Source organism: Musca autumnalis, unplaced genomic scaffold (genome assembly GCF_047663935.1).
Source record: "Musca autumnalis isolate F117 unplaced genomic scaffold, ASM4766393v1 scaffold_2, whole genome shotgun sequence".
NCBI classification, from domain to species: Eukaryota; Metazoa; Arthropoda; class Insecta; order Diptera; family Muscidae; genus Musca; species Musca autumnalis.
Window position 1 is genome coordinate 93,937,162 of NW_027411755.1, and position 144,179 is coordinate 94,081,340.

Genomic DNA, 144,179 nt, shown 5'->3' on the forward strand with positions numbered 1-144,179 from the left:
CAATATTTATAAACGATTAAAATGTAATTAATTTATATAATATTGAATTTATTTATTATACTTGCATATAGCTTCATATTTCCTCATAAATAAAAAACACATGCGTGGTACATTACCGGTACGTTATTTTTTTAGTGAACCGACCAGTGGTACACTACGATATTTTAGTGTACCGACTGCGGTACGCTACGATTTTTTAGTGTACCGACTGCGGTTCACTACGATTTTCGTTGTGCTCCGGTACGGTACGCTAAAATATTTTTTAGTGGTTGTGTACCGGTACGGTACACTAAAATATTTTTTAGTGATACCGTACCTGGAGCGGTACGTTATTTTAGTGTACTGTTTCTTTTCGAACACTGATTTGCAAATAAATTTCCAACCACAAGTTAAAAATTTTAGTATAGAATCCCAACAAAGCGTTTATTTTGCATGTTTTGTACAAAGTTTGTGGGAAATACTAAGATTTTTTGTAAACTCCCTTCAGTTTTGCAAGGGAGATTTTTTGGAGGAAAACACATGTTTGAGAGCGTCCATGATACCTACTTTTTCTCCATCAAATTTTTTTCTGTGCGGATTTTTTGTTTGTGATAGCAAAGAAGGGAAAAGAGAGAAATTCCGCACGGAATTTTCATTCATGATTGGGCTGAAAGTTTAATTTATGCTTGGTTTAGATTTACGAAATCCACTTGTTTTCAACTGTCAATTCCATTGCTTAAACTTCAAATGAAATCCAATGGAGTTTTCATTTGACGTATACGCAATTGACAGTTGAAATCGAGTGGATTTCGTAAATGTAAACCAAGCATTACCTCCTCCTTCATGTATGGATTTTATTCCTCAGCGTAATTATTAAAGAGAATCACAAAGCTATGTCCGAAATGCACAGTATTACATGGCCAACAAGGCGAACAAAATTATTTTCAGAAACTTTGGATGAACTATATTCTTCCTCTAAAGGATTGGATGACAAAATGGACGACTTCATGAAGATTCTATCCGCTTGAACCCTCGGCAGTTTCAACTGCTAGCGAGTTAATTCCAGTATTTGAGTTAAAATGTAGCTTACGAATAGTAACGAGAAACTAATGCACTGATGGATAAAGTCTTGCCTATAACAACCTCATAACAAGGTGGCATTTTGAAATACGTTACAAAAGGTAATTTACAAGTTTGTTTTTAAATGGAAACGAAAAATGGAAAAACAATCTTGCAGGGCAAGCGCCACTACACGGGGTTTACTCCTAGACCGTTGTTCTGGGCCCAGCTTGCAAGTTGTACCAGAGCTCTTTGCATAAGCTCAGACAGGGTTGGCAAGAATTTGCCACTTATCAGCACAACCACATCATCAGCATAGGCAACACCCATGGTCTTCAGCCGGTCGAAGCACACAAGTATTTCATTTATTACCAGAAGCCATAGCAGAGATGAGAGAACTCCTCCCTGCGGAGTGCCTCTGTTAACAGATTTCCTCATGGAACTCTCTCCTATGCATGAGCTGATGATTCTACTTTTCAGCATCTCATCCATCCGTTCCACAAGGATAGAGAAAATACCTGTGTTGCTGAGAGCATTGTGGATTGATTCCAGCTTCACATTATGTGTGTTCGTTTACACAAAATTTTACTCTACAGTGCAATGCAAAAGACCTTAGTCTATTACAAGAAATTACTGGACTTGTACAAATTTGTACAAATTATTGAGTAAACGAACACACCTATTATTGAAGGCCCATTCTATATCGAGAAAGGCCGCCAGAGTGAAGCCTGAGTTTTCCATATGCTTTTCAACGTGCACCACCACCTCATGCAGGACAGTCTCCACTGATCTGCCTTTAGTGTAGGCATGTTGTGATATGCTGATGTTATTGCGATTTAGTTGTGTTCTAATTTCAAGATCCAGTAATCTTTCTAGCGTTTTTAAAGGAAAGGAAGAAAGACTAATTGGTCTGTCCATATATGGTATATGTGAATACTAAAATGAAATGTGGATGTAAGGGATTGCATTTAGTTTGCATTGAATTTATTTGATAGTCATTAATTATAATGTTGATAGCTTCAATATATATAAATATAGTTATTTTCTCACTTCTGTATTTTGTAGTAATTAATATAAGTTACTGGCCATATTGGCTTTCTTATATTAAGGCAAACCCTAAATTATTACGTGTTGCGTGAGCCTTCTTTAAAACAACAACAAAATACATGTATTTCAATGTGTTACAAAGACTGGCTATGGTAGGGAAAGGTTGTATTTAACGATGCCATTGCAGCTAATTTTTTGCCGTTTGCATTCGGCTTTGGAACCATGTTCTATGAACCTGTTCAAAGTGCAAATTGTAGAGAGGGTCATGAAAAACAAATAAGAAATGTCCGGCCAGAACCAAGGCATTATCAAACGGGTGATGACACTGGAGAACCTTTCAATCAGTGAAATATCCTCAGATATTTAAAAACAAATTTTATTTATTGGACAGTGACTTGGAGGGAAATTTCCCGAAAATTCAAGCACCCAAATTCAGCAAGGACCAATCTAGATCTACTCCGAATAATACTCAAGAGTCATTCATCCAGCCATTTCCATAACATTAGGTCTTATGCCAGGCTAACAAGAACTAAAATGAATAGAGCTCGCGAACAAGAGAATATTAGGAGCTTTGGAGGAGGGTGAGGTTTACGAAGCCCCAAATAGAACTGCATTAATTAATTTGGAAAGTAATAAACTATCAATTTTTGAGTGAAATGACAGCCATGATGAATAAATTCCTAGCCAGTCCATCTGGTGCAAATAATAATCATATAGAATTCATTGATAAAATAAGACAAGAAATTAATAGTGGACGTATTAACATGGATATTGAGATGATGAAAAAATTTATACAAAAACATAATATAATTAAGAATATAATTAATAAACACTTTAATTATGAAAGTAATGCAGTTATAATATTCAAAGTTTAAGTAACGATAATAACAAGTGTCTACTTGAGATGTTTTTAGAACGAAATTTAATAGATAAGCCCTCATTACTGAAGCATGGTTAAAAGATAATTCTTCGTCGAATCTATGTAATTATAATTTTGCTTTGAAATTGCCTTCTTCTAGGTATTGAAATGGATGTTGTTGCCATTAAAACGTTAAAACTTCGGAAAAATTTTATTTTTGTGGCTGCCTACATTCCACCAAATACTCCCAGAAGAATTTACGAAGCAGCAATAAATAGGCTTTTGGATTTCTTTGACAATACTACTTTACCAATAATAATAGATGGTGACTTTAACGCCAGATTAAAAGCTTGGGGAGACTACTTCCAATGCTCAAGGAAGAAGGCTTGAAGATGTGGTATCGAGGTGTGGGTTCTTCTGTCTAAACTATGGTCAACCAATTTTTAGACTGCAAAATAGATATTCCTCAGTGTTAGATTTAACGTTTGCCAAAAATCTTGACATGATTCCCCAATGGCATTTTAATACAATAAAACTTACTAATAGTAATCATCTACCAATCATTATTGATTTGCAAACTATTTTAAACCCACCTAGTAAAACTGAATGGATTAAGAGAAAGCATGTTCTGGAGAAGATTTCGAACTTAGAAGGAGAGGGGTCAATAGAAAATTTAATGATAAGGTTCGTGAGATTGTTGACAGAATTAGGATTAGGATAGACCCAGAGATAGATGAAGGTTAACCCACTGGGTTTAATAGATCCAGTGGGTTAATCTTTGCTGGTTACACTTAGCTTTCCGAGGATATAAACTGTCAGCTGATGTTTGTTTACGTATACATACAAAATAACTAATAAAGTCGTGTTTTACACTTTTGCAATTTCTCGTATGAGATATCGTCCCCTCTTTGCTCATATTGGTATATCTTACACACAGGGATACATTTTTGTATCATGGTATCAAGCGTACTTTTTGTTAAAAATGTGTCTAATGTAAAAAATAAATAATTTTATGATTTTCAAATAACTTTAGATTTATTAACTCCATAAAATCTCATGCAACCAATCGTAAACGTGTAAAACACGACAAACTCTGTTGCAAAAACAGTTGCAACTTTTGGTACTTTTTGAGTAGAGTTTTATTTTTTTGCACAAATACCGAATACAACACTGTATTTTTGGTGGATTTGTGCCGGATTTAAAATAAACCCAGTCGTAAGAGGATTTAATTTTTGTATGGCAAATCTGGTCAGATTTGACCAGATTAAGCAATAAATCCTCATAAAGTGGGTTAACCCGGCAAAAAACTGTAGTGTAACCGCACTATTAGATGGTCAATTGCGCAACAAAAAATTGTTAAATTACTTTTTTCCATTGCGTTCCCGTACTTTTTTAATAGTATTGTTAGAAAAAAGAGCGAATTGTCAAAAATTGCTTCCCCATACAAATTTCGTAAAAATACGGGAACAGAAAAATTACGGAAATTGCAAAAACTCCAGCAGAAATGTCAAAATCAACTATCGTATTTAGATGCCAACGAACATGCTGCTAGTGTCTACTAGGTGAAAATTGTATGGCAGAAAACAGGAGAAGAGGGTGTTATTCGGCGCTATTTTTGTTTAAAGAGAAGTGCAAGTCTTGCTAGATTTCGGAGTACGGGAACGCATTTTTAGCACTAAACGGGAAAACTGCTGCAAGTAGTAATATTTTGCCCGTTCTGAACACAACTTTTATCTATCAAAATTTATTGTTATGATGTCTCAACGATAAAATCATTTTTTATTTTTTCATTTCTTAGTACTATACACAATTAATACGATATATAGATAAGGTTGCGATGATTTTCGAAATAAGGTTGTATAGATCTATATTGTCGTATATTATTGATGACTAATTCAATTTAAAACAACTTGTTTTGAAAATTCATGTTCTATCAGCTGCGCATATGCATCTACCTTAATTATTGTAATATGTTTGAAATCAACAAAAAAATAAGTGTAAACACCGGGGTGTATTTCAGGATTTCGTGAAATCCAGCAGATTTTGGAGCACAAGTGTAAACTTGGGATAACATAGGTTAGGTTTGGGGATGTGCAGTCACTAATTTGTAACTGAGTCACTCGTAGACCTTCCGGACCATTGTGATCATCCAAGGAAAATAAAAAGAGATTACTGTAAAGACAAAAGATGGAAGAAAAAAGAAAAGAGAAGCAAAATAAAAAAGGAAGTAAAGAAAAACCATATAGTGTAATTGAGTAAAATTGAAAAAGAAAAGTAGTTTTAAGGAAGAAAAACTTTGGGTGGTGATGGTTGGAAGAAATTTGGAAATACGGTTCACGTGTACAGGTTGCGCTCTCCCAGCTAATTCAGATTTCTTATGATGTTGTAGATTAGAGCAGGTTCCACAGTTGAATAGAAGGTTAGAAATGGTGGAAAGTGAACAGCCACTAATCTATGCCGCCTGCAAGCCAGAGCTGGACATCGACACATGAGGTGCTCGAACGTCTCCGCCTCCTCCTCATCCTCACAGATTCTGCAGTAGTCAGTAACGCCATCGTCCCATTTGATGGTAAAGGCCCTGTTATAGCAGTGTCCTGTAATAACTCCCGTCATTACTCTAACTTCAGCTTCAACAGAGAGTTCGTTCTTTTGGCTGACAGAGTTGGCCATATGGATCTTGACACAATGCACCTACATAGGTTCATTATGCCATAATTCACTGGCTCTTTTGTCAGAGAACGTCTCAATATTTTGGAAAAAGTGACAAATGGGTGGTTTGATGGAGTCAGCAATTACTAGATCTGTAGACTCCGATCCTCGCCTAGCTAATTCGTCTGCTTTTTCATTACCCATAAAATCGCAGTGTCCTGGTACCCAGCATAGTCGATAGTTGTTAGCCAAGGCTGTTTTACACATGAGGACGACCTCAGACTTGATGCTACAGGATTTGATGCTTTAACAGCCGCTTGACTATTCACAAAGATAGTCACCGGTTCACAGATTTCTGCATCCACACTTTTTTTATCAATTCCGCTGCCTTCCAAATCGCGAAGATTTCAGCCTGGAGAACACTACAGTTGCTATCTAACCTGTAAGTGTACTCAACACCTAGCCTTTCACAGTAGACGCCACCCCAGTACCTTCTTCCATATTGGAACCGAAAAAACGTTTAAAAGTTTTTTTACTAGCCCTATAAATAAACATTTTGGCGTTTTTATATGACTTTTGGATTTAAATAGCTCTTGTCCAAAGTTATTTCAGGGGTCTGACAATCTAGTTTGAAGTGAATATTGATTTCTATAAACGAAATAATAATAGTTTATTCATTTATTTATTTTAGGTATATTACACGTATGTGTATGATGTACATATACGAGTATTATATGGTAGACAACTCTTTCATATTAAATTTATAAATTAAATTTTTTATAACTTTTACAATCTCATCTTAAATGACACTAAAGAAATGTGGGTTTCTTAAAAACACCGGTCATATTCCATATGAAACGCTCACATATAGGAGAGAGAATGTACCATTGATTCAGCTCTGAAGACTTATAGCTCATTTAGACTAGCCAGATATACATTATATACATTAGATATACATTTTGGAGGATTTAAATGGTAGTCAGCTGATTTTTGTTCATAGAACAATTACCAAGGTAGATGCTTCAGCCCATCTGATCGAATTTGAAACGTCAAAAGAAATTGTTGTAAATTGAATTCGTCTCAAAAAGCATACGTCAAATTGCAAATTTATTGTTTAATACTGAAAATGTTAGCACATTATGCTACTAATGCTAACTAAAGAGCAAATAAAGAATTATTTTATCGCAGTTTGCCCATCTAAAATAAATAAACGAATTATTTTATCGTTTAGACATCGTAAATATTAGTCTTGGTTGATTAAAATCAACTTTGTACATCAAAACAGATTTAATTTTACCGCCCTGTTTACAAATTTTTACATTTTAAATTATTTTTAGTGTAGCAATTCACCGATGCATCTACCTTGTTTCTAATGCCAGCTTGCAACTTTTTGTACTTTCTAGCAACATGTTGCAAAAAACAGATTTGTATACGATGATTTAAGCCAGATTTAAAACAAATCCACTCAATACGGGGATTTATTTTTGTATGGGAAATCTGGTCGATTTTGGTTGGATTTAGCACATAAAACCTGATAATGTGCTAAATCCGGCTAATGAAGTCATATCTAAATGGCATATTACATATAACTATAAATACATATCGCACCTGTTCAACAAAAGGGTAGTAACTCAAAATTTTGAAATGTTCACTTTTCATCAAAAAACGATACATAATAATCAACTCCACCTACTGCAAAAAACTCCCATTGTTTTGTCTACTCTTTCGTCAAAAAATACCGATAAGTCAATTTTCATCTCTTCAGAATAACTACTCTGAATCAACAAAAGAGACTTATTTCAAGTTGTGCCCACATGTTTCAGGCATTTACATCTCGATTTTTTCAGCAAAAGAGTAGTATTTCGAATTGTTCCCTCTTTATGTTATCAATCGCCGCCCATTTTTTCAGTTAAAGGGGCACAAGTCGAAATAATTTCTCTACTAAAACAAACATTTGTTTCAACAAATTAGTAGTAACTCGAAAAATGGTTAGAAATTTGACCGAATACTTCCTTTACTTACCTGAGGTTACCATTTTAACCATTTGTTACCATTTTAACCTGCAAAGCGTTCCTTAACCCCGAAAAGTGGCAAAACTGGAAGCAATTTTTAAGAGAGTGAGAGGGGAGAGAGAGCGAAAATGGCTTTCTCTTCTACCACAGGCTACCAGCAAAAGCTTTGTTCCTTTACTTTTTTAATGGTAAGGGTGGTAAAAGAGAAAAGTGTCAAAATTGCTCAAAATTGCTCTCTCATGAACATTTTTACCAGAAAAGTAAAGGAACGGAAAAATTGTAGATCTGGCAGCAATGTCAAAAAGAAACATAAACAAATCAATTTCCGTCTTTTATTTCACAGTTTTTAATTTAGTTTTGTCAGCGTTCGACTTTTTCTTCTGTTTGTCGCCCAGTTTCGTCGTTAATCGTCAAACAAAAGTCGAAAAATCAGTTCTGCCATTTTTTACCTGCAGAAATTTTGCTGGTAGCCTGTGGTAGAAGAGAAAGCCATTTTCGTTCTCTCTCCACGCTCACTCTCTTAAAAATTGCTTCCAGTTTTGACACTTTTCGGGGTTAAGGAACGCTTTGCAGGTTAAAAATGGTAACAAATGGTAGAAATGGTAACCTCAGGTAAGTAAAGGAACACAGCTAAAATTTCTGCAGGTAGAAAATGGCAGAACTGATTTTTCGACTTTTGTTTGACGATTATTTCACAAAAACCGAAGAAAAAGTCGAACACTGACAACACTAAATTAAAAACTGTGAAATAAAAGACGAAAATTGATTTTTTTATTGTGTATTAGTTAAGCTTTGTCGACCTAAGTTTGTGTAAATAAAAATTCGTTTTTATTTCATTGGTCCCGACGTTTCGTCAATTTTTGTTGACATCTTCAGGGGATACGTCTATTTAATTAAAAAACATCAAGTTACAATCTAATCTTCATGTCAATATAAATAAACTTACAATAATTTTGAATATATTTACATGAAGGTTTTCGTCAAATAGCACAATGAATGGCAACACATATTTAATTAAAGACAACTTAAATTATATCACAGATTTCTATATTGCAACTCGGTAACTAATACTAATGTTGTTGGTGTCTTCTTTCACATTCATCGTCTTGTTTATTTTTTGCTGTATCCGCAAACTTTCGATTGTGTATCTTTTGTTTTCTTTATTTTCTTTGTCCAATATTTTGACGTTTTCGAAATTAGCTTTGTGCCCAGTTTTCGCAATATGTTGAGCTAATGCTGTCTTTTGTGTTCCTTTATCTATATCTGCTTTATGTTCACCCATCCTTGTTTGCAGTGATCGTTTTGTTGTTCCAATGTAAACGAGATCACAGCTATGTTGGTCATCTCCTTTACACTCCACCTGATAAACGATGTTGCTTTGTTGTTGTTTGCTGATTGGAGTTTTAACATTTGTAAATATGTTGTTTATTGTATGATTGGCTTGGTATGCGTAACATATGTTGTTTGTTTTGTGTATTGTCTTTCTCATGTTTCTATTATCCGTCAAACCAGGGATGTATTTTAGGCTGCAATATCGTTTAGTATTGTCCTCTATGATAGGGTTGCCATGTTCTTGACTTATTTTACGTTTGGTGTCCGTAATAAGTTGTGATATCAATTTTATTGGGAAACTATTGTTGATTAATATTTGTGTTATACCTTTGATGTTGTTGTTGTGAAATTGTTCATCGCTTATTCGTAATACTCTTGTTATGAAACTCTTTGCTGTGTTAATAATTTGGGATTTAGGTTGCGTAGTATGAAAGTTCATAATTCTGCCTGACGCCATAGATTTCTGGTACCAGTCGAATGAAATTGAGTTGCCACATCGTTTTAGTGTTGTGTCTAAATATGATATGGTGTTGTTGTTTTCTATTTCGTAGGTAAATTGAATTTTAGGGTGATAATTGTTGAAAATATTCAGAATTTCTTTGATATCTTTCTTTTTGATTATAGAGAGAGTATCGTCTACGTATTTGGCAATATATTTGATTGTTATTCCCTTTTTACTCAATTCGTCGACAGCATTATCAAGAAGATCGTCTAGGACGATATCTGCTATAGTGGGGGATAGGGGGTTTCCCATTGGCATTCCAAAGATCTGATTATATATTTCGCCTTTATAATCGAAATAATTATTGTCTTTAAGACAGAAATTTAATATTTGTAAGAATTTGTTTTTTGGTATGTTTGTGTGGTGTTTGATAGTGTCCCATCTGTTCATTATTATTTTGATGGCCAGGTAAATTGGTATATTTGTAAAAAGAGAAACGACATCGAATGATATTAAGACTTCGTCTGGATCAATTGTTGTGTTTTTTAATTGTTGTTTAAGTTCTACGGAATTTTTAATGTTGTACGTTTTTGAAACAATATTTTGAAGAGTTTTCCCAATGAATTTTGATAAACTGTAACATGGTACATGTATGGATGAAACTATTGGCCTGAAGGGTGTGTTAGGCTTATGTATTTTCGGTAAACCGTATATCCTTGGTGCCGTGGCTGCCGAAGAAGTTAATTTTCTTTTTTCCCAAAGATCTATTATGTTCGATTTGTAAAGGTCTGCGATTATATTATTGTTCGATTTCTGTAATTTCACTGTTGGATCTTCCCTAAGTTTTCTGTAAGTGTGTTTGTCATCAAGTAGTCCACGCATTTTCTCTTCATATTCCTTTAGATACATTGCAACAGTTTTATTTCCCTTATCAGCATGAATTATTACTATGTCTTTGTGGTTTTTCAAGAATATTGAGGTTTTTTTGTAAATAGTTAGAATAAACTTTTCTTTTGGGGAGTTTTTTATATTTCTTTTATAGTTGGTAACCATGTTTCCTATTTTTGTTCTGCATGTTTCTTTTTCGCTTTCATCTGACATTTGTATGCATTGCTCAATATGCAATGGTGAAAAGTTTTTCTTATCTACTGGAATCGCAAATTTTCTTCCTAGTGATAGAAGCCACTTGCATTCAATTGGGAATTGGATATTTGTTTTATTTTCGAACCATTCATTGTTATAAATAATTCCATATTTGTCGAACTGTTTCTTCTTTAGTTTATTAATTTTCCCTTCGTGTGTTTCGTTTATTTTCTTTGATATTACGTTTGATCTTGCTTTTTGTTTCTTTATGAATGACGTGTAGTCGGAATGTTTTTATGTTTTTTTCTGACATTGCTGCCGGATCTACCATTTTTCCGTTCCTTTAAGCCCTCGGCACATACGGTGCGTTGAGCGTTGCGCTACAACAACCACATGAAAAAAGTGTAAGTGAAGCCAAGTTTTTTGAAAAACAACAATATGGCTGACGCATTAAAGTTAAACATAATTTAACTGTTTTGGGACAACGCGTGTCCCAACGTGTCACTTAACGGACCGTATGTGCCGAGGGCTTTACTTTTCTGGTAAAAATGTTCATGAGAGAGCAATTTAGAACAATTTTGACACTTTTCTCTTTTACCACTCTTACCATTAAAAAAGTAAAGGAACAAAGCTACAATTGTATATAAAATTATTATTTTTCAAATTACATGTAGAAAAATTCAAACTAAAAATTAAAAATCGTAGTAAAAACTATAAGTTTACGTTTACATATAACTATATTTATTTTATTTTTTTATTTATTCCAGTGGATTTTTATTGTCAAATCCATTGGGTATACGTACATATAAATTCTCATAACCCGACAAGTTCTAATGTAAACGTGGTGTAATATTTGACAAATTGGTTGATTTGTTTTTTTTTGTTTTCAGAATTTTTATGATGTTGAGGGGTATTTTTAGTAAGATCGAATATAGAGTGAAAAAGAAGATGTATAATTCTAACATTTAATATGTGTATTTTGAACAGGATTTTTTAAATTTTTTTATTGATCTGTTATTTCAGAATTACGTATTATCAGGGTATATGACGAACATGGCGATATTCTTTCTTTTATTGTTGATGCTAATCGAAGCCACCAATAAATTTTTATATGGGTAGAAACTGTTACGGAATATATCCTTAAACATATTATGTTCGTACTGAAAATAGTTATTATTTTCTCAGAAATTTTTCGCGCAATTCTGGCGGTTACCAAATGACCCACAATTTCATCCATTATTTTATAAAATGTATCCATTTCCAATTCGTAAAGTGTCATAAGCTTCCTATTAATTAGACTGAATCGATCCACCATATGTCGCAGAATTTTCTTTTATGTCGGTAGACTTAACGACTCCTTTTTTTCGTCGGTAACTGACCGATGATTTTCCATAAGTCGATGGTCAGACTAGCACGATTTCAACATGGCGACGTCAAGTTTATAGGCGAGGGGTATGAAGTAGTGAAACCCATGTACATGGTTTTTTGTGTTTGTTGTGTTGCCTCTTCTTGTTCTTCGTTGCAAGATTTTTTCTTCAATTTTCTTTCATTTTTATTTTCTCAAGCAAACGTTAACAACAAAACAAACATAAATATATTTAATAAAAACATATAATTAATGAAAAAGTGAAAAATTAACTATTAATATTAATTTAATTATTAATGTTAATTATTTTGTGTTGTTTTTGGTTTATTTATGTCTTTTTTTGTTTTTATTGGTATGAGAAACACAACAAGCGCGAATGGTAAAATAAAGAGGACACGCAAAGATCTTAAATTTCACGTTAACGTGTGTGGACATTAACGAAATTTGAAAAGAAACTTTAACGAAATTGGTTTCATGAAACCTTGCTAGTCTGACCATCGACTAATTACCGACATAAAAATCGGTAGAATTTGTTTACAGAATAGCACTTACCGACAAATATCGCTAACTATCGACATTTGTCGTTAATTCCATCGGTAGAGAGTTACAGAATCCCACTACAGGTGCGATATATAAATCTAGTGGATTTTCTTTGTCAAGTCCATTGCGTATACCTATATATATTCTCATAAAGGATGTTTACCCGACAAGCTTTAATGTAAACATGGTGCAATATTCGAAAAATTGGTGGAATTGTTTTTTTTCCCAAAATTTTTATGATGTTGAGGGATATTTTAAGTTCCATCGAATAAAGAGTGAAATGGAAGAGGTAGAATCCTAACATTTCATAATTTTTAATTTGTGTATATTGATCAATTATTTCAGAATTACGCATTATCAGGGAATATGACGACCATGTTGATATTAGCTGTGTTCCTTTACTTACCTGAGGTTACCATTTGTTACCATTTTTAACCTGCAAAGCGTTCCTTAACCCCGAAAAGTGGCAAAACTGGAAGCATTTTTTAAGAGAGTGAGAGTGGAGAGAGCGGAACTGGCTTTCTCTTCTACCACAGGCTACCAGCAAAATTTCTATAGGTAAAAAATGGCAAAACTGATTTTTCGACTTTTGTTTGACGATTAACAGAAGAAAAAGTCGAACGCTGACAAAACTAAACTAAAAACTGTGAAATAAAAGACGAAAATTGATTTTTTTTTATGTTTCTTTTTGCCATTGCTGCCATTTCTACCATTTTCCGTTCCTTTACTTTTCTGGTAAACATGTTCATGAGAGAGCAATTTTGACACTTTTTTCTTTTACCACCCTTACCATTAAAAAGTAAAGGAACAAAGCTATTCTTCCTTCTTTTATTGTTGATGCTAATAGATACCATCAATACATTTGTATATGGGTAGCAACTGTTATGAAATATATTCTCAAAAATATTTCGTTCGTACTGAAAATAGTTATTATTATTTTCTCAGAGATTTTTCCCGCAATTCTGAAGGTTTCAAAATGACCCCCAATTTCATCCATTATTTCATAAAATGTATCCATCTCCGATTTGTAATGTGTCATAAGCCTCCTTACACTTAAGGCCTGCGTACATAAGTTGCTTTGCCTGGTTGCCTTGCTTTTCTGCTTCATTTCTGACATAATAAAAATAAAAGAATAAAGAAGGCCGAGCAAATTTCGAACTGGGTTGCCCTTTTCTTTTTTATTCTTTTATCAGAAGCAAGCAAGGCAACCAGGCAAAGCAGCTTATATCGAAAGGATCCTCCATAAGTCGCAGAATTTTCTTTTTTTATGTGTAAAGAAATGCCTACCTTTTTATTTGCAATGAAATATGCTCCAACGCTATTTCTTAAAAATGATTGATTTTTTGTTTAAAAAGTGAAAATTCTTTTATGTCGGTAGACTTAATGCCTCCTTTTTTTCGTCGGTAATTCACCGATGATTTTCGATACTTACTGACATAAACTACCGACAAAAATCGGTAACATTTGTATACAGAATAGCACTTACCGACAAATATCGCTAGGTATCGACATTTGTCGTTAATTCCATCGGTAGAGAGTTCCATAGCTCAAACGTCAAATGAAATCTCATCTGGATTTCATTTGACGTTTAACCTTTGGATTTGACAGTTGAAATCGAGTGAATTTCGTAAATGTAAACCAAGCATTATCAGGGAATATGACGATCATGGTGATATTCTTCTTTCTTTTAATGTTGATGCTAATCGAAACCACCAATACATTTTTATATGGGTAGCAACTGTTACGGAATATATCCTTATATCGGTAGACTTAACGACTCCTTTTTTTACGTCGGTAACTGACCGATGATTTTCGATAATTACCGACATAAAAATCGGTACAATTTGTGTACAGAATAGCACTTACCGACAAATATCGTTAATTATCGACGTTTGTCGTTAATTCCATCGGTAGAGAGTTACAGAATCGCACTACAGATGTTTGCTAAGACCTACCTTGTAATGATTGTACTATGGTTATGCATAACGCATACCGTGTAGAAACCCCATTACGTGCAAGGATCTTCAAGTTTTACTATTTTTTACTCAAAAAACGTTCCTTTACTTTAGACACCATAACTAACACTAGCGTTTTTTTTTTTTTTGCCGGGTTAACCCACTTCGAGAGGATTTAATTGACGTTTGCGCTATGGAATTGACATTTGAAATCCAAACCCACTGGGTTAATATGTTTAAGTGTAACCGGGGTATAAACTGTTTACAACTTTTACCACTTTAGCCGGTTTTACCATTTTCAAAAGTAAAGGAACAGACTCGATTTCAACTGTCAAATCCATAGGTTAAACGTCAAATGAAATCCAGATGAGATTTCATTTGACGTTTGAGCTATGGAATTGACAGTTGAAATCGAGTGGATTTCGTAAATGTAAACCAAGCATAAATCAGGCATAAATCAAGTATAATAGTACGTTTATATCATGGCACAATTACCCAGGTAGTGGCATCGTAAAATTTTGAATATGTTATGTCAAAACTTTCTTTATGTTGTTGGGAAAATTACAACAAAAATAATTTTTTTATAAAGGGATTTGACTTTTCATATTCGATCAGCTGGTGTGATACCACTACCTGGTAGTTCTACCATGGTTTATATATAACCAGATTTAACAAACCCACTGGGTTTCAAATGTCAATTCCTTTGCGTATACGTCAAATAAATCCTAATTAAGTAGGTTAACCCTGCAAAAGGCTATAATATAAACATGGCCTAAGTATAATTGTCATTAATAAATAAATATGTAAACGAGTTATTGTAAGCTGTTTGGTGTAAATGTGCCATTAGTACGGCGTACTGCCGGCGAGGTAGATATTTGGTGTACGCAACGCGTTCATTTAGGGAGATTATTATAAGTCATGTCGTAAAATTCGACTTATGTATTCCTACACTGTGACGTGAATAAAGTGAATAAAGAATTTTGTGAACTTAGAAAAAAAAAATTTTCCAATTGAAATTTTGAGAATTGTCGCTGAATAAAGAAAAAAAAAACGTGTGCAACCTTTTTATTTTCTACAAAAGTTAAAACTTTTCCTGTAGATATATTTACGAAAAGAACGAATAAAATAACTGCATCCTTGTGAATTGCAAGTGACGACAGACGACATAAGGAAAAAATTAAAAAATTCATCAGCATCAAATTTTCTTTTTTGCGTTATTGCAAGACTAAGAAGAAATTAAATACTAACTAGGAAAATGTTAATACAATAAAAATTTGGTAAGTTTAGTTTTGTGTGCAAATTTCTGATGAAAAATGTGGTGAAGTGTTACACATTGTAGTTTTTTTCATCTCCATAGTTTTTTTGTTTTAATTATTGATGGATACTGTTCGTTCGTTTTCTTTATTGGCTGAGAAATCGATGTTTAAAAAATGTACACCTGAATTACACAACAAGTAGCTGGGCTGTCACCATAAGAAAAATCGCTGTAATTTTTTGTTAATAAACAATTGCAATTCAAAGAATTTAGAAAAACCAAAAAGAATTGTGTGAGACATGAAATAACTTTCCCGTCCTCCTTGTATTATTGTTATACTTTGTCGTACGACGATGAAAACACCATCAATTTGCATTTTCTACACTTTCTTATGGTTGGAATGATGCTTGTGTTCGTGTTATGTTTGGTGTGTCTGTCCCCCCTTTTAAGTTGTTAGGTTGCTATCATGTTTTTTTTATTTCATTCGTTTTTGTAGGTTGCGCATCGCATTGTAGAAAGTTTCATTGTTTAACAAGAAACATTATTTACCACAAACGATAATCAATAGACGCGAATCAACAGTTAAAAGGAAGGGCATATGGATGATTATGTCGCCAATTCTCTTGGCAATTAGGCACGATTCATAAAGGACAGATTTTCGGAGCTTATATTGCGCAATTTGTTTGTGATACTGATGTACTTTGTTTTCGCTATATGCTAAATATATGTATGTACGTATATAAATTTGCATATACAGTGACGAGCATTGATGGAAGAATATTCGCGTCATTTAATTGGAATGACTGTGAAATCTGTAAAATTTGGATAAGTTTTCATTTCATATTTATTTGAAATTTGGTTGTTATTTGGAGGTAGTTTACACTAGCTATCAATGTCATATGACACGAAATAATAACATTCCGTATCTACGCACGCAGGCAATGCGGCGATGTAATTTCACTCCGTTTTTGATGGTGTGGACGTAAAAAGTAAATGGCGTAAGGAAAATTCCCAATATTGCTGATATTAGCGACTGTATAACGATGGAAAATTCCAGCACATATGATATTGATAGATAGTGTAAACAACCTCTTAGTTAACAATAATAATGCAAGTGATGGGAATAAGACAACAATGGAAAGTCCATCTAATAAAGAATGTATCATGATGCAATAGCAACGTGAACCTGTAAGCCCAGCTTTTGCTATCAAAATACATTTTTGTTTTAAAGAATAGTAAAAATATTTATGTCCACCAAAATTATACTTCTACAACTCGCTACAAAAACCTTTGGCAGTCCGAAAAGAAAAGGAACAAGAATCTGAAATGAAAGAAGTAACGACTTTTGGAAAGAAAATGTTATAACTTAAAAATAAACTAATAACGCATAAATGATATTTTCCTGAAAAAGTCCCTCGTTTCATTTCGTTACATTTGATTCTCTAGAGATCCCTAAAAGCCAAGTTGATTTGTAGATCAGTACGTAGCGATATCAGTTCTTCCCGAAATGAAAGAGTATAAACTTCCAATTTTTTATACAATTGAGAGTAATTCATGAACAAGAAATTCATAAAGGAGTGCAGTTGGGGTCCATGTCGAAATCTGAACTGGTGTTGGGAAGATAATAGAAAAAGAATTTTGTAAGATGAAACAAAATAAAAGTGCGGAGAGCGGAGGAAGTAAACTCTGTTGCGGTACAGCGACGGTAATAAATTGCAATTTTTATAATATATTTTGCTTATAAATTGGTTAATAAAGAGTTTTTTTGTTTGTCATGAAAATCATATTTAAATGCAGCATTTTTCATTTTCCAAACAAGACATGAAAATTTCATGCCAAAGCATTGGTGAAAATGACATGTCAAAACATTGGTGAAAATGACATGTCAACGCATTGGTTAAAATGACATGCTTGGGATCCAAAAAAGAACGTCATCTTTTGGGGGTCACGCTCATATAAAATTCATGAGTGAAAATGACAAAAAGATGACATGCCAGATCACTTGCAACCATGATTTAACTCATGATTTGTCATCGAACATTTTGCTGGGCCCAGCAAATTTTGAAGAAAGGGGTTCCATGCTATGACGTGATTTCATGGCATCTTTTGCATTGGTTCAAACGAAGTCGTGAAAGATCCGATCTTTTCATTAGCATTTGAACCAATGCAAAGGAAGGCGTGAAGGATCCGATCTTTTCATCAGCATTTGAACCCATGCAAAGGAAGTCGTGAAAGATCCAATCTTTTCATCAGCATTTGAACCCATTCCATCGATCCAATAGATATGAATTTTGTGTTTTTATTTATACACATTTTTCTAAATATATAAGAAAAAAGCAACATTCTTTGGATACTTTCCGGTCAATGATATTGGATTCGTCTTTATTGATGAGGGTTATATCAATAACTTCCTCCCTATTTTTATTTTGAAAATGGCTCTCATTTCCCCTATTAAATATTCTCATATTAATTTTAATATAAAAGCGAATACAGACTTACCTCTAGCATTCGTGTCACTGCTTCCCCAGTGGAAATGATGGGCTTGCATCGCACCCAGTATTGCCGACAGTTTTTGATCGGAAATCGTCAAAAAAATCGTCAAATCGTCAACAACATTTGGAAAATCGTCAACATAATCGCTTCCGTTAAATTCGATTTTTTCGCTGATAGTTTTGTCAATGAGACTGACAACATAAGACATACAACCCACAGTAGTAAATCCACCCAATATCACTTAAATACTGTTATAAAAACATCTTTCACGATGATGGTTTTCCCTATGGTTATCGAGTTTATAGTAATGCAGCAAGGTAAAGCTGGATATACATTGCCAGATCTGAATGACAGCTTAGCTTAAATATCGCTACCTTGACAGTGTGACCATCCATGTCTGTCGGTACACGTACATTTTTGTTGTTAGGCAGTCGGAAATCGATAAAAACTCTCATTCATAACTGACTGTCCGCTTAAAGGGGGCATAAGTAGGAAGTTAAGAAAGCTGGACTCATATTTTTTCACAACGAGATAGACATAATTCCTACTTTATCTCAAAAAATGTTCATCTATTAACAATCCTAAATGAAAATGATCAGCTGATGTAATTCGAATGTTAGCAAAAACTTTGAAAATACCTGTATTCCAGATATGTATCTAAATGTAGCCAATCCGTCTGGAAATTTCTATAAAACATTAAAAAAGCTCATAAAATCGAGCTTATTCGTGAAATGTATAGTTATTGTCTTTTATTTCATGTAATTTTGGTTTACGTGAAAAATCGTGATTTTGGACCGTAAAATAGTCAAATCGTCATTTTTCATTTTTGGTCCTAAAAATCGTCAAAATGACGATGAATCGTCAAATTCGGCAACACTGATCGCACCCCATGATAATTAGGCATGTGCTTCCCATCATTTCTATGAGACTTTCAAGTGTTGGCCAGGTGGGTCAGGGCTCTCGTATGGCATGTAAATTGATGCGAAGATGGTGGATTTTTGTGACCTATCTTGCATTATAACAGCCGTGATATCTCCTCCGCTGTAATTAGAGAGATACATTAGATTTAGATTCTTTTTGGCAACTATACAGGTTCTTACCTTGTCTCCGCTGGATGTGGAGCAGGTAGTATAGTTGCCATCGCTAAGGCCGGCAACCTTTTTTTTATAGAGATAAGGTTCCTGTACCAAAGCGATGTCAACTTCGGATTTTTTGAGGGAAAGTAGAAGTTCAGCAGCAGCCGCTTTGCAGTGACGCAGGTTGATCTGCATGATGCGAAGCGGCTACTGCTGTCGCTCCTTTACTGTATTTGACCTAGACGGAACCTTATCCATCCTATGCCAAAGTGCAGTTTTCCCTCGCGAGTCCGTAAGTACTCCTGCCCTTGAATGTCGACTGACACTCTTATGGTAAGGCCTTCACCCTCCGGGCTGTGTCTTACAAGTTTCCAAGAGCTTGTCTGGAGGTTGGGTTGTACCCATGCTGACAATACCCTTCTCTTAGGGATCTCATTTACACCCATAGTCGACAGTTGACAACCCTCCCAGAGTTCACCAAGGCCATCTATTGTGTCGACAAGGAAGTGCAGAGATTCCCTGTTTTCACAGCAGATGACCTTGATGCCCCTGTAGGGGGCGGCACTGCCGAATTGGGTGTGATTTGGAGGCTCCCCTTCTCCTGCGAACACTATATCACGCAGCTGATTCTCAATCAGCCGCCAGTGTCCATCACTGATCCTGCCTTCTGGATCTGCTTTGTCGATGATTGCTATTCGCAGTTCATCCGGCACCATCGGTCTGTCCGATTTGTTTCTCTTCCTCGTCTCGTTACTTTTAGGAGGAGATCGAGAAGTCACCTTGTGACTCAAGTTGGCCTTAGTATTGGTGGTCTTCTCGCTCTCGTTCCTTTGGTAACGGGCAGAGGAGGTAGAGGGCCTTGAGTCCTGTCTCGGAATGGGTCTCTTAGCACGGTTCCATCGTAGATCTAACCTTCTTCACCGCACATGCCCAGTTACAGAGTCCGATGCTGGGAGGACAGGCTTCCCGGTTCTCACCTCCCCTGGATTTTGAGGCTTCTCAATCGAAGGTGGCATCATCTTAGGTGGCTGAGTCAAGTCAGCATCGCTCGTGTTTTGAGCCTTGCAGGCTGTGGGAGCTTCGGTTGGCGTTGACTCTATCAGGATCTTATCGACCATCTTGATGAGAGACTGCCTATCAATATCAACTTTCCTCTCCAATTTGCTCGCCACATTGAGGTTGGTTTTTATTAATTTGCAGTCTCTCATCGAGATGGACGAAGGTTCCATGCCGAGCACTTCATAAGATAATGCAATGACCTTCGGTATCCTCTCCTCTCTTTCGTCAGTCGACTAGCGGCATTGTTTGAGGTGGTGGGAACTTTGTCTTCCAAGACTTTGGTCGCTGTTCCAGCCTCCGTGGCCTGTTGTCTCTGTAATAAGCACATCTAACTACTGTTCTATTTTTATTGTTGAAGTAGCAGAAAATTTAGAAGATATCACAATAGCTAAACAAACCGAAGGTAAATCGACGATTCCGACAGTTTATCTGCTATCAAATCTATATTGAATTTAATAAAAAACAAATGGGCTGGTATTCCCAAATAAGGGACCTACTTACTTCTAAAACAAACTGTTGTACTCTTACGTTTGAGTAAAAGATTTAGTTGTGCTTTTATGTTGTAAATAAAAGACTTATTGATAAATTAACAAACTTAAGCAAGATTCATACTGTTTAACTCTGGAAACTGAAATACGTTACAATAGTTGATGTGCGTGTTAATGCTTGTGGTGTAATACAATGACTGTGTTGTCTGAATGACTGAAAGAGACTGACTGAGTGAGAAAGAGTATAGCATGAGGGTAGCAAGTGTGTGTGTGTGTGTGTATGTATAATAACAATGATGCCTAGTTTCTGATTGTTTACAGTAGAACCCTAACATCTCCCTTTTTGAGACTTCTCGGGGGTCCTGGATACTGGCTGTACAGGGTTTCTTCGAGAAGTGATGCGTTGTGGGTGCATAACCGGTGATGATGGTGGAGTTGTGAAATCTTCTTCCATTGGTGGACTAATGTTGAAGTCTTCTAGTAGGATTTGAAGAGGAAGATTATCACTTTGCTCTGCAGGTACATTTTCAGTTTCTCTTGGTCTGAGTTGATCTGCGTGAGATCTCACAAGAATTTGTCTCTTATCCACTTGAATGAGAGTGTTGTAGGTAACATTTCCCACTTTGTTGATAATTTCACCTGGAACCCAGTAGCTTTTATTACCTTTGAAGTGTTTAGCGTAGACAAGATCTCCAGTGATGAAATTTCGTTGTTTTGTACCATGTTTCCGGTTGTAATGTTTCTCCATTTGAATGTTTCTCTCTCTGCTCGCTGGTGGAGGCTTTGTTATTAAATCGAAAACTGTTCTCATTTTTCGACCTAGGAATGATTCCGCTGGAGAGAGTTCATTAGGTGAGTTTTTGTTCGGTGTTGAACGATACACTTCTAAGAATGTTTGTAGTGCATTAGATGCCGTCTCCTTTCCCTCTGATTTTTTTAAAGATCGTTTAAGAGTATCGACGAATCTTTCTGCTTGACCATTGGAACTTGGGTGATATCGAACTGTTCGTGTGTGTTTGATTCCTCGTTTAGAACACCAATTTTCAAAATCCGCTGAGGAAAATTGTGTTCCATTGTCGGATACGATTTGTTCAGGATTTCCAAACTGTGAACAATAAGTTGTTAGTAACCTTAATGTTGCTGCGGTCGTGGTTGATGAAGTTTCATATATGACGGGATATTTGGAATATGAATCCACTATTACGAGGTAGTAAATGCTTTTTACAGGACCTGCGTAATCTATGTGAACACGTTCGAGAACGCGTGTTGTTGTGGGCCAAGGACAAAGGTTGGTTTTGATGGGACTTTTTGCTGCGAGTTGGCAATTGTTGCATTTCTTGACGTAAGTCTCTATGTCCTTGTCTATGTTTGGCCAATATACGTAGCTGCGTGCGATAGATTTGCTTCTTTCTGTTCCTATGTGTCCGCGATGCAGTTGTTTGAGAATTTGTTTTCTGTAGCATTCGGGTACTATTATGCGCGTATTGAACATAAGACAATCATCTGTTATTGATATTGAATCTTGCCTGTTGAAATATGGAAGAATTGAAGAATCTATGCTGTTTTTGTTTTCTGGCCAGCCGTTGTATACGTAGTTTGAAACTGTTTGTAAGGTTGAATCCTTTTTGGTTGCATCCTGTATCATTTTGAAGCTAACTGGTAGTGTTGATACGGCGTCTGTGATGTCATACCTTATGTCGTTTTCTAGGTTGATTGAAGCTATGATGTACTCGTCTGATGGTTTTTCATGTGCGCTTATCAATCTTGACAGAACGTCTGCATGTCCAAAATCCTTTGTATTGGTATACTTTATATCGAAATCGTAGGTGAGAAGGATGAGAGCCCAACGTTGTAACCTGTTCGCGGTGTAGACCGGAATACCTTTTTTGGAACCAAATATGGTGAGCAATGGCTTATGGTCGGTATGTAGGGTGAATTTTCTTCCGAAAATCATTTTGTGGAAACGTTGTACGGCGAAAACTAGTGCTAGTCCTTCTTTTTCGATTTGACTGTAATTTCGCTCCGTTGGAGTAAGTGATCTTGAGACGTGATGAATGGCTTTGACACTGTTGTCTGGGTAAGTATGGTATATTACCGCTCCGATGCCATGTGATGATGCGTCCGCTGCAATGTGAATTGGCAATGCTGGATTGTAATGAGTTAGTAGTAAATCCGATGTTAGAATGCGTTTGAATTCGTTGAGAGATTGTTGACATTCTTTGGTCCAAATGAATTTGTGATCTTTTTTTAAGAGATCATCTAGTGGTTTTCGGATGTTTCTCATGTTGTGGACATACTTTCCATAGTGGTTTATGGAGCCAAGTAAAGACCGTACTTCTGAAATGTTTTCAGGGACCTTCAGGTTCTGTATTGCAAGAATTTTATCTGGATCAGGTCGTATGCCATTTTTATCTATGATTTGACCTAGATACTTTATTGATGGTTTGAAAAATTGACATTTTTCGAATTTGAGTTTGAACCCGTAATCTTGAATTTTCTGTAATAACAAATTAAGATTAGTTTTGTGATCGTGAAGAGATCTACTTGCCAAGACTATGTCGTCTATGTACGCTCGTGCTCCTTGGATGCCTGTGCATAGCTCATCCATGTTGTACTCTTACGTTTGAGTAAAAGATTTAGTTGTGCTTTTATGTTGTAAATAAAAGACTTATTGATAAATTAACAAACTTAAGCAAGATTTATTCTGTTTAATTCTGGAAAACTGAAATACGTTACAATAGTTGATGTGCGTGTTACTACTTGTGGTGTAATACAATGACTGTGTTGTCTGAATGACTGAAAGAGACTGACTGAGTGAGAAAGAGTATAGCATGAGGGTAGCAAGTGTGTGTGTGTGTATGTATAATAACAATGATGCCTAGTTTCTGATTGTTTACAGTAGAACCCTAACATCTCCCTTTTTGAGACTTCTCGGGGGTCCGGGATACTGGCTGTACAGGGTTTCTTCGAGAAGTGATGCGTTGTGGGTGCATAACCGGTGATGATGGTGGAGTTGTGAAATCTTCTTCCATTGGTGGACTAATGTTGAAGTCTTCTAGTAGGATTTGAAGAGGAAGATTATCATTTTGCTCTGCAGGTACATTTTGATCGGTTTCTCTTGGTCTGAGTTGATCTGCGTGAGATCTCACAAGAATTTGTCTCTTATCCACTTGAATGAGAGTGTTGTAGGTAACATTTCCCACTTTGTTGATAATTTCACCTGGAACCCAGTAGCTTTTATTACCTTTGAAGTGTTTAGCGTAGACAAGATCTCCAGTGATGAAATTTCGTTGTTTTGTACCATGTTTCCGGTTGTATTGTTTCTCCATTTGAATGTTTCTCTCTCTGCTCGCTGGTGGAGGCTTTGTTATTAAATCGAAAACTGTTCTCATTTTTCGACCTAGGAATGATTCCGCTGGAGAGAGTTCATTAGGTGAGTTTTTGTTCGGTGTTGAACGATACACTTCTAAGAATGTTTGTAGTGCATTAGATGCCGTCTCCTTTCCCTCTGATTTTTTTAAAGATCGTTTGAGAGTATCGACGAATCTTTCTGCTTGACCATTGGAACTTGGGTGATATCGAACTGTTCGTGTGTGTTTGATTCCTCGTTTAGAACACCAATTTTCAAAATCCGCTGAGGAAAATTGTGTTCCATTGTCGGATACGATTTGTTCAGGATTTCCAAACTGTGAACAATAAGTTGTTAGTAACCTTAATGTTGCTGCGGTCGTGGTTGATGAAGTTTCATATATGACGGGATATTTGGAATATGAATCCACTATTACGAGGTAGTAAATGCTTTTTACAGGACCTGCGTAATCTATGTGAACACGTTCGAGAACGCGTGTTGTTGTGGGCCAAGGACAAAGGTTGGTTTTGATGGGACTTTTTGCTGCGAGTTGGCAATTGTTGCATTTCTTGACATAAGTCTCTATGTCCTTGTCTATGTTTGGCCAATATACGTAGCTGCGTGCGATAGATTTGCTTCTTTCTGTTCCTATGTGTCCGCGATGCAGTTGTTTGAGAATTTGTTTTCTGTAGCATTCGGGTACTATTATGCGCGTATTGAACATAAGACAATCATCTGTTATTGATATTGAATCTTGCCTGTTGAAATATGGAAGAATTGAAGAATCTATGCTGTTTTTGTTTTCTGGCCAGCCGTTGTATACGTAGTTTGAAACTGTTTGTAAGGTTGAATCCTTTTTGGTTGCATCCTGTATCATTTTGAAGCTAACTGGCAGTGTTGATACGGCGTCTGTGATGTCATATCTTATGTCGTTTTCTAGGTTGATTGAAGCTATGATGTACTCGTCTGATGGTTTTTCATGTGCGCTTATCAATCTTGACAGAACGTCTGCATGTCCAAAATCCTTTGTATTGGTATACTTTATATCGAAATCGTAGGTGAGAAGGATGAGAGCCCAACGTTGTAACCTGTTCGCGGTGTAGACCGGAATACCTTTTTTGGAACCAAATATGGTGAGCAATGGCTTATGGTCGGTATGTAGGGTGAATTTTCTTCCGAAAATCATTTTGTGGAAACGTTGTACGGCGAAAACTAGTGCTAGTCCTTCTTTTTCGATTTGACTGTAATTTCGCTCCGTTGGAGTAAGTGATCTTGAGACGTGATGAATGGCTTTGACACTGTTGTCTGGGTAAGTATGGTATATTACCGCTCCGATGCCATGTGATGATGCGTCCGCTGCAATGTGAATTGGCAATGCTGGATTGTAATGAGTTAGTAGTAAATCCGATGTTAGAATGCGTTTGAATTCGTTGAGAGATTGTTGACATTCTTTGGTCCAAATGAATTTGTGATCTTTTTTTAAGAGATCATCTAGTGGTTTTCGGATGTTTCTCATGTTGTAGACATACTTTCCATAGTGGTTTATGGAGCCTAGTAAAGATCGTACTTCTGAAATGTTTTCAGGGACCTTCAGGTTCTGTATTGCAAGAATTTTATCTGGATCAGGTCGTATGCCATTTTTATCTATGATTTGACCTAGATACTTGATTGATGGTTTGAAAAATTGACATTTTTCGAATTTGAGTTTGAACCCGTAATCTTGAATTTTCTGTAATAACAAATTAAGATTAGTTTTGTGATCGTGAAGAGATCTACTTGCCAAGACTATGTCGTCTATGTACGCTCGTGCTCCTTGGATGCCTGTGCATAGCTCATCCATGATTCGCTGGAAGGATCCTGGTGCTGATTTTATACCTGGAGTGAGGCGATTAAATCTGTATAACCCTTTGTGAGTATTAATAGTTAGCACGTCTTTGCTTTGGTCGTCGACTTCTACTTGAAGATATGCGTCAGAGAGATCCAAATGACTGAATATCATACAATCGTGACAATCTGAGAGAATTTCTTCAGGAGTGGGCAGAGGATACTGATTTGGTTCAATTGAATTGTTGAGACCCGTGGAATAGTCTGCACAAATTCTAATTTTTCCGTTCCTTCTACTCACGACTATTGGCGCTGCAAATTTTGAAGAATTGACTGGTGTGATGATATTTGCTTTTTCAAGTCTATCTAGCTCTGTTTCTATTTCTGTTCTCACGGCATATGGTACTGGGCGTTTTGCAATGAATGTTTCTTTTGCGTCTGGAAGAAGTTTAATATGCACTTTGGTTTTTGTACAAAGGCCAAGACTGCTGTTGTCGAAAACAGGTTTGAACTTGCTTCTCAGGTTTGATATGTATTCATCGTTTGATATTTGGCGACACCAAGCTGAAATTGGTTTGTCCCAAAGGTTAAAACTTTGTATCCAGTCGATACCCATTATGTTTAAGTTATCGATTTCCGTGACGTAACATTGTAGAGTTAGCGTTTTGTCTGATACCGTTGTGTTGCATTGACACTTTCCGATTAGGCTGATGCTGTTGGAATTCACGTCTGTTGCAGTATCATTTGTTTTGTGTACGTGAGGCTTACCTATGTATTCCCATGTTGATCGTGATATGATTGAAATATCGGATGCTGTGTCGATTTGTAATTTGACTTGTTTCTTGTTTATTTCCACGGTGGTATATTTTCGCAATTGTTGAAATTGGAGTTTCTTTGAAGAGAATACAGCGTTGGCGTTGTATTTTGTTTTGTCCGACTTGACTGCAGTTTTGTCTGTAGTGGACTTGCCTCGTTTTGCGCTTTTGCAAAAGTTATCCTTGTGACCTGTCTGCTGACACTTTGAACATTTATGATTTTTAAATGGACAGTATTTTGAGTAATGCATGTCTCCGCATAACCAGCAGGGCGTTTTAGGAATTTTATGGGAATGCTTGTTGTTGTTCTTGGCGAATTTCTTGACTGCGCATATTGATTGCGATTGATGCTCGATCAATGTATTGTCTGTTTTCAAATCCATGAGTCGTTGAGTTTCATCTACAAGCGTGTCTAGAGTTGTGGAGTCCTTTGCTTCGTATAGCAATTTGAGTAAACGTAAGCGAATGTCGTTGTCTTTGCTTGATTGTAAACCCAAGACATAGATTAGACACTTGAATTGATCCACTTGCATTTCATTTAGCTTGAAGAGTTCGCACTGTAAGTTAACTCTTCCGGCGTATTCCTTATAGTCTTCTCCTTCAAGTTTTTTCATTTGCAAACACTTGTAGCGTTGAGACACTTGAGTTTCTACCTTACCAAATAGTTTGTTAAGTTTCGCCAGGGTGTCTTTGAGACTCATTTCTGTTGGATTCTTTGGAAGAACGTAGTTCCTGAATCTTTCGTGAACACTGTTTGACATCTTTCTCCAGAGTAACGCAACTTTGTCATGATCGTCCAGAGATTGGGCTTCTTTTTCGAAGACATGTTGGTAGCGATTGTACCACGCTTGAAAAATTAATCCGCTTTCCGGTTCATAAACGAAGTCTGTCATGGAATGTGAAAGAGATTCCATTAATGCTGCTTTTGAAGTGCTGGGACTCGTAGCATCTTTGGTGTTTCCAGTACTCTGTGCTTGAAGTAGATTTGTTAATTGTTGCAGTAACTGCGTTTGAAGATTCATAGCCGCTTGCTGTTCAGCTAGTAATTTCACAATGTTCTCGCTTGACATTTTATGTGCAGTTGATTTTTGCGTAGATGAATTGAAATTAAAGAATTTATTTCCTTATTCACCGTCCTCGTCGCCAGTTGTTGTACTCTTACGTTTGAGTAAAAGATTTAGTTGTGCTTTTATGTTGTAAATAAAAGACTTATTGATAAATTAACAAACTTAAGCAAGATTTATTCTGTTTAATTCTGGAAAACTGAAATACGTTACAATAGTTGATGTGCGTGTTACTACTTGTGGTGTAATACAATGACTGTGTTGTCTGAATGACTGAAAGAGACTGACTGAGTGAGAAAGAGTATAGCATGAGGGTAGCAAGTGTGTGTGTGTGTATGTATAATAACAATGATGCCTAGTTTCTGATTGTTTACAGTAGAACCCTAACAATCCATGATTCGCTGGAAGGATCCTGGTGCTGATTTTATACCCGGAGTGAGGCGATTAAATCTGTATAACCCTTTGTGAGTATTAATAGTTAGCAAGTCTTTGCTTTGATCGTCGACTTCTACTTGTAGATATGCGTCAGAGAGATCCAAATGACTAAATATCATACAATCGTGACAATCTGAGAGGATACTGATTTGGTTCAATTGAATTGTTGAGACCCGTGGAATAGTCTGCACAAATTCTAATTTTTCCGTTCCTTCTACTTACGACTATTGGCGCTGCAAATTTTGAAGAATTGACTGGTGTGATGATATTTGCTTTTTCAAGTCTATCTAGCTCTGTTTCTATTTCTGTTCTCACTGGGCGTTTTGCAATGAATGTTTCTTTTGCGTCTGGAAGAAGTTTAATATGCACTTTGGTTTTTGTACAAAGGCCAAGACTACTGTTGTCGAAAACAGGTTTGAACTTGCTTCTCAGGTTTGATATGTATTCATCGTTTGATATTTGGCGACACCAAGCTGAAATTGGTTTGTCCCAAAGGTTAAAACTTTGTATCCAGTCGATACCCATTATGTTTAAGTTATCGATTTCCGTGACGTAACATTGTAGAGTTAGCGTTTTGTCTGATACCGTTATGTTGCATTGACACTTTCCGATTAGGCTGATGCTGTTGGAATTCACGTCTGTTGCAGTATCATTTGTTTTGTGTACGTGAGGCTTACCTATGTATTCCCATGTTGATCGTGATATGATTGAAATATCAGATGCTGTGTCGATTTGTAATTTGACTTGTTTCTTGTTTATTTCCACGGTGGTATATTTTCGCAATTGTTGAAATTGGAGTTGCTTTGAAGAGAATACAGCGTTGGCGTTGTATTTTGTTTTGTCCGACTTGACTGCAGTTTTGTCTGTGGTGGACTTGCCTCGTTTTGCGCTTTTGCAAAAGTTATCCTTGTGACCTGTCTGCTGACACTTTGAACATTTATGATTTTTAAATGGACAGTATTTTGAGTAATGCATGTCTCCGCATAACCAGCAGGGCGTTTTAGGAATTTTATGGGAATGCTTGTTGTTGTTCTTGGCGAATTTCTTGACTGCGCATATTGATTGCGATTGATGCTCGATCAATGTATTGTCTGTTTTCAAATCCATGAGTCGTTGAGTTTCATCTACAAGCGTGTCTAGAGTTGTGGAGTCCTTTGCTTCGTCTAGCAATTTGAGTAAACGTAAGCGAATGTCGTTGTCTTTGCTTGATTGTAAACCTAAGACATAGATTAGACACTTGAATTGATCCACTTGCATTTCATTTAGCTTGAAGAGTTCGCACTGTAAGTTAACTCTACCGGCGTATTCCTTATAGTCTTCTCCTTCAAGTTTTTTCATTTGCAAACACTTGTAGCGTTGAGACACTTGAGTTTCTACCTTACCAAATAGTTTGTTAAGTTTCTCCAGGGTGTCTTTGAGACTCATTTCTGTTGGATTCTTTGGAAGAACGTAGTTCCTGAATCTTTCGTGAACACTGTTTGACATCTTTCTCCAGAGTAACGCAACTTTGTCATGATCGTCCAGAGATTGGGCTTCTTTTTCGAAGACATGTTGGTAGCGATTGTACCACGCTTGAAAAATTAATCCGCTTTCCGGTTCATAAACGAAGTCTGTCATGGAATGTGAAAGAGATTCCATTAATGCTGCTTTTGAAGTGCTGGGACTCGTAGCATCTTTGGTGTTTCCAGTACTCTGTGCTTGAAGTAGATTTGTTAATTGTTGCAGTAACTGCGTTTGAAGATTCATAGCCGCTTGCTGTTCAGCTAGTAATTTCACAATGTTCTCGCTTGACATTTTATGTGCAGTTGATTTTTGCGTAGATGAATTGAAATTAAAGAATTTATTTCCTTATTCACCGTCCTCGTCGCCAGTTGTTGTACTCTTACGTTTGAGTAAAAGATTTAGTTGTGCTTTTATGTTGTAAATAAAAGACTTATTGATAAATTAACAAACTTAAGCAAGATTTATTCTGTTTAATTCTGGAAAACTGAAATACGTTACAATAGTTGATGTGCGTGTTACTACTTGTGGTGTAATACAATGACTGTGTTGTCTGAATGACTGAAAGAGACTGACTGAGTGAGAAAGAGTATAGCATGAGGGTAGCAAGTGTGTGTGTGTGTATGTATAATAACAATGATGCCTAGTTTCTGATTGTTTACAGTAGAACCCTAACAATCCATGATTCGCTGGAAGGATCCTGGTGCTGATTTTATACCCGGAGTGAGGCGATTAAATCTGTATAACCCTTTGTGAGTATTAATAGTTAGCAAGTCTTTGCTTTGATCGTCGACTTCTACTTGTAGATATGCGTCAGAGAGATCCAAATGACTAAATATCATACAATCGTGACAATCTGAGAGGATACTGATTTGGTTCAATTGAATTGTTGAGACCCGTGGAATAGTCTGCACAAATTCTAATTTTTCCGTTCCTTCTACTTACGACTATTGGCGCTGCAAATTTTGAAGAATTGACTGGTGTGATGATATTTGCTTTTTCAAGTCTATCTAGCTCTGTTTCTATTTCTGTTCTCACTGGGCGTTTTGCAATGAATGTTTCTTTTGCGTCTGGAAGAAGTTTAATATGCACTTTGGTTTTTGTACAAAGGCCAAGACTACTGTTGTCGAAAACAGGTTTGAACTTGCTTCTCAGGTTTGATATGTATTCATCGTTTGATATTTGGCGACACCAAGCTGAAATTGGTTTGTCCCAAAGGTTAAAACTTTGTATCCAGTCGATACCCATTATGTTTAAGTTATCGATTTCCGTGACGTAACATTGTAGAGTTAGCGTTTTGTCTGATACCGTTATGTTGCATTGACACTTTCCGATTAGGCTGATGCTGTTGGAATTCACGTCTGTTGCAGTATCATTTGTTTTGTGTACGTGAGGCTTACCTATGTATTCCCATGTTGATCGTGATATGATTGAAATATCAGATGCTGTGTCGATTTGTAATTTGACTTGTTTCTTGTTTATTTCCACGGTGGTATATTTTCGCAATTGTTGAAATTGGAGTTGCTTTGAAGAGAATACAGCGTTGGCGTTGTATTTTGTTTTGTCCGACTTGACTGCAGTTTTGTCTGTGGTGGACTTGCCTCGTTTTGCGCTTTTGCAAAAGTTATCCTTGTGACCTGTCTGCTGACACTTTGAACATTTATGATTTTTAAATGGACAGTATTTTGAGTAATGCATGTCTCCGCATAACCAGCAGGGCGTTTTAGGAATTTTATGGGAATGCTTGTTGTTGTTCTTGGCGAATTTCTTGACTGCGCATATTGATTGCGATTGATGCTCGATCAATGTATTGTCTGTTTTCAAATCCATGAGTCGTTGAGTTTCATCTACAAGCGTGTCTAGAGTTGTGGAGTCCTTTGCTTCGTCTAGCAATTTGAGTAAACGTAAGCGAATGTCGTTGTCTTTGCTTGATTGTAAACCTAAGACATAGATTAGACACTTGAATTGATCCACTTGCATTTCATTTAGCTTGAAGAGTTCGCACTGTAAGTTAACTCTACCGGCGTATTCCTTATAGTCTTCTCCTTCAAGTTTTTTCATTTGCAAACACTTGTAGCGTTGAGACACTTGAGTTTCTACCTTACCAAATAGTTTGTTAAGTTTCTCCAGGGTGTCTTTGAGACTCATTTCTGTTGGATTCTTTGGAAGAACGTAGTTCCTGAATCTTTCGTGAACACTGTTTGACATCTTTCTCCAGAGTAACGCAACTTTGTCATGATCGTCCAGAGATTGGGCTTCTTTTTCGAAGACATGTTGGTAGCGATTGTACCACGCTTGAAAAATTAATCCGCTTTCCGGTTCATAAACGAAGTCTGTCATGGAATGTGAAAGAGATTCCATTAATGCTGCTTTTGAAGTGCTGGGACTCGTAGCATCTTTGGTGTTTCCAGTACTCTGTGCTTGAAGTAGATTTGTTAATTGTTGCAGTAACTGCGTTTGAAGATTCATAGCCGCTTGCTGTTCAGCTAGTAATTTCACAATGTTCTTGCTTGACATTTTATGTGCAGTTGATTTTTGCGTAGATGAATTGAAATTAAAGAATTTATTTCCTTATTCACCGTCCTCGTCGCCAGTTGTTGTACTCTTACGTTTGAGTAAAAGATTTAGTTGTGCTTTTATGTTGTAAATAAAAGACTTATTGATAAATTAACAAACTTAAGCAAGATTTATACTGTTTAACTCTGGAAACTGAAATACGTTACAATAGTTGATGTGCGTGTTAATGCTTGTGGTGTAATACAATGACTGTGTTGTCTGAATGACTGAAAGAGACTGACTGAGTGAGAAAGAGTATAGCATGAGGGTAGCAAGTGTGTGTGTGTGTGTATGTATAATAACAATGATGCCTAGTTTCTGATTGTTTACAGTAGAACCCTAACACAAACATCATAGTCCATAGCCAAAATGAAGAGTTTTAAGCATCACCCACCACTATAGTGATGTTAAACCACAGAAGCAAGTAACATCGTATCCTACGAACTTAGAGAAGAAGAAAATTAAGATATTTTCCAGCATCAATCAATACCTAATAAATAAGAATATGGATAACAAATGTCCCTATTGCGACGCTGTTGTCTTGTCGACATCAAGCGCATTTTTCAATTCTGCAGCAAACTATCTCAACAACACTATTAAAAATTAAGGTGTTGACTTACTTAAAGCTATTAATCTTCAACAGCAACATCCTTAGTATTTAAGAAAATAATAAATTATCAAATTTTGATGATGGCCTTTGTAGTATTCCTTTGTAATTAACTTATATTAATTAAAAGTATAATTGTAAATTAATATTTAACATACATAATCCTGATTTTTACACAATTTAATCTAATGCCTTCTTTTCAGGTAAAACAAAAAACCAAGTTGGATTTTTTCTAAACGTGTTGTGATACGGATTAAGCAAAGCACTAAGGTAAGTTTATACACAATAAGTTTTCGACAATGTGTGGTTTATACACACCTGCTCAAAATAATAGATACACCATGTACATTTTTCTTGAAAGAGTTAGAGTTAGAGGTTATATTTATTTAAAGAAATTGAGAAAACGTTTTTTCTTATACCTCAAGGCCATAAAAGTATAGCAATCAAACAACGTAAGTTTTATAAAAAATGAATTAAGTTTAGGTAATGTTTCCACTAAGGGCAGTAGATTTGCTGCTCATTATTAGATACACTTCAGCTAAAATCGGAAATAATAAACTTTTATTAATTTTGCATATGGAATTTTGTTGAAAATACCTTACTTCTTGAGTTATCCCAGGTGACATTTCGTAGCATACTTTCATCGTTTTTATCCGTAAATATTTACCACAATGTTCGCATTAGGAGGGAAATAATAGCTTCGTTCCAGAACTAAAAAGTTTTTACACATTTTTACCCGAAATGCTTTCCCGTAAACCAAAAAAGTTGCAAAATGTTCACTTCTCTTTGAACAAAAATGGCGCTGAATAGCTTTCTCTTTAGAAACTTTTTACGCGACAAATTTGAGCGAGCAAAAATGTTCAACATGTTTGTCGCCTTCTGATTGGCTGACACGACGACGTTGACAATTGTTCCAGATTTTTTTACGTTTCTGCCATTTTTTCGTTCCCGTACATTTTGGAGAAATGTGTGCGTTGAACTCATTTTTGACAGTTTTCTCTTGCATATTTTACCATTAAAAAAGTACTGGAACGAAGCTAATGTTAAATGCCATAAAATGAACAAAAATCGGAATCCAAATGCGTAATGATGAAATATTTGAAAAATATTTCTGTTTATTGCAAGTACAATTAAATCCGCAATACTTGAGAAGTGGCAGAATATACCTCCAAACAATATAGTGTACCATGGGCAAAATCAGCCCATGAGCCAAACGCTGCCTAACATGGACAGGCAAGGATAGGTCAGTACTATAAAGGCATCTTAAAGAAAAATTTATATTAGAGACGACTGTATTGATGTGTTGGTTAAAGCTTAATTTGTCATCAAATACAACACCAAGCAGCACAACTCACTAAAGCTAGGGTCACATTAGGCAAATATTTGCTCTAGCGGCCGGCAGTGTGCGCTTTCTGAGAGCAAATGAACGTAAATAATGCATTGCAATTTATGCTCACTTGCTCTCAGTAAACACACACTCCCTGTCGCTGGAGCAAATATTTGCCTAGTGTGACCCTAGCTTAACAAATTCAAAACAGGCTGCCAATGAAAGCAATGAAGACAACTTTAACCTGTTTTGGTCATATGGACCAATTAAGGGCAAATACCGCCTTGGACCCCAAACACACAATTTCAAAAGTAAAGCACAGAGGAGACTCTTTTGTGGTATGGCGTTGTATGAGTGCTTCCGGTGTAGGAAATCGTGTCTTTATCGAAGGAAATAAGGATAAGATGTATTATTTAAACATTCTGAAAGGATAATTTGAAATTTAGGCGCTGAAAAAATGGGATTTGGGATAACAGTCCAATTTTATCAACATATGAGCCCGAGCACAAATCACATATTTTTCCAAAATGGATGCTATGTAACTGTCCAAAAGTGATTCAAACACCACCTCCCCGATCCCCGGATTTAAATCCTATAGATAATTTATGGAGTATTTTGGAGACAAATATAAAAAATCGTAACATCTAATGTATAGGAACCCTGAAAAATGCCTTGCAGGAAGGATGGGAAAAAATGCAGATATCGTGCACCGAAAATTTAGTTAAATTTTTGCCAAAAAGGCTAAAAGCTGTAAAGGATACCAAAGGATGTCATACCAAGGGCTGAAACCCTAAAAAATCCTTTTTGTTTCATGAAACTTTTAGATATACTTTTCACTGTGAGGTAGAAATCGATGTTGTTTAACCATTTTTATTTTTTTTTTTTATCTAAACTTATCTGAATTTTGTTAATTTTATTTTATAATATTTAAGTTAAGACACTAATGAAACAATATAAAAAAGAATGAAATCGCTATCATTAATTAACTCTTAGAAATCGCAGTTTTAATGAAAGAAAGTGAAGTGGATACTTTTAACTGTGATTCACTGTAAATAAGCCTCACAGGCCAATATTTGATATTATTTAGCCACAATTCCCTAATTAACAAATTATACAATAAAAAAGAACCAAATTTTAAAATTAATGGTAGCAATAATCTATACTAAGAATTCATTGAAATCAAGTAAAAATACCTCGAACCACTGTCACTAACTAAACAAAACAGTCTAGTAAGGCAGTGCAAAAGGCTGGCGGGACACAAAATACCAAATGTATTAACTGTTTATTGCTCTCAACAAAAGAGTAATAATAGTTACTGAATACAGTAGAAATCCTACAAATTAAAAAGATATATATAACAGGAACGTTTCAAAAACCTAGGAATTATACAGACAATATAGACAAGGCTCCCCAGCCTTTAAACAATATAAAAAATAAAGTATCCCATAATTAAGAAGAGCGCAGATATTCCAAGACTTTAAGCCTATAAGAATAATTAGCACACGTAAAATTACGTAAGGCCAAAGGCAGCTGATTCCACAGTTTCACTGCCCTAACAACAAACGATTTTTCACCAATGGAAGTCAAAAATCTAGGCAGCAGAAATTGTGGATTTCAAAATACAAAACTATCCCTAATGAGTCGGAGTTGCTCATAACCCGGCGTTTACAAATGCCAGTAGTGGCAAGACAATAGCAAAAATACAAACCTTTTTCAAAAATACATTTATAAATTTTTAAATATGTATAGAGAAAAGTATGAATGTATTGGCGAAAATGGTTTGTAACTTTGCTATAGTCTTGCCAATACTGTCTGTGTGTAAAAGCCTAGTAACCCTATAATGACACTGCAAAATACGAAGATCAAAATAATTGGTAAAATACACCCCAAGAAAATCACCAACAAACAATGATACATGATCACTACGTCGCAAGTTATACACATAACGAACAATTAAATTAACAACCTTTCCAAAACGTTGCATATGACCAGAAGAGGTGCCACTAATGACTTCCAAACAATAATTAACATGCGACATCAACAAAGATACGGTCACTCTCTGCCTCACAAATAGAGGGAAATAAGCATCAAGGCAATACAATCTCCGAAGTTGAAACCTCACACGAGACAATAAAACATCAATGTACTTTTTAAAGTCCAACTTACGATCAATTATAACACCAAGACATTTCATTTCATCCACAAATTCCACACACAAAGAGTTCACACAGATATTAACCAGAGCCTGAGCTCCAGGATGATTGAACAGCAAAGCTTTTGTTTTACTCCAATTTATCGCAAGACCATTGGCCGATATCCATAACGAAATTGACAGCAGAACAGAATTCACCAATGTTTCCATTTCAGTCACACAACTATCCCTAAAGGGTTGTTTACACCATCTATCAATGTCGTATGAGATGCCAAATTTTCTACCTGCGAATGTTGTACACATAGTGTAAACACTATGAAAATTTTCATCGATCAAAATGATTTGGCAACTCATATGTAAATTTTTCATTTAGGGAGCGCTCTATTTGATACGGCATTCTCGTATGTAAACATAAATTTATCAGCTGTTTTCTGACATTCTCAAACAAAAAATGAAAAACAAAATCTTTTAAAAAAGAAAATGGAAAGGTATGTGTATTTAAATATTCAGTAAAGTAAATAAATGGCGCTTATAATGTTATTTTCACATCGATTGGTCGAAAGAAGCAGTCTTTGAAATGATTGTTTGGTGGCAAAAACATGAATGCCTCTATAACTCCAAACACCAATTCTACCAATTCAGTTTCCTTCAACCAAAATTAAAATTTGCGCAAAATTGCAACTCAACAATAAACGTAAATAATGACAAAAGCAGCTGTTTTTATATTTTTAGGTTATGTCATACGAAAATAACACTTTCAGGTATGAACGCACAAATTGAAAGTTGTATGGATGACATCAATTTTGACAAACATAGAGAATGTCGAATGGGTGAAAGAAATGGCAGCTCATATGACATTGATAGATGGTGTAAACAGCCCTTAAGGAACAAATGTACATCATCCGCATACAAAAATAAACTACATCTTTCATCAACAACCGATTCCACAATGTCATTAATGAACTTTATAAATAACAGAGGACCCAAGACAGAACCTTGAGGAACCCCACATTGAACACCACAAATATTTTGTTGATATATTCAGTACACATCTATCACTTTGTGATCCCATTATTTTTATACCCTACACCACTATGTGAGGAGGGTATTTATTATAAGTTGGCTGTGGCCAAAAAGTTTGTAACGCATCGAAATAATGGTCGTAGACCCATACTTACATATATATACCAGAATGAGTCGGTCCATCTAATACTTATAATCACGCTACAGGTCGCAATTTTGGTCGGATCGTTACCAAATTTTGGGTGTTGATGGGGGTCCCGGAGAAGAAGAGGAAGAAGCCTATTGATTTTGATTTAGTTCGCCATTTGGTATAAAACCCAGACAGGTGAAAAATTGAGTAACTCCCTAAAATAAATTTTTACGAATGAAAAGCTTATGCAAAGGTGTAGTGGTGTAGGGTATCACATAGTCGGCTCGTCCCGACTTGCTCACTTGTTTGCTACTATTTTTGAGTTACAGTTCTTCGAAGTTGCCATCCATCGCTTACTTTTAACAAAAACACTGTGCGACAAAAAAAAAAAAAAAAAACATGACAAGGAAAATCGAGGGGGGTTTGGGAAATATTTTTGTTAAACATTTTAATCCTCATGCGGTTCATCAAAGGGGTCTTTTTTGTCCTTTTTTCGAAAATCTTTCAAGAATATTCTATAAAATTGTTCGCCATAAAATTTTACTATAGGTCCCAGAATACACCAAATCTGTAACTCTTGTCTAATCGCCAGGAATCTCTAAAAATGAAAAACACGTTTTAGGGTTAAAGTCGGACTTCATCTGAGTTTATTCAAAATTGTCCCACAAAACATAATTTTAGAGAGGTGATGTCAGAGACAAAAATATTCTTCGTCAAATTTCACTATGGGTCACCACAAAGAAATGAAATGTCTATTTACATTTTATAGCATGAAAATTTTGCTGAAAAAACATGAAAATATTTCCCAATTTTTTTGATGAAAAATTTTTCTTCTTTTTTCGAGTTTGTACATGGAAGTAATATGAAATTTGGTTATAGATGAAAAGTGCCAAAGGATGAAAAATTCTACACAAAATTTCACTATGAGTTTCAAAATAAACCATAAATCCATGTGCACTATTTCCTTAAAAAAATTAGGTTACAAATTTATATATATTAGGATGAAATTATATGTTTTAATTTTGGACTTTTCATTTCATATAATTCCATACTGGATCAAAATCTAGCAAAATTCTTTACTTTTTGAGAATATTGTTAAAGAAAGAAATGCTTCAAATTAAATTTCATTATGAGTCTCTGAATAAAAGAAATCTGTAACCATAACTAATAACATTCTTAGCAGCACTTGTTTTTGATATATAGGTTTTAGGGCCATATTTTCCAATTTTCATACAGATTGTCATAGTGATTGAAAAATATAAATATCTTATTGATGGTTTTTCGTTATAAGTTCATAAAGAAGACATTGTGCGTGTTCAATTTAAAAAGCTTTAAAAACATTTGTGTTGAATATATATTTGAAAAATATGAAAAAAAAACCCAGATCGGACCTGCCAAAATTGCGTATTTTTAATACTTTCAACTTAAATTCCGTAGTTAGGATAAGCCATTGGTTACTTATATTGCATGCGAAAATACATTAGAGGTCTACGGCTATGGTCCAGTGAAAATATAGGTGTATTATGGGCTCTCACATGCACAATTTGGTGTGGTCCAAAAAACTACAATGATGGCACTCATTCCCACTTTGGTGGCATTAACGGAATAAACCTTAGAAATTTACATAAATGACTATATCCTAACTGGACAAAAAAGACCCATTTGATGAACCGCATGAGGTTAAAATTTTTAACAAAAATATTTCCCAAACCCTGATACCTGAAATGCAAGGATTCCAAGATATCTAAACTCGAATATTTCGAAAAATTTAAAAAAGGGCGGAATTTGCCCCGCCTATTTTGGTTACTTTCCGACTTTAAAAACGCCGATACACGTGTCTCATATTTTTAGCTCTACTTTCATAATCTACTCGGGTTTTCCCATCATTTTGAAAAAAATTGAATTTTGTTGCACAGTGTAATATGCGTTATGACCGATTGACTATTGGGTTATTTCATAACAAAAACAAGCTCGATGAGGAGTCTGCTATCAAAACACCTTAAGTAGATGCGGAAAATTTGACTTTGGACTACATGTCAAATGTTTAGTGTCGTATAACACCCGAGCAACAAAATTGTTGCCCTCATTACAATGTATCCACAACATGACAGAAAGATAACAGTTGCTTTAACGATTCAATGTTTTTCATGATCTAAGTAGAAGACCCCGACAGATCAGTAAGCTTAGCAAACAAGATTGAAATATATATTGTCATTCGTTTTATAATTCCTCACCCGCAGAAGAAGGTAAACGTTTGTTTAAAAGTTGAGGGTCATCTACAGAAACAACATTTGTGTCAATAATATGCCTGTTCCAGAACCTGCAAGAATCTACACATTTTTAATACGATAACAACTTTTTCTTTATGTTATCGAAAAAATAGAAAAATGTGTAGATTCTTGCAGTTCTGGAACAGACCATATGTGAAATAATTTTTATAGCAGAATTGAAGTTTTTTTGTTTGACATTCTTTCTTCATACCTTTAGAATCATAATTGAAGCTTATGTAGGAATTAATAGTAAATTCTATATGACACTGTGATGATGTTGGAATTGTTTCATTATTTATTTACAGATGGGGGACGTTGATCCAGAAACCCTCTTGGAATGGCTATCAATGGGACAGGGCGATGAGCGCGATATGCAACTGATTGCTTTGGAACAGTTGTGTATGCTTTTGTTGATGTCTGATAATGTGGACAGATGTTTCGAAAGGTATAATATGTCAACAAATTGTTTTATTCGATTATGTAAGCGTTCTAATATGTGTCGTTTTGTTTTCCTTTATAGTTGTCCACCAAGAACTTTTTTGCCAGCACTTTGCAAAATTTTCCTTGATGAACTGGCACCGGAAAATGTTTTAGAAGTCACCGCTCGTGCCATTACCTATTATTTAGACGTTTCTGCCGAGTGCACTCGTCGCATAGTAGCTATTGATGGAGCTATAAAAGCTATTTGCAATCGTTTAGTAGTTGCTGATTTGTCATCTCGAACATCTCGTGATTTGGCAGAACAATGTATCAAGGTTTTAGAACTGATTTGTACGAGAGAAGCAGGCGCTGTATTCGATGGTGGCGGCCTAAACTGTGTGCTGTCGTTTATTCGAGATTGCGGCTCTCAAGTTCACAAGGATACTCTTCATTCTTCTATGGCTGTTGTTTCGCGTTTGTGTACCAAAGTAGAGCCGAATACTCCTTGCATTCAGAATTGTGTGGAAAGTCTTAGTACTTTGCTTCAACACGAGGATCCAATGGTTTCAGATGGTGCATTGAAATGTTTCGCTTCCGTCGCTGATCGTTTTACTCGAAAGTGGGTTGATCCTGCGCCTTTGGCTGAGTATGGCTTAGTCAATGAGTTACTTAAGCGTCTAAGTAATGCCGCGGGTCCAGTTGGAAATGCTAGTTTGAATGTACCAAATGCAACTACACCGACCGCTGCTGGGCCGTCGGCTTCAGGCGGTCACGGAGAAGCAGTTACAGCTCCTGTGACTACATCTATTCAAAAAACGCAATCTGGTGATACAAGTCGATCTTCTCAATCGATATCCACAACGATTTCGCTCTTATCGACCTTGTGTCGTGGTTCATCTTCAATCACTCATGACTTATTACGCTCTCAACTACCAGATGCTATTGAAAGGGCACTTAAGGGTGACGAAAGATGCGTTCTAGATTGTATGAGATTGGCTGATTTGCTACTTTTGCTGCTTTTCGAAGGTCGTCAAGCTCTCAATAGAGTTAGCGCTGCAGGGGGACAAGGCGGTCAGCTGGCTTCTCGTACACGTCGTAGTGATTCTACTGTAGAACGAACTCATCGTCAATTAATTGATTGCATACGCTCTAAAGACACAGAAGCTCTACAGGAAGCAATTGAATCTGGTGGAATTGATGTGAACTGTATGGACGATGTTGGACAAACGTTGTTGAATTGGGCATCGGCCTTTGGTACGTTGGAAATGGTGGAATATTTGTGTGAAAAAGGAGCGGACGTTAACAAAGGCCAACGTAGCTCTTCTCTGCACTATGCTGCTTGCTTCGGCCGACCCGGTATAGCAAAAGTACTTTTAAAATATGGTGCTTATCCAGATCTGCGTGATGAAGATGGAAAAACGCCTTTGGATAAGGCCAGAGAACGCAATGATGACGGACATCGTGAAGTGGCTGCCATACTACAATCACCTGGGGAATGGATGGCTGCAGGACATAGTCTGGTTAATAAGGAAGGTTCAGAAGACAACTCTGCAATTGAGCCACGTGGAGATCCAGAAATGGCCCCAGTTTATCTTAAATTGTTTTTACCAATGTTTTGCCGTACTTTCCAAGGTACTATGCTGAGCAGTGTTCGTCGAGCCAGTTTGGGCTTAATTAAGAAGATGGTTCAATATGCAAATCCACAAGTTCTGAAAGGCCTCTGTAATTCTCAACCCGATACATTATCAGTAGATGCAGCAGTAGTTGCAATAAGTTCCAACTGTAATTTGGGAACGCTTCTTGTAGAGGTTGTGGCCAGTGTCCTTGACAATGAGGTATGTAGAATGTTTCATATTTAATATATAATCATGTCGCCAGAACATCGATTTCAAAAGAAAAAAAGGAAAATCAAAAATCAAACATATTCATTGATCTTATAATTTTGTTTGGCATTAAATAATTACCTACAAAAAGTTTTATTTTGAAACTTACTATAAATCTAGATTAGCTACAGTTGGCCAACGCTTTGGTATCCTTCATGCAATGGCATGCTAAGACCAGTCAGATACGCTGCCGGACAGGCATCTGATCCGCGGTACATTATACCATCGTCAGAAACAAAGGCTGAATATAGGGTAATGAATTGTTTCGGGTTATTTTATGTCAGTGTTTGCATCATTTATTGTATGCCACATTGAATTCGGCGTAGATACTGTAAGAAAATAACCGAATGCATAATCCCACCTATCTACATGTTCTTTATAGTTATAGGATTGCAATCAATACATGTTAGTTATTAATGTTATTAATGCTTGAAAGCCTGATCCAGTTTTTTATACGTCTCTGTCTAACACAATTATCAGTAATATCCTCTAAAATTAACAATACGAATGAAAATCATCCCATGCTACAAAATACATATTAAATAGCACAAGTTGTTAATAGTAAAAGTCCGGAACGGTTTGTTTTCTTTTTCAATCTTTTATTTATGAAAAACTGGGGGATTCGATACAATTTATCGCATATCTCATTTTATAAAAGAGCTTAGTGATAAGTTAGTGAGTGACTGACAGATGATCGCCCAGACGAAACGGCTGAAGCTAGTAGCTTGGAATTTTTAGTATGGATAGCTGTTCGTGTGTAGGGTGGGTTTTTGGAAATTCGATCTGGACTGGTACGAAAAGTACTAAAAGGTACTAAATATGGTACCCTTTGTATTAGGCAAACGGGAAGAGCTACAATTTTGAAATTTGGACTAAGAGACACTGATGGAGAGTTAGAATGATGTACCAAAGTTTTTGGAAATTCGACCTATAAGTACACGAAAAGCACTAAAATGTACGAAATTTAGTAACAATTCTATATTTTAAAAGGATATAGCTAGAATTTGAAATTTGGTATGGGAATAAAGATTGGGAAGTGATCTTTATATAAGGAAATGGTTTAGGACATTCGCACTTATGCCTACGAAAAGTACTAACTGGATTTGGGTGAACGGATAGACCAGGAAACCTGAAATTTGGAATTAAGATTACTGTTGAAGTGTAGAACTGGGGAAGGTTTGAAAATTCGTTCTTGTTGGTACGAAAAATACTAAATGGTACTAAATTTGGATTTGGGTGAACGGATAGAGCTGCAATCCTGAAATTTGGAATTAAGATTACCTTTGGAGTGTAGGAATGAGGTAATTTTGGAAATTCGTACTTATGGATACGGAAAGTACTAAATGATACTAAATTTGGTACGAATATAACTGAAATTTGGAATTAAGGTTACTGTTGGATTGTAGAATTGAGGTTAGTTTTGGAAATTCGAACTTATGTGTACAATTTGGATTTGGGTGAACAGATAGTGCTGGAATCCTGAAATTTTAATGGCTGGCTGATTTATTGAGAAATACGAAATGTACTAAATGGAATTAAATTTTGCGTTGGGTGTAGCATTGAAGCTGGAATTACAATTATTACACAATTGCAATAAATTTGGTATTGGGCTAAGGAATAGAAGTGGAATTCCGATTTATTATTTATTTGTCAGGTTCTATGTTAGAGGTGGTCGTACAATAAGTGTACTAGAAGTATTAAATAATACTAAATATTGAAGCACTGGTTTTGGGTGAATCTATAAATGAAATTTGTTATGAGGACCACTGTTGAGATTGGATCAGAATGCTTATTAAAATCCGTCTTCAAATGTAGGAAAGGTTTTTACATGTAATATAATTGGCATTGGTTGAACATGTAGAGCTAAAACTGTAAAATTGAGCTAAGGTCCTGGTTTTTAAAAATTGTACTGAATAGTGCAATATTGTTTTTAGGTTAACACTAATTCGGTTTCTATTCTGAACGTTATAATAAATTCATTTGAAAAGGCAGATCTATACGTCTAACGTTTTACAGTGTTTTTACGCCCTGAGAATAAAATAAAATGTCTCAAAAATTAACTGTTATATAGGGGAACATCTTTTGAGTAAAGGTTTTCTACAGTTTGATATTATAAATTCCAAAATTCGGTTGGAAAATGTGGATACAATTTTCAAAATACCCATACCGTTGCAATAAAACATGGACTGTTATTTAAAATGTAGGCCGATGTTGAAGTGTAGAGTTTTTTTTTTTTTTTGAAGTTCGAACAAAACTTGTACGTACAGTAATTAAATGAAATTAAATATCAATTCAAATAGGTATTGGTACATCAAAATTTTCAGTGTTCACCATATTAAATATTGTTTATTTGCATATTATTCCTTTTCCGCATACGAAGTAGCGGGTATTTTGCTAGTTCCAATAAATTAAACAAAAAAATACTGTAATAGTGGGGACGCGCCCGCCATTTAATACACTACACAACTTATTCGTACATGAATCTTCCCTTGCGCAAAATCCTTTATACACCAGAATATACAATGCCATAAAAGAACAATGGTGGACAATTCGATTGTCGACAATTATCACAAGAATTGTCTACGCCATTCTCAGCTGTAATTTGGTTTTTTCATCATAAATTTAAAACTTGTCACTTAGCATTTGATAACCTAATATCGATTTATTTTCAATTTATTTATTCGAAATATTTGTGCTATAATTTGAACTGCAAATTTGTTCATTCGTTGTTTTTTATTATTAATGGGCCGATTCCGTACAGCGAGGCGAGTCATGTCGCGTCGTCTATCGTCTCTGTGACAAAATTTAAAAAATGCACTATGTACAGCGATAGAAAATAATCGTCGATAACAAGTTATTTTTATTTTTTTATTTTATTTTTATTCGTTAGTAAAAATGTACGGCGACAGCTAATTTGTTGTCGCCGGAAAATGAACATTTCGGCGACAAAATTTGACGACGTCAGGCGATATTGCCATACGGAATCGAAAAATTGCATTTGTCAACGCGACACGACTCGCCTCGCTGTACGGAATCGGCCCGTAAATCTACATATGTATTTTTATTTCGAATTATAATTTGCAATTCGATTTATTCCATTTGTAATTCGAATAAAATCAATCATGATGTCTTCTTTTGCTGTCAAATTTTAATTATAAATCAATAACGAAGATTTATTTTTTTACAATAATATAAGTAAAGAACGTTAGAATTTAATGCCTTGTTGATATTGATGGCAATTCGCTCTCCATTCGTTGTTCGTTTCAAATTACTTAATTTCCCATACAAAATTTTGTGAGCGCACATTGTTCAGCTTAAATTACTCTCCGAACGATGATAAAATACATATGTCCAATCAATATGAAAATAAAGTATTTATCAAAATAAATTAATTATGACAGGCAAAATGAAAAATTTAAAAACTGCAAGACATGAAGGAAAGATAAACGGTTGAACGATCAGTATACATTCAAAGCATAATAAATTGAGTTTTCCCTTTCATTACAGTACATTTCTTGTCCATTGTGTCAAATTCGGGTGCAAATTTAGAAACTAAAATCAAATGCCTGTCTGAGGTGTGAATACCAAAACGTTAATTTAACTGGTCTCTCTCTCTCGCTAATTTTGAAAATAGGAAATTTGAAAAATGTTTTGAAAACACCAAAACATTAAAAAAGGAAGAAACATGAGTGAAAATAATATAATTTAATATTAAATAGTTATCACGGTGCGCTTTAAATGAAAGATGCTTACACCTGGGGATTCTGAAATTACAATGTTCATAGATGAGAAAAATAAAAAAAAAAAAACAAAATCGCCGGAGAGATTTTCAAATAAATCGCGGTCAAAGTTCACACTTTTAGGGTTTTTTTTAGGTTTTTACGATATTGCTTGGAAACAGCAGGTCCTATCTTTATGGGATTAAAGAAAATATTGTAGCAATAACTGACCTTTATGACTTTGTCCTAGATTTTACCATTTTTGAGATATAGATGTTCGAATTGAGACAAATCACTGACTGTATCGCCTCTTTATAAAACAATATAATGTACGCGATTAATTTAAAAATACCTCCAGCGATTTTATTGTTCTTTGATTTTCCCATCTATGAACATTGCAGTTTCAAAATCCCCAAAAACTTCCCAGGTGTAAGCACCTTTCATTTAAAGCTAATTAAGGCGCATCGTGTTAATGGAAGGAAGATAATTATTTTTCCAGTTCATATCAACTAATTTTATATGTCTTCCTTTAAAATCAATTAAAAATTGAAATAAATTGAAATTGAAAATCAACAAACAAAAAGTAAGAAAATAAGAACTCTGTTTGTATGAAGTATGTAGCATTACACCATACCAGTTGCTGATATTTTTCGAATATTTGCCACAAGTTTTGAAAACGACTATCACTGTTGAAGGTTGGGCAAATGTGTTTTCTTCACATGAAAAATTGTTTCGAGAAACATTTTTTTCTTAGGATTTTTTATACCCTCAGCATTTATGCTAACGAGTTTATATACACATTCATACGGGCAAAATGTACCCCATCGAAATAATGGTTTTAGACCCCAAGTATGTTTGGACGAAATGTGTTTCAGACAATTTGGAGTTGATTTAGCCATGTCCGTCCGTCGTTCTGTCTGTCTGGCTGGAGCGCAAGATAACTTTCGAACGGATCTGCCGATTCGGTCCAAAATGTACTTACTTAGCTGGCCCGTTACAGAACATTTGCTCTATAGGCCGAACTAAGAAGAGATCTCCATTCCTCTCTATTTGTTGCTTCGCACTCTGGAATACCGCGCCTTTTCATCTCATCATCCACTTGTTTGCGCCATCTATTCTTTGGCCTGCCAATTCTGCGTGCACCGCCAAGCGGTCCGTATTTATACGGCTTTTTAGCGGGTTCATCATCGCTCATTCTTATGATATGGCCTAGCCAACGCAATCGCTGCATCTCGATACGTTTAACAATATTCATGTCGTTGTATAGCAGATACAGCTCGTGGTTCATGTGACGTCAATATTCACCGTCAACGCAGATTGGTCCGTAGATCTTTCGAAGAATTTTTTTCTCAAACACACCAAGCACTGCCATGTCTGCTTGCGCAAGTACCCAGGCTTCGGAGCCATACATCAGCACGGGTAGTATCAGTGTTTTGTAGAGCGTTATTTTTGTTTGACGAGATGTGGCTTTGTTTTTAAACTGCTTACTTAAACCAAAGTAGCATCTGTTGGCCAATACAATTCTTCTTTTTATTTCACAACTGATGTCGTTTGTCAGGTACCTCCCCACAAAAGTTCAAAAATGTTCCGAAAAATTGTGCGCACGATAACTCTTGATGGGTGTGACCGATTTGGTCCATACTTTACACATCCTAATATGGACTATATTTGTCCACTCCTTCGGGTACCTCCCACACAAAATGTTGGATAAATTCACTTTAAGACCTGCTCTCGGATCACTTTAGTTTTTGTTGAAGCATTCGCTGGCTCAATTACGACAGTAAAAACTTTTTCAGTGGCAAGTCCATACTTCTTGAGAAAACAGCCCGAAAGTTGTAAAAAAAACCCCTATGGCACCATATGTAGTGGCTGGAGAGCTCAAACCGAATACTGCGTTCGTCCACACTTTTTATATTCTTCGAATATTAGATGAAATTCGAAGGTGTTGCTTATAGGTCCACTCCCTCCGGTACCTCCCCCACAAAAGTTCGAAAAAAAATATTCGCTAAAATTGTACGCGATTTTTCATAGACGTAGCAACCGATTTGATCAAAACTTTGGATCTCTAAATATTGTCGAAACTTAGTTTATCTTCTTCTGTCCAGTCCTTGTGGTACCAACCAGACAAATGTTCAAGATTAAGTGTCTGTTCAAGGATCCTTTGGACATTTTTACGAAGGTTTTCCTAGTGGCCCTGTTTACAGCGATATTATGTTTTTCGTAGGCTAGTGTGATAAAAAAGCTCTATCTATCGATATCCCCGCAAATTTTTGAGCTTTAATCCTATCCATACTTTTGTCGGTTCATACGCCCAAAATTTTGAAAACCTCCCTAAATACATAAGTTTTTTGGGAAGAATGTATTTAAATCCACACAGGCTGAGGGTATATCTCTGTCGGCAAAGCCGACTGATACTTTTTTACTTGTTTTTTAATTGTATATATTTTGTATAAAATTATCTCCCAGTTGCATTTTTCAAATATGTAATTTCGATATAAATGCTACGTATAATATAAACTAAATGCCTATTTCACAACCTGCAAGAATCTACGATAACAATTTTTTCCAATTTATAATTAGTAGAATCTTGCAGTTCCGGAACAGACCAAATAAATGTTGATATACACAACATATGGCTAGGTTACAAAATACAAGACAACAAAGTTTATCAACAGTTACACATCGAATCGCAAACATAAAAAGAAATAAAGAAATGTACAAAAAATATGTACCAATACTTTGTTGGGATCACGCTTCTTTTATTTATTTATTCCATCAAGTAATACTAAAGTCTCCAAGGCCAATGAAAAGTATTTAGTAAATTATTATACTGCTAAATACATGAGGTTGGTAACAATAAAAATAATGAAATCGATTCTATATTAAATAATTGACTCCCCAGTCAAAAATAACAATATTAATGCAAGTGATAGGAATAAGACAACTATAGAAAGTACATCTAATAAAGTATGTATCATGATGCAATAGCAACGTGAAGCTATAAGCCCAGCTGATGTCTTCTTTTGTTGTCAAAATACATTTTTGTTTTAAAAAATTATAAAAAATAGTTCAGTTCAACCAAAATTATACTTCTACAATTCTATTCAGCTTTATTCTTGTTTGTGCATTCCTCGCTACAAAAACGTTTGACATCAAAAGAAGACTAAGGCCTAAATTTGCTTTATGGATAACCCTACTAAATGAACCTTGGAATGCATAAAGTAATGCAGAAGTAAAAAAATATATAATAATATAATAATAATAATTCTTTATTTACAAAATCATGTTTTACAAAAATATGTTTACAAAGAATTCATGGTAATGGTTTTGCAAAAAAGAAGATTGTGTAATAATTGGCAATGGTTTATGATAAAAACGTTTGCCATAATTAGTGAGTATATACTTTAATTGTATTCGTTAATTATGAAAGATCTATAATTTAAACATGTTTTCAAGTATTGTACGAGTAGCTTCCAATTGTTAGCTTCACGGCCATCTAGTATACTTATCATTTCTTCATCTGATAGGGCCGATTTTTGGAATATGCAGGTTCTGAACTCCCTGAAGACTGGACATTCTCCTAAGAAGTGCAGTATTGTCTCTTCCTTATGTAGATTGCACAAAGTACACATTTTCTCATCGTTTTCTCTATTATAAGATGTAGCATTTAAATTTAACAAACCACATCTCGCTCTAAATATCCAGGAAATTTGGTCACTTGTAAAGGTATCAGTAAAGTACATTTCTCCCCTGGTATGATCTAAATGTTTGTATATTCTGGATTGGCTTTGAACTTTTAGTTCTAAGTTTTTATGAAGTATGTGAACTTTTTCACGTTCAATGATAATTGTATTAAATAGTTTCCAATCGTATTCGTTTGCAATGTTCGGCCATTGAACATTCAAAAGGTGAGCTTTGGTTTTAACGTCCGCTACCCAGTATACATCTTCTTCCAGTAATATATTTGTTAATTTCTTTGGTAATCGATTTTCGCGAAATTTGTACAAAATTTCATAGATATATTGTAAGTGCAAGTTAAAGGTATATAAATGGCTGTTTTCAGCGGATGTCTCAAGCATTAAGGCATAGTTAGGAGTAAAACTCGGTATTTTCAGAATTTTTTTCAAGAAGTAACGCTGCAGCTTGTCTATTTCATCAAAGTATGAGAAACCCCATGCCTGAGCAGCGTACGTTTGTATAGCTCTGCATACTGCTTGGTATACTTTCCACTTCATTTGAATTTTTATCTCTTTTTTCCCCAGAAAATTTGCCCAAGTAGAATTTATCGCCATTTTGGATTGATTTGTTCTCTCCTCTACATGTCTCGAAAAGGAAAGTTTCGGCGTGAACGTAACACCCAAGTACTTGTATTCGTTGACAATTTTTATAATATCTCCCATGTATGTCCATTTTTCATCTCTGCTTGGTCGACCTCCTTTTCTAAATATTAGTATTTGAGATTTGCTCATGTTAACTTTGAGATTCCATGTGTTGCAGTAGGCTTCTAGATTCGATATCATTGATTGTAATGTGGATATGTCATCTGCCAAGATTACTATATCGTCCGCATATAATAATAATCAAACGTTTATGTTGCGAATATTGATTCCTCCTTGTAGATGATCAAATAGATCATTGATGTACAGCGAGAAGAGAATAGGCGACAGCAAGCAACCTTGTTTAACACCTGAGTTAGTCTCGAAGTAATCTGATAATTCCTCTCCTGTCCAGACCGCATATTCTGTATTATTATATATGTTTTCGATTAACTTAACAAACTTGCTTGATATGCCAATTTGATACAGCTTGTAGATTAAAGATTTTCGGAAGACATTGTCGAATGCCGCCTTAAAATCAACAAAAAAGGCATAAACTTTCTTGTTTTCTTTAAGTTTGAGACTCACGATTGATGCAAGATTATAGATATTATCGGTGATTGAATAACCCTTTCTGAACCCGGCTTGGTACTCGGTCAAGACTTGGTAGTGTTCTACCCAGCTACACAACCTTTCATTTAAAATACCCATCATTATTTTAGCCATACAATTCATAAATGCTATTCCTCTGTAATTTGACGGGTCAGCTGTGTCTCCTTTTTTGTGAATTGGGAATATAATCGTCTTGAAAAAACAGTTGTCAATTATTCCTGTATTGAGAATAATGTTATATCTCTTTATTAATGCTTTGTGAAAGTTCTCTGGAGCGTAAACAATATGTTCGTAGGGGATTCGGTCTTCTCCAGGGGCCTTGTTCATCTTCACTTTTTTCAACATATTCTTTAGTTCTTCAAATCTGATGTCATTATCCAGGATAGGATCTGCATACAAATTTGGTGCATAGCTTATTTGAACTTCATTCTGCTGCGGGTTTAATAGCCCTTCAAAATACTCTTTAAAATTGTTTGCTGATATTGCAGAGTTTATTTGGAACTGTTGATTTCTTATTTTCTTCACTGTTTTCCACCACTGCTTTGCGTCGTTAACATTATTAATTTTATCGAGTATAAGTTGGTTGTGGTTCTCTTTGCTTATTGCACAAATACTCTTATATGCCTTGTGGGACTCTAACCCCCAGTTTATGTATTTCGAAACGAAAATGTGTGCGCATGAAACACACCCAAACTTTAGTTTTTGAAAAATATTTCCTTTGCTTTTGCTTCAAAACAAAAAATTAAATTTGAAAAGCACACTCAAATTTGGTAGTTTTTCTTACGTATTCATTTTCTTATCGACATACATAAACAGGCCCTAAGTACCTTCGTCTCGATTCTATTGTATTATATAACTTGTGTTTCTTTAACAGAGCATACATCTTTTGTCTCGCGTTATAGCATTTTAAATTATACCATGGCTGCTTCGGCGTAAATAAAGTTCTTCCATTCCGTTCTGTTATTATTGACGATTTCATAATATTTGCAAGATCCTCCAGTGTTGGTTCGTTGATTCTGTTGAGGGAAGTATCTAAGTTTTCTTGGAGCCTTGCACGGTATAGTTCTTTATTGTTACTCTTCCATACTAGTTTTGGCAGCAAGTTGAGGTTCTTATTTGTTGAGTTTTCACATTGAAGTGCAATAATTAGTTTTATTGGCAGATGGTCTGACCATGTTTTATTTTCAACAGAGAATTCAGAAACAAGAGATAAGATTTCCTGCGATACTGCGCATATATCGTTTACTGATTGACCAATTGAATTAATAAAAGTCAGATCACCGTTCAAATCTCCCCGCGTTCGACCATTTAGAATAAGCAAATTATTGTTAGTACATAGTTCTATAAGTTGGTTTCCTTTTCTGTTTACTTGCTTATCCATCGACATACGTGTTTCCAATCCTGCCGTAAATAATTCCCTATAGATTTCATTTATTTCCTGAGTAATTTCTCCGATTCGTGAATTTAGATCCCCAATTAATATTGGATTGGTAATTTCTCTTTCTTCAAATAGTCTACAGATCTTGCTGTAATCTTCCGACCATTGGGCTGGTCTCCAGTATTGAGGAATTAGCGTGAATATGTGATTTTTTTGAGAGTAGAATTGGCATAAGAGGATATTTTCATGTCTTATTATTTTATATTTTAGACTCATGCTTGATACGGATTTATGTACTGCGAATATGATGCCCCCAATTGCTCGTCCATGAGTTTGTTGTTTTGTTGCTGGTATGTTGTATAGATCAAAACCTGGGAAATATTTTCTTATATTTTCAAACTTTTTTTCGAGAAGATGGGTTTCAATGAGAACAAATATGTCCTGACTGTTTAAATAATTGAAAAATGATGGATATAACATTTTATTTTCTATACCATTGATATTATAAGATATAATTGACAGATTTCGAGAGTGTACGTTCGGTGTTTTATTTAGTTTTTTGTTAATGCCTCACTAAGAAGATATTCATAGTCAGTATTAATAGGTAAAATGATGTCTCCATATAGCTTTTGAAGTTCTTCCTTGGCATCCTTCTTCCCAGCAATGAGTTTTCTGTCTTTATTCCAGGTAAACCATGTATCTTTTATTTTAAGTTTGTCTTCACGTACGGTGATTCTGTGCTCTTTACTAATTTCCATTATTTTCGATTTAAGGCATAGAGAAACTTTTTTGAGGCGCTGCTTAGATGGAATAAGATCTCGTTCTATGTAAATTTTTGAGCCTGCTAACTTTCCTGTGCTTCGTAACACGTCTTCTGCTTCTTGATTTGATGCCATTTCGACCACAACACTCATTTTTCCATTTCCTCCATACATCTTTCTCACCGATTTTACGGTTGCTTTGCTTTCTAGCTTATGGGCCAACATGTCCTTTACTTCCTTGGTTGGTTCTTCAGAGTTGTTTAAACCTCTGATAAAAAAAAATATATAGAAATAAAACATTACAGTAAAAGCAAATATGCATAAACTAGTAAGAAATATTAAGATAAAAACTCCAGTAATGGCTTAAAAGTTTCAAACGGAAGGTAAAATTGTATATCCTAGGAATAAATACTAGCATTTCTCGAAGACATTGTGAGCCTTTCTGCATTTTTATTATTTTTTAAAAACTAAGAAAAGTCTTTTAACTTATGGCAATTAACGGCGCCTAATTTTGTGGTAAAGGATGCTTCATAAGAGTACAAAACAAGTTTTATAGATTATCGGAAACCGGGCGGTACCATGGGGGGGCTATACGAAAACGTGGACTTATATAGTCCATCTTCGAACTTTACCTGCCAACAAACAAAAAATGCATTTTTTCCTTTTTGGTAAAAATTAATCATTATGCTGTTTGGTTTCTTCTAAGCTGCCTAGATAACAATGAAATGAATTTTCATGTTTTTTTTTCCTTTTTTTCCGAACGCTTTTTTCACTCTTTAACCACTACAACTTAGCCATTTATAACCGATAAAAATAATGACTTGTTCGAAAGATATTATTCGCCCCTAAAAAGTAAAAGATTGACAGAAATACGTTGTGAAAAAGAATAAGTTATGCCCGTTTAAAGTTGAAAATCTTAGAAATCCCGTTGTTCACTATATTTACTGTTATGAAAAAACGAATGACCCAAAGGAACCAAAGGTATTTTCGATGTCCATGGACCCCAACACGATAGAAATTTTGCATCAGAACGCTTGAAGATTTTTTTGGTCAGTGATCTTAAGATTGGTGTTCAGTTCATTATTATACTCCATTTGAAATCCAACGAATTTACCTTGGAGACATGGATAACTTGTTTTTGAACATAGCTGCTAACGTTTACACTCAAAACGAAATAATTGATATTAATTATGCCAATAAATTTGAATTCACAGTTCAAAAACATGCTAGCAGGGGTTGGGTGGATAAGTACTGCAGTATGTTATGAGCAACAAAAAATGTATGCTAGTGTACAGGCGAGGCGTCATTCCCGAATATCTTCTTAGTCAGTATAAATTCCAGATGCTCGTTTTGCTATGTGCGTCTCTTTCGAGAAGAACACGCAAAATTAAAAAAAAAATACAAATGAGATTTCCAAGGCGAACTACCACATGAAACATTCCAAAACCAGTATTTATCCTGTAATATTATTTTAAAGAAGATTCGAATCCCTTTGACATTTTAGATAAATATGCCTTGCAAAAAAATTAAATTAAATTGAAAACACATTTCCATACAACAGGTTGTATTGGAACCTATGCGGAATTTAGCGGCGATTCAGCATAATTATTAGATTTACACCATACGGACGCAAGTAGAAATGCATTCGTTAAACCAAATTAAAGTGTAGTGAAACACTTTATGCTTAGACTTATTACATTCTTAAAAGTTCCCGTCTTAGTGGCCAAAACTCATATGAAACTAACATTAACAATGTGAACAATATGAGAGTCGCCTAGCTGCATTACAATCTGCGAAATTTAACACTTCAATTTTCATAAGATATTTAGTCTGAGTCAGAAGATATAATCTTGTGAACGGATTCGTCACTTTAAACCTCAGCATTAAAAATTTTTTTAAAGTCCATACCCCTAAAATTTGCGCAATCGAAAAAAAAAACGTTACATATCAAGAATGCTCGGGCAACTACGGTGCTAAAATATCTTGTAAAGTTTTAAGGCTCCTAACTTGCATTTTTCTTTCAATAAGGACCCTTAACATGTATAGCAGGGACATTGGAATCCAATCCCCTCTAATGTGCAACATATCTCTTGAAATCGATGTCAAATTAATAATACTCCAATTTTCTAATCAAAAGTAGTCCAATTAGTTTTCGTTATATATCTTTTGGTTTGTGAAGATGATTATGGTGTGGAAGAAACGAGTGATGTGATGCCTTTTATGGATGAAACTATATGGTGCTGTATGACTGTAGGTAAAGGTGTGTGACTGTTGATGACGATGTGATGTACTAGGTGGGGGGAGATGGTGGATTAAGTTGAAGAGGTTGGACGGGAAAGGAAGTGGAAATTGGTAGGACAAGAGAGAAGAATAAGAATAGTTAGTGACTGTAAAGGAGAGAACAGATTGTTTTAAGAAGAAAAGACTTAGTAGCTAAATAGGATTTATTTACTAACGGTTCTAAGTCTGAACTGACCTGCCCCAGAGCCACTTGAGGCTCTTGCAGTAACCTACCAGGACTGTAGGGTCAATAGAGGAGAAGTAAGAAAGAGATTCAATCACGTGTACACCAAATAGTCTATGTCTTTTGACCACCAGTCTAGGACATTTTTTCTCTGCATATAACTGACTTAGTTTGCCGAGGAAGTAGGTCAGAGGACTGGGAGCCTCGCCTTGCTAATTCATCCACAATCTCATTCCCTTCAACATTGCAGTCCCTGGAACCCAATAAAGGTTGACGTTTAAATTACAAGTTTTTAAGGTGGACCTACAATTTTGAACGATCCTAGATTTAATAGTATAGGATCCTAACGCCTTAAGGGTAGCCTGACTATCTACGTAGACTGTGGCTGTCCTACCTACTTGGTCCGTCATTCCTACTACTAATTCTAAGGCTTTCAATACTGCGAAGACTTCCGCCTAAAAAACAATGCAATTTGTATTAAGCTTGATCGAGCGTTTAATGTTTAGCTCTTCGCAGTACACCCCCGCTCCAGTACCTTCAACCATCTTTGAACCATCAGTAAAGATGGAGAGGCTATCGGGCTGTGGCCTGCCATGTTCCCATTTACTTCTGTCAGGGATAATAACATTCGCTGCATCAAAATCCAACGAAGGCGAGATGTAATCGGTTACACTCCCCCCGTCTCTTAGTCCGATCTGACTGCTTAACTGGTGTAAAATACTAGCATGTCCAGACCCTGCAGAGCCATAGGTTAAGCTCCTTGAGCCTCAAGGCACTACGGGATGCTAGATACTGAACAAAAATGTCCAGCGGCTGGATGTTCAGTATTGCATTCAGTACTGCTTGAGGGGTGCTCCTCACTGCTCCTGTAATAAGAACCGAAGCAGATCTTTGCACAGTAGCTAGCCTAGATGTTGTACTCTTACGTTTGAGTAAAAGATTTAGTTGTGCTTTTATGTTGTAAATAAAAGACTTATTGATAAATTAACAAACTTAAGCAAGATTTATTCTGGTTAATTCTGGAAACTGAAAATACGTTACAATTGATGTGCGTGTTACTACTTGTGGTGTAATACAATGACTGTGTTGTCTGAATGACTGAAAGAGACTGACTGAGTGAGAAAGAGTATAGCATGAGGGTAGCAAGTGTGTGTGTGTGTGTATGTATAATAACAATGATGCCTAGTTTCTGATTGTTTACAGTAGAACCCTAACATCTCCCTTTTTGAGACTTCTCGGGGGTCCGGGATACTGGCTGTACAGGGTTTCTTCGAGAAGTGATGCGTTGTGGGTGCATAACCGGTGATGATGGTGGAGTTGTGAAATCTTCTTCCATTGGTGGACTAATGTTGAAGTCTTCTAGTAGGATTTGAAGAGGAAGATTATCATTTTGCTCTGCAGGTACATTTTGATCGGTTTCTCTTGCTCGGAGTTGATCTGCGTGAGATCTCACAAGAATTTGTCTCTTATCCACTTGAATGAGAGTGTTGTAGGTAACATTTCCCACTTTGTTGATAATTTCACCTGGAACCCAGTAGCTTTTATTACCTTTGAAGTGTTTAGCGTAGACAAGATCTCCAGTGATGAAATTTCGTTGTTTTGTACCATGTTTCCGGTTGTATTGTTTCTCCATTTGAATGTTTCTCTCTCTGCTCGCTGGTGGAGGCTTTGTTATTAAATCGAAAACTGTTCTCATTTTTCGACCTAGGAATGATTCCGCTGGAGAGAGTTCATTAGGTGAGTTTTTGTTCGGTGTTGAACGATACACTTCTAAGAATGTTTGTAGTGCATTAGATGCCGTCTCCTTTCCCTCTGATTTTTTTAAAGATCGTTTGAGAGTATCGACGAATCTTTCTGCTTGACCATTGGAACTTGGGTGATATCGAACTGTTCGTGTGTATTTGATTCCTCGTTTAGAACACCAATTTTCAAAATCCGCTGAGGAAAATTGTGTTCCATTGTCGGATACGATTTGTTCAGGATTTCCAAACTGTGAACAATAAGTTGTTAGTAACCTTAATGTTGCTGCGGTCGTGGTTGATGAAGTTTCATATATGACGGGATATTTGGAATATGAATCCACTATTACGAGGTAGTAAATGCTTTTTACAGGACCTGCGTAATCTATGTGAACACGTTCGAGAACGCGTGTTGTTGTGGGCCAAGGACAAAGGTTGGTTTTGATGGGACTTTTTGCTGCGAGTTGGCAATTGTTGCATTTCTTGACGTAAGTCTCTATGTCCTTGTCTATGTTTGGCCAATATACGTAGCTGCGTGCGATAGATTTGCTTCTTTCTGTTCCTATGTGTCCGCGATGCAGTTGTTTGAGAATTTGTTTTCTGTAGCATTCGGGTACTATTATGCGCGTATTGAACATAAGACAATCATCTGTTATTGATATTGAATCTTGCCTGTTGAAATATGGAAGAATTGAAGAATCTATGCTGTTTTTGTTTTCTGGCCAGCCGTTGTATACGTAGTTTGAAACTGTTTGTAAGGTTGAATCCTTTTTGGTTGCATCCTGTATCATTTTGAAGCTAACTGGCAGTGTTGATACGGCGTCTGTGATGTCATACCTTATGTCGTTTTCTAGGTTGATTGAAGCTATGATGTACTCGTCTGATGGTTTTTCATGTGCGCTTATCAATCTTGACAGAACGTCTGCATGTCCAAAGTCCTTTGTATTGGTATACTTTATATCGAAATCGTAGGTGAGAAGGATGAGAGCCCAACGTTGTAACCTGTTCGCGGTGTAGACCGGAATACCTTTTTTGGAACCAAATATGGTGAGCAATGGCTTATGGTCGGTATGTAGGGTGAATTTTCTTCCGAAAATCATTTTGTGGAAACGTTGTACGGCGAAAACTAGTGCTAGTCCTTCTTTTTCGATTTGACTGTAATTTCGCTCCGTTGGAGTAAGTGATCTTGAGACGTGATGAATGGCTTTGACACTGTTGTCTGGGTAAGTATGGTATATTACCGCTCCGATGCCATGTGATGATGCGTCCGCTGCAATGTGAATTGGCAATGCTGGATTGTAATGAGTTAGTAGTAAATCCGATGTTAGAATGCGTTTGAATTCGTTGAGAGATTGTTGACATTCTTTGGTCCAAATGAATTTGTGATCTTTTTTTAAGAGATCATCTAGTGGTTTTCGGATGTTTCTCATGTTGTAGACATACTTTCCATAGTGGTTTATGGAGCCTAGTAAAGATCGTACTTCTGAAATGTTTTCAGGGACCTTCAGGTTCTGTATTGCAAGAATTTTATCTGGATCAGGTCGTATGCCATTTTTATCTATGATTTGACCTAGATACTTTATTGATGGTTTGAAAAATTGACATTTTTCGAATTTGAGTTTGAACCCGTAATCTTGAATTTTCTGTAATAACAAATTAAGATTAGTTTTGTGATCGTGAAGAGATCTACTTGCCAAGACTATGTCGTCTATGTACGCTCGTGCTCCTTGGATGCCTGTGCATAGCTCATCCATGATTCGCTGGAAGGATCCTGGTGCTGATTTTATACCTGGAGTGAGGCGATTAAATCTGTATAACCCTTTGTGAGTATTAATAGTTAGCAAGTCTTTGCTTTGATCGTCGACTTCTACTTGTAGATATGCGTCAGAGAGATCCAAATGACTAAATATCATACAATCGTGACAATCTGAGAGAATTTCTTCAGGAGTGGGCAGAGGATACTGATTTGGTTCAATTGAATTGTTGAGACCCGTGGAATAGTCTGCACAAATTCTAATTTTTCCGTTCCTTCTACTCACGACTATTGGCGCTGCAAATTTTGAAGAATTGACTGGTGTGATGATATTTGCTTTTTCAAGTCTATCTAGCTCTGTTTCTATTTCTGTTCTCACGGCATATGGTACTGGGCGTTTTGCAATGAATGTTTCTTTTGCGTCTGGAAGAAGTTTAATATGCACTTTGGTTTTTGTACAAAGGCCAAGACTACTGTTGTCGAAAACAGGTTTGAACTTGCTTCTCAGGTTTGATATGTATTCATCGTTTGATATTTGGCGACACCAAGCTGAAATTGGTTTGTCCCAAAGGTTAAAACTTTGTATCCAGTCGATACCCATTATGTTTAAGTTATCGATTTCCGTGACGTAACATTGTAGAGTTAGCGTTTTGTCTGATACCGTTATGTTGCATTGACACTTTCCGATTAGGCTGATGCTGTTGGAATTCACGTCTGTTGCAGTATCATTTGTTTTGTGTACGTGAGGCTTACCTATGTATTCCCATGTTGATCGTGATATGATTGAAATATCGGATGCTGTGTCGATTTGTAATTTGACTTGTTTCTTGTTTATTTCCACGGTGGTATATTTTCGCAATTGTTGAAATTGGAGTTGCTTTGAAGAGAATACCGCGTTGGCGTTGTATTTTGTTTTGTCCGACTTGACTGCAGTTTTGTCTGTAGTGGACTTGCCTCGTTTTGCGCTTTTGCAAAAGTTATCCTTGTGACCTGTCTGCTGACACTTTGAACATTTATGATTTTTAAATGGACAGTATTTTGAGTAATGCATGTCTCCGCATAACCAGCAGGGCGTTTTAGGAATTTTATGGGAATGCTTGTTGTTGTTCTTGGCGAATTTCTTGACTGCGCATATTGATTGCGATTGATGCTCGATCAATGTATTGTCTGTTTTCAAATCCATGAGTCGTTGAGTTTCATCTACAAGCGTGTCTAGAGTTGTGGAGTCCTTTGCTTCGTCTAGCAATTTGAGTACACGTAAGCGAATGTCGTTGTCTTTGCTTGATTGTAAACCTAAGACATAGATTAGACACTTGAATTGATCCACTTGCATTTCATTTAGCTTGAAGAGTTCGCACTGTAAGTTGACTCTACCGGCGTATTCCTTATAGTCTTCTCCTTCAAGTTTTTTCATTTGCAAACACTTGTAGCGTTGAGACACTTGAGTTTCTACCTTACCAAATAGTTTGTTAAGTTTCGCCAGGGTGTCTTTGAGACTCATTTCTGTTGGATTCTTTGGAAGAACGTAGTTCCTGAATCTTTCGTGAACACTGTTTGACATCTTTCTCCAGAGTAACGCAACTTTGTCATGATCGTCCAGAGATTGGGCTTCTTTTTCGAAGACATGTTGGTAGCGATTGTACCACGCTTGAAAAATTAATCCGCTTTCCGGTTCATAAACGAAGTCTGTCATGGACTGTGAAAGAGATTCCATCAATGCTGCTTTTGAAGTGCTGGGACTCGTAGCATCTTTGGTGTTTCCAGTACTCTGTGCTTGAAGTAGATTTGTTAATTGTTGCAGTAACTGCGTTTGAAGATTTATAGCCGCTTGCTGTTCAGCTAGTAATTTCACAATGTTCTCGCTTGACATTTTATGTGCAGTTGATTTTTGCGTAGATGAATTGAAATTAAAGAATTTATTTCCTTATTCACCGTCCTCGTCGCCAGTTGTTGTACTCTTACGTTTGAGTAAAAGATTTAGTTGTGCTTTTATGTTGTAAATAAAAGACTTATTGATAAATTAACAAACTTAAGCAAGATTTATACTGTTTAACTCTGGAAACTGAAATACGTTACAATAGTTGATGTGCGTGTTAATGCTTGTGGTGTAATACAATGACTGTGTTGTCTGAATGACTGAAAGAGACTGACTGAGTGAGAAAGAGTATAGCATGAGGGTAGCAAGTGTGTGTGTGTATGTATAATAACAATGATGCCTAGTTTCTGATTGTTTACAGTAGAACCCTAACACTAGACAAATTGGATTTTCTGTTCATAGCCTGCCACCAAACAAGACATCCGTAGGTCAAAATGGGGCATACCACTGTCATAAACAGCCAGTGTATAACATGTGGTCTCAAACCCCAGCTCTTACCTATGGAGTTCTTGCAGGAATAGAGTGCAATTAAACCTCTCTTAGTGCGCTCCTCTGTGTTCCTTTTCCATCTGAGATGATGGTCAAGAATCACTCCCAGGTACTTCGCCTCTGTAGAGAGATTTAACTGCACCCCATCTAGTGTTGGTGGTACGAACTCGGCGGTTTTTCTTTTTCTGGTAAAGAGCACCAGGGCACCAGCGATGCGTAAGGAAATTAAATGCGTCTCTAATACGTTTTCGTATCTCCTTTCGCAAGTATTTTTGTTCCTTTTTCCTTTCTGTCACCGCCGCAATCTGTAATACAAAAGCATATGTCAAAATCGTGCGTTAACGCAAATATCTTGCTCTAACAAAATACCAAACGCAAACGCATCGCAATACAGAGTTACCCCCAGCTCTGTCTTTGTCGGATGTGAGCCCAACGTGAGAGTTTGGCAAGTGTTCTTTGCATTAAATCGGATAATGTGGACAAAAATTTCCCGCTAATCAGGATAACCACATCATCCGCGTAAGCAACTACCTTAGTTCCTAGTTTGTCGAATTCCATCAGTATCCCATTTATCACCAGTAGCCAGAGCAAGGGAGAAAAGACTTCCCCTGAGGTGTGCCTCTGGTGACAGATCTCCGAATGGAGCTCTCCCCAATATTAGAATTGATAAGACTGTTTCTAAACATGAATCCAGTCTATTAGGATAGAGGGGACACCCAGTGATTCTAGAGAAGAGTGGATGGATTCGAGTTTCACGTTGTTAAAGGACCCCTCTATATCCAGAAAGGCAGCCAAGGTGAAATTCGATTCATCAAGATTCTTCTCTTATAACCCACGACACTATGTAGCGTTGTTTCTGTTGATTTCCCTTTAATATAAGCATGTTGTGAGTTGCTTATAAGGTCTTGGCTGAAGAAAGTTCTAATTTCTGAGTCTAACAACCTTTCCAAAGTCTTTAAGAGAAAGCAGGAAAGACTAATCGGCCTGTAGTCTTTCGGTAGCGAGTGACTTGGTTTCCCTGCTTTGGGAATGAATATAGGTCGCTGTTACCTCTTTCCACAGCGCCGGTATGTGCGATAGTAGTAGACAAGCCCTAAAGATCTTCTGAAGAATGGTTGTCAAAACAGTCGTGCGTTCTAAAGCATCGCTGGAATGATACCATCAGGTCTAGGAGACTTAAATGGCTGGAAAGTACTTATCGCCCATGAGATTTTGTCATAGCTTATTAATCTGTTGACAAGAGCCAACTCGCCCGGAGTGCGGGTCCTGCTTTTGTCCACACCAGGTGTGCTCGAGCTGGCATCCTCACTTCCAGGGAAATGTGTTCCTGTCGACAGATCTAAAGTCTCTAGAGCGGAGTTAGTCCAGGTACCGTCATCCCGTTTGATGCTCCCGAAGGGTTTTGGTTTGGGTTTTGGATCACCTTACGGAACCTCGCTGCTACTTTAACCCCTTCTATAGATTCACTAAAACTTATCCACGAGTCTCTCTTAGCTTTCCTGATTTCACTTTTATATATAGCTTTATTATAGGCTTTCCTGCTGTTTTTCCTAAGCTTGGCTAGCTATTTTTTCCGCCAAACTGGTTGGGTTCTCCTACCAGGATAAGATAATGGGCAAGACTTCTCATAGCAACCCTGGAGGACACGCGTAAGATCTACCACTTGGCCATCTATTTCCTCCGCTGTGCGTGGTTCAGAGAACTCGCACAGCCTCGAGGAAACAAGGGTGTTGTAGTTTTCCCAGTTTGCCCTCCTTGGATTCCTATGAGGCAGTTGCCGTTTACTTCCATAGTGAACTTGAAATTGTATCGCTCTGTGATCTGAAAATGAACACACCTCCGATACTCTCCAGTCCACTATGGCTGTATCTTCCATATTTGTAAGGGTTAGGTAAATGACCTCCTCCCTTACCCTATTATGGAAGGTGGCAGTGTTACCTCTATTACATACTCGTAGATTATTAACTAAAATAAAATCGAATATGGACTCACCTCTCGCATTGGTGTCACTGCTTCCCCAGTGGAAGTGGTGAGCATTTGCATCACTAACCTGCAATTGCCCGTCGTCTCCTCCACTAGTTTGCGCACCAATCCGCTTGGTGGGTCGGGTGCCTCATACGGCATGTAGACCGAGGCTAGCACTAAAGCCCTACCGGTAACTTCGTCTAGCCTCACTACAGTCGTATCGCCATCACTGTAATTGTAGAGTTGAATAAGATTTAGACTTTTCCTTGCTACAATACAGGTTCTTATCTTGTCCACTACTCGTGTAGAATAGGGAGAAGTGCGTATCGTTTAGTCCAGAAACCCTATTTTTTATATAAATAGGGTTCCTGGACCAAAGCGATATCTATTGCAGAGTCTGTGAGGAAGAGGAATTCGGCAGCCGCGGCCTTACAGTGATGCAGATTGATCTGCACCACCCGAAGGCCATGCTGCCGAACTACTTTACTGCGACTTCGAGATCCGGAACCGAAGTCCACCAGAACCGAAGAACAGCATTGCCCCTCAGTCTCTAATATAGTCCGCACTCTCACTATCAATGGTGAATCGCATCACCATGCCGTCTCTCTCTTTTAAATAGTTGAGAAGCCTCCAACTATCAACGAAGAGACCTCTGTTCTACCACTTGCAGCATCTTGACCACTTCCCCTGCATCAGAGTCAGGAGGAGGCACCCACGTTGTGACCGCGGCCAGCCTGCAGCCGTCCCAGAGTTCACCAGCACCCTCTATTAACTGGATAAGGAAATCTCTCGACTCCTCATCCTGACAATAGAGGATTTTGATCCCTCTTTGGACAACTGCCCTGCCGAAGCCGGTCTTCCCGGCGTCTACCTCATCATAGGTGATGGCTCCCTAAGGAGGCGTTCCACTGCGAGCCAGTGCGTATCGCTGATCCTCCCATGCAGATCAGCCTTATCGATGATCGCCACTCGGAGATTCTCCGGAGCGATCATCCCTTCTGAGCTCGCTGGCTTCGGTGTCCTGTCATCAGAAGGGTATCAGACCTGGGTCGGCTTTGCTGGCCTTCCCTAGTTGAGCCCTTTCTGCCTTCATATACCCGTCCCCTGTGAGTGCGAGTCCAAGTGGTTGCTCGGTCGACGGTCCACCACCCTCTTAGCAACAGGATGCGGATCTTCAGAAGACCTGACCCTCTTAACGCATTCCTGCACAGATGTCTTTGAATGTCAGCCCTGTTTCGAGGTCGATGGTCCATCTCTCGCCACCCCATGGGTCCTCACAGTGCCAGCACTGCTCTTAACACCAGAAGGGTGAGGTCTAGCAGGTGCCGATGGCTTTACAGTGGTCTGTTGCCCGGTCCTCTGCACAGGCATCGCCCCTGTTAGATCTACACCTTTCTATACCCCGGCATGTCCAGTAGCAGCTACCGACGAGACAGTCGAGATAAGCGGTACCTTTATCAGCTGTCGTGCTTGTGGCTGCAACTTGTCCTGCGCCGACTTCGAAACACACCAGTGTTTCCCTTACGTCTTCGGGGGGAAGCAGAATGTGCATTAGAAGTACGTTGCCTAGACAAAAAGGGTAGAAGCGCACTTAAGCCCCCACATCGCTTCAAGATTGTTATCCCCGGTGAGGGGTTTATAGTGAGTCAATGTTGAGAGGAGTGAGTATATAATCGATTATGATCGCTTTACCTCTGCACAACTTTACTTTTAGTTATATTTAAGGCATTTAGATGTGAAACATTGAAATGTGGGTCTTACGCGTTTTCCAATGTGGGAAAAGGCCGAGTGATTTTAAACTACTTTTTTACAATTTCTAACACAAACATTTTTAAATCTATTGATGAACTAGTTCAGTACATAGTTCGTTTGCGTATGAGTGATATCATACAAACGAACGTATGAAATCACTCATGCACAACTTTTTCATACAAACGACCGGATTGCATATCGAACAAGGTCGTTCAAACGAACAAGATTTTAACAACTCTACACAAAAATACATAATGTAAAACTTGCTGTGTATGTTGCATAATAAGCATTTATACCATTAAACATTATTTGCATAAAGCCCGACTAAACTCATTAATTAAAATTCAACAACCAGGCTAATCACCCCTTAGTCGTTGACTTCGTGTACAAAAGATATACAATTTTTATAAAAAAATATATATTTTAATATGATGTGAATTCTAAATGCATGTTCACAATACAGCGATATCTGAAATTTAAAGAATCTAATATATAGTTTTTTTGCTATTACTATTCTGCCCTAAGCATACCCTTTCTTGTGTTTAAGTTTTTGATTTTCCTTTAACTGTATTATCTAATTTTACTTATTTTAAATGAAAATTGTGCTATCTTCTCATTTTAGGACGACGATGATGGTCATCTTGTAGTACTTACAATAATTGAAGAACTCATGAACAAAACCCAGGACGAGTTTTTGGATCATTTTGCGCGCTTGGGTGTGTTCTCAAAAGTGCAGTCCTTACTTGAATCAGAAAATGAAGCCGACAGTGTAAAGCATGCTAATATTAGTGCGACGTCCAATGCTCCAGCAGATGAGGCAACAGCTGGTGCTACTGGGCATCAACAACAAGCGCCAGCAGGTAGAATCTTTTATTTATTATTTTTATATACATATCCTCAAACATTTGTGTGATTTTCCTTTTGCTCTAGAAGATACTATGGAAGATGCAAAAGAAATTTTACAAGGTAAAGCTTATCACTGGCATGAGTGGAGTATTTGTCGCGGACGCGACTGTTTATACGTATGGTCCGATTCAGCTGCCTTAGAACTTTCGAATGGATCTAATGGTTGGTTCCGATTTATCCTTGATGGTAAACTGGCCACAATGTATTCCAGCGGCAGTCCAGAAAATGGAAACGATAGTTCAGGTATGTACAACGGTGATATATGTATAAGGCGATCATTTTTATGTAGGGAACTATTTAAATATAAGATTTTTCATATAACGGGAACAGCCTTCAATATTCCGAAGACAAGTGCAAAAAAAGGTTTCACATGATTAAATACCTAAAAACTAACAGCATGATTTTTAATTTTTAAAGAGCATACAAGCTTCATTTATTTGTGCTAAGAAAAATATCATTCTTTAAACTAGTTTAAGATGGAGTGTTACCGAATGTATTTGATAAACTTTTTGAAAAATAGCGGTTTTCACTAATGGTGATAGATATACAAAATAATGTTGTCGATAAGTCCTACCGATATTAACAGTGTTGTCAACTTTTATTGATACTTTTCATTCATAATTTGGCGTTTTAATGTTACCTATATTTGTCGGTAACTCAAAATATGAGTTACAGAATTTCACTACTGCTGTTCCAAATTGTTGTAAAAATAAAGTACAATAGTTTACAATACGTTGTGTGGAGTAAATTAACACCTTGTGGTAAATCAAACTTTCGTGTATTTATGCCTACACACCACATACCACAGTATTGCTTTGGTGAAAATCGGTTCAGATTTGTGTATAGCTTCCATATAGTTTTTCGGCCGATTTCATGTATTTGATGCACCAAACATGTATGTATGTCAGATTTCAATGAAATTTGGAATGTGTGACGGAATTTGGGTAAAGAAATAAATACTCCAAATTATATTAAAATTGGTGGAGATCTGAACATAACTCCCGTATGTATTTTATATATTAACAGTAGTGTAGGGTATCATATAGTGGCCCCGGCCGACTTTGATTCTTTCCTTACTGGTTTGTTGTTGTGGTATTGTCAACAATATTTATAAGATAAACTATTCGTGAAAACCGCTACTGTTATTTCGAAAAATAAATGACGGTTGACATTCCATTATTTTCCATTATTTTCTTGAACTACTTATAAACCAGCTTCGATGAGTCTTTTATGTAGGATCGCCCTGCTGATTAATAAAACATTTATTCTGCGGCTAAAGTACAAGTTATTACAATTGGTTTATTATTTGTATACCTAGTTATTAAATGTGCTACGAGGCAATAATTTTTTGAACTTAAACATAAACGGTGGTGCAGTGGTATGTACACCCGCCATGCACGCAGAAGGTCGTGGGTTCGAGTCCCCGGCTAGGCAACATCAAATTTTCAACGGTGGCAAAATACCTCTAAGTAATGTTGGCGACATTTCCTGAGTATTTCAGCCATGTAAAACTTCTCTGCAAGTGGTGTCTTTGGACAGGCCGTTCGGACTCGGCGATAAACTGTAGGTCCCTTATCATTGAGCTGATATGAATCGGGGTGCACTCATTGATATGAGAGAAGTCTCCCTTGTCCCGCCAGGGATGTTTGTGGAACAATTATTATTATAAACATAAATTAATTGAGACTATAATGAGTCTAAAACCACCACGTTAGACCACATATGTGTGCATTTTATGGCTTGGTCATTCTAAATATGTTGCTTGAATTGGATTTGTCAGCACAATTAGGTATTTTAGGCAGACTCCATTGTGGTACCAAATTGACAATAAATAACACGGTTGGTGAATGTATGCAATTTCCTAACACTTTGTAATTTACAAGTAAAACGATAAATAGAAAATCAACTTAATTGAAAATATTTAATTTTTAATTTCAATACTTTTTATCATTTCATAACAGTTTTTGTTTAGTTTTGTCAATTATTATTTTTCTTTTCATCCTTCTTTTCGTTTTCTATTTTTATTATTTTATTTAACATTACTGTGTTTTATTAATTTTAATACTATCTAAGGACGGGGACGAGGCATGGATTCTTCAAACAGTGAAGGTGAGAGTTTTTTCGGTTTTCATTGTTTTCCATAGATTTCTACTTAAAAATTTGTTATTATTGCTTGCTAACTTAATATTAACTCGATGTCAAACTCTATAGAAATATATCCGCAAATTAATAAGATATACTAACAGCATACGTATAAATGTTTAACGAGTATCATCTGCGTTCCTTAACAGCTTGTACTAGCCGATTTACTCATTTTGCAACGTTGTCTTTGTTGACTTATTGTTATCGTTTTCCAAATTTCAGTAGGAAAATCTTGCAAATACAATTATTATTTGCGTCTTTCTATCGTATACATTCTTATAAAATTGCTGATATTTCACATTCAACCCCAGTGTAGTTCTCTACGATTAGATTAAGCACTTACTAAAATATTTTTATAGCAATTACATCACCGGAAACTGTATTTGTCGGAATGCAACAGATTTGTTTTACACGTACGTTGTCAACATTTGTTATGTAGTTGTTATGCTTACAACAGCACGCAAGCACTGGTGTTATACCCTCAGCCTTTAGGCTATCGAGGTTATTTACAGTTTGATACGAGAAAATGTGCTTCACGGAACACTACGATTTTTAGTGCTCCGACTGCGGAGCACTACGTTTTTTAGTGTTCCGACTGCGGTATCCAACGTTTTTAGTGTACCAAAATGTGGTACACTAGGAAAAATGAGGCTTAAGACCAGCACTAGAATAGTTTTGATTTTTTCTCAACTGGTTGTCCTTGCGGTCCCTTTTATACACTCCACGTCAGTAGAATAGAACACCTAAATTTTTGTTAATGTTAGCTTATTTATCCCGAAGCGAATGAATCTACGTTTTTAATCTTATCGGGATTAAAAGTCAATAATGTTCCACATCAAACACAGAAAAAATATGTTTCTAGCTCTTCGCGAAATGATTTTCTGATCATTTTTCCGATAATACTATGAAAAAAATAGATATTTATTTTTGGTCATCAGGATAGAACAGTCATTTTATTTTCGCGAATTTTTGAGATATTAACGCCGAATTTGCTTTCAGTCGATAAAGCTGACCATTGTAAAGTTAATACGTTCTGTTCTGTCTGTCCAGGAAATTATAAATCTGTCGGCTTTAACGCTGAATGAATTGATGCCTTAGCGACAACGTTAATTTTTTTAATATGTATTATTCTTTTAAACATTTTCATCGTGTTACCTCATGGGACAATATTCATGGTGGCAATCTCCAAATTATACTTTAAAATGTTTACTTAAAATTTTATAAAATATTGTCTTACCATTTTGTTGTTTTATAATATAATACTTAATTTATAATGAGATTAAAATCAGTAAAACTGCATCACCCATTGGACAAAAATATATACGTACAATAAAATATTTTTAAAGTAGCCTAAATAACACAAAACTGCGTGTTGGGAGATGTGCCCCAGTGACGAATGACCCCCTTCTAACCTATATATGGTAAACTTGTTGTTGGAATACTACTTCAAAAATATATTTTTTGGTTAATACGAAAAATTGTTGGGAGTTATTCTACTATTTCGCTAAATTTCCATACAAAACCTGAAGTATTTGGAAGGAAATTAGTTTGTCATCGTGAAAGTATATTTGCTTTCTATGATAAGCAATAGAATTACGAAGTAGAGAGTAATATTAAAATTACAACCAAAGAAAAAAACTCAAAAAGTTAAAATGTGTGTAATTCGCGATACTGCGGGTGCATCTCTATCAATACGTATGCATTTATCCATGTTTCTTTCATTCTTCAAATGGTTAAAAATTTCGCGATGTGCATATTATTGTAAGGCGCATCCGATTTCAGCCGTACGGAGCACACTCATGATATATACAACAAACGAGTGTAATCATGAGATCGACATTGTGTCATTACCTGGTTTATGTCATTATCTGGTTGTGCCCTCTAATTTTAACAAAAATTCAAAAAACGCCGAAATAAGACTTCAAAATTTCAGCATCGATTTTATGCATGTCCGTCCCTCCGTCCATGTATTTTTGTTCGCAATGTACAGGTCGCATTTATTATGCGATTCAGCTGAAAAATTGGAGAATATCACTTTTTTACCCATAGGAAGAACGCTATTGCTTTGGATGAAAATCGGTTCAAATTTGGATATAGCTCCTATATATATTTTCGGCTGATTTCACATATTTGCTGCACCAAACACGCTATATATGTCCGATTTCGATCAGATTCTGTCTAGAAATAAATATGCGAAATTATAACGAAATCGGTCCAGATTTAGATATAGCTCCCATATATAATTTCGGCCGATTTCTCATATTTGCTGCACCAAACACGCTATATTATGTGGGGTTTCGATGAAATCTTGAATATGTTACTGAATTGTGCCAAATTATATCGAAATCGGTCTAGATTAAGATATAGCTCCCATATATGTCCGATTTAGATGAAATTTGGAAAGTTTTTTGTTCTAGAAGTAAATGCACCGAAATCGGTGCCATTTTGGATATAGTTCTCATATATATTTAGACCGATTTCACGTATTTACTGCACCAAACACGCTATAAATGTCCGATTTCGATGAAATTATATCGAAATTGGTTCAGATTTAGATATACTACCATATATATTTTACATATTCACACTGGTGTAATGTATCATATAGTCGGCCCCGGGCGACTTTGATCCTTTCTTTATTGGTTTTTTATACCTAGATCCAATGTACATTTATTTAATGTTTTACTTTTTGTATAGAAACAAAAATACATTATTGTAAAATTTTTATCGACTCGTATAATGTTCGTAACATTTCGACAAACGGCTGCCGAAAAAATTTGGCAAAATTTGTAAAAAAAAAATCAAGTCGAAAGAAATAATACTCAGCTAATTCTCTCTAAGCTTCTTTCCTATTAGTGTGTATGATTTAAGCTCGGAAAACGATCATGTTTGTTTCGAAAACTGGAAAGGACTCATCACTGTGGAATGATACAAAATATTGTGTTCTCATGGTAGATTAAGCACTGTGCTCTTGAACCAAGTTTAAATGTTTCTAGATGAGAAAAATAAAAAAATGCCGGAGCACTTTTTAAATTTTCACATCTACAATATTTTCTCTAATCCCATTTCGATAGAACTTGCAGTTTCCAAGCAAAATCCTAAACCTAAAAAACCCCTACAAATGTGAACTTTGATCGCGATTTATTTAAAAAGCGCTCCGGCGATTCTTTTTGTTTTTTTATCTTTCTCATCTATGAACGGTGTAGTTTCAGAAACCGCAAAAACTTCTCAGGCGTAAGCTCCTTTCATTTAAAGTTGGTTCAAGATCACCGTGTAAGGGTATGAAGAAAATAATGCAAGAAAATCAGATTATTACCTTGAGATAAATTTATTTTCACTGCTTGAATAATTGGGGGATACATGAAAAATAATTTCTCTGATCAACAACATGAGCATTGTTTAGAATACAATTGACCGGAGTTGTCTAAAAACGTTAATCCGGGGCCCTTGTATGAAGTCAATCAAATTTATGTGAAATTAGTTGTGAAACTTTTCAGGTGGTTACCCATACCAAAATTCATTATATTTTCTATTTCTGATAATGTAATGTTTAGGGAAATCGATTTACACATTTTAAGTCTGCCGTATTGCGTTTTGAGTTTTCGACCAAGTATTTGTTGCCATACTGTAATTGCTTTCCAAAATAATCAAAAACTGTGTAAATATTTGGGTAACAATTTCGCTTTTTTCCTTTCAGAAAATCGGGGTGAATTTCTAGAGAAATTACTACGTGCCCGATCGGCAGTACGACCAGGAACTCCTTCTCAGCCAATTTTACCAACAGTTAGTGTTCTGAGACTAGTGGTTGGTAATTGGGTGTTACAGTCACAGAAACAAAATCAACTGCAGATACATAATACTGAAGGTCACCAAGTCACGATACTGCAAGACGATTTACCAGGTTTCATTTTTGAGAGTAACAGAGGTACTAAACACACCTTCACTGCAGAAACAACATTGGGTCCCGACTTTGCCACTGGATGGTCAACCAATAAGAAAAAGAAAATTAAGACTAAAACTGAAATTCAGAAGACACAGGTTAAGAATATGGCTCGTGACATTTACAACAAATATTTCAAGGCGGCCCAGGCTGTGCCTCGCGGAGCTGTTGCAAAGTTAACCAGTATTGTGAAGAGAATTGAGTTAGCTTTGGAAGAACAAAGAATTCCAGGCCAATCTAATTGGCAGGATAAATTACGCGTTGCCCTTAATGAATTGTCACAATTGCTTCAAGAAGATGGAGTTGTTAGCGCATATGAAATGCACTCTTCAGGTCTCGTCCAGGCGCTAGTAGCAGTTCTTTCCAAAAACTATTGGGACAATGGTTTGTCCCGTAGCAAAATGAATAAGATGCAAAAACAGCGTATCAATATCTTTAAACAATGCATTATTAATTGCAATGCCAAAGGCAATAGCACCGCATCGATTTTGGTCCAAAAACTAGTAGCAGTTTTGGAAAGCACTGAAAAGTTGCCGGTCTACTTGTATGATGCTCCTGGGCCTGGATATGGGTTACAGATACTGACAAAACGTCTACGTTTCCGTTTGGAGCGGGCCGCATGCGAGACTACTCTTTTTGATCGTACTGGCCGAACGTTAAAAATGGAACCATTGGCCACTGTAGGTCAGCTATCGAAATATTTGCTAAAAATGGTGGCCAAGCAATGGTATGACATGGAACGCAGTACTTTCCTTTATTTGAAAAAATTGAGAGAACACAAGCAGGGCATGGTATTTAAGCACCATTATGATTTCGACGAAGAAGGTCTCATCTATTATATTGGGTCGAATGGCAAGACGTGTGAATGGGTAAATCCTGCTCAATATAACCTCGTACAAGTTACCAGCTCTGAAGGCAAAACATTACCTTATGGAAAATTGGAAGATATTCTATCTCGCGACAGTATATCGGTAAATTGTCATACTAAAGACAACAAGAAAGCTTGGTTTGCAATTGATTTGGGAGTCTATATAATTCCAAATGCTTATACTCTGCGACACGCCAGAGGTTACGGGCGATCTGCATTGCGAAACTGGATGTTGCAAGCTTCAAAGGACGGTGTTAATTGGACCACACTAGTTACTCATGCCGACGACAAGAGTCTCGTCGAGCCTGGTAGCACTGCGACATGGCCTATTGTTTGTGCTCCGGACGAAAATCAAGGCTTTCGTCATATACGCATACAACAAAATGGTCGGAATGCCTCCGGTCAGACACATTATTTAAGTTTGAGTGGTTTTGAAATATATGGACGTGTTGTAAGTGTCTGTGATGACATGGGCAAAGGCTCTAAGGAAGCTGAAGCTAAGATACGTCGTGAGCGAAGGCAAATCCGCGCCCAATTAAAACACATTACAACTGGCGCACGTGTGGTTCGTGGTGTCGATTGGCGTTGGGACGATCAGGATGGTGGCTGCGAAGGAACTGTAACCGGTGAAATTCACAATGGCTGGATAGATGTTAAGTGGGATCATGGTGTAAGAAATTCTTACCGCATGGGCGCTGAGGGCAAATACGATTTAAAACTGGCCAACAGCGAGAACGTTTCAATGTTCGATGGTGGCTCAAGTATGGCCCCAAATACTGCTGGCAGTAGTTCCAAAAAGGGTATATCTCTAACGTCGAGGAAGTCAAGTTCGACACCATCTCTACCAGAAGCTACGGAAATAAATCGCAACTCTGAAGGACCTCCGGATCAAGCAGCATCTGCAGACAATTTGGCATGGAAGCAGACGGTAGAGGCCATAACAGAAGATGTATTTTCTTCCGTTAAATCTCAAATGCTTGCCGGAGGCACAGGAACTGCTATGTCCACAGATGAAAATCAAAGTGTTCAAAATAAAAACGTATCTGGTGGTGCTGCTGGCGGTGTAACACCTGGAACGGCTTCAACTTTGCTACGGGAACGAGACAATTTAACAGATTTGTCGGCCATCAATAATTCTATGCAAGCTATAAACGCCAATGTTGCCTCCGATCTTGCAACCATTACCGAAAACTTAGCTTTAAGCGATAACCCTCCAGGCATAGGTTTGGCAGCAATTACTAGCGCCTCTACAGGCTATAGCACATCAAATAGTAGTGGCAAGAATGCCTTGGCCGCAATATTTGGCACAAATTTCGGTAATACATCGACAACCGCAGGAACATCCACCTCTTCGTCATCCTCCACCTGTGAAGTCAATAATAAAATGAACGCCAATAACACTGCAAGTTCTGGTAGTGGTAGCATAAGCAAAGGTCTCTTAGTGAACTTGCGCTCTGGATCTTCGGCCAGTCAACGAGTGTCTCAATTTTCATCAGAAGCTTTAGAAATGATTGATAAAATGAGAGACGGTGTTGATATGCTGCGTAACAATACCAACAACATTCTTACTTCGGATATTCTGTCACTTCCCGGTTCCAATTTACTGGCAGCTGCGTGTGTCAATAAAACATCCACTACTAGAGCTGATAACGGGGACAATATGAGTAACATCAGTGTCGAATGTCCTCCGAACACAACCAATGCATCAAGCGGGCATGATATTTCCACCACAATCGACAAGAATTGCAGCAGTGACTCTCAAGTTGAAAGTGGTGTCTATGCCGAGCAACTTAATGCGGAAGCAAACCATCCCATTACTGTTGTGGATGTACAAGCTCCAACGGAAGGTGGTGGAACCAATGAAAATGTTGTTTCCGTTTCTGTGTCAAATCAGATGAGCGTCAGTGTACCGAATCTTACAACTACATCCACTTCGGAGACACAGTCACAGTCGGAAACAGCAACGCATACTGGGTTACTGGAGACATTTGCCGCTATGGCCCGCCGTCGCACTTCTCAGGGTACTAACTTACAAAATAACCAAATTATGAACACTTCAAACAGCAATTCCAATGACCGCAATAATCAAAACACTGGTGGTGGATCCAACTCTTTCTTCCCTCGTGGACCCAATTCAGTTACAAGCCTTGTTAAGTTAGCACTATCATCCAATTTCCACTCTGGCCTTCTGAGTACCGCACAAAGCTATCCAAGTTTGTCATCAAACAATGCGGCTAACACAGCTGGATCAAATGTTAGCTCCAGCACTGGTAACTCTTCGTCAGGCCAACAAGGACAAACATCAATTAATCCAGCTCTTACCATGAGTCTGACATCCACATCTAGCGATAGTGAACAAGTTTCCTTGGAAGATTTTCTGGAGAGTTGCAGAGCGCCGGCATTGCTTGGAGACATGGACGACGATGATGATATGGACGAGGACAACGATGATGAAGAAAACGAAGACGAATACGAAGAGGTCGGAAACACCTTATTGCAAGTCATGGTGTCGCGAAATTTGTTAACTTTTATGGATGATGAGACACTAGAAAATCGTTTGGCGGGCGTAACAAAGCGCAAATCTTGGGACGATGAATTTGTACTGAAACGTCAGTTTTCTGCACTCATACCAGCTTTTGATCCCAGACCTGGTCGTACCAATGTAAACCAAACATCTGAATTGGAAATACCAGCTCCAGGAACAAGCGCAGACTCGATGCGTTCCCACGACCAAGAGGCTCTTCAGCAGCCCGTTTTGGCATTGTCGTTGCGGGGGCCTAGCATTGGTGGAATACCCGACGTGGAAATAGAATTGGACAACAATGACTGGACAATTTTCCGTGCAGTGCAAGAGCTTCTTCAAGCTTCCCAAATGAACAAAACGGACAAATTCCGCAAAGCTTGGGAACCAACATACACAATTGTTTACAAGGAAGTCCAACAGACACAAGGAGAAGATGCAATTGATGCTGATGACGGTCCTAATACTCCAGTTGTTTCCTCAAAGAGTGGTGCATCAACTTTGTCACCAAACTCACCTGTAAGAGGTGAGTTCATTACATCGGAAAATGTCAATTGTACCGTGGAAGATGTATTGCAACTGTTGAGCCAATTAAATACCCTTAACCAATCATCGAGTGAACATCCAAATGGTGTTTCAGTAGAAACTAACACGAACATCCATCTACCGAATGAGATTTTCATGAGCAAGAAAATAACAAACAAACTCCAGCAACAAATTCAAGACCCACTTGTATTGTCTAGCAATTCATTGCCGTCATGGTGCGAAGACTTGAACCAGTCTTGTCCTTTCTTATTTCCGTTTGAAACTCGGCAACTGTACTTCAACTGCACTGCATTTGGAGCATCCAGAAGTATCGTATGTTTGCAATCCCAGAGGGATGCCACACTTGAACGACAACGTATGCCTGGCTTAAGCCCTCGACGCGACGACCAACATGAATTCCGAGTTGGGCGTCTGAAACATGAACGCGTAAAAGTGCCTCGCGATGAAAATCTGTTGGAATGGGCCATGCAAGTAATGAAAGTGCATTGCAATCGAAAATCCGTTTTAGAGGTTGGTTTTATGGGAGAAGAAGGAACTGGTTTGGGACCGACTTTAGAATTTTTCGCATTGGTAAGTGTTTGACCGCGTTATAAGGAATTGATATAAAATGTACTTTTTTGTAGGTGGCAAGTGAATTACAAAGATCCGATCTCTGCATGTGGCTGTGTGATGACGAACAACCAGTCCCAGATGAAATCGTCGAAGGCAAAGACGACAGTGTCGAAGATGATACAACATCGGTGAAAGACGGTTCTAAGCCTATTGGATACTATGTAAATCGTCGTGAAAACGGCCTATTTCCAGCACCATTACCCCAAGATTCGGATGTTTGTGAAAAGGCATGCCGATACTTCTGGTTTTTGGGAGTTTTTATCGCTAAAGTATTGCAAGATATGCGTTTGGTAGATCTGCCCCTTTCCAACTCATTTCTTCAGCTTTTGTGTCATAATAAAATGCCCTCCGCTAGCTCAAATGCTCATGTTCGGTCATCAGCGGTTGCAGATGATTTAATGGTCTCATCGATAATGTCTGAAGACTCGGAATTAGCGGACACATGCTCGAAATTGCTCGGTGCGACATATCGTTCCGAGGGTAGATGGTACGATGGCATTTTGACTTATGAAAATCTTGCCGAAATTGATCCCATACGTTATGAATTCATCAAGGAAATTCAAGATTTATTGGCCCGCAAACAAGCTATTGAAAGCGATTTGAATATTTCGCCAGAACAACGTCAACTCGCGATTGCAGATCTTAAGTTGCGAACTCGAAATGGTACTGAAGTGAAACTAGACGATATGGCATTAACATTCACGTATTTGCCAAGCTCATCTGTGTACGGATATGAGTACGTTGAATTGATACCCAACGGGGAAGATGTCGATGTTAATATAAACAATCTTGAAGAATACTGCGACTCATTAATTAATTTCTGTCTCCAAGATGGCATTGCAAAGCAACTGGATGCTTTTCACAGTGGATTCTGTGAAGTGTTTCCTTTGAAAAAATTAGCCGCCTTCAGTCCAGCTGAAGCACGCATGATGATATGCGGTGAACAACATCCAGAGTGGACAAGAGAGGATCTCATCAACTACACTGAACCGAAATTGGGATATTCTAAAGATAGGTAGGTGCAAATTTAGTTTTCTTTCTCAGTCTTGCAAATTAAGGATTGGTATTTTTGCAGAATGAGTAGTCAATGAGTAGTAGAATACAATTATTCATAAAATCAATTATAGGTTTTTAATACATATTTACCTATAATTGATTTTATGAATAATTTAATTCTACTGACATGCCGACTACTCATAAGATAAGATTTTAGGAAAGATAACATTGTGGGCACATCAAGCAACATAATTTTTCCTCTCGATAAGTCTTTTAAAATATGTCCCATATGTGTGAGAAATACAAGAAGGATTGGGAAGAAGTCCGGTTTAGAATTTTTTGTCGATCGTTGCCAGAAGGGGGCTTTGTGTTGTGTTAGCATTATCGAATTGTTGTGAGAAAGTTAGCAAAATAATATGACCGTATAATGCGATATGTGCACGGTGTTTGATACACATAGAGCAATCAGACATAAGGACGGATAGCTCAATCGACTGCAATTTTTCTGGCTCAAATTTCGTTCAAACATAACATACAGTGGCGCGCCCTGTTGGAAGAATGTTGTCAACGTTTTTACGACCTATCGACGTCAAATACTGACATTATTCCAAAAGCATTCACCACTGACGTTTAGCCAAAAACTGAGGTTATAACCTTGGGTTATAACTTTGGAACTGCACTATCAGAATTTCTTCGAAACTGCACTTTATGAGAACATTCGAACTCATTCGAAACACTTCCGTGGCTTTGGTTGATGGCAGAGTGTTTTTTGTCCTTCTAATCCATTTTGTAATACTCGTAATCATAAAATTTAGCTTAGCCAAAATTTTGCAAGATTCCATTATAACAGAGATTCTCATTTCTTAATAAAAACAAGCCCACAGAAAATACAATATTATATTAAGTAATGTAATACACATATATTTATTTTATAAACAATTGTATATATTATTAACGTTCTATCTATTATTATATTATTGCAGCCCCGGCTTTTTACGATTTGTTAATGTACTCATGAGCATGACCGGTCCTGAGCGCAAAGCGTTTCTTCAATTTACAACTGGTTGCAGTAGCTTACCGCCTGGAGGTTTGGCGAATTTACATCCACGCCTGACTGTCGTTCGTAAGGTCGATGCCGGGGAAGGCAGCTATCCTTCAGTAAATACCTGTGTCCATTACTTAAAATTACCTGATTATCAGACCGAAGAAATTATGAAGGAACGTCTGCTAACAGCAACCCGGGAAAAGGGATTCCATTTGAATTAATTTTATCCAGCGATGTTAACTGTAAAGGTTTTGTTTCGTGTTGTTTCTTAAATTATGTTATTTTCAGCTTTACTAAATCCAAATATGTTAATGATATTACTGATTGATTAGTGATTGGATGGGGTTGCGCATATAAAGGCAACAGCTAATTTAATGCATTTCATCATCACAAAGAAATCATATGCTATTATATATTAATGTATGTAAATTCCTTACTGTTATTACTCAATTTATATATTATCGACCGTTTTATTTATATTCGTCCTGTTCTTATTTTTTAGCATTATGATGAGATTATTGGATTAAACGCCAGTTAGCGGGAGCAAGGATAAGCGTTAGTACTTTGTCTCGCATTCTTAAATATCGTTCTATGTTTTCACATTCGTTGAATAGCATTGATTTTCCATTCTCAATTTGGTTCGATAAGTTCGTTCCCCGTTCGGCTTTTCTGTTCTTCATTAAGACACATACGTTTTTCCTAATAAAAAAAATTAATAAGAATAAAACTTCAAACCAAATTATCGTTAACTACAACAAGGAAACGTTTATTACTACCATTAATTATCACCATCATTAGTAATTGATATAAAAATACAATATATACAAAACAAAATATGCTGAGGTGAATTTTAAGTGTTTCTTATATTGATTACAGACACGAATTAATGTAAATAATAATAATTAAAATTTAATTTATTATATATCATGCTTCTTATATTTACGAAAAGAAAATCGATTTGATTGAAACTAAAACACACACTTATAACATACATGCATCTACCATTTTAATGAAAGATAACCTTCCTCACAATTAAAAGGGTCTATGAATCCTATACTCTAGTAGAAAACTTTTGTCAGCCTCCTTATTATGGGTGAGTTGAGAGAACCATAACCAACCATTTTTCATATATGAATTTTTTGCGTTTATTTGTTCTCCAAAGTTAGGTAGGCTGCTTGTATGGAGTGGTCAAAAGCGGCAACAAATATTAATCGGCCACTTTATTAATAATCTCGCATTGGTTTACATTATACTTTTATACAAAAATACATAATTTTTAAATATTGCAAGAGCTTTGCTTAATTTTGTCCTGATTATCATGATCACCATGTTATCCTATTTAATTACTTTAGTTTTTAAGGTTATTTTCTAAGAGTTACATGAACATATGTCGTAATAAATCTTATTAAACTATTATACATTCTGGTGTCTTTACTACAACCCCTACTATGGACTGGTTTGAAATGTTTTTGTGGGAAATATTTTTTATGCCAACCAGAGAAGAAGGGATGTCGGACTCATATACAGTTAAAGAATATAATCTACATACACTCTATAAATCTCAAGTTTAAAAGCAAACCAAATGTCGGATGTCCGACTCGACTGAACAATTTCGGAAGCAAAATCCTTCAGATTTCGTTCCCATATACGATTTTTCGTAGGGGATATCTTTCAGATTTTGTTTCGAAGTCATAGCGAAATGTCAGAAATAAATGTCCCTTCGCACAACAACTATGCGCTCAGCAAACCAATCGTATCGAAGTCGGTACGAAATTCGGACGCTACGTCCGATGTCGGACTTCGATGTGTATGTGTCTAACAACTAACGTTTTAGTTTGTTGGTTGGTTATAAAATTCGCATATACAATTTTTAAATACATATTGTTACGGAATTAGATTTAACTAATCTCCGTGTAGACGTTGTTTTATTCCCCAGTACGATTTGTACCAAATAAAACAGGGTTCGTTTTAGATTACGTTTCTACAATGCTTTATTTACTTTATTACACTTATTCGGAACCGACTTTAATTACTAAGCACACAGCAAGTCTCTAGTTAGAACGCAGCAATTCTTTAACCGATCTGTTCAGTTCAACGCTTAAAACACAACTCAACTCCGTCATTGCCATTTCCCCGGTATTTATACCCCAACGTCTCCCTGTTCTAGAGTCCTCCAGAACACATATGGCAACATCTCGAATCTGTGCAGCGAACACACAGACGCACATTCGCACTAAGCGAACAACCATACTCACATACATACTACATGGGGAATACAATTGGACGACAAGCACAGTAATGACGTAACAACAACAAACAAGTGCAAAGAAGTAACAAACTAAACAATAATTACATGATTATGGCAAAACAAAATAAAAGCACATTAATGAAAGGTAAAGTAACATCTAGAACATAGCCGACCAAGAAGAGCGAGCGTTTAAATTGTTTATGTGTGAGTAAAATTACACTGACAGAACAGGGTGATGATTTTCATAATGAGTATGAAATGAAAAACACAGGGAAAAAGTTGTCACGGCGTGTTAGCGTTCAGAGCCAAACATAGTGGTACACACCCACCATCGAATCATCGGCTTTCCTTTTTCATTTGCATTATAGATCATAAAAAATCTCGATTAATAAATTAAAAAAAAAAAAATTAATACTAAAAATGATCTTCGCCTAAAAAGGCAAAATTTTCAAATAGAAAAAATATATTGCTGGCGCGTTCGCTTTGTATGACTAAAATTAAAAATAATATACAGTGAATCACAGTCAAAAGTATCCACTTCAGTTTCTGTTATAAAAACTGCGATTGCTAAGAGTTAATTAATGATAGCGATTTCGTTCTTTTTTATGTTTTTACATTAGGGTCTTAACTTAAATATAATAAAATAAAATTAACGAAATTCGGATAAATTTAGATAAAAAAATAAAAATTGTTAAACAACATCGATTTCTACCTCACAGTGAAAATTATACACTCTAAAAGTTTTACGAAGCAAAAAGGATTTCTTAGGGTTTTAGCACTTGGTATGACATCCTTTGTTATCCTTTATAGCTTTTAGCCTTTTTGGCAAATACATTTTTTTACATTTTTTACATTTTTCCACACACATTTCCCGTCATTAAATGATATTTTGTATGCGTATTATAATGACGCCTAAGGTAAGATGGATATACATTTTTTATTATTGCGTTGCAGACGAGGCATTCTGCGTCATTAAAAATATTAATACAAAACAAAAAATCATTTTCAAATTCTTCCCTCCACATATTTGCTGTACAACTGCAAAATCTTTTCAGTGTACCCAAAAAAACAAATAAAGCGGCATCAACCTGCTTGCATGAAATTCAGTACAAGACTGAAGTAAAAAAATCAAAACATTTGCTCTCTTACTTTGCGTTCGGGTCGCGTGTGTGTGATTTGCCGAAAAACTTCGTAACCAAATCAATACCCACGAACGGGTTTGATCTAGAATAATGAAGAGAGTTCTACATGGTAGTTGTTGTTGCTTAAATAAAGTAACTGCGTAATAAAAACTTTACGTTACAATTCAAATTTTTAAATTAACGGAAATTAAACTAAACTAACTTAAACCTATCAGTTACATTCGTAACATTGCCTCCCGCTTAAGCCTGTTCGTCCCGAATAGGCACAGTTCCCTCCCGGTGGTATGGGCATTGGTAACACTGCCTCCCGCTTAAGCCTGCTCCTCTTGACTAGACGCAGTTCTCGTTCCGTAGAGGTGGCAACTGATCTAGATGTACCCTCTACTGCGTCAGCTTTGGACTTTTGCTCTTCTGGACAACGTTGCTTTTTCTCCAGGAATCTTGACGTTATGCCTTCTTTCTGTGTGGTCACCTTCCTAAGTGCCACCTGGTCTTCATCGGGCTTGTCCTTCCTTGTCGTACGGCCGCTTTTCGATGGACCTTTCCTCGACGTACATCTTCGCTTTTTCCTCCTCGTTGCGAGATTTTTCCACTTTCCTACGGGCCATTTGTCGGCGGCTTCCACCTTCAGCGTACGGACATCGACAGCGATCTCGCCGGATCCTGCCTTTGGGCGATGTTTGCTTTTCTCGTTGTAACCCACACTTATCGGTATTTCCACATTGGACCAAGTCATCACACGGTGCTTTATGTCCAGGTTGATATCGAAGGCAATCATGAAGTCTACACCAAGTATAACTTCGTCCAAAATATCGGCCACTATAAAATCGAAATTTACCGATTTTCTACCCATGCTCAGCCTTTGGTAGGCCTTTCCATGCACCGTTGTAGTCTCGCCTGTGGCCGTCCGCAATTTGACTCCATTTAACGGCAATACCTTCCCTTTTACCAAATCCGGTCTAATAATGGACTTTGTTGCACCGGTGTCCAATGTCAGGGTACGCAATACACCATTGACGAAGCCTTTAACCGTTAAGTTGTGATTCTTCTGTTGGACTATGGCTATAGAGATTGTGGGACCATCGTTCTCTTCAACTCCCGGCGGCGCTTCGTAATTGGCAGAACAGGTTTTATCTGATTCACCTGATGCCTCTCTTTCCAGATTCTTGGCCACCGGTTGTTCGTCGCTTTTTGAAGGCGGTGAGGGGGATCTGGGTCTTGCTTGCCGCAATCTGCATTCTCGGGCCATGTGTCCAGTTTTCCGACAGTTATAACAAGTCTTTTTCGTTCTAGCAGCCCCTCGTTTCACACGCATTAGTGCATCTTTCAGCAGGTCGACAACGGTCTGGGAATTGTTGTCCTCAACTTGCAGCCTCCGCAAGTTGTAAGCTTTAGGTTTCACCAGCATCTTCGCGGTTTCTTGGGCCAGGGCAAATGACACGGTTTCTGCAAATGTTCCCATCGGTGCCGCATACGTCGCAAATTTTATCTCTGGATCACGAATACCACTTGCAATTGTTTCAATCTTTATGCGGTCCACCAACGGATGTGTCTCTCCTGGATATGCCAACTGCGCCAACCGCTCTATATCAGCCGCAAAATCTTGTAAGGTCTCATTTGGCTTCTGGACTCTTCCCCTCAGTTCCATTCGGTAGATCTCTTGCTTGTGTTCACTACCGTACTTACGTTCAAGAGCAGCCATTATATCTCCATAACTGTTTCTAGAAGCGGCGGGAATACTCTGTAATACGTCAGCAGCATCACCCTTCAATGCCATAAGGAGTGATACCGCCTTTTCGTTGTCGTTCCAAGAATCTCTAGCAGCCACTGTGTCGAACTGTAATTTGAACACATTGAAAGAGGTAGAGCCGTCGAACACTGGAGGCTTAATTTTTAACGCGTTATGGATAGCTCTCACTGGACCGCCTTTAATTTCCAGTTCCGACATTTTCTTTTCTATGCCCAGAATCTTCTCATCTTGAGCCAGAAATTTCTCGTCAACAGACAAAATCTTTTTATCCAACTCTTTAATTTGTACCTCCACGTTTTCTACTCTCTTTTCAATCACCATCGTGATGTTCTCGAGTTTCTCGTTAATTGTTCTAGAATTTACCTCTAATTTTTCTTCCATGCCCTTAGCGATTTTTCTAGAGTTCTCTTCTAACTTTTCCTCTAATTTTTTGGAATATTCTTCACTCTTTCTGGAATTTTCTTCCATTTTAGAATCTAATTTCTCCATCATTTTACTGGAATTTTCTTCATTCTTTCTAGACATCTCTTCTAACATCTTACAGTTGTCAGATTTCATTTCCGCCATAAGTCTGGAAGTTTCTTCATTTTTCTTATTCATTTCCAGCATCATCATAGCCAGCATTGATTTCACATCGTCACCCCTGGCAGCTACCGACGAAACTTCCTCAACGCTGGATTCGCCCTTTGCCGATAACTCGACTTCCTCCTTACCGTCGAACTCATATTCATCGATGTTCATTCCACGGCGCTCGAACTCTTCCAACAAGCGTTTTTGTAGTTCGGCCTTGTTGCCAGTAGAACACAACTCCAACTTACTTAGCTCCTTCTTCAAGTCTTCCACTCGTAGATCCTTAAGCTTCATTGTAGGATGATCGTAATCTCACTGCTGACACCAATTGTTACGGAATTAGATTTAACTAATCTCCGTGTAGACGTTGTTTTATTCCCCAGTACGATTTGTACCAAATAAAACAGGGTTCGTTTTAGATTACGTTTCTACAATGCTTTATTTACTTTATTACACTTATTCGGAACCGACTTTAATTACTAAGCACACAGCAAGTCTCTAGTTAGAACGCAGCAATTCTTTAACCGATCTGTTCAGTTCAACGCTTAAAACACAACTCAACTCCGTCATTGCCATTTCCCCGGTATTTATACCCCAACGTCTCCCTGTTCTAGAGTCCTCCAGAACACATATGGCAACATCTCGAATCTGTGCAGCGAACACACAGACGCACATTCGCACTAAGCGAACAACCATACTCAGATACATACATGGGGGAATACAATTGGACGACAAGCACAGTAATGACGTAACAACAACAAACGAGTGCAAAGAAGTAACAAACTAAACAATAATTACATGATTATGGCAAAACAAAATAAAAGCACATTAATGAAAGGTAAAGTAACATCTAGAATAATGAAGAGAGTTCTACATGGTAGTTGTTGTTGCTTAAATAAAGTAACTGCGTAATAAAAACTTTACGTTACAATTCAAATTTTTAAATTAACGGAAATTAAATTAAACTAATTTAAACCTATCAGTTACATTCGTAACAATATGTTAAATATAAATGCAACATAATTGGTCTGTTCCTTTACTTTTGAAAATGGTAAAACCGGCAAAAGTAGTAAAAGTTGTAAACTGCTCTCATACACGTTGTATAGTGTCAGAAGTAAAGGAACGTTTTTCGAGTAAAAACTGGTAAAACTTGAAGATTCTTGAACGTAAAGGAACAGAGCTATAATAATTCGAGCTAGTGCTGATAGACTCTACAACAACGTTTAGTCCCAATTTACATTGGGCGAGTTTACTTGCGGCAATTGTCATTTTGTAGGAGAGAGAGGTGAGGCATATGGTAACCCTTTGCCTCTCAGCACCCTCTCTCACCTACAAACTGACAATTGCCGCAAGTAAACTCGCCTAATGTAAATTGGAACTAACAAATAAGTGTGAACGTTTTTTTGTGAATATTGTAAATAAAAGCTGTGTTCCTTTACTTACCTGAGGTTACCATTTGTTAGCATTTTTAACCTGCAATGCGTTCCTTAACCCCAAAAAGTGGTAAAACTGGCAGCAATTTTTAAGAGAGTGAGAGAGGAGAGAGCACATATGCCTTTCTCTTCTACGACCAGACAAATTTCTGCAGGTAAAAAATTGTAGAACTGATTTTTCGAAATTTGTTTGACGATTATTTCACAATGAAGAAAAAATGAACGAAAAACAAGAAAAAGGCGAACGCTGACAAACAAAATTAAAAACCGTGAAACAAAAGAAGAAAATTGATTTTGTATGTTTCTTTTTGACATTGCTACCAGATTTACCATTTTTCGTTGCTTTACATGGTTTAATAAGAAAGGTTAGCTAAAGCTTCCTAACAATTTAATTTTTTTCTTTCGACTGTTCCTAAAACGTCAAAACAATATACACAATCTTTGTATGTGTGTGTGCTGTTTGAATAATATCCCAGTTGTTCAATAAATAGCAATTGTCTACTTTGACATAGGCATGTAACTAGTTACTCATTGATCCTAGTTACTTTACACCCAAAAATGGCACAAAAAATAGCCTATAGCCTGCTTTTGTCACTGGAAATGGGCTTCCCTACCTATCATGTCAATTCACTAGTTACAGGTAATGCGGCGTGTAATATATTGACTATTTTATAGACTACCGATGGATAGTGTAATCGACAATGTTTCTCTCTTGTAATCTCTTTTCAACATTATTTCTTTTTTTAACAAAATAGAAAAAATATTCTGTCATTTTGTTTATTCATAATTAAAAAAAAAACTTATTGATGAGTTTGTTGTGAAAAAAATTGAAGACGCAAAAAAGAACGTGTTACGAGCTAAATCATAGAAAGGATGAATAATTGAAGAAGAATATTTATAATATATTGTTACGGAATTAGGTTTAACTAATCTCCGTGTAGACGTTGTTTTATTCCCCGATACGATTTGTACCAAATAAAACAGGGTTCGTTTTAGATTACGTTTCTACAATGCTTTATTTACTTTATTACACTTATTCAGAACCGACTTTAATTACAAAGCACACAGCAAGTCTCTAGTTAGCACGCAGCTACTCTTTTACCGATCTGTTCAGTTCAACGCTTAAAACACAACTACTCCGTCATTGCCATTTCCCCGGTATTTATACCCCAAAGTCTTCCTGTTCTAGAGTCCTCCAGAACACATATGGCAACATCTCGAATCTGTGCAGCGAACACACAGACGCACATTCGCACTAAGCGAACAACCATACTCACATACATACATGGGGGAATACAATTGGACGACAAGCACAGTAATGACGTAACTACAACAACAAACAAGTGCAATAAAGAAGTAACAAACTAAACAATAATTACATGATTGTGGCAAAACAAAACAAAAGCACATTAATGAAAGGTAAAGAACATCTAGAATAATGAAGATAATTCTACATGATAATTGTTGTTGCTTAAATAAAGTAACTGCGTAATAAAACTTTACGTTACAATTCAAATTTTTAAATTAACGGAAATTAAACTAAATTAACTTAAACCTATCAGTTACATTCGTAACAATATGTACATATGTGGTAAGTATTGATACATATCTTGACACAATTCATTATCACGTCATTTCATTAAACTTCTATACATTTTATTCCAGGAACTTTTGAATGATCTGAAGAACCCATGAGAAAAACATTCCAAGGACCAAATAAACATAAGTCGCTGTATCAAGTAGTCATACACTAGCTCCAGTATCAAGATCTATATGTATACACGATTATATTGTCCTTTGTAAAATATAATAATAAAATAAAGTGTTAAGTTACTAGTATTTTTGGCTATCATTTCTGACTACCGAATTGACTGGTAATGCAGTGAAGGGACAATTGGGTTTCCCAAGACTATCGATTTGACTGGTTACTGGTAATGCAATGAAGAGACGATTGCCTCTCACACGACTATCGAATTGGGTGGTTACTGGTAATGCAGTGGGGGGACAATAGACCCCTTCCTATGACATCCCCATGTTAAATTCACCAGTCTATAGCATTGCGAGTAGATTGGGTGGTAACTAGGGGTGTTTACCAGTAGCCAGCAAAAATACTAGTTATTACCTAGTTACCCGAACAACTGGGATGTCAAACAATTTTAAAAGAAATCGAATTCAATGGTTTTTAAAATAGTTTTTAGAACATTTGTATGGAAGAAATTTGTCAGCTTTTCATTGAAACAAACATTTTATCATATCCACAACTCGATTATGTAGAGAAACCTTGGCCCTTCATTCATTTTTCGTGTTTTTTTATAAAATGCTCAACATTGGTATTGTAAACAAACTCACTTGTTGCTTTTGTGTTTACTAATTTTGACGTTTTAGGAATTCAGGAAAAACAAGGGTTCTATAGATTTTTTTCCATTTAAATCTACCTCTTTACTTATAACATGGTTCCTTTACTTTTACCATTAAAAAGGTAAAGGAACAAAGCTAAAAAGAGACAACTAGAACACAGTGCCAAGGCTAATTGTTTTGTTTTTCGCCTGGTTTACAAATGTTGACATTGTACATTACAAAAAAAGTTGCTTTGTTGTAGGAATTCGCCGATGCATCTACCTAGGTAATTGTGCCATGCATACCCATCAAAAAAATTGGAAGTTGTGCAATTGGAGTTATGATTTCACAACATCTTTCGATGTAGTCCAACAGAGTTATGAAAAGTGCACTCCGTTCGATACATTTTATAAGCAGTTGCTATAGAGATCCCTACAAAACAAAAACTGTTTGTTGATCCCTACCCGTCGCTGCCGACATAAGGTTTGTCCTTGTACTTTCTCAGTAAATATTACTCAGTAACTTCTTTTAGAGAGTAAAGCATTTTATACTTTTTCAAAGGAAAAAAATAAAAAAGTAAAAAGACAACATTCAGAATAAATTTTCAATTTGATTAATATTGACGATTATGATATTTGAATATTTTAAACTTTTGACAACTGCTAAAGCTACAAAATATTACTGAACAAATTAAAAATTATAAGTTCTCAGTAATAAAAATTTCAAAATATGTTTCTCAAGTCATTCTCTTTTACTGAACATTTGTGTAAAAAAACAACATTCAGTAACAATTTGTAATAATTATCATGGTAGAATAACCCTGCGTTTACAAATGACAGGACAGTTGACTTCATGTATTGATTGTCAAAATCCCAAAACTTGCCTGTGTGACGTAGGCGTCCCGACAATTGCAAAAACAGTTATAAAATTATGAATGAAATCATCGATTTCATTTTGTTTTCCGTTCACATATTTTATTTTTGTTCATGTTCTTTTGTTTTCAACACACTTCAATTATTATCTCACACATTTTTACAAAAATGTCAAAAATTTGTTAACCAGGCTGTCTTTGAAAAAATGATGGACAGATGGAGGACAACCGACAAATGTATGTATGTGTTAGTAAATCAGAGTTGTATTTGAAGACAAACTGCCTGGTGTAAACGCCTAGTAAGAAAGGTAGAACAGGTTCGAAAAAGCCATAAAAAATCAACCCTACACCTATGCCCGCTTTCTTTCAAAATTATCAATGGTGACAAACTTCAATTTTTGTTTCATATAATATTCAATTTTCAAAATGAATAAAATATTTAAAAAATAATATGAGCGTTGTACAGAAAAACAAATATGTTCGTTCGGGTATTATTTCCGTTGTCTGGTTCCGCTTCCCCTCCGTATCCAGACTCAAAAGCTAAACAAATGCATGTGATGGGCATCGTGGCATCGATTCGGGCTCAATACGAATTGAGGCGGATGCATCGTCCAAATCTAAATTGACCTAAAACCACTCGTGCTTGCCTTGGCAGCTGGCGTTCTTCTGCTGCGATGGGTGGGCGTTGTCCCCATGTACGGCATTTACATTGTAACTCTTTATTGTCTGCGCGACTGCATTATTGTGAACGCTATTCAAGCCTGCCTGATAGGTTACTTGATCTAGGGGTTCTCACTTATACCTTTGGATCTCATGAATATCGCTACTGACGTGACCAGGTGCTGGTAAACTGCAGACTAGATCGTTGCATGGATGCTCACAGCGGAAGCAACCAAGCAGGTACTACATCTTCAACATCCTCTTGTGCTGATGCACCGAGAAAAGTTCTGGCAGGTTTTAATATTCTTCCACTACGTAGCACTAATAGCTTACAACAGACCGGCCTATTGCTTTATAAGAGGTCAACAAGGTCAAAAAAAGTATCGATACTGTAAGCGGAAGTATCAGGACACATTCTTCTTGTCGCCGAGTTTGAATCTAACCAAATACACAAAAATGTGGCTTACAGGCGCGCATAACATTGCACCGCGGTAAGGACTGCCCAAATCTGAAGCATGGGCTTACCCATGAATAAAATAATATCGCTATTAAAAAAGCACAAGGAGTAGTTTTGGAAAAAAGTGCAAAAGATCCTAGAACAAACCTTGAGCTGCACTTAACAAAAATGTCTAATTTTTGTTTGGAAGGTTACGGAAGGAGTGGACTGATAAGCACCACCTTCCAACTTTGTCTTCGGTTGTCAGAAATGTTATGATATGCAAAGTTTAGAGCAACGCAGTATCTTGTTCTAAAGTTGTTGCGCGCACCAGTCACAACACATGATGATCGTAGGGATTTTTACAGTTTCGACCTATTTTCTCAGGACCCCGAAACAATCAGTTCCAACAAAAATCGAAAGGATTCGAGAGCACGTCCTAAACTGTAGTTTTCCAAATTTTTGTGTGGGAGGTGGACAGATATAGTCCATATTCGAAACTGATGTACCTCTAGTAAAAATATTACGATATAAAATATATGGACCAAATACGTTACATTCTTCGAGAGATCGTGACAGGGATGGGCACTATTTTTGTGAACAATTTTGAACTTTTGTGGGGCGGGTACCCGAGGATGTGCATAAACTTGATCTAAATTTGGACAACGTTTACGAGGGCAAATTTTTTGACCGAATCGTTCGATCTGTTCGAGATTTATCGCGCGCTCCAGCCACACCGACAGGGCCTTGTGACCTTTTCGTCCTTTATTTCATGAAATGTTCAGCGGTCCATTTCACTTTTAATATATTCGCTTTACGCTATTATGTGGAATAATTGGAGTTACTAGGAATATTGAAATCATTAAAATGAAATCATTTCTCGCAACTTTTTTGAACAATTTATTTTTATTTCGATTAAAATTATTTTTGTTTCAAATGAAAATTCTGTTATGTATGTACATATGTATATATGTATGTGTGAAATTAGCTGTAGGTGTGTACGATAACCCAATAATTTGTACAAATTCGTACAAATTTTTACTGAATGCTGTTCGATAACAAAATTATCCAGCAAAAGAGAGCGAGTTTGGAGAGAGTTTTGTGACTGAGAACTTGCAAATTTTTGCTGGGAAAATTTGTCCCGCAAAAATTTGCAAGTCTGATCAGCTGACTTTTAATCACATGTTCAATGTAAACAAATCGAAATGTTAACATTTTCGACCAAGAAAATTTCACGATTGCACATTTTTTTAGATTCTAAAGCGTTGTGGATAGGATTAAAGCATTAAATAAGTAAAGTGCAATTTTAAAATTTATGTTTTTGTTCCGTTTGGTTTAAAATATCAAAAGAAACAAAAACAAATTTCATACATTTTCGGAAACAGCTGACTTTCTTGCAAGTTTTTGCAAAATGCTGTTCGATAACTTTCTGCAATTTTTCCTGCTTGAGAGAGTAAAATTCACTGAGAGAGGTTGCTGGAACTGACTGAGTAATTATTGCTGGGAAAGTTATCGTACACACCTTGTGTCTGGTTACCCTAAAATTTGTAACAATTTGTACCAATTGTTGCTGGAAGTCGTCTGTTAACACAAAAAACCAGCAAAAGAGAGCGATTCGAGAGAGACATTTTGACAGTTCTTTCACTGAGAGCTTGCAAATTCTTGCTGGACAAATTTCTTCTAGCAAACACTTGCAAGCTCTTCTTCTTCCTGAAAACAATCAATCAGCTGCATTTAGTTTTTCGTTGATTTATGTTTGTGAACATTAAAAACAATTTTATTGTGGAAATAACATAGTCTAATTGTATTGTTTTATGGAGAACAAATTTGTAAAGTGGAAAAATGCTTTTTTGTTTCATTTTCTTTTTTATTTTTAATAAAATACAACGTGTTTGCTTCCTTTGTTGGCGGACAAATTGTTCTGTTTTGGCAAGTCAGCTGATTGCTTGCTGGTTTTTGCTGGGAAGGTGTCTGTTTACTTTTTACAATTTTCTAGCAAAAGGGAATAAAAACCCCTTACTCTCTGAGAAAGTTCTTGCTGGACAATTCTTGCTGGGAAAGTAACCAGACAGACTTATTATTTACTCTTTGAAATGTGTCATAATGTGAACAATCCAAACAAAACATCAAAATGGGTTTGACACAAGTCGGTCACTAACAGAAAAAAATTGTAATCAGCTGTGAGCTCTGCCATACCTTTCTTATTATACCATGATAATTATTACAAATTATCGAGTACGCAGCAGAGTTCGAAAATAAACAGTACACTAACATAGTGTACCGCTCCGAGAACAGTATCACTAAAATATTTTTAGCGTTAGTGTTCCGGAACACAAACACTAAAAAATATTTTAGTGATACTGTTCCGGAGCATAACGATAAACGTAGTGTTCCACATTTTGGTACACTAAAAACGTTGGGTACCGCAGTCGGAACACTAAAAATCGTAGTGCTCCGCAGTCGGAGCACTAAAAATCGTAGTGTTCCGCAGTCGGAGCACTAAAAAATCGTTGTGTACCAAATGTCGGAACACTAAAAAATAACGTAATGATAATGTACCACACACGATTTTATTATGATTTGCGAGGAAAATTAAATATTTATAATTTTTGAGATAAGTACAAATTAAGACATAAAAACTCAGATACACCTCTTAAATACATGTATGTATACATATTAATTAATAACGTTGGGAACTTAAGTAGAAAATATGAAAAACATAGATTCGGTTGTTGTACAATGGCGCACTACAAATTGTAGTGTTCTGACTGTGGATACATGAGTTTATTATGATTTGTGAGGAACATTAAATATTTTATAATTTTTTTAAATAAATACAAATTAAAAAATAAAATTTAATAGAACACGTGAAAACGCCTGATTTGATTTTTGGACAATGGATCAATAAAAATCGTAGTGTTCGGTTGCGGAGCACTAAAAATCGTAGTGTTCAGACTGCCGGATCACTAAAAATCGTAGTGTTCCGACTTCCGGATCACTAAAAATTGTAGTGTTCCGACTGCCGGATCTCTAAAAATCGAAACGCTGTTAATTATAATTTCTAAGGAAAATTAAATATTTTATGGGTTGTGGGACGAGTAAAAATTAATAAATAAAATGCACGTGTTTTAAATTAGTTACAAACGTTGAGAGCTTTAGTAGAAAATTAGAAAAAAAATCATCATTATTAATTGATGAATATTGTTTCTTGTACAAATGGCAACAGGTACAATTTCCACAAAATAATAAGTGTGTGGTAGTATTTATCCCGAAATCATAAAGTTGACTTTAAATGTACAATCCTGCTTGCGGAAAATCAGCACATTCTCATTGAGTGATATTGTTTGTTGTATGAATATCAACAGGTACAATTTCCCCAAAATAATAAGTGTCTTCAAACGTACAAGTCTACTTGGGAAAATCCACATACTTTCTTCAACTGAATTCACTGAGAAATTTTGTTTTTGATACAAAAAGTTACAGGTACAATTTCCGCAAACATTGTGTTGTTATCAATATTTTCCGTTCCTTATTTCTTTTGTTCACATTAAAAAAATTAAGTAATTCATGAAGATCAAGAAGACAATTTTTATACGAATACTAGCGGACCCGGCGAACTTCGTCTCGCTATTAAGGAATAAAATTTCATACAAAAACTCAATTTTCGATTTTTCCAATTTTCCGACTTTTCCAGAGGGATTTTCCAAAATTTTCTTCCGCAAAGACCTTCTCCTCGAAAATGCGAATAACTGACAAAAATTTTTCAGAAATCGGCCTAGCCGTTCTCATTTTATGAATTACTATACATTTTTTACACCATTTTTATATATATAGATAGATGTACATCTTTATGAAACTAAGTATTGTTATTCTGATACCTATGTATATACTGAGCGTCTAAATGTGCAACCACAGTAACGTGTAATATTTTAGATTATATGTAACAAAAAATGTAATATATAGTGTTTTATAAAAATTTGTACCGCATACATCTTGTCATATTTTCTACTAACGTTCTCAAATTTTGTAACTAATTTTAAGTACATGGATATAACTTGCTCATCTTAATTTGTATTTGTTAATTTTTACTTGACCCAAAAGCCATCAAATATTTAATTTTTCTCATAAATCATAATAAACAGATGATTACCGAAACGTCGAACACTAAAATTTTTACTGCTCCATTGTCCAAAAACCAGTTAGATTTCTTAATTTGTATTTATTAAAAAAAACAACATAAAATATTACATTTTCCTCACGAAATGTAATTCTCGTATTGCACGTGGTACACTATGATTTTTAGTTATCCGGCAGTCGGCACACTGCGATTTTTAGTGATCCGGCAGTAGGAACACTACGACTTTTAGTGCTCCACAACCGAACACCACGATTTTTATTGTTCCATTGTTTCGATTTTTAGATATCCGGCAGTCGGAACACTACAATTTTTAGTGATCCAGTAGTCGGAACACTACGATTTTTAGTGCTCCACAGTCGAATACTAAGATTTAGTGCTCCATTGTCCAAAAATCAAATCAGATATTTAACACATTTACTTCTAATTTTTATTTATTAATATGTATTTATTTATCCTAAAAACATAAAATATTTAATTTCCCTCATAAATCATAATAAACAGACGATTACCTTAACGTTACTTTTTAGCGTTTCGGCTCGTGGTACGCTACGATTTTTAGTGTTCCGACAGTCGGAACACTACGATGTTTAATGTTCTGCAGTCGAACACTACGATTTTTAGTACTCCATTGTTCAAAAACCAAATCAAACATACATGGATGTAACATTTTATCTTAATTTTTATTAATCAAATTTAACCAAATATTTCATTTTCCTAAGAAAACATAATTCCTTTGTTATTTTTTAGTGTTCCAACACGTGGTGCACTACGATTTTTAGTGATCCGGCAGTCGGAACACTAAAATTTTTAGTGTTCCGGCAGTAGGAACACTACGATTTTTAGTGCTCCACAGTCGAACACTACGATTTTTGGTGATCCATTGTCTAAAAATCAAATCAGATGTTTTACACATTTTCTTCTAATTTTTATTTATTAAATAATAATTTAATAAATAATTTATTAATTAATAAATAAATACATTTTTATTTATTCTAAAAACATAAAATATTTAACAAGTTAAAAAGCATTAAGTTCGGCCGGGCCGAACTTTTCATACCCTCCACCATAAAATAAAATATTCATTCCTGTCTCCAACTTTAAGTGAGTACGTTAAAATGTCAGATAATGTACATAAAATGCTTCATTCGGGAGGCCCTTTTTTATGGTGCCTATATCTAACTGTTGACAATTTCTGGTGGGCTAGAAATTGGGAGGTACTGTTATATAGCGGTTATAATAAAACATGGGCCTATGTTGACAGTTTTTGATGGGAGCCTCTAATGTCAAACAACTCCTAATTCGGTTAAAAAAATTAGCTAGAATCTTCAAAATATCGAAAATCGTTACATAACGTGGGAACTTCAAATGTCATTAACAGCTAGTTCGGAGGTATCTGGGCTATACGAAAATATGAACTTAAATGAACAATTTTTGTTGCAGAATTTTTGTTGACTTTTAAATTTCAAATTACAGAAAGTTCGTCCAAAAAATAAAGCTAAGGTACGGAAAATCGGGAGGTTTGTTTTGGGGCTATACAAAAACATGGACCTACGTTCGGTTAAACATTTTAAGTAAAATCCTCAAAGTACCGAAAATAGGGAAGTATCGTTATATTGGGGCTATGTTGAAAATTGTTGATGCTGTGATGTTGATGTGTGGTAACCACTACAACCTTCAAATGTCAAATTACAGTTAGTTCTGTTAAAAATTGTAGCTAAAATTGCCAAATTACTGAAAATTGGGAGGTACCGTTACATGGAAGCTATATCCGAATATGGACCTATGTTGACAATTTTTGATGGAGAGGTGTTGTGACCACTAAGAACTTCAAATGTCAAATTGCTGCTTGTTCGGTTTAATATTGTAGCTAAAATCATCAAATTACTGAAAATCGGGAGGTACCGTTATATGGGGGCTTTCTTGACAATTTTTGGTGGAGAGGTGTGGTGACCACTAAGAATTTCAAATGTCAAATGTTCAAATTACAGATAATTCGGTTAAAACTTGTTGGTAAAATTCTCAAAATACCTGAAATCGGGCGGTAACGTTATATGGGGGCTATTCCAAAACATGGACCTATGTATATGTATATATATAAGTTTATTGACATTTAAAAACCCTAAATGTCAATTGATAGCTAAATCGGTCTGAAAATGTAGATAAAGACGTCAAAATGTCGTAAATCGGGGGTACCGTTATATGGGGGCTATACCAAAACTTGGACCACAACTTTTGTTCTATAAGTTTAGTTACACTTAAGAACCCTAAATGTCAAATTATAGCTATATCGGTCTGAAAATGTAGCTAAAAACGTCAAAATACCGTAAATCGGGGGGTACCGTTATATGGGGGCTATACCAAAACGTGGACCTATGTCCACAATTTTTGTCACATAAGTTTATTGACATTTAAGAACTTCAAATGTCAAATTATAGCTAAATCGGTCTGAAAATGTAGCTAAACCCGTCAAAATACCGTAAATCGGGGGGTACCGTTATATGGGGGCTATACCAATACGTGGACCTATGTCCACAACTTTTGTTATATAAGTTTATTGACTTTTAAGAACCCTAAATGTCAAATTATAGCTAAATCGGTCTGAAAATGTAGCTAAACCCGTCAAAATACCGTAAATCGGGGGGTACCGTTATATGGGGGCTATACCAATACGTGGACCTATGTCCACAACTTTTGTTATATAAGTATATTGACTTTGAAGAACCCCAAATGTCAAATTATAGCTACATCGGTCTGAAAATGTAGTTTAAAACGTCAAAATACCGCAAATCGGGGGGGACCGTTATATGGGGGCTATACCAAAACGTGGACCTATGTCTACAACTTCTAATTTATAAGTTTATTAACACTTAAGAACCCTAAATGTCAAATTATAGCTACATCGGTCTGATAATGTAGCTAAAAACGTCAAAATACCGTATATCGGGGGGTACCGTTATATGGGGGCTATACCAAAACGTGGACCTATGTCCACAACTTTTGTTATATATGTTTGCTGACACTTAAGAACCCTAAATGTCAAATTATAGCCAAATCGGTCTGAAAATGTAGCTAAAAACGTCAAAATACCGTAAATCGGGGGGTACAGTTATATGGGGGCTATACCAAAACGTGGACCGATATAGCCCATCATCGAACTTGACCTGCCTGCAAACAAAAGACGCATTTTCCCAAAATTTCAGCGTCCTATCTCTATTTTTGTGGATGCTAGAGTGATTACCACAGACGGACGGACGGACGGACGGACGGACGTGCTCAGATCGACTTAGAATTTTACCCTGATCAAGAATATATATACTTTATAGGGTCGCAAATGAGTATTTCAATGCGTTACAAACGGAAAAACAAACTTAATATACCCTCCATACTATGGTGGAGGGTATAATAAACACATAATAAACAGACGATTATCTTAACATTATTATTAGCGTTTCGGCTCGTGGTATGCTACGATTTTTAGTGTTCCGGCAGTCGGAACACTACGATTTTTAGTGCTCCATTGTCCAAAAACCAAATCAGATGTTTTTCACATTTTCTTTTAATTTTTATTTATTAAAAAAATATATATATAATATTTTTTTTCGATTGCTTGAGTGGAGTATATATATATAATATTTAATTTCCTCAGAAATCATAATAAATTATTGTATGGTTCATTACCTTATAGTTTCAAAACGTGGTTCATTCCACAAAAACTAAATATTGTTTTTTCATAATTTTGACCATATTTCGCAATGTGTTTAACTAATTTAAGCATACATGGATGTAACAGTTTATCTTAATTTTTATTTGATCAAATTTAACCAAATATTTAATTTTCCTAAGAAAACATAATACCTTTATTATTTTTTAGTGTTCCAACACGTGGTGCACTATGACTTTTAGTGATCCGCCAGTCGGAACACTAAAATTTTTAGTCCTCCGCAGTCGGAGCACTAAAATTTTTAGTGATCCGCAGTCGGAGCACTACGATTTTTAGTGCTCCGGCAGTCGGATCACTAAAATTTTTAGTGCTCCGCAGTCGGAACACTACGATTTTTAGTCCTCCGCAGTCGGAGCACTACGATTTTTAGTGCTCCGGCATGCGGTTCACTACGATTATCGTTGTGTTCCGGTACAGTATCACTAAAATATTTTTTAGTGTTTGTGTTCCGGAGCGGTACACTATCGTAGTGTACCTATCCACCTTGGTACGGTACAGAACGGTACGGTACGATACCATAGTGTTTATTTTCGAACACTGGTACGCAGACACACTTATAATGTCTTCAAAAGAAAAACAAGTGTGAATCTACAGCGGTGGTGCTCAAATTATTTTGTGCAGTAGTCTCTCTGAGCGAGCCATTCCTTTGCTAAACCACGGCAGATGAGAAAAAATGAGAACATATGTTGTTGTTGTAGTCACGTTAACGTATATGGGTGATCTTGGCTGATCTACAGCAGGGATGGAAAATTCAGTACAATAGTACTTTTTTCGGTACCATTTCACTATAAAAAGTACCGAAGTACCCCCTCGACAAATTCAGTACCATTTCACATAGTCCAGTCCCACACGTGGAAACATTTTTTGTGAAACTAAAAAAATGCAAAATTCACACTTTAGTTCCGATGTTAAATTTTTGGAAATTTCTGAAGTTATATGGAAAATTGTACAATTTTATGGAGTTTTTTGCACTGGGAACCCCAATAAAAACAGGAGGTACCGTTATGTGGGTGCTATACCACAACGTGGGCCACTGTCCACAATTTTGATAGAAAATTTTTAATCACGAGGAACCATAAATGCCAAAGGATATCCAATCTGGCCCGCAAATGTAGATAAAAACTAAGAATCTTGAAATCGGTTCTACCGTTTTATGGGACCATACCAAAACGTTGACCCATGGTGACAAAAATTTAGCTGAAACCCTCAAAATACCGGAAATCGGGAAGTACCGTTCCATATAAACAATTTTTTGTAGAAGTGTTTTTTTATCATCTGGAAATACAAAATACCAAATTACAACGAATTCGGTGGACTAATACTTTCGAAATTCCTTAAAACGTCGTCGCGTCAATCGTCAAACAATAAAAAAGTACCTTTTCACAGAAAAAGGTACCATTTTAGTACTTTTTGAAATTTTTAAATTTCCATCCCTGATCTACAGCAGCCAAGATCACCCATATACGTTAACGTGACTGCAACAACAACACATGTTCTCTATATCAGAGTGAGGCAGAGAACATTTTTGGGTCTCTCTTGTGCTCTCAATGAGCGTAAATTTGTTGTTGTTCACAACGTGTTAGCATCTACACAGGCTGTGAGCGATAACAAATTTACGCTCACTTAGAGCACATGGGCTCTCTTGTGAGTCACAATGCCTCCTCCTGCTCTATATTCTCATCTGTCGTGGTTTAGCAAAGGGAAGACTCGCTCAGAGAGACTAAGTCCCAATTTACATTGGGCGAGTTTACTTGCGGCAATTGTCAGTTTGATGGAGAGAGAGGTGAGGCATATGGTAACCCTTTGCCTCTCAACACCCTCTCTCACCCCCAAACTGACAATTGCGGCAAGTAAACTCGCCTAATGTAAATTGGGACTAATGCAAAAAATAATAATGCACCACCGATATACAGGCATGTCACAGAAACCAATTCCGATCGAAAGTGGAATTGATTCCGTATATACAGTCAACCAAAAAACTCTACATACACCCTATAAATCTCGAGTTTTAAGGGTAAGGAAGCATTTTTATGAAAATCCAAGTACATAGTTCTATTTCATATCCCTAATAAACAATATTACATACAACAAAAATATATTCCATAATACGAATAACGGTAAATTCTATAAAAATTTAAAAAAAAATTAATAGGGAAAAAGTGTACATACACCCAATGAAATATTAAGATTACCGTAAAATTTATGGAATAAGCCATACAAATTTTACATTTTATACTGTGGGACTAATTATTTTGAGATCCTAGAGCTCTTTGAAGTTGTTCTTATGGATAATATATGCTAATGAGCTTCGCTAAATATGCGAATTCCTGAGTTTTTCATAAATTTTATAGTTTTCACAGCATTCCAAGGGTCAAATTACAAGCAAGAACCTTGGAATTACCTTGTCATAAATTTTTGGACCTTAACTCAATCAGAAATGTACAACATTATTATACAAACCCGATCCTAAAGTTTCCAAAGCATTAAAATAAAAGCCCCACCAAAGAATGCATGAAATTTACACTGTTATGCTATGTTTACATTTACGAAATCCACTCGATTTCATCTGTCAAATCCATAGGTTAAACGTCAAATGAAATCCAATGGATTTCAGATGAGATTTCATTTGACGTTTGAGCTATGGAATTGACAGATGAAATCGAGTGGATTTCGTAAATGTAAATTTAGCATTAACTAGTATGCTCTCGTATTATGATCGTTAGGGTCACTTGAAGCGCAATAAATGTCGGATACTTTTACATTGCTGATTTAATGGATGCTCGAGGATTGTACCAGACCTTATTACAAGGTAATTCGAAGGCTTCTGCATGTAATTTGCCCCTTGGAATGTTGTGAAAACTATAAAGTTTATGAAAAAACTCAGGAATTCGTATATTTAGCGAAGCTCAGGAGCATATATTATCCACAAGAAAAACTTCATAGCGCTCTTGGATCCCAAAATTATTAGTCCCACTGTATTTTCTGGGGTTTCATAAACTACTAGACTGAAAAACTCAAAGAAATCTGCAAGGGTTCGCCTTAACGAGCTATACGCGAAATCTGACATTAAGTAACGGCAATTAATCCACAAATATGTTCCTATTTTGTCTAAAATATATCATAGACAACCAGAGACATTCGATAAAGCAATAAAATGTAAAATTTGTATTGCTTATTCCATAAATTTTACGGTAATCTTAATATTTCATTGGGTGTATGTACACTTTTTCCCTATTAATTTTTTAATCTTTATAGAATTTACCGTTATTCGCATTATGGAATATACAGTTAGGCAAGAAATGTATTGCAAAAACCAAAATTGTAGAAAATTTCATTTCAATTGTTCGTTTATGGCAACAAATTATGTGCAAATCTCTTGCTATAGGTCCTTACAACAATATTCCGTCAAAATATGCAAAGGTTATTTGCGATTTATAACAAATACGGTCAAAAATAAGAATTAACTTCTACTTGGGGGTGACAATAAAAGTATTGCAAAGGGGAAATCAGTACTATAAAACTATAAATTGTTTGCAATTTTTTGCGGTCATTATGCATTTTTATGACTTTTGCGGCTAATAATAGACTAACAGTATTGAATGTAATAAAGTTCAGTGATAAAAAATGCGGTCATGGAGGGTCTTCAGACATGTGAAAAACGCATGGGACCATATTAACAATAAACAATGACGAATCGGCCACAGGCAAGTATGCCAAGAATGAATATTTGACTCAATATGTATTGTAGGATAATGGAACAATGCAAAACAGTCCGATTTTGGCTTTGAGAACATCGAAATAGCTCTGGAAAGTATATGGAAAAAATTGACACCAGTGTAGTATTTTGAAACGACCTACGACAGAGCACAATTTCGTCTCTCAATGCTATTGATATGATTTAAATTTTACTAAGTGGATAGATATTATCCTCTGCTATCATAATAAATCCAAAAAATTGCGCCAAATCCAATAAAACCCATCAAATATGGAAATTAAACCGCTACTGGAGAAGCTGGAATACCGAATATTTGGGTACTATATTCTTTACCATGGAAAATAGTATGCCAAATTGGGTTCACAGATATAATAATGATTGGGAAGACATCCTCACTGACATCATTAAGAAATATTTAATAGTCACTAGTCTGAAAGTCAGAAAAATCGATCCCGAAAGCTCAAACAATGTCAACTACCACCATTCCAAAGACCAGATCATGACATGTTAATCTTATTTGTGTAAATTGCCCATGTAATATAACAACACAAAAATCTTAAATACATCGGGACAACATCCTGATAAAATTGTTGGGCCCAATTTAACAAAAAACTCCAAAAACATCCTCCAACGAAGGATCAAGATTTACTAAAAAAATGGGGAACCAGTATCCTTAGAGTGGAACATACCGAGCCTTAATTTTTGGTTTAACTAAGCTCATTAATGCTCCAATGAATGAATAATGTGGATAGACAACTCATTAAGGAACACACCTTTGGTAATTCTCGAAGAAACCATCGATTTGGCAATTTTTGCAATACTTTTATTGTCACCCCCAAATAGTAGTTAATTCTTATTTTTGACCCTCGATTTATAACAAATCGCAAATAACCTTTGCATATTTTGACGGAATATTGATGCAAGGACCTATAGCAAGAGATTTGCACAAAAACCGTATAGCTTTTACATAATTTGTTGCCATAAACGAACAATTAATATGAAATTTTCTACAATGTTGGTTTTTGCAATACATTTCTTGCCTAACTGTATTTTTGTTGTATGTAATATTGTTTATTAGGGATATGAGATAGAACTATGTATGTACTTGGATTTTCATAAAAATGCTTCCTTACCCTTAAAACCAGAGATTTATAGGGTGTATGTAGACTTTTTTGGTTGACTGTAGCTTCTTCAGAAACCGAAAAACGAGGATTTTTTTCGGAATGAAACCACTTTTGGTTTCTCAAGTGGTATTTTTTTGGAAACATGTCACTTTAAAACAACCCAAAAACACTTAAAAATTATAAAATATCGCAAATTTTCTTTATTTCTCAATTAACGAAACCAATTGTTAACAAAGTATTGCCACACATTTTTTTCATGAAAACCACTAAAAATTCTGGCATTACGAATGACAAAATAAAGCAAAGACACAAAACAAAAATAACTCAAACAAGATATGTATTTGTTCAGTGTTATGTTGATTATTTTGCTCCTTGATTACCGAAACAATAGAAAAATTGAAATTTCAATAAGAATCCCAGCGAAAAGTTTGCCTCCAAAGAGGCAGTTAAATGATATGTACAAGTGATTTGGAAGTGCATCAAATTATGCTTTTTCACTCATGATTTTTACAAGGGATTGACTCCGGAAAGAGGCACTCCATTGCACCGCATTTTAACTGACCCTTTGGCATTGCATTTTAACTGAACCTTTGGCACTGCATTTTAACTGACCCTTTGGCATTGCATTTTAACTGACCCTTTGGGGTGGAATAGGAGGCAGTCCGGAGCACGTGTTTTGAATAACAAAATAAAATGCATTTATTATTTGTGTAAAACAAAAATATTAATAACTTTATTAAATTAACACAAATTATGAAAATTCTCTATTGAATTCAATCGCAAACATGTGTGTTTCCTCCGCTCTTCATTTAATCCAAGCTTAAGTGCTTTTGCTTCATCTGCTAAATGGGTTTGATATTGTCTTCCCATCACCAGTTAAGATTTCGACATGTTCACAAATTAAATATTATTTAGTTTGTATTAACAAATGTTTTGAAATGTTAACACGATTATCTCTTTTTGGAAATGTATTCCGCTGCCTGTAGAGATGTACAAACTGATTTATGTACATGTAGGGATCTCTAACAACTGCTAATAAAATGTAGTGAACGGAGTGCCTTTTTCACGACTCCGTTTGCACTGCATCCGGATGCTGTTAAATTGTGAGGAATTGGAGTGCCTTTTTCACGACTCCGTAGAACTGCCTCCGGATGTTGTTAAAATGTGACAAATGGATGTGATTCTTTGGATTGCATCCAAATGCGGTTAAAATGTGAGGAATGGAGTGCCTTTTTCACGACTCCGTTTGAACTGCATAAAAACATGCCGTGAAAGAACTAGTCTACATTGCACTACTTCCAATTTATTTTGCTGGGAATTAGGTGTGTACGATAACTTTCCCAGCAACCTCTCTCAGTGAATTTTGCTCTCTCAAACAAGAAAAATTGCAGAAAGTTATCGAACAGCATTTTGCAAAAAATTGCAAGAAAGTCAGCTGTTACCGAAAATGTATGAAATTTGTTTTTGTTTCTTTTGATATTTTAAACCAAACGGAACAAAAACATAAATTTTAAAATTGCAGTTTACTTATTTAATGCCATGGTTTAATAAGAAAGTTTACCCGGCGTTTACACAAGACAGACTGTCTTCAAATACAACTCTGATTTACCAATACATTCAAACATTTGACCAGTTGCCTCGGCACTGTCTATCAATTTTCGCAGACAGCTCATGATTCCATTAAATTGACATATTCGGCAAATGCTTGATATTTTTGACATTTAATAACAAAACGGTCGCATTTTGAAGTTGAATTTATTGGTATGTATACATGATTTTTTTTTAATTTTTTATATTTACGTTATTGTTTATTGTTTGTTACAGACAGATTCATGAAAACAAACATTGAATTGGAAAATAGATCAACGCAAAGGTAAGTATAAATGCGAAATAAAATACATAAAGTGTATAAACAAATTTGTTTAACTTTTGTAGAATGGATACCCAAAAAAAGCGAGAAGAAACACTAAAATTTATATCCCTGTACCGGGAAAGGGAATTATTGTAGAATACTAATAGTTTCTCTTACCGTCGCAACGATTTAAAGCAGAAGGCAAGTATTTGCAATATACTTAGGAATAAACCCTACACCATTATGTGTGATAATCGGATGGTGTTAAACGGTAGTGTTTGACTAAAAATTGCAATGGATGGGTTTCACTTGGTTGCCCATGTCAAATTAATATGCCGTCATAGCATGAGCGTTGTGAGTATTGTTTAATTAATGCATTTACACCCAAAAAATGTTGCAATGTTGTGGTTATTTTTGGGGATTGCAAAGCAACATTCATAGCGCTCATTATGCCTTTCGCTTCGTTTGTAACACATCTAAATATTCATTGGATCCCCTATAATGTATACGTTCTTGGTCAGCATAAAATTCTAAGTAGGTATATCCATGTCCGTCCGTTATTTTAAGATAGAGGTTCATAATTGGTACGGAAGTTTTTATTATTCCTAGGATGTTTGGTTTGGAACTTTCCGAATTTCGGGTTGAAAGTTTTAACCCCACTATTACACAGAAATGGATGAAAGTTGGAATTTAGTCTTCGTTCGGGGTACAACTTCCCCCAGAAATTTTGTCAGTACAGGTTGATAAAACGGTACCTCCCAATTTTGCATATTTTCAACATTATCCAACCTAGATGCCTAAAAATTGGTACCTAAACTCCGTTGGGGGTTAAAAAATTCCTGCAAATAATTGTTGTTGGTTTTCATATACCCTAATGAATCGCTACCGACCGATTTTCGGTATTTTTAGATTTCATTCACATCATCTAACCGAAATTGCTTATATAATTTATGGTGGAGGGTATAAAAAGGTCGGCCCAGCCGAACTTAAGGCCTTTTTACATATTTTTCAATCTTAAGCCTTGATAACATATTTTCAATGAAAAGTAGGCTCTTGAACAAATTGGGAAAGAAATGAATATGACTGAAGACGCAGTGAAAAAGAAAATTAAATCTTTAAGAAGTACATACGTGCTTGAAAAGAAGAAGGTGGAACAAAGCAAAAGATCTGGATGTGATGCTGCAGACGTTTACGAACCAACACTGTGTTGGTATGCGGAAATGAATTTCCTTGATAATCACATATCGGCACGAAAGTCTATAAATAATATAACGAATGTGAGTATTTTGATTCTATTACTACCTAAATGGTATTGTAGTTAGTTTAATACACTGTAATTTAGAATAGTTTTTAGAATGTCTGGAAACCTTTATGACATTCATTCCTTCATAAGGTTGTACAAAAGTCATCACCTTAATACTTTATATGACCATCCAAAAACGTGGGAAGTGCATTAGAATTTTGTTTTGCCCACAATTCATGTAGACCCCTCTTGTGGTATACCAAAATTCATATCGACGAGATAAAGTGCTTTAGCCATGTGTGTCGACACACGGCCTGACCCGTCCGACCATTAATAATTGTAATGAAACTACTGGCTGCAATTATGGATCTATCGTCAAAAAATGGATTGGATGTATGGAATGTTGTTGTAGCAACTCAAATACGAGGGCGGTTCGGAAACTTCTTAGCCTATCAATGAAAGAGAATAGTTAGTTTTTCAAAAATATTTTTATTTTTCAACATAATCTCCTGAAACTTCAATACACTTAGTCCAACGCTTTTCTAGCAATTCTATCCCTTGATTAAAACAGTTTTCCTCAAGGTCTTCAAAATAGTGGTTTACAACTGTAATTGCATCTTCATTTGAGGTAAAACGCTTGCCAGCAAGGATTTTTTTTAGATTTGGGAACAAGTAAAGGTCACTGGGAGCTAAATCAGAAGAATAAGGTGGGTGGTCAAGCAAATCGTACTTTAATTCGTTGATTTTAGCCATTGTTAAAACACTCTTGTGCGCTGGTGCGTTGTCTTGATGAAAAAAAATTTTTTGTGTTGTAAGCCAGGACGTTTTTCTCGAATTTGTACATTTAATTGATCCAAAAGGTTGCAATAGTACTCTGAATTTATTGTTTTACCCTTTTGCAGATAGTCAATCAATAAAATACCTTTGAAGTCCCAAAAAACCGTTGCCATAACCTTACCAGCCGATTGAATTGTTTTTGCCTTCTTTGGGGCACTTCCTTCAGCTTCAGTCCATGGTTTGGATTGTTCTTTTGTCACTGGAGTATAGTGGTGGATCCATGTCTCATCAACAGTTATGAAACGACGCTTAAAATCCATTTTATTTCGCTTTAAACGATCCAAACAAGCTTGAGAAATGTTCATTCTTATGCGTTTTTGATCGACTGTTAACAAATGCGGCACCCATCTTGCAGAAAGCTTTTTCATCTGTAGTTCTTCATGCAGTTGTGCTAGGCTAAGAAGTTTCCGAACTGCCCTCGTATGTTCGTGTATTATTATTTATATTATCCGGTTCTGGTTCCTGTGTCCAGATTCTGCAGCCTGGACTGGCTGCGTCCATAAAGAATCAGGAGACAGGATAGTGTGATTAGCCGTGCAGTTAAATAAATGCAGCCTGTCGTGACATCAATTCGGGCCCACTACGAGTCGAGGCGTCTCCATCGTCCGGATCTTAATTGTGCTAAAACCACTCTAGTTTGCCTTGGCAGCTATCTCGAATACGGCGTTCACACTGTATCCCTGACTGCATGCGCGACTGCATCAGTGTGAATGCTATTCAAGCCTGTCTGATAGGTTACGTTCCCGCTTGTACCTTTTGACCTCTCTCTCTCTCTCTAGATCATGAAGATTTCTCCTGAAGTGTCTGGGAGGGGGAAGCCCGTCCACTAACTCGTGATAGGGATGTTCACTGCGGTAACAACCAAGCAGGTACTGCATCGACAACATCCTGTTGCGTTGATGCACCAGTAAAACCTTCGTCTCCTCATGGAGATGGTCCACTGGCGTCATGAGGAGGCACCCTGTTGCACTTCTCAGGGCGGCATTCTGACAGGTTTGAATATTCTTCCATTGCGTAGTGCTTATAATTGCATACCACGCTGACGCCGCCTAGCTTACCATAAACCGGCCTATTGCTTTGTAAGAGGTGAAAAAGGTTTCTTTGTCAGCATCCAAGTGCTGCTGGCCAGCGACTTGACTTTTTCCTACTTCTCAACTGTGGCAGTGGCCTACTTCTCAATTGTGGCAGTGGATTTAGCTGCGGATATTTAGCCTATCACATACAGTACCGTGCAAAATAATAGCAGTGCGGAACAACTATAGACGAAAATTGCAATAATACTGCTATAAATCCATAAAGTAATTTAATTATCTGCATCAGGCGAATGCTTATAAGGTTCCAGACCTCACCGGCTAAAATATTTTACATAAATATGCAACTATTAAGAAACACCATTGAAGTTTTCGGTTCAGGAAAGTTTTTTCGTGTGCAAAATAATAGCAGTGCAAGTAAGGCAAGTAAAATGAACATGTTAAAAGCTATTCATTTATAACATTTTACAGTTGAAAAGTACTTTGGAATGAAAATATCTGCAATAACTGACCGGTCACTTTATGGCTTCGTATACAGCCGGCTAATCTTAGTTTAAGTTTATAAGTTGTTGGTTTCATATCTCGGAAACCGATTGGATTTTCATTTTTGGATCTTTGGCTAACTTGTAGCTCTAGTTCTGGATAACAAAAATGAAGACCATACCAATCAATAAAAGTGGGATTTTAGCACGTTTCAAAAAGATTTGGTCTTATTTCCTTCGCTTCATCAGATTATTTTTACATTAAATTCCAAAAATAGTGTCCGTGCTATGGATATTAGTTGCTTTGAGGATACGTACGATGATTTTCGACCATTACAAATATTTTTTGAGAAAATACCATCGATAGTAGTAAGTTTTTCCTTGAAAAATTTAAATTTTTTATGTGTATAACCACCTGGGCTGTAGTGATACACTAAAGGGAGTGATGATACACATTTTGAACATATTGTCAGTATTTCCTCTTATTTTCATTCCAAAGTACTTTCCAACTGTAAAATGTTATAAATGAATAGCTTTTAACATGTTCATTTTACTTGGCTTACTTGCACTGCTATTATTTTGCACGCAACTGTATGTCCCCGATTATAGGACCCGACGCCAAGATCGTACAATCATCTGCATGCATTACGATCTCAAGGCCGTCTGGAGGGTGCGGAATTTCAGAAAGGTAGAAGTTAAACAGTTCCGGAGGTATCACCCCACCTTGGGGAACTCCCTATATATTTGATAATCCAACGTTTTAAACACGGCTGGGGGTTAATTCTCTCTATGTCGTCGAACAGCTTGGCATGATTGATGGTATCGAAAGCCTTCGATAGGTCAAGAGCCACCATGACTGATATGAGTGGTCATGGCGTGTAATGCTGATGTAGTACTATGCATTTTCCGGAATCCATGCTGATGTTGTGCAACTGGAAAACAGCTTCTCATCGTGGGGAGGAGTATTGCCTCAAGTACCTTCGCTGGTAACAGGAGGGATTCATACCAAATCTACTCACCAAACACTGACACAAAATACAGATTCCAGTTCTATACCAAGATCCAATAACAAATTGAGCACCACTTAGTACTTTTCGTATACTTATGGTACGTATTTCCACAACTGCATCCATTTCTCAACCCGACTCACTAACGGCGACTTTAATACTAAATTACTTAACTCCACCTCTATTCCTACACATTATATCAAGTTTAGTATCATTGAGTACTATAAGCTCTATTTTTCAAAATCTCTTATCTCCATACTAAAACAAACAGTGATCAGAATTCCAGTTTTATATTTTAGCAAATACCAAAATTTTTCAAATTAAGTTCCATTATGAACTTTTCGAATACATAAGTACGAATTTCCAAAACTGCCTCCATATTTAAATCCTACATTCTAACAGTAATCTTGATTCCAAGTTTTGAGGATTCCAGCTCTATCCGTTATATTAGTACACATTAGTACGAATTTCCAAATCCAACATCCCAGCGGATTCTGGGCGGTGATATGCCAGTCACTCACTCATCACTAAGCTCTTTTATTTATTAAGTAGGATCCAAATAAAATACACAAATAAGATATTTTATACACATGTAGGTATTTAATACAAATGATACTTGTTAAATGAAACAAAAACAATTTAAACGCAATATCAATATTTATGTCTAATTATCTAAATTGAATTTTTTCCCATTGGAAGTCGACATTTCCATCGTTTACACAATACGTTGATAATTCATCCCTTATACGGCTCGAGTATTTATAAGAACTATATTCTTGCGATCCTATTGAAGAAAAAGTGCTAGGTAGAGTACAATTGGTTGGAACATCCATTGTTGGTGTTGTTTTTGCTGTCGTTAAATAATTATGTAAAGTGCAGGATGCCAAAACGACAAGATCTACCGTGCTGGGTAGCACCTCAATTGGTCGTTGGAATATGTTGGCAAGTCTTCCAAAACTACATTCGACTGTCATTCGAGCACGGCACAGCCTATAATTAAATATTTCCTGCTGTGTACTTAGTCGTAAGTTGCGGTTATACGGTTTCATTAGATTCGTGTCCAAAGCAAATGCATCATCTCCAATGAAAAAGTAGGGAATTTTATTGCCCTTTCCAGGAACTAATTCTGATGGAGTTGGAATTTTTAAAGAGCCGTTTTTAAGCTTTTTAAAAAGTCCACTTTCTCTGTAGATTGTGCTATCTGAAGTTTTTCCGTTGCATCCTACATCGACAAAAAGAAAGCGTCCATGGGCATCCACAACAGCAAATATAATTATGCTGTAAAATCCCTTAAAATTGTAAAACGTTGTTCCGCTTTTTGCTGGAGATTTAATACGTATGTGTTTTCCATCTATTGCACCTAGAGTGTGAGGAAATTGCCACAAATTTTGAAATTCCGATGCTATAGCAAGCCACTCGTCCTCCGTTTCTGGAAGCTAAATATACAAATATATATTAATTTTATACTATTTTTGCAGAAAGCTATTATAATTTCATTTTTTATTTTATTTACAGAATATATCAGACAGCTCTGTTTTTTCGGAGGAGTCAGAAAATATACTAGAACCAAAGATCACCATCTCGTCATCAACTCCTCATAAGAAAATAAAACATGAGGTAAATACCGACAAATTCGATGAAGCAATCGAGAAAATTGTGAATTTGAGCAAACCACTAAACGACCCTTATAGTGCCTTTGGGGAGTACATAGCAATGACGTTGCGTACTATGAGCGAAGACGGAGATTATTTAACAATGAAAAAAATTCAGGATTTAGTATTTCATCAAAAATGCAAAAATGGAGATAATGGAAGAACCACCGAGTCGCAAAGTTATAAGGTGTCGCAAGAAGAAACTGACAGTACTGGGATGTTTGACGTGGAATTCTTGTTAGATTCTTCTGAAGAGTAATTAAAAAAAATTAATTATACTTTTTAATAATTTGTTTGTTATTGTTCCTTAAAATTACAACTAATAATTATATTTATATTCAACAAGTGAAGAAACACCTTTATACAAATTTGCATTATTTATAAAAATCTTTCCTATGTTAGTAATTATTACTTGTTACGCTTCTTACATGAATTTGTTCTTTTTATATAAAATATTTAAATACATGTAACTATACCAAAATTTGTAGAACGTTTTCTGTTAATATTTCGAATTTTTCCATACGACTCTATGATGCACAATGATATAGCTTCATAGATCCTATTTAATAACATAAGCTGACTTCCGTAACGTCAGTTGCTTTGTAATGTCTTAAGCATATTCTTTCATATTGGACTGATACTGAACTAATGCGAAGTACTAAAACTATATTGAATGTGATATAGACATCTGAGTTGCAAATGTTTTGAGCAGCACTGCATACATAAAGGTCATTAGCTAAGGCTGAGGGTATAAAAACTGATTAAGCTTGAACACACTCGCAAATTTTTATGGAACAGTTTGTTCGGAGTCGGACTCGAGCTTTTTCACGACTCCGACTCCAGCAAAATTTGATAGACTCCGAAACCCTGGTTTTAAGTTTTTCTTGCGATTTTGACTTACGAGAATCGTTCTAAGGACATCCAAATTACATTCTTATATTTTTTTCTTAACATATTAAACGGAGTGATATCTATCCGATGAAGATTTGGTATCTATGACTCTGAAGATGTATAACTTTTTCTCCGACACAAAATCGAAATTCTAAATTGTTTGCAACATGACAAAACGATCCATTTGACAATGGGGCGCATAACACAAAAATTTAAGACTTTAACAGCAAGTTAATCGGTAATGGCATCAACACAGCAAAACTATGCTGCCCTAAAAGTAAAATCCCCAAGCGATTTTCAAACCAAAATCTAGAGTACATTTCTTGTTTGAACTCGCCAAAACATTTTCAGACAAAGATGTAGGCAACGGCGTTGTTTAATCCGTCACTAATATTTATAATCGATACAGGGAAGGTTATTTGACATCACTGGACGCTGCCAACATGCTGATCGGGCCTGTAGAAACAATGACAGTAATCCGGTTGCAGAATTGTCCCTTTCTGTATTGCCGCTGGCTTGTAACAGGTGGTTCGTTATTGGTATTGGGAGGTGGTGAGCACGACGAGCTTCATGATCACTTGGGTCATTCTGCAACTGCAAACCCTTTCGATTTCATGGAATCTTAAGAGCAACAACAAACAGCAGCTGCTCCTAACCTCTCCGCAGACAGCCTTCTAAGTACCGAGAATGACTGAATGACAATCAGGCTGCGTCCCAATATGCCGGTTGTCAAAAGATGCGAAGATATAAATTTGAAGAGCACAAGCCAAGCGTAACATTAACATCTTTATACATGCTTCACGTCAGGTGACCATAAGCAATCCTTAGCCCAAAGAGAAGTTGACATCTCCGAACAGGGGAGACTGTATATCGTGCGATCTTATCAGTATATTATTGGAAATGGCTCTATGAAATACAAAGGTGTTTAGAAATATGAATATCACACTAGGTCTGTTCGATAACTTCGCAAGTAAAAAGTACTTGTAAGTTCTTGCAAGTACTTGCAACTTCTCATTTCTCGTTTACTGAACAAGTAAGTTATCGAACAGCATTTTGTAAAAGTTTGTACAAATTTGTACAAACTTTTGGGTTATCGAACAGACCTACTATTAATTAATCCTCTGGCAATTTTACGTAGTTCAAATGAAGGCTTCGGGGCCAAGCAATTTTTGTTTAGACTTTGACTCCAGCCTAATTTTTTCACGGATCCGACTTCAACTAAGGAATATAATACTCCAGCAAATATTGCTAGACTCCGAAATCCTGATTCAAATGATGTGAGTAATACTAAATACTAAGCTAAACTAAATTTGGACAAAATATTAGGATATCCAAAATTTGGCAAATTGGTTGCCCCGTTCAAGAGATATCGTGCATACCATTTTGGTGAAATTTTTAAAATATTGGGGGGAAGTACCGAACTGAAAGTAAGTTTGGGCAAAATATGACGAAGACCAACTTTTGTTCCAAATCGGTTGATCAGTTGCATCTTTCAGGCAATATCCTCAGGAATATGGAACACTAAAAGAACTTTTACCGTCGTAATTGAGTCAGCGAATGCGAGTTACTTCAACAAAACTCAAAGCGATTCGGAAGCAGGTCTTAAAGTGAACTTATCCGAAATGTTGTGTGATAGGTACCAGAAGCAATGGAAAAATAAAGTCCATATTCGAACCTGGGGGGTTACTCTGTATTGCGATGCGTTTGGTATTTTGTTAACGCAAGATATTTGCATTAACGCACGATTTTGGCATACGCTTTTGTATTACAGATTGCGGCGATGTCATAAAGGAAAAAGGAACAAAAATAGTTGCGAAAGGACATATGAAAACGAATTAGAGACGCATTAAATTTCCTTACGCATCGCATTTTTCTTACGCATCGCAATACAGAGTAACCCCCCTGATCTATATATGGTAGATATATTTGGATGTGTAAAGTCTGGACAAAATAGGTCAATCCCTTCAAGAGATTTGTGGGGGAGATACCTGTAGGAGTAGACCGATATGGCTCATCTTCGAACTTAAACTATGTTTGGAGTAAATATTACGAAGGCCAAATCTTGTACCGAATCGGCAGATCCGTTCGAGATTTATCTTGCGCTCCAACCACTACGCACTGTATCATAGGGGTTTTTTGCGCCTTTCAGTCTATTTTCTCAGGAAGTATGGACTTGCCCCTGATGAAACTTGTACCTTCGTATGGTGGACAGTGAATACAAGTTGTTGCAACAAAAATCAAAGCGATTAGAGAGCAGGTCCTTATCTGAACTTATCCGAAATTTTGTGTGGGAGGTACCGGAAGGAATGGACCGATATAACCCATCTTCTAAGTTTGGACAAAATATTACGAAAGACAAATTTTGGAACGAATCGGTTCATCCATTCGAGATATATGGTGCGCTCCAGCCAGATATACGGACGGACATGGCTAAATCAACTCCAAATTGACTGAAACGGATTTCGTCCAAACATACTTGGGTCTAAAACCATTATTTCGATGAGGCACATTTTGCCCGTATGAAAGAGTATATACCCTCGTTAGCATAAATGCTGAGGGTATAATGACATGACAGTGCGGGTCTGATAATTACAGCGCGTTACTCTTCATTGTATACGCAGTTGGGGAAAGCTAAAACTTCGATGGGATGGCATAGTAAGAGATAGAGTAAAATGTCGAAAATAGATTAATATCGAACTTCTACCCTAGGTGTTTGCCAAGGAGATATTGATTCTTATTTACCTTTAAATACATTGGCTGCAACCGTTCGTAGATCGCGCGTTTTACAATTGGAACAAATATACTAATTGTACTTTTTGAGACTCGTGCCAAAAACTCCAATGACTTAAAAGAATTCCCTGTTGCCAGATATCTGAGCGTGATGGCTAATTTGGTTCTTGGGGTTATAGCATCCCGTAGTTTGGTATCTTATTTTATTAAACGTCCATTAATCTAATGAAAATTGGAAAAATAATAATTAAAGTGAGGACGTTACTAATACAATACTTACCAAAGATAAAATTTCCTCAAATTTGTCTATTCTAGTGAAGTTTTCGAAATCCTTCTGATCATCATCCCAAACAATATCCTTCAGGAGATGCGCTTCGAGGTCGTGCTCGCATCTTCGTATTAAAAGCGGTTTTACCCAACATTTCCGTTTTACTACTTTTCTCTTAACGTTGACTTCATTTTGAAGCTGGTACAATTCTCGTAGTATATGAATTGCACTTATCTGCCGCGCAGCCAACATTTTGGTTGTTTTTTAAATTAGTTCAAATAAATTTTTATTTTATTCGTTTATTTTCTTCCTTCAAATATATGTATTTTAATTTAAATGTAAATAAACACAAGTCAGCTGATTAAAATGGCACTGTCTGGTAAAATTGTCTGGACGCCTACGTCACAAAAACAGTTCAACATATTTTGACAATTAATACATGAACTCAACTGTCCTGTCATATGTAAACGCAGGGTTATAGCCAAAGCTTTATGGCAATTTAAATTTTTTCATTCTAAAACTTCAAAACAATATAAACAAACCGTGTATGTGAGTGTGTTGTTTGAATAATATGCCAAACAATTTTAAAAACAACCCAGTTCTTCAATAAATAGCAATTGTCTACTTTGACATAGGCATGTAACTAGTTACTCATTGATCCTAGTTACTTTAGGCCATGTTTATATTATAGCCGTTTGCTGGGTTAACCATCTTTATGAGGATTTGTTTGACGTATATGTAATGGAATTGACATTTAAAACCCAGTGGGTTTGTTAAATCCTGTTATATATAAACGTACTATTACACCCAAAAATGGCACACAAAATAGCCTATAGCCTGCTTTTGCCACTGGAAATGGGCTTCCCTGCCTATCATGTCAATTCACTAGTTACAGGTAATGCGGCGTGTAATTCTGTTGTGCTCTTACGTTTGAGTAAGAGATTTAGTTGTGCTTTTATGTTGTAAATAAAAGACTTATTGATAAATTAACAAACTTAAGCAAGATTTATTCTGTTTAATTCTGGAAACTGAAATACGTTACAATAGTTGATGTGCGTGTTAATACTTGTGGTGTAATACAATGACTGTGTTGTCTGAATGACTGAAAGAGACTGACTGAGTGAGAAAGAGTATAGCATGAGGGTAGCAAGTGTGTGTGTGTGTGTGTATGTATAATAACAATGATGCCTAGTTTCTGATTGTTTACAGTAGAACCCTAACATCTCCCTTTTTGAGACTTCTCGGGGGTCCGGGATACTGGCTGTACAGGGTTTCTTCGAGAAGTGATGCGTTGTGGGTGCATAACCGGTGATGATGGTGGAGTTGTGAAATCTTCTTCCATTGGTGGACTAATGTTGAAGTCTTCTAGTAGGATTTGAAGAGGAAGATTATCATTTTGCTCTGCAGGTACATTTTCATCGGTTTCTCTTGGTCTGAGTTGATCTGCGTGAGATCTCACAAGAATTTGTCTCTTATCCACTTGAATGAGAGTGTTGTAGGTAACATTTCCCACTTTGTTGATAATTTCACCTGGAACCCAGTAGCTTTTATTGCCTTTGAAGTGTTTAGCGTAGACAAGATCTCCAGTGATGAAATTTCGTTGTTTTGTACCATGTTTCCGGTTGTATTGTTTCTCCATTTGAATGTTTCTCTCTCTGCTCGCTGGTGGAGGCTTCGTTATTAAATCGAAAACTGTTCTCATTTTTCGACCTAGGAATGATTCCGCTGGAGAGAGTTCATTAGGTGAGTTTTTGTTCGGTGTTGAACGATACACTTCTAAGAATGTTTGTAGTGCATTAGATGCCGTCTCCTTTCCCTCTGATTTTTTTAAAGATCGTTTGAGAGTATCGACGAATCTTTCTGCTTGACTATTGGAACTTGGGTGATATCGAACTGTTCGTGTGTGTTTGATTCCTCGTTTAGAACACCAATTTTCAAAATCCGCTGAGGAAAATTGTGTTCCATTGTCGGATACGATTTGTTCAGGATTTCCAAACTGTGAACAATTAGTTGTTAGTAACCTTAATGTTGCTGCGGTCGTGGTTGATGAAGTTTCATATATGACGGGATATTTGGAATATTAATCCACTATTACGAGGTAGTAAATGCTTTTTACAGGACCTGCGTAATCTATGTGAACACGTTCGAGAACGCGTGTTGTTGTGGGCCAAGGACAAAGATTGGTTTTGATGGGACTTTTTGCTGCGAGTTGGCAATTGTTGCATTTCTTGACGTAAGTCTCTATGTCCTTGTCTATGTTTGGCCAATATACGTAGCTGCGTGCGATAGATTTGCTTCTTTCTGTTCCTATGTGTCCGCGATGCAGTTGTTTGAGAATTTGTTTTCTGTAGCATTCGGGTACTATTATGCGCGTATTGAACATAAGACAATCATCTGTTATTGATATTGAATCTTGCCTGTTGAAATATGGAAGAATTGAAGAATCTATGCTGTTTTTGTTTTCTGGCCAGCCGTTGTATACATAGTTTGAAACTGTTTGTAAGGTTGAATCCTTTTTGGTTGCATCCTGTATCATTTTGAAGCTAACTGGCAGTGTTGATACGGCGTCTGTGATGTCATATCTTATGTCGTTTTCTAGGTTGATTGAAGCTATGATGTACTCGTCTGATGGTTTTTCATGTGCGCTTATCAATCTTGACAGAACGTCTGCATGTCCAAAATCCTTTGTATTGGTATACTTTATATCGAAATCGTAGGTGAGAAGGATGAGAGCCCAACGTTGTAACCTGTTCGCGGTGTAGACCGGAATACCTTTTTTGGAACCAAATATGGTGAGCAATGGCTTATGGTCGGTATGTAGGGTGAATTTTCTTCCGAAAATCATTTTGTGGAAACGTTGTACGGCGAAAACTAGTGCTAGTCCTTCTTTTTCGATTTGACTGTAATTTCGCTCCGTTGGAGTAAGTGATCTTGAGACGTGATGAATGGCTTTGACACTGTTGTCTGGGTAAGTATGGTATATTACCGCTCCGATGCCATGTGATGATGCGTCCGCTGCAATGTGAGTTGGCAATGCTGGATTGTAATGAGTTAGTAGTAAATCCGATGTTAGAATGCGTTTGAATTCGTTGAGAGATTGTTGACATTCTTTGGTCCAAATGAATTTGTGATCTTTTTTTAAGAGATCATCTAGTGGTTTTCGGATGTTTCTCATGTTGTAGACATACTTTCCATAGTGGTTTATGGAGCCTAGTAAAGATCGTACTTCTGAAATGTTTTCAGGGACCTTCAGGTTCTGTATTGCAAGAATTTTATCTGGATCAGGTCGTATGCCATTTTTATCTATGATTTGACCTAGATACTTGATTGATGGTTTGAAAAATTGACATTTTTCGAATTTGAGTTTGAACCCGTAATCTTGAATTTTCTGTAATAACAAATTAAGATTAGTTTTGTGATCGTGAAGAGATCTACTTGCCAAGACTATGTCGTCTATGTACGCTCGTGCTCCTTGGATGCCTGTGCATAGCTCATCCATGATTCGCTGGAAGGATCCTGGTGCTGATTTTATACCTGGAGTGAGGCGATTAAATCTGTATAACCCTTTGTGAGTATTAATAGTTAGCAAGTCTTTGCTTTGATCGTCGACTTCTACTTGAAGATATGCGTCAGAGAGATCCAAATGACTAAATATCATACAATCGTGACAATCTGAGAGAATTTCTTCAGGAGTGGGCAGAGGATACTGATTTGGTTCAATTGAATTGTTGAGACCCGTGGAATAGTCTGCACAAATTCTAATTTTTCCGTTCCTTCTACTTACGACTATTGGCGCTGCAAATTTTGAAGAATTGACTGGTGTGATGATATTTGCTTTTTCAAGTCTATCTAGCTCTGTTTCTATTTCTGTTCTCACGGCATATGGTACTGGGCGTTTTGCAATGAATGTTTCTTTTGCGTCTGGAAGAAGTTTAATATGCACTTTGGTTTTTGTACAAAGGCCAAGACTGCTGTTGTCGAAAACAGGTTTGAACTTGCTTCTCAGGTTTGATATGTATTCATCGTTTGATATTTGGCGACACCAAGCTGAAATTGGTTTGTCCCAAAGGTTAAAACTTTGTATCCAGTCGATACCCATTATGTTTAAGTTATCGATTTCCGTGACGTAACATTGTAGAGTTAGCGTTTTGTCTGATACCGTTATGTTGCATTGACACTTTCCGATTAGGCTGATGCTGTTGGAATTCACGTCTGTTGCAGTATCATTTGTTTTGTGTACGTGAGGCTTACCTATGTATTCCCATGTTGATCGTCATATGATTGAAATATCGGATGCTGTGTCGATTTGTAATTTGACTTGTTTCTTGTTTATTTCCACGGTGGTATATTTTCGCAATTGTTGAAATTGGAGTTGCTTTGAAGAGAATACAGCGTTGGCGTTGTATTTTGTTTTGTCCGACTTGACTGCAGTTTTGTCTGTAGTGGACTTGCCTCGTTTTGCGCTTTTGCAAAAGTTATCCTTGTGACCTGTCTGCTGACACTTTGAACATTTATGATTTTTAAATGGACAGTATTTTGAGTAATGCATGTCTCCGCATAACCAGCAGGGCGTTTTAGGAATTTTATGGGAATGCTTGTTGTTGTTCTTGGCGAATTTCTTGACTGCGCATATTGATTGCGATTGATGCTCGATCAATGTATTGTCTGTTTTCAAATCCATGAGTCGTTGAGTTTCATCTACAAGAGTTGTGGAGTCCTTTGCTTCGTCTAGCAATTTGAGTAAACGTAAGCGAATGTCGTTGTCTTTGCTTGATTGTAAACCCAAGACATAGATTAGACACTTGAATTGATCCACTTGCATTTCATTTAGCTTGAAGAGTTCGCACTGTAAGTTAACTCTACCGGCGTATTCCTTATAGTCTTCTCCTTCAAGTTTTTTCATTTGCAAACACTTGTAGCGTTGAGACACTTGAGTTTCTACCTTACCAAATAGTTTGTTAAGTTTCTCCAGGGTGTCTTTGAGACTCATTTCTGTTGGATTCTTTGGAAGAACGTAGTTCCTGAATCTTTCGTGAACACTGTTTGACATCTTTCTCCAGAGTAACGCAACTTTGTCATGATCGTCCAGAGATTGGGCTTCTTTTTCGAAGACATGTTGGTAGCGATTGTACCACGCTTGAAAAATTAATCCGCTTTCCGGTTCATAAACGAAGTCTGTCATGGAATGTGAAAGAGATTCCATCAATGCTGCTTTTGAAGTGCTGGGACTCGTAGCATCTTTGGTGTTTCCAGTACTCTGTGCTTGAAGTAGATTTGTTAATTGTTGCAGTAACTGCGTTTGAAGATTCATAGCCGCTTGCTGTTCAGCTAGTAATTTCACAATGTTCTCGCTTGACATTTTATGTGCAGTTGATTTTTGCGTAGATGAATTGAAATTAAAGAATTTATTTCTTTATTCACCGTCCTCGTCGCCAGTTGTTGTGCTCTTACGTTTGAGTAAGAGATTTAGTTGTGCTTTTATGTTGTAAATAAAAGACTTATTGATAAATTAACAAACTTAAGCAAGATTTATTCTGTTTAATTCTGGAAACTGAAATACGTTACAATAGTTGATGTGCGTGTTAATACTTGTGGTGTAATACAATGACTGTGTTGTCTGAATGACTGAAAGAGACTGACTGAGTGAGAAAGAGTATAGCATGAGGGTAGCAAGTGTGTGTGTGTGTATGTATAATAACAATGATGCCTAGTTTCTGATTGTTTACAGTGGAACCCTAACAAATTCCAAGGATCAAATAAACATCAGTCGCTGTATCAAGTAGTCATACACTAGTTCCAGAATCAAGGATCAAGATCTGTATGTATACAAGATTATATTGTCCTTTGTAAAATATTTGCACTCCATGTATTAGAATAAAGTGTGGCTAATGCATATATGCATTAACCCATTTATCTTACTTCAAGTTACTAGTATTTTTGGCTATCATTTCTGACTACCGAATTGACTGGTTACTCGTAATGCACTGAGGAGACGATTGCCTTTCACACGACTATCGAATTGGGTGGTTACTGGTAATGCAGTGAGGGGACAATAGACCCCTTCCTATGACATCCCCATGTTAAATTCTCCAGTCTATAACATTGCGAGTAGATTGGGTGGTAACTAGGGGTGTTTACCAGTAGCCAGCAAAATTGCTAGTTATTCCCTAGTTACCCGAACAACTGGGAATCGAATTCAATGATTTTTAAAATTGTTTTTAGACCATTTGTATGGAAGAAATTGGTGAGATTTGCATTGAAACAATCAGTTTATCATATTCACAACTCGATTATGTGGAGAAAACTTAACTCTTCATTCAGTTTTCGCGTTTTTTATAAAATGCTCAAAAATGCATTGTAAACAAACCCACTTGTTGCTTTTATTTTGAAGTTTTAGGAATTCAAGAAAAACAAGGGTTCTATAGATTTTTTTCATTTAAATCTACCTCTTTACTTGTACCATGAAATGTTCTAAAAACTATTTTAAAAACCATTGAATTCGTTTGCTTTTAAAATTTGGCATATTATTCAAACAGCACACACACATACAAAGATTGTGTATATTGTTTTGAAGTTTTAGGAACAGTCGAAAGAAAAAAATTAAATTGTAAGGAAGCTTTAGCTAATGTTTGGTTTACATTCGGCGTTTTTTCGTGATTTCGAAGGCGTTTCGTGATTTCGCGCGGAATCAAGCAAAAATTATCATGATTTCGCATACAAAAATGAAATCATCTCATTTCGTGATTTCAGCGAAATCAACATCGACATCACAGTACACATGATATACAACCCTGTTTGTGACTGAAAAAGTACAAAAAGTTGCAACACTTTTCACGTCTCACAATAAACAAGGTAGATGGTCAATTGCTGCAACAAAAAATTTTAGAATCAAAATTTTTAAACAATGTGAAAAAAATATTAGATTACTTTGTTAAAAGGCTATTTTTCATTGCGTTCTCGTACTTTTTTAATGGTAATGTTAGAAAAAAGAGCGAAATGTCTAAAATTGCTTCCCCATACAAATTTCTTAAAAAATACGGGAAAGAAAAAATGACGGAAATTGCAAAAACTGCAGCAAATCAACGTATCAGCTAACGTATTTAGATGATAATGAACATGTTGCTACTATGCCTAAATCGTATGGCAGAAAACAGGAGAATAGGGTGTTATTCGGCGCTATTTTTGTTTAAAGAGAAGTGTAAGTCTTGCTAGACTTCGGAGTACGGGAACGGGTTCTATACACAATTAATACGATATATAGATAGTTTTACGATAATTTTCGAAATAAAGTTGTAAAGTTCTATATTGTCGTATATTTTTGATGTCTAATTCAATTTGCAACAACTTGTTTTGAAAATTCATGTTCGATATGTATGAAATCAACAAAAAAATAAGTGTAAACACCGGGATGTATTTCAGGATTTCGTGAAATCCAGTGGATTTTAGAGCGCAAGTGTAAACTTGGCATAATAGTACGTTTATATATAACCGGATTTAACAAACCCACTGGGTTTCAAGTGTCAATTCCTTTGCGAATACGTCAAGTAAATCCTCATTAAGAAGGTTAACCCTACAAAAGCCTATAATATAAACATGGCCTAACCTTTCTTATTAAACCATGAGATGATTGATGGCGATAAGGGATCACCAGTCTGTTTTTTGTTTGTGGGAATTTAATCAAATTGAAACAACGTTGAATTGAAATTCGATGCGGATCCCGTCACATCTAAAAACAATTCACTCGTTTTGGGCAAATCGTTTTCATTGCAAATCGATTCGAAATTCATCACATACCTGCAGTGCGATTCTGTAACTTTTTTTAATAACGAACCGACATCGGTAGTTAACGAAAATATTCGGTTGAGTTAACGAATGTGCTATTCTGTAATTTTATGTTAACGATTGTAGAAATCGTTAACTCATACCGACGAACATCGATGGGAAGGAAATGTCAAATATTAATTAAAATATATTATGAAGCTGAAAACATTATTTCGTCGCGAGTACAAAACATAAAGCGTTTAAGAAGGAAACAATTCAGATTTTTGAAGGAATGTGGCTCAAATGTGTGTCTTTTGGGTGACTACGGATGCCAGTAAAGAAGCATTTCTTAAGATGTTTTTATTGAGTGTGTGATTTAAAAGTGATAAAACCATCATTAATCTTTTTTAAAAGGGCAGTTGTATTTTTTAATTAAAAGATGGGATCATATTTTGGGTTGTGGCGCTCTGTATGGAAATTCAGCTTTGATATTTGACATGACTTAAGCCCCTTCAGTGATTGTGGATCCACGTTACCGTCATTTGAGTTAATATATTCACATATTCAATTCACGTCCACATCAAATGAAATTTCTCATAGCGGAGAGTATGAAAAGTTCGAAAATCCAAGTTTATACGCCATTTTTAGCATTCTGATTATTAGTGATGCTAAGTTTAAATCTATAAGATTATCACAGAACAAAGTAGGTTATAGTAATACTATTCACGTGTTGGCCTCAATGTAAAATTAAACCCAACGAAAGCCTCCTAGAAAGATAGTGTTAGGGACATTGGTATAGGTCTTACATAGCAGTACCACACTTTAGTTCTTTTGAAGCATTATCTAACGTTTTTGCTCTTTAATTAGTAAAACAAAGGTTAGCGCAGTCTTCATACGTAGGTTAGCATGGGGCAGCTTCGCCACTGTTGCGCTTTCGCCAGCGCCGATTTAATTGATGCTACATAAAGGTGGTCTAAAGGAAAGTTATGAGTTAATCGAAGATCTATAAGTTCTCTTTGATGATCTTTATGCAGTTTCAATAAAATCGGCTCTGTCGAAAACACAACAGTGGCGAAGCTGGCCCATGTTATTCTACACAGTTAACACTTATGTAAATGCATTAAGAAGATTTTTCTCAATAAGGCGGAATTTACCTTGTGTACCCACCTTATTAACATAACATATGTTCATATAACAACGGCGTTTTAAAAGAAATATTGTAATAATGTACTGTCGTTAAGACTTAACGACTACTTTTTTTTGGTTGTTAGCTTAACAATAATTTTCGGTAATTAACGACAAAATTTACCGACAAAAATCGTTAAAATTGGTATACAGAATAGCACTTACCGAAAATTGTCGTTAACTACCGACATGTGTCGTTAATTCTGTCGTTAAGGAGTTACAGAATCGCACTACTGAATATATCGTTAATATTTTTTATTGTCTCAATATTAATTCTAATTGTGTATTAACATCTAAATCCGACTAGAAATATTTACTGCTTATTTTACTGCAGCTTGCTTGTGCGAATGCATTATGAAAACAAAAAGGCAATGAGCTCTTTTAGTGTGGGGACTGTCACTGCTATCATTTCGAGAGAATGTGCCAATTGCACACTCTCACGAAAGAAAAGACAAAACAAGCAATAGCAATAAAGTGTGATGTCAGCAGCAAGCATGAAAAAGGCACGAAAATACGAATATGCATTAAAAGCGAGTGGCATTTTGCGGACCTCTGTTGGCGACATTTCCCGAGTATTTCTTCCATGTAAAACTTCTCTACAAAAGTGATGTCTTAGACACGCCGTTTGGACTCGGCGATAAACTTTAGGTCCCATATCATTGAGCTAATATGAATCGGGGTGCACTCATTGATATGAGAGAAGTTTCCCTTGTCCCTTATGGGATGTTTGTGGAACAATTATAAATTATTATAATGACCCCAAGCACAAATCACACATTATTCGAGAATGGTTGCTATATACAGTCAGGGACAAACGTTTACATACACCCCCTAAATCTCTGGTATTAGGGTTAGTTGTGATTTTTATGAAATTCCAAATATGCAGTTTTATTTCTTCTCACTAATAAACAATATTTAATAGAACAAAAGTATATTCCATAATACAAATAACGGTAAATTTTACAAAAACCTAAAAATGATGGGGACAAAAGTTTACATACACCCCAAGGAAATGTGGGTATTACCGTGCAATTTATGGAATTAACAGCAAAATTTATACATTTTATTGTTTTGGCGAATGCGTCTGGGTGTCTGAGATATACAGTGACACAGAAAAGTATACATACACCCTACAAAAATGCAGTTTTGGCTAAATCGTTGGGTTTTTACAGCAACAACTGCACTGTGTAGCTTCTTGGTGACAAAATAACCATAATTACACAAATTTATTTTAATCTAATATGTATCGGACTATATTACAAGGCAATTAAAGGCCTTCTGTATGTAATTTGCGCCAAGAATTCCGTGGAATCTATTCACTTCCTGAGAAATCTGAAGGAAAACGTGCATTTATCGACGTTCGGGAAGGTATATTGTGCACAAGAACAACTTGAAAGCTTTCTCGGGCCTCAAGACTTGCAATCTGCACTAATTTTGTTCTTATTTTAAAGTGCAATACCTAAAAACGCAAAGAATTGAGCAAGGGTAAGCTTTAACAAGCTATACAAGAAGTATGACCTTAAATAACGGCATTTGACCCCCAAAAATTATTTCCTCTTCTCTAAAATATATCTCAGACACCCAGAGGCATTCGCCAAAACTATAAAATGTATAAATTTTGCTGTTAATTCCATAAATTGCACGGTAAAACCCACATTTCCTTGGGGTGTATGTAAACTTTTGTCCCCATCATTTTTAGGTTTTTGTAAAATTTACCGTTATTTGTATTATGGAATATACTTTTGTTCTATTAAATATTGTTTATTAGTGAGAAGAAATAAAACTGCATATTTGGAATTTCATAAAAATCACCCGAGATTTAGGGGGTGTATGTAAACTTTTGTCCCTGACTGTACATAACTGTTCAAAAGTGATTCAAACTCCTCCCCAAATTTCCGGATTTGAGACCTATAGACAATTTGTGGAGTATTTTAGAGACAAATATAAGAAATCATAAAATCTAAAGTATAGGAACTCTGAAAAATGCCTTGCAAGAAGAATGGGGGAAATTCAGATTTCTTGCACCAAAAATTTTGTTAAATCTATGCCAAAAAGACTAAAAGCTGTAAAGGATAACAAAATACAGTTTGTCAAGTAAATGTTTTCGAACCAAGAAAACTAAAATTTTTCTATATTAATTTATGAAAAATGACTGATAATTGGGATAAAAATGTTGGGTTTTTTGCAGAAAATAGTTGGTAGACTTATTAAAGACAATATGGGATATAGAAATAAAAAATTGACCCACGTATTCCAACAAAAATAACGAAAACCCATAACTACATATAATTCAACCTGTCAAATACATAAATGTTTTCGAAATTTAATGGAGGTTCCAAAATAACCCATATTTTTCGTAAATTCTTGAAAATCATGACATTTTATGAATGTTATTCTTAAAAAGGGTTAGCTACTAACAAGTATCAACAATATTAGGCATAGAATATCCCTACTAGGAGGGTTACCATATGGACCAAGGGAGTACCAGGTCATATTACATGTAAACAGGGTCCTATAGGTCTTATACCGGAAATATCTGAAAACTAAGGCGTTTTATGAGTTTTTTAGTTCACGATGATGGACTGCCATCAAATACAATAAATATTACCTACAGCATAATTAGATCAGAAGGGTTGCCAGATCGACTAAAAAGGTACCAGGTTATATAAACAGTGAACGAGGCCACCTGGGCCCCAGAACAGGGCACCGAAGTTTGTTTTTTTACTTAAAATTAATTAAGAGATAATGGTATTTCAATAAACAATCGGAAATATCGAAGTAGGAGACCAATATTGCTTAGAAATGTATGGGGTAAAAGTTTCGAAAATTTTCAGAAATGCATACTCCGACCTATTAGACACATTTCGCGTACTCTGCAGTACTATTGTAGTACATTTTTGATGGGTAAATAATGCTTCAGTGTTAGCATGGAAGCAAAAAAACTTAGAGAATTTCTCTGAACTGGCTATAAACAGTTGAAATCGGATGTCTATTAAAAATAAGCATGGACTGACAATATCTTATATATGCATTTCCAAGCGATTTTTGTACTTTTATGTCATATTTTGGTTTACGTTGGAGAATTCCCATATCCCTTAATTCAATTTGAGTTAAATAAACAAATTTTAAGCCCTGGTTATGGATCCAGGTGGCCTCGTCTACTGTTTATATAACCTGGCACCTTTTACTATATCTGGCAACCCCCCTGATCTAATTATTCTGTAGGTAATATTTATTGTAATTGATGGCAGTCCATCATCGTGAACTAAAAAACTCATAAAACGCCTTAGTTTTCAGATACTCCCGGTATAAGACCTATAGGACCCTGTTTACATGTAATATGACCTGGTACTCCCTTGGTCCATATGGTAACCCTCCTAGTAGGGATATTCTATGTCTAATATTGTTGATACTTGTTAGTAGTTAACCCTTTTTAAGAATAGCATTCATAAAATGTCCTGATTTTCAAGAATTTACCAAAAATGTGGGATATTTCGGAACTTCACTACATTTCGAAAACATTTATTTGACAACTTACATTACATGTAGTTATTGGTTTTCGTTACTTTTTGTTGGACTACGTGGGTTATTTTTTTTATTTATTCATCCTATCTTGTCTTGAATAAGTCGACCAACTATTTTTTGCAAAAAATCCGAAATTTTTATCACAATTATCAGTCATTTTTCATAAATTAATACAGAAAAATTTTAGTTTTCTTGGTTCGAAAACAATTACTTGACAAACTGTATATATCAAGTGATAAACACCTCAAAAATCCTTTTTGTTTAATAAAATTTATTGTGTGGATACTTTTCACTGTAAAGTAGAAATCGATGTTTAACAATTTTTATTTTTTTTATCTAAAATTACCTAAATTTTGCCAATTTTATTAATTTTAAGTTAAGATTATAATGTGAAAATATAAAAAAGAACAAAATCAGATTCATTAATCGCAGTTTTAATGAAAAGAAACTGAAGTGGATACTTTTCACTGTGACTCACTTTATATTACCGATTATTTATGGAATTGGCAGCAAAATTTAACATTTTGTTGTCTTGGCGAATGCCTCCGGGTGTCTGAGATACAGTCAACCAAAAAAGTCTACATACACCCTATAAATCTCTGGTTTTAAGGGTAAGGAAGCATTTTTATGAAAATCAAAGTACATATGTAGTTCTATTTCATATCCTTAATAAACAATATTAGATACAACAAAACTATATTCCATAATACGAATAACGGTAAATTCTATAAACATTAAAAAAATAATAGGGAAAAAGTGTACATACACCCAATGAAATATGGATATTACCGTAAAACTTATGATATAAGCAATACAAATTGTACGTTTTCTTGCTTTAGCGAATGCCTCTGGTTGTTCATGATATCTTTTAGGCAAAATAGGAAAACAAATGTGGATTAATTGCAGTTATTTCAGGTCAGATTTCGCGTATAGCTTGTTAAAGCGGACCCTTGTAGATTTCTTTGAGTTTTTCAGTCTGGTAGTTTATGAAACCCCAGAAAATACAGTCGGAATAATAATTTTGAGATCCTAGAGCGCCTTGAAGTTGTTCTTGTGGATAATATATGCTCCTAAGCTTCACTAAATATACGAATTCCTGAGTTTTATCATAAATTGTATAGCTTTCACAGCATTCCAAGTGGAAAATTACATGCAGAAGCCTTGGAATTACCTTGTAATAAGGTACGATCCTCGAGCATCCACTGAATCAGCAATGTGAAAGTATCCAACATTTATAGCGCTTTAAGTGAGCCTAACGATCATAATACGAGAGCGTAGTAGCTAACAGTGTAAATTTCATACAAATTTCATGCATTCTTTGGTGGTGGTTTTATTTTGATGCTTTGGAAGCTTTAGGAGCGGGTTCGTAGAAAAATATTGTACATTTCTGATTGAGTTAAGGTCCAAAAATTATATCAGACCTTATTACAAGGTAATTCCAAGGCTTCTGCATGTAATTTTCCCTTTGGAATGCTGTGAAAGCTATAAAATTTATGATAAAACTCAGGAATTCGTATATTTAGCGAAGCTCAGGAGCATATATTATCCACAAGAACAACTTCGAGGCGCTCTAGGATCTCAAAATTATTAGTCCGACTGTATTTTCTGGGGTTTCATAAACTACCAGACTGAAAAACTCAAAGAAATATACAAGGGTCCGCTTTAACAAGCTATACGTGAAATCTGACCTGAAACAACGGCAATTAATCCACAAATGTTTTCCTATTTTGCTTAAAAGATATCATGAACAACCAGAGGCATTCGCTAAAGCAAGAAAATGTACAATTTGTATTGCTTATTTCATAAATTTTACGGTAATATCCATATTTCATTGGGTGTATGTACACTTTTTCCCTTTTATTTTTTTAGTTTTTATAGAATTTACCGTTATTCGTATTATGGAATATATTTTTGTTGTATCTAATATTGTTTATTAAGGATATGAAATAGAACTATGTATGTACTTTGATTTTCATAAAAATGCTTCCTTACCCTTAAAACCCGAGATTTATAGGGTGTATGTAGACTTTTTTGGTTGACTGTATATTTTAGAGAAAAAGAAATTCTTGTGGGTTAAATACCGTTACTTAAGATCAGACTTCTTGTACAGCTCGTTAAAGCTGATTCAATTGAAGTCCAAGCATTGCATCGGACCATATTACAAGACAGTTCAAGGCCTTCAGTATGTAATTTGCGCCAAGAAATTTGCGGAATCTATTAACTTCCTGAGATATCTGAGGAAAAACGTGCATTTATCGGCGTCCAGGAAGGAATATTGTGCAAAACAACTTCAAAGGTTTCTAGAGTCTCAAGCTTTGCAATCTGACACTAATTTCACTTTTAACTGTTCTTTATTCTGTTTCAATTGTTTCTAATTTTGATCGTATACCTTTGTAAACAAAATTATATTTTTATTTTATTTTTTGACAATTTTATAGGAATCGCAATCTGCAACATGAAAGGATGTTATTGATAAGGCCTGCCAATATGCAATAACAAATAACGGCCTAAGCTACTTTAATGAAGTTATGATTGTTTTAAACGTTCAACCACAATGAACGGACCCAAAATTCTGAACATAATACTTCAATTCATCATTTGGAAAATTGCAATGTGGACGGAAATGAAGATTGTGATACATTGCATAAGTCAATCGCTAAAACAATTGACGATTTTCAAACCACAATAATCAGGTCACAGGCGTTGAGAGTGAAATGAACTCAAATAAAGCAGACCCTGGACCAAAAACAAATTCAAAATGATCAGAACAATATTCAAGAACCAAATATTTATTCCATTATTGATGCTAGTACAAAAATTGATGAATATAGCTGTTATGGGATCCTAAATGATATTCTAGAACCAAATATTTCTTCCATTGTTGATATTTCATTTCTCAATAATCAAGTCATAGACATTCAGAGTGAAATGTACTCAAATAAAACAGAAATTGAACCAAACAATTAAATTAAATATGAGGAAAACAGTAGAACAAATTATATTCAAGAACTAAATATTTCTTCTATTATGGATGATATTTCAATTCTCAATAATCAAGCCCATGGTAGAATAAGAAAAGGTAGCAGCAATACACAGCTGACTAAACTGGGTTGTAACGTTAGTGTCAAATTTCATATGACATTTTATACATTTATTTCTATTTCGATGTACATTAGGGACATATATTTTTAGAGAAAAAATAAATATATCATTCGGAAAAAAACCATTTCCCAGAAAGACTTCTTCATATCAATGATATGTAACCTCCTCCAAGTTCGAACGATAAGCCGCGCAGTAAATCCCCGCTGGTAAAGGCGATACAACGTTTGTTAATATGTGAGGTATTTTGTTAAAATTTAAAAAAATAAAGCCCTAATAAACATGTGCTTCTTTGATTTCTAAAACAAAACATTGAAACAGCTTCTCCTTTTTCTATGAATTTCCAGCGACCCCAAACTTTTCTGCAAGAATTCTACTTTCTGCGAGAATTTATGCATTTAGTGGAATGATGTGGAAGCATAAAAATTGAAAATGTAACGAATTTTTATTCATTTTTTCCAAAATATTCAACCAAATGTGAAAAATTATTAGTTTTTTAAATTCCAATAATTTATAGACATTTCCTTGTTTTGTTTACAAATACAACTGGCAGTAACATTACAAACAAAAACAAATTCCTTTGTGGTTGTTGTTCGAGTTGTATTTGTTGTAGTATTAACTTTACCTTGTATTTGTTCTACCATGGGTGGCAGGGTTGAGAACCCCCTGAAGGTAGCCACTGACTGAGCTAGGTGAACCTTACCATAGCGCCACTGCAGGCGGAATGTAACAAATTTTGCATGAATAAAAAGTCAGACGAATATTTGAAATAATTAAGAAAAATGGGCTAGATATGATTAACTATTGCAATTTATTCCCGAATTTAGGACGAAAATAGCTAATAGCAGTCCTTCTGTAACAATATTCGAGTTCTAATATGAAAATACATGTTGTCAGCGTATGGAAATGCAAAGAAACGTAATCCGGGCTTAGGTAAAGTAAACACATTTTTACAATTCTGCCTCAAAGACAACAACTATTTTGTATTCGATGATAAAATATATAATCAAATTTTCGGTATGCCAATGGGAAACCCCCTCTCACCTACAATCGCAGATATAGTTTTAGACCACTTACTTGACGACACCATAGCTGAGCTACAACATAAGGACATAAATATCAAATACATAACCAAATATGTAGATGATATTTTAGCAATAATCAACAAGGACGATGCGGAAACAATACTCAACACTTTAAACAATTTTCACAATAAAATTCAGTTTACACTAGAGGTCGAGAAAGAAAAAATAATACCCTATTTAGACGTTAAATTGATTCGAGCCAATGATACAATCACCTTTGACTGGTATAGCAAAGATACATCCTCTGGCAGAATAATAAATTATCATACAACACAACCAAGATCACAAATCCTTAATACTGCTAAAAATTTAATATACCGAATTCTAAACATCAGTGACAAACAATACCACAACAAAAACACCAAAATAATAACAACCATTTTACAAAACAACAGCTTTCCCGGCAATATTATACACTCCTTAATTGAGGAAATCAAAAGTAAAATTAAGAGAGAAAAAAATAATCCAACAAAATCAAACACAGAAAACGCACAAATAAAAAAGTTTTATGGTGTAACTTACATCCCCGGCCTTTTTGACAACCAAAAATTGCCAAAAATCATAAACAACAACAACATAAGCTTTGCATATAAACCGAACACGACACTAAACACAATATTTTCAAATACAAAAGCCCCAATTGAAAAGCAACAACAAAACAACGTTGTATATCAAATCAACTGCAAAGGAAAAAACGACGATGACTGTAACAAAATATACATCGGGACAACAAAAAGAACTTTAAGCATTAGAATGGGAGAACACAAAACAGATATTGAGAAACAAAAAGAAACGACAGCACTCTCGCAACATGCTCTGAGCAAAGGCCACACACCTGACTTTGACAACGTCATAATATTGGACAAAGAACGAAAAGAGAAAAAGAGACTAATGATTGAAAGCTTACGCATTCAACAACATATTGAAAGGACAATGAACATAAAAGAAGACACTGACAACATAAGTGTCAGTTACGGCATTGCAATATTGTAATCTCACTGTGATCTAGCTTTTAATTCTTGTTAATTGTCTTATATGTTTAATTAATATAAAATCAATGTAACAAGATTAAAAAATATTATCGTAAGTTATTAATTCATGTACTTTCTTGGTGTTTTTGTAAAATTGCAAATTGTGATTTTTATATATTTAAATAGACAAGTCCCCTGAAGAAGTCGCCAAACAAGCGACGAAACGTTGGGATGAAAAAGCAATAAACCCCTTGTTTTATTTGCTTAAATTTACCAAAGGTCAGTTAGCTAAACACAATCAACAATAATAAACAACATCTTGACCAAAAACAAACCACAACATACAAATACGGATAGCCAGCCGCAAGAACATTTAAATAATAAAATCTACATTGCAAACAGAAAACACACAATGAAGGGATACTTCCAGCATATTGCGCTCAAATATAACAACAACACATGCCAAACAATGAAGCAATATTGCAATGAAATGAAGAGACAGACACAACAAAAACAAAGACTAAAATTTCTACTAACATGTAGAACTTATGGAATCATTCCTTGTCACACAAAATATTCAACAACTAAGGTAAAGCATATTTTCAACAACAACACAACACAAAAGCAATTTGCATCAATAGAAAATAAATTCCACACAAAAATTCTTAACTTAGAAATCACACAAACAAACATAAGCATTAAAGCAGCAAATAAAATTTTACAACGTATTGAGTTCAACTTACAATCCACATTGAACAAAGAGGATCACATAAAATTCAAACAAAAACAGCACAACAGAGTAAAAGCATTAGAAAAGCAATTGACAGAAAAGCATGAAAGAAAAATAAACACACTGAAAGAAAATATGTTTAAGAAATTCGGATTCAGGTATAATGATCATTGGTTCGACAATAAAACTGACGTAGAATTTCCCTTTGAAAGTAAGTGGCTACTTTCATTAGGTAAAAAATTTGCCTTACCCATTACCAAGACAAAATTCTCACCGCTACACGCAATAGCAGACATAGAGCAATGCATTCTAGATCTAGAAGAAAATGAAAAAGAAATCTGCAGAACAAAAATTGCGAACAGAATAAACAATTTCAAAAGAAACAAAACCCTCAATGAAAAGGAGAGATTTATAATGCGATTTATGAAAAAACTAAAAAATTTCTTAAAGATCACAAAAACATAATTATAACACAAGCAGACAAGGGAAACAAAACTGTTGCGATGTACAAAAAAGAATATAACTCCAAGATGGAAACACTGTTACAAGACAAAAATACATACAAAATCCTGAGGAATGACCCAACAAATAAGTTACAAAAAACTAACAATAATCTGGTTTATGAATTACACAAAGGGAATTACATTAATCTGTACGAAAAAAAGAAATTACAGTGTTCTGCCGCAAACGCCCCCCGCATCTATGGACTACCTAAAGTACACAAGCCTAACATACCACTAAGGCCCATAGTATCCTCCGTTAATGTCCCGTGTTACAACACTTCCAAATTTCTAGGACAAATTTTAAAGAACTTAGTATCAACGAAATATAATATAAAGAATTCTGCAGAACTTAAACACACTCTTAAAGATATTAAGCTGGCCGAAACGGATATATTAGTATCATTCGATGTCATATCCTTATTTACAAATATACCTGTACATACGGCAATTAAAATCATAATGGAAAAATGGGACCAAGTCAAAAACCACACCAAAATCCCAAGAAAACTCTTCCTCCAACTTTTACAATTCTGCCTCAAAGACAACAACTATTTTGTATTCGATGATAAAATATATAATCAAATTTTCGGTATGCCAATGGGAAACCCCCTCTCACCTACAATCGCAGATATAGTTTTAGACCACTTACTTGACGACACCATAGCTGAGCTACAACATAAGGACATAAATATCAAATACATAACCAAATATGTAGATGATATTTTAGCAATAATCAACAAGGACGATGCGGAAACAATACTCAACACTTTAAACAATTTTCACAATAAAATTCAGTTTACACTAGAGGTCGAGAAAGAAAAAATAATACCCTATTTAGACGTTAAATTGATTCGAGCCAATGATACAATCACCTTTGACTGGTATAGCAAAGATACATCCTCTGGCAGAATAATAAATTATCATACAACACAACCAAGATCACAAATCCTTAATACTGCTAAAAATTTAATATACCGAATTCTAAACATCAGTGACAAACAATACCACAACAAAAACACCAAAATAATAACAACCATTTTACAAAACAACAGCTTTCCCGGCAATATTATACACTCCTTAATTGAGGAAATCAAAAGTAAAATTAAGAGAGAAAAAAATAATCCAACAAAATCAAACACAGAAAACGCACAAATAAAAAAGTTTTATGGTGTAACTTACATCCCCGGCCTTTTTGACAACCAAAAATTGCCAAAAATCATAAACAACAACAACATAAGCTTTGCATATAAACCGAACACGACACTAAACACAATATTTTCAAATACAAAAGCCCCAATTGAAAAGCAACAACAAAACAACGTTGTATATCAAATCAACTGCAAAGGAAAAAACGACGATGACTGTAACAAAATATACATCGGGACAACAAAAAGAACTTTAAGCATTAGAATGGGAGAACACAAAACAGATATTGAGAAACAAAAAGAAACGACAGCACTCTCGCAACATGCTCTGAGCAAAGGCCACACACCTGACTTTGACAACGTCATAATATTGGACAAAGAACGAAAAGAGAAAAAGAGACTAATGATTGAAAGCTTACGCATTCAACAACATATTGAAAGGACAATGAACATAAAAGAAGACACTGACAACATAAGTGTCAGTTACGGCATTGCAATATTGTAATCTCACTGTGATCTAGCTTTTAATTCTTGTTAATTGTCTTATATGTTTAATTAATATAAAATCAATGTAACAAGATTAAAAAATATTATCGTAAGTTATTAATTCATGTACTTTCTTGGTGTTTTTGTAAAATTGCAAATTGTGATTTTTATATATTTAAATAGACAAGTCCCCTGAAGAAGTCGCCAAACAAGCGACGAAACGTTGGGATGAAAAAGCAATAAACCCCTTGTTTTATTTGCTTAAATTTACCAAAGGTCAGTTAGCTAAACACAATCAACAATAATAAACAACATCTTGACCAAAAACAAACCACAACATTTTTTGTTTTTACTTGGTGAAAATCGCAAGTATCGTTTTATATTTGACATTAAATGTATTGAAGTTTTAGAATACGGTTTCGAAAATCATTTTATGTCAAAAACTGCGAGAAATTATGAAGAAAAATGAAACTGTACAAGTTTTCATACTGTCCGCGTACGACTGAAATTCTACGCTTAATATGAACGAGGGTTATAACTGCAAAAATTGGGCAAATAATGGTTTTTACTTCTTTAAAATTATATTTCTTTACCGAATGATCCAAAATGAGTGCAAAAATGTCAAAAGAATGAAGTAAATGGTCCAGGAAAGAACGTGGGGTAACCTTTTGAAGAAATGCATTATTTTCGGGGAAATTTTCATCCTTAAAAAATTATTATTCCTCGTAATTTCTGATATTTCTTGACATAAAATGATGTTCGAAACCGTATTCTAAAACTTCAATACATTTAATGTCAAATATAAAACTAAACGTGCGATTTTCACCAAGTAAAAACCAAAAATGTGTTTACTTTACCTAATGCCAAGTTTACATTTGCGCTCCAAAATCCACTGGATTTCACGAAATCCTGAAATACACCACGGTGTTGACATTTATGTTTTTGTTGATTTCAAACATATTACAATAATCAAGGTAGATGCATATGCGCAGCTGATGGAACATGCATTTTCAAAACAAGTTGTTGTAAATTGAATTAGTCATCAAATATATACGACAATATAGAACTTTACAACTTTATTTCGAAAATTATCGTAAAATTATCTATATGTCATATTAATTGTTTATAGTACTAACAAATGAAAAAATAAAAAATGATTTTATCGTTGAGACATCATTGCTCTGTTCCAGATCCTGCAAGAATTTACAATTTTTTACTACGATAAACATTTTTCCTTTATGTTCTGGAACAGACCTCAAAATAAATTTTGATAGATAAAAGTTGTGTTCAGAACATGCAAAATATTACTAATTGCAGTAGTCTTCCCGTTTAGTGCTAAAATGCGTTCCCGAACTCCGGAATCTAGAAAGACATCCACTTCTCTTTAAACAAAAATAGCGCCGAATAACACCATCTTCACCTGTTTTCTGCGATACAATTTTGGGCCTAGTAGAAACTAGCAGCATGTTCATTTGCATCTAAATATGATAGCTGATACGTTGATTTTGACATTTCTGCTAGAGTTTTTGCAATTTCCGTCATTTTTTTATTCCCGTATTTTTTAGGAAATTTGTATGGGAATGAAATTTTTGACAATTTGCTCGTTTTTATAAAATTACCATTAAAAAAGTACGGGAACACAATGGAAAATATCCTTATAACAAATTAATTTAATATTTTTTCACATTGTTTACACATTTTGATACAAAAATTTTTTGTTGCAGCAACTGACCATCTACCTTGTTTATTGTGATACGTGAAAAGTGTTGCAACTTTTGGTACTTTTTTGGGCAAAAACAGGGTTGTATATCATGTGTACTGAGATTTCGATGTTGATTTCGCTGAAATCACGAAATGAGATGATTTCATTTTTGTATGCGAAATCATGATATATTTTGCTTGATTCCGTGCGAAATCACGAAAGGCCTTCGAAATCACGAAAGGACGCCGAATGTAAACCAAGCATAAGCCCGGATTACGTTTCTTTGCATTTCCAAACGCTGACAACATTTATGGTCTGTTCCTTTACTTTTGAAAATGGTAAAACCGGCAAAAGTAGCAAAAGTTGTAAACTGCTCACATATGAATTGTATGGTGTCAGAAGTAAAGGAACGCTTTTCGAGTAAAAAGTGGCAAAACTTGAAGATTCTTGCACGTAAAGGAACAGAGCTTTATTTTCATATCAGACCTCGAATATTGTTACAAAGGGACGGCTATTAGCTATTTTCGTCCAAAATTCGGGAAAAATTTCAATAGTTAATCATATCTAGCACATTTTTCTTAATTATTTAAAATATTCGTCCGACTTTTTATTCATGCAAAACTTTTAATAAAATTACCGTTATTTGTACATATTTCTATAGCAGAGGCATTCCAAAAGAAGAAAAGAACAAAAATCTGCGGTATTTCACTTTGAAAATCCTTAAAAACTCCAAATATATAGAGCTTATAGGTGTACGAATACGAACTTTGCCAACCACAGAGGCGCCATCTATACCTAAATGACGGAATAAATTAAAAATTTGTTTTGTTATTCTTAAATCTTTCTTCGTTATGGTAATTCCCATCAATTATTTCATATTTGCACATAAAATATGGAATTAATAACGATTTTATTAATTTTATAGGGGTGTACGAATATGAACTTTGCATACTGTATAAGAAATCATAAATGGCCTGTTCCAGAACCTGCAAGAAGCTACTACTTTTTACTACGATAACATTTTTTCCTTTATGTTATCGGAAAAAATAGTAAAAATTAGTAGATTCTTGCAGTTCTGGAACAGACCAAAAATCTAAAGTATAGGAACTCTGAAAAATGTCTTGCAAGAAGAGTGGGAGAAATTCAGATTTCTTGCACCAAAAATTTTGTTAAATCTATGCGAAAAAGACTAAAAGCTGTAAAGGATAACAAAGGATATCATATCAAGTGATAAACACCTCAAAAATCCTTTTTGTTTAATAAAATTTATTGTGTGGATACTTTTCACTGTAAAGTAGAAATCGATGTTTAACAATTTTTATTTATCTAAATTTGCCATTTTTAAATTTTTGCCAATTTTATTAATTTTAAGTTAAGACTCTAATGTAAAAATATAAAAAAAACAAAATCGTATTCATTAATCGCAGTTTTAATGAAAAGAAACTGAAGTGGATACTTTTCACTGTGACTCACTGTATATTACCGATTATTTATGGAATTAGCAGCAAAATTTAACATTGTTTTGGCGAATGCCTCCGGGTGTCTGAGATATATTTTAGAGAAAAAGAAATAATTCTTGTTAAATACCGTTACTTGAGATCAGAATTCTTGTACAGCTCGTTAAAGCTGATTCAATTGAAGTCCAAGCATTGCATCGGACCATATTACAAGACAGTCCAAGGCCTTCAGTATGTAATTTGCTCCAAGAATTCCGCGGAATCTATTAACTTCCTGAGATACCTGAGGAAAACGTGCATTTATCGGAAGGAATATTGTGCAAAACAGTTTCAAAGTTTTCTAGGATCTCAAGCTTTGCAATCTGACACCAATATCACTTTTGACTGTTCTTTATTCTGTTTGAATTGTTTCTAATTTTGATCGTATACCTTTGTAAACAAAATTATATTTTTATTTTATTTTTTGACAATTTTCTAGGAATCGCAATCTGCAACATTAAAGGATGTTATTGATAGGGCCTGCCAATATGCAATAACAAATAACGGGCTAAGCTACTTTAATGAAGTTATGATTGTTTTAAACGTTCAATCACAATGAACGGACCCAAAATTCTGAACATAATACTTCAATTAATCATTTGGAAAAATTGCAGTGTGGACGGAAATGAAGATTGTGATACCTTGCATAAGTCAATCGTAAAACAATTGACGATTTTCAAACTACAATAATCAGGTCACAGGCGTTGAGAGTGAAATGAACTCAAATAAAGCAGACCCTGAACCAAAAACAAATTCAAAATGATCCGAACAATATTCAAGAACCAAATACACATAGCCCAGAAAGTCTGCGTTCACCTTACTACTTTTCAAAAACGATGCTAAAACTTTAATAAATAGGTAAATGAGATCAGTTTTTCTTTCATAAATATGTTATTGGCACTCTTTACTACCAGAATAAAAAGAAAAATTCCTTAAAATATATTATTATTACGAAGATAACGGTAAAAAAGTGTTACAACTGCTAAATTAGAGCCCCAAAAAGTCTGCGTTCACTTTGTATGTTGCAATAATACCGTTTATTTTTTTGAATCTTTTTGCAGTTTTCTCCCATTTTTAATCAATATTGTCACAAGTGGTAATTTTGTGAGGTGTTGCACACTTAACTTAAAAAAGTAAAATATTTCAAGAATGGAAAACAAGGACAAAGAAATTGGCATCGATAAAAGGAAAATTCTAGGTAAATTATGGAAAAAGCTATCGATATATTGGCGAAACTGTAGGCAGAACATATTAGTCCATACATAGAGTGATAATTAACTATAAACAAACCAGAATTTTTACGTCAAAACCCAGATCTGGGCATTATATAGGAGCCAAAACCTTACAATCTCAGCAGTATGCTTTGAAACGTTATGTTGTTGCAACCAAAATTTCGTAGTTCTTCTGCATTTTGGTTCAAATTGCGCATCATGATGTTTAGGTAACCATACTTGTCCATTGTCGATTCAATAAATACAAGTTGGCCCACTCCAGAAGCTGCTGCACACCCCAAACCAAAACAGCACCCTCGCCATTTTTTACAGTGTAAAACAAGATTTTGTTTTTCAAGCGCTGTTCGAGCTTTCTCTAAACAGTTTGAAATCCTTTCATTGCAAACATATAGAACATGCATTGGGCCGAAAATATGACTTGATTCCGGAATACTTGGAGGCTTGTTTATGTATTCATTAGCAAATTCAATAAGCTTCTGCCTGTTCACTAGTGATATGTACTGCTTTCGCCGCGCGACTATACCATGATATCCAGCTTTATGCAGTATTTTTCTGGCGGTTTGTGCACAAATACTTTTTTTGGATGCCATTTTCACATTTTCAACAATTTTTGAAGTAATTATCGGACTGTTTGTTTTAACTATATTAGTTATGTTACGCTCCTCCCGTTCTGATAATATTTTTGACCCTCCAAAACTGAGCTTTGATCGTCCAGATCTGGGCATTGACTTCAAAATTCCGATTTTTTTATAGTTAATTATCACTCTATGTATAGACTAATATGTTCTACCTACAGTTTCGCCAATATTTCGATAGCTTTTTCCATAATTTACTTAGAATTTTCCTTTTATCGATGCCAATTTCTTTGTCCTTGTTTTCCATTCTTGAAATATTTTACTTTTTTAAGTTAAGTGTGCAACACTACGTCACATGGGTGACGTAGGGGATGGAAGATACCAAGGAACGGTCCTGACCGGTTTTAACATGGCAAAGCCCAGGATTTATCTTGGTCCCTCTTTCATCCCAAGTGGACACTGACCTCCCCGTGGTGTCACCTGGGGAACTGCCTTTAACACCCGTTAAAGGTAGTGAGCTAACATGTGCCGCGCGTTCACCCATAAGAACGTTAAAAACTTGGGTTTGGGCGTCGGGTTAGTAACCCTCCCCTAGAAAAAACAGCCTACTATGAAAAAACGAAAGAAAAGAAAAACAAACCCCTCTAAAGTTGACGAACCCCGCAAACGTTTTAAGGACCATGATCTGCGAATCTGCACCTGGAATGTTCGCACTCTTTATAGAGAAGGTGCAGTCTTCGCATTGGCAGACGTACTTGAAAAGTACAAGACCGATATTACTGCCATACAGGAAATACGATGGATTGGGAAAGGCGTCACAACAACACCTAAAGGTGACGCACTGTATTATAGCTGCCATGACGTAAAGCATGAGTTTGGTTGTGGATTCGTAGTTAGTCGGAGACTAAAACATCTTGTATCCAGCTTCACTCCAGTGAATGAAAGACTTGCTGCAATTCGAATAAAAGCTAAATTCTTCAACATCAGCTTTATCTGCGCTCATGCTCCCACTGAAGAAAAGGATGAACAGACCAAAGATATATTTTACGAGCGCTTAGAAGAAACATATGACCGTTGCCCTGCCCATGACATTAAAATCATTCTAGGCGATTTTAATGCCAAAATTGGAAAGGAGAATATCTTTGGCCCAACAGTCGGGAAATTCAGTCTCCACAGTGAAACATCTGACAATGGTATGAGACTGATAGACTTTGCAGCTGCAAAAAACATGGTAGTTAGCAGTACCAGATTTAATCATCTCGATATTCATAAGGGCACCTGGCTGTCTCCAGATCAGAAAACAAGAAACCAAATTGATCATGTTGTGATAGATGGAAGACATTCATCGAGCGTGTTGGATGTACGATCGTTCCGAGGCGCAAACATTGATTCGGACCACTACCTTGTTGCAGCAAAGGTACGCACCCAGAACAGAACAGAACAGTACGAACAGACACAACACGAAAGTTAGACATCGGCAAGCTGCAATCACAACAGATAGCCACAGCATATTCCACTCAACTAGCCCAATTGCTTAATCAAAGCCCTCCTCATCCCGATAACATATTAGCGCAATGGCAAAGCATTGCCCACTCCATGCAAACAGCCGCAAAATCCATACTTGGATACCAGAGACCTCCACCAAGGAATCCATGGTATGATGAGGAGTGTCGTGCTGCCACCGAAGAGAAAAATGCGGCATATAAGGCTACTTTACAATCCGTAGCAACGCGTAGCGCACGAGAGAGATACAGGGAGAAGAGGAGAGAGGAGAAACGTCTTTTCCGCAGGAAAAAGAGAGAGATGGAAAAGCGGGAGTGTGAAAAAATCGAGATGTACAGGAGCCAGAATGAAGTCCGAAAATTCTACCAAAGAGTCAAGCATCAAACTGATGGCTTTGGTACAGGCACATCCTCCTGTAGAGACCAGCAAGGTAATTTGGTAACTGATACAGATAGTGTACTCAGGATATGGAAAGAACATTTTTCAAATCTGTTGGTATCCAATAGCAGCGAAGACGACGAAGATACCACAGTCCCAATCCCAGAAGATGGTATTGAATGTATACCGCCCAGCCAAGATGAGGTAAAGACAGCAATAAATCGGCTGAAGAATAATAAGGCAGCAGGGGCCGATGGCTTATCAGCCGAGCTGTTCAAAACCGGAGGCGACACGCTGATAAGGTGTATTCATCAGCTAGTTAGCACCATCTGGCAGGAAGAACGAGTACCCGACGATTGGAACCTGAGTATCCTGTGCCCCGTCCACAAGAAGGGAGATAAGACTGTATGCTCTAACTATAGGGGCATAAGTCTACTCCCTATTGCCTACAAGATCGTGTCAGGGATATTGTGCGAACGACTAAAGCCAATGGTCAACGAGATTATTGGACCATACCAATGCGGCTTTAGACCTGGCAAGTCCACCATTGACCAGATATTTACCCTGCGGCAAATCCTGGAGAAGACCCAAGAGATGCAGATCGACACCTACCACCTTTTTGTCGATTATAAAGCAGCCTTCGACAGTCCGCTGCGCTCAAAGGTATTCCAAGCCATGTCTGAATTTGGTATTCCCGCAAAGCTCATCCGGCTTTGTAAAATGACTTTAACTGACACGAGGTCCTCAGTTAAAATAGGAAAGAACCTCTCCGAAGAGTTTGGTACCAAAAGAGGTTTCAGACAAGGAGACAGCCTTTCGTGTGACCTCTTCAACATCCTGCTAGAAAAGGTTATACGAGAGGCAAACGTCAAAAGAAGTGGCACAATCTACACCAACAGTCACATGTTACTTGCTTATGCTGATGATATAGACATCATGGGTCGATCAGTAAAAGAAGTAACTGATACCTTTATAAAGGTCGAAGGAGAATCTGCTAAAGTGGGTCTGGCGGTAAACGGTGAGAAGACCAAGTTGATGGTGTCGACGCGCAATGCGTCCATTGAGCTCGGACCGACTGTGGAAGTTGGTTCCTATAATATTGAGGTAGTAAAAGACTTCGTCTACCTCGGCACCTCCGTCAACACAACAAACGACATCAGTTGTGAAATAAAAAGAAGAATTGTATTGGCCAACAGATGCTACTTTGGATTAAGTAAGCAGTTTAAAAACAAAGCCACATCTCGTCAAACAAAAATAACGCTCTACAAAACACTGATACTACCCGTGCTGATGTATGGCTCCGAAGCCTGGGTACTTGCGCAAGCAGACATGGCAGTGCTTGGTGTGTTTGAGAGAAAAATTCTTCGAAAGATCTACGGACCAATCTGCGTTGACGGTGAATATCGACGTCGCATGAACCACGAGCTGTATCTGCTATACAACGACATCAATATTGTTAAACGTATCGAGATGCAGCGATTGCGTTGGCTAGGCCATATCATAAGAATGAGCGATGATGAACCCGCTAAAAAGGCGTATGAATACATGCCACATGGCGGTGCACGCAGAATTGGCAGGCCAAGGAATAGATGGCGCAAACAAGTGGATGATGAGATGACAAGGCGCGGTATTCCAGTGTGCAAAGCAACAAATAGAGAGGAATGGAGATCTCTTCTTAGTTCGGCCTATAGAACAAATGTTCTGTAATGGGCCAGCTAAGTAAGTAAGTAAGTGCAACACCTCACAAAATTACCACTTGTGACAATATTGATTAAAAATGGGAGAAAACTGCAAAAAAATTCAAAAAAAAAACTAAAACTATTATTGCAACATATAAAGTGAACGCAGACTTTTTGGGGCTCTAATTTAGCAGTTGTAACACTTTTTTACCGTTATATTCGTAATAATAATATATTTTAAGGAATTTTTCTTTTTATTCTGGTAGTAAAGAGTGCCAATAACATATTTATGAAAGAAAAACTGATCTCATTCATCTATTTATTAAGGTTTTAGCATCGTTTTTGAAAAGTAGTAAGGTGAACGCAGACTTTCTGGGCTATGTGTATTTCTTCCATTATTGATGCTAGTACAAAAATTGATGAATATAGCTGTTATGGGATCCTAAATGATATTCTAGAACCAAATATTACTTCCATTATTGATATTTCAATTCTCAATAATCAAGTCATAGACATTCAGAGTGAAATTTACTCAAA

General features: G+C 36.0%; 2 protein-coding genes and 1 long non-coding RNA gene across 14 annotated transcripts; 2 read left to right on the forward strand and 1 right to left on the reverse strand.

The window, feature by feature from the left end:
* The first annotated feature begins 15,214 nt into the window (after positions 1-15,214).
* Positions 15,215-79,867, forward strand: Ufd4 (ubiquitin fusion-degradation 4-like). 11 transcript variants are annotated; one of them, XR_012410305.1, is made up of 12 exons: positions 15,247-15,600; positions 33,048-33,114; positions 40,052-40,191; positions 40,267-42,001; positions 42,170-42,301; positions 65,496-65,733; positions 65,804-66,022; positions 67,853-67,888; positions 71,619-76,366; positions 76,420-77,423; positions 78,388-78,869; positions 78,952-79,867. XR_012410305.1 is itself a non-coding variant. In XM_073968454.1 (11 exons), exons 3-11 carry the CDS (start codon positions 40,052-40,054, stop codon positions 78,668-78,670), a joined length of 8,535 nt encoding a protein of 2,844 aa, XP_073824555.1. In that variant the 5' UTR covers positions 15,247-15,600; positions 33,048-33,114; the 3' UTR covers positions 78,671-79,867. The 11 variants fall into 11 exon arrangements, 8 of the variants coding, with proteins under 8 accessions (XP_073824560.1, XP_073824557.1, XP_073824561.1 ...); XM_073968454.1 differs by having other exon boundaries at positions 78,388-79,867; XM_073968455.1 differs by having other exon boundaries at positions 15,249-15,600; positions 65,807-66,022; positions 78,388-79,867.
* Positions 79,868-104,157: 24,290 nt separating this feature from the next.
* Positions 104,158-111,171, forward strand: LOC141392958 (uncharacterized). Of its 2 annotated transcripts, none has more exons than XM_073965923.1 (4): positions 104,158-104,355; positions 104,419-104,467; positions 104,530-105,723; positions 110,562-111,171. In XM_073965923.1, the coding sequence occupies exons 3-4, from the start codon at positions 105,520-105,522 to the stop codon at positions 110,955-110,957; spliced, it is 600 nt and encodes a 199-aa protein (XP_073822024.1). In that variant the 5' UTR covers positions 104,158-104,355; positions 104,419-104,467; positions 104,530-105,519; the 3' UTR covers positions 110,958-111,171. The 2 variants fall into 2 exon arrangements, 1 of the variants encoding a protein (XP_073822024.1); XR_012409927.1 differs by having other exon boundaries at positions 104,161-104,355; positions 104,530-104,647.
* On the reverse strand, positions 109,627-115,065 carry LOC141392959 (uncharacterized). The gene is made up of 3 exons (XR_012409928.1): positions 114,600-115,065; positions 114,332-114,541; positions 109,627-110,482 (listed from the first exon to the last, which is right to left on the reverse strand). It is a non-coding gene; the product is annotated as an uncharacterized lncRNA (long non-coding RNA).
* Between the last annotated feature and the right edge of the window lie 29,114 nt (positions 115,066-144,179).

Bases quoted from the DNA above. Each gene is read 5' to 3' on its own strand.
- Ufd4 (XM_073968454.1), top strand. From the start codon at position 40,052: ATGGGGGACGTTGATCCAGAAACCCTCTTGGAATGGCTATCAATGGGA. The intron at 66,023-67,852 runs GTATGTACAACG...ATACTATCTAAG, and splicing joins AAATGGAAACGATAGTTCAG to GACGGGGACGAGGCATGGAT. The intron at 77,424-78,387 runs GTAGGTGCAAAT...ATATTATTGCAG, and splicing joins TTGGGATATTCTAAAGATAG to CCCCGGCTTTTTACGATTTG.
- LOC141392958 (XM_073965923.1), top strand. From the start codon at position 105,520: ATGAATATGACTGAAGACGCAGTGAAAAAGAAAATTAAATCTTTAAGA. The intron at 105,724-110,561 runs GTGAGTATTTTG...TTTTATTTACAG, and splicing joins CTATAAATAATATAACGAAT to AATATATCAGACAGCTCTGT.